The sequence below is a fragment of the Mesoplodon mirus genome, assembly GCF_964341445.2.
Source record: "Mesoplodon mirus genome assembly, chromosome: 7".
Classification (NCBI taxonomy): Eukaryota; Metazoa; Chordata; class Mammalia; order Artiodactyla; family Ziphiidae; genus Mesoplodon; species Mesoplodon mirus.
In genome coordinates this window covers 116110819-116254997 of record NC_138983.1, presented here as the reverse complement: position 1 = coordinate 116254997, position 144179 = coordinate 116110819, and the positions used below count along the sequence as shown (strand labels likewise).

General features: G+C 38.2%; 1 protein-coding gene across 2 annotated transcripts; it reads right to left on the bottom strand.

Moving 5' to 3' along the window:
- Positions 1–36999: 36999 nt before the first annotated feature.
- ELMOD1 (ELMO domain containing 1) lies at positions 37000–100725 on the bottom strand (the record flags this gene model as incomplete). Of its 2 annotated transcripts, XM_082628770.1 has the most annotated exons (11): positions 37000–37172; positions 47287–47420; positions 48522–48572; positions 51507–51530; positions 52031–52099; positions 55981–56114; positions 77061–77190; positions 80497–80594; positions 81444–81472; positions 81610–81755; positions 100709–100725. In XM_082628770.1, the coding sequence occupies 11 exons, from the start codon at positions 100723–100725 to the stop codon at positions 37000–37002; spliced, it is 1005 nt and encodes a 334-aa protein (XP_082484896.1). The 2 variants fall into 2 exon arrangements, with proteins under 2 accessions (XP_082484896.1, XP_082484895.1); XM_082628769.1 differs by lacking the exons at positions 51507–51530; positions 100709–100725 and having other exon boundaries at positions 81610–81886.
- Positions 100726–144179: the final 43454 nt, after the last annotated feature.

Here is a 144179-nt window from a genome sequence, read left to right as displayed (position 1 = left end):
GAGGTGGGACATCCTCTCTAGTCAGTGGTTATCACCACCATGTTAGGGGTGGCATTTGCTCCCAAGTTGCTTAAGCAAAAGCCCTGAGGGTTGGGCTTGATCTGGCTCTGTTCCCTTTAAGTGTGTGTTTTTTCCTTCTCCCTTCACTGGGACTTTGCCCCAAAGGAGGGGAGTGCTGATGTAACTGGGGTTTGTGTGCTTATAGAGGCCTGCCTGTTTAAGTGTCTTTGGCTCTGCTCAGATGCAGCCCATGGTTGTGTCTTTTTCTCTGTTCTGTCCACCTGAGATCTAGTGCTAGCTTGTGGCATGGAGTAGGCGGAGCTCGAGCATTCACCTGGCTAAAACTGGGGAGTGTGGTGTGGAGGTTGTGGAAGTTCAAGTGGCTGCACTGATGTCAGAAGTGTAGGCTGCTTCTATGGCACTGTTTAAGTGCCAGTAATGGCCACCGCCAGCCCACCTGGACAACACTGTGTTCCTGGGTTTCCTCTGTGTCCCTAGATCCCGTCTTTTCCCTGGTCCTTGCCAAGCTGTGGCTTGGAGTGAGTGGGACTGGGGTGTTCACTTCACTCAGACTGTGAAGGGGGGTGGAGGCAGCAGCTGCTAGGGCAAACCTCCCTCTGCCCTGCCTAGGGCAATCTAGCAGCGCCTTCTCACTCCTCAAGAGTGGAGTCTAGGCTTCTTCAGCCCTTCTATCTGTCCCAGTGGTTCCCCAAGTAGCCAAGAGAGGTTGTCTCCTATTTGTACGACCACAGGACTGGGATGCCCAGTCCGTGGTTTGACTATCTCACTCCTCAGGGCAAGTGTCCACCATTTGATCTCCCTTTTCCTCTGAGTCCCCTCCCAGGGGCACAGGTCCCAACCCAGTACTTTTCTTCCCATTCTACCTGATCATGTGTGTACTTTTCTTACAGTCTTTGTTGTATAGGAGTCCTCTGCCAGTTTCCAGTTAGTTTTCCATGAGTATTGTTTCATGCGTAGATGTATTTTTGACATGTTTGTAAGGGGAGGTGACATCCATACCTTGCTGTCTTGATCTCTCTCCTCTGTCAGGCCCTTTTTTTGTTTGTTTGTTTGTTTGTTTTTTATTTTTTGCAGTACGTGGGCCTCTCACTGCTGTGACCTCTCCGGTTGTGGAGCACAGGCTCCGGACGTGCAGGCTCAGCAGCCATGGCTTACAGGCCCAGCCGCTCCGTGGCATGTGGGATCCTCCCAGACCGGGGCACGAACCCGCGTCCCCTGCATCGGCAGGTGGACTCTCAACCACTGCGCCACCAGGGAAGCCCCAGGCCCTTTTTATAAGTCACTACTTCCATCTGCACTCTGTCAGAATGACTGGGGTCATATTCACATAGCAGACTAACCGAATAAGTGGAAAGCTAAACTTGTAAGATTTTATTTTGACACGTGATAATATCTTCAAACCTTGATTTTGGAAATGAGAGACAGCCATATATAATTTGAGAGATTGCCAACCTGAGATACATTATGCATTATACCATATGTCACTGACTTTAATGATGGTTTTGGACCAGTTCATTTTGAATGTCACTTATGAAAGATCATATCTTTGGTTTTTAATATTACTGATGGTTATTCCTGACTCATAAAGCATTCTCTGCCTGAAAAAGATGTGTATAACAAAATATATTTCCCTTGAAGATCTCTGCAGTTGGTTCCATCTTCCCTTTTCCATCTTTTCCTGGTATTTTCTGTGTCCCAAATATGCTTATTCTGATACCATAATGATTAATATGGACTTTTAGCTCAGGTTGCATTTAATCTGCAAACCTGTCCCCCCAAATAAAAGGATGTTCCTTCTATCTACAATGAAAAGGTAAAGTAAGCACAATGCTTCAGACCTAGATGTAAAGACCACATGACTACTCATATATGGAGATGAGCATGAAAAGATATCTCTTCTGGGAGAAAATGATGCAGTAGTATCTGACCGCAGGGCATGTATTTTGATAAGTGCTATTTTTTATTTGCAATTCAAATAAATTGGCAAACATTCTTCTGAATATCTTATTCCACATGTATGCAACTGAAAGTGTTGATTGTGAGGCTATCTATGACCAAGTTTCTCTTGCCATGGACTAGAAAATATGTTGACACATCATCCTGACTGGATGTCCAGGCCCCTCTATTTAATATTCAGCTTTCTAATAGTACAATTACCTGAAAAGAGTGGGCTCAGAGGTGCTTGAATCAGAAGCCTGCCAAATCTCTCACTCTTTTTTATGGTAGTTTAATAATAAACACTTTAACTTTTATTATGGCTGGAAGTGGAAAGAGAATTTTAGTAAGTGTTGAAATTTTAGCTGTGTGTAGGAATAAATAGCCCTGTGACCTCTGAGATTTCCTACAATATCATTGGATGGTTTCCCTGAGAATTTTCTTTACAACTCTCAGATGCTAAAACCAGCTGCTTACAGATCTCTTTCCTTACTCTCAAAGAACATGATCTAAATATGAATCATCATAGGCAGCAAGATCTTGACTAGAAAATCCTCCTAGTGACACAGTATCCTATTGCTTGAGAGATGCCAAGGGAATTCTTTCCACAGTTTGTTCCTCAGAAGAGGGCATAGTGGAAAAAGCAGGGCTTTGACAACAATTAAACTTAAGTTTTAATCCTGTGAGCCACTTATTAGCTTATGATCTATGACAAGTAAGTTAAATTTCCTAAGCCACAACTTTCTAATATAAAAATGGAGATAGTATCACCTACTTCAGAAGGTAGTGGAAAAAGTAGGAATAGTGCGTATAAAACACCCCAATATAGATATTCTATATAAATTATAACTTGTAATTATGAATTTTAAGTTGAGTCTTGTTCCTAGAATGGAGCACCATTTCTATATACAAGGTAAGTTTTGAGAATTAAATGCCCCACCAAGTTTCACATGCTAAGCAATGCATTTGTGTGTTGGAGGTAGGGGTATGCATGAGACAAGACAAGAATAAGAAATAAGATGCTGGGACTTCCCCAGTGGTCCAGTGGTAAACAATCCTCCTTCCAATGCAGGGGACACAGGTTCGATCTACGGTTGGGGAACTAAGATCCCACATTCTGCAGGGTAACTAAGCCCACGCACCTCAACTAGAGAGAGAAAACCTGCATGCCACAACTAGAGAGACGCTCCAGCACCACAACAAAAGATCCTGTGAGTCTCAGCAAAGATCCCACATGCTGCAACCAAGATCTGACACAGCCAGAAAGAAGAAAGAAAGAAAATATTAAAAAATAAATAAGATGCTAATTTTCATCTTTTTAGTAAAATTTAGTATTTTAGTAAAATTTTAGTATTCTCTTCCACCTTTCCTTTCTCATTCCTTTTTTCTCATTTAAAAAAATAATACATTAAATATACGGTATTTAAAGCATACTTTAAAATCAAAAGTAATACATCAATGCATTTTTATTTAAAAAATGAGCACAAACATCTTTGTTATTCTGGGTTTTTTTCTGACTGGGGAGAGTCAAAATAGCTGCTACTATAATGATGAAATGCTAGCAAGTAAATAACCAAGGCTGGCTCTCCCTGTTAGAAGTAAAAATTGTATTAACTATTCTCACACATTAACTATTACATATGAAGTTTAGAGTCAGTTTTTCAAATTTTACAAAAATTGAGATTTTGATTTTAATTACATTGATTTATAAATTGATTTTACAAAATGTAATACCATTTAAAGATTAAATACTTTCAGCCATGAACTTGGTGCATTTCTCCAAATTTCCTAGTATATTTTTTAAAAATGTCCTTCAGTAAAATTTATACAGTTAACCCTTGAACAACATGGTGGGTTGTAGGATTTCCTCCTTGCAAGGATTTCCTCCTTGCAGTCAGAAATCTTCGCATTCATTGCTCCTCTGTATCCACAGTTCCACATCCAAGGACTTAACCAACACTTGTATTGTGTAGTACTGTAGTATTTACTATTGAAAAAAATCCATGTAGGGCTTCCCTGGTGGCGCAATGGTTGAGAGTCTGCCTGCCGATGCAGGGGACACGGGTTCGTGCCCCGGTCCGGGAGGATCCCACATGCCGCGGAGCGGCTGGGCCCGTGAGCCATGGCCGCTGAGCCTGCACGTCCGGAGCCTGTGCTCCGCAACGGGAGAGGCCACAGCAGTGAGAGGCCCACGTACCGCAAAAAAAAAAAAAAAAAAAAAAAAAAAAAAATCCATGTATAAGTGGACTCATGCAGTTTAAAAAGTTAACTGTAGTTTTATTTAAAAGATCTTATATATTTCTATTTTTAAAAGTTTCATAATCACTTTATTTTTTAAATTAAAGTATGATCAAAATAAAACATTATATTAATTTCAGGTGTACAACATAATGATTCAATATTTTTAGATATTATGAATGGTCAGTACAATAAGTCAACATCCTTCACCATACATGGTTACAAGTATTTTCTTTTGATGAGAACTTTTAAGGTTTACTTTCTTAGCAACTTTCAAATATACAATAAAGTATTATTAACTATAGTCATCATGCTGTACTTTACACCCCTATGACTTTTATTTTACAACTGGGAGTTTGTACTTTTTGACCTTCTTCATCCATTTTGCCTGGTCCTGTCTCTGGCAACCATTAAGCTGTTTTCGGTATCTTTTTTTTTTCTTTAGATTCCACATATAAGTGAGATCATACAGTATTTATTTGTCATTTTCTGTCTGGCATTTCATTTACCATAATGCCCTCAAGGTCCATTCATGTTGTTATAAATGTCAAGAATAAATTCTTTTTTATGAATGAATAATATTCATATATATGTATATAACATTTTCTTTTTTCATTTATCCATTGATGTACACACCACTTAGGTTGTTTCCATATTTTAGCTATTGTAAATAATGCTGTAATGAACATGGGAGTGCATACATCTTTTCAAGTTAGTGTTTTTATTTTCTTTGAATAAATACCCAGAAGTGGAATTGCTGGATCATATGGTAGTTCTATTTTTAATGTTTTGAGGAATCTCCATACTGTTTTCTATAGTGGCTGCACTAGTTTACCTCCCCACTAGCAGTACACAAGTATTTCCCCAAAGGTTTTATATATCTGCTATTATATTTATTCCTACATATTTCTTAGTTTTTTGCAATTACTAATGGAATATTTTTCTATTAATTAAAAAATTAATATTGCTATGAATAGTATGTTTATTTTATTTTTTAAATAAATTTATTTATTTTTATTTTTGGCTGCATTGGGTCTTTGCTGCTGCATGCGGGCTTTTCTCTAGTTGCAGTGAGCAGGGCTACTCTTCATTGTGGTGTGTGGGCTTCTCATTGAGTGGTTTCTCTTGTTGCAGAGCATAGGCTCTAGAGTGCAGGCTCAGTAGTTGTGGCGCACGGGCTTAGTTGCTCTGCAGCATGTGATGTCTTCCCGGACCAGAGCTTCCCATGTCCACTGAATTGGCAGACAGATTCTTAACCACTGTGCCACCATGGAAACCCAGTATGTTTATTTTATATCCAGCCACGTTACTAAACTCTTGTTAGTTCCAGGAGTTTGGCAGTTGTTGCTTTGGAATTTCTAGGTGGACAATCACATATCAGTCTTGTAGTGATGTTTCATTTCTTCCACTCAAATTTGTATAGCTTATGTCCTTTTTATTCATGTTGCATTGGTTATGTTCTCCAATAATATGTTGATTAACAGTGATAATAGAGGATATCCTTTAGTTGTTTTTTTACTTTAATGTGAATGCTTCTACAGGTTCCCCATTAGGTATGATCATTTTTTTTTCCCCCGGTATGTGGGCCTCTCACTGTTGTGGCCTCTCCCGTCACAGAGCACAGGCTCCGGATGTGCAGGCTCAGCGGCCATGGCTCATGGGCCCAGCCGCTCCACGGCATGTGGGATCTTCCCGGACCGGGGCATGAACCCGCGTCCCCTGCATTGGCAGGTGGACTCCCAACCACTGCACCACCAGGGAAGCCCCTAGGTATGATCTTTGATGTAAGCTTTTAGCAGATTACTTTTATCTGGTAAAGAAAGTTTCTTTATATTCTGAATTTGTTAATTTAAAAATTCAGGGCATAGTTTTATTTTATCAAATGCTTTTCCAGCAACTATTGAGATGATCATATAGTTTTTTTCTGATTTGATCTGGTAACTAATTAAGCTACTTTTATTCCTGGGATATATCCTACTTGATCACAATATGTTACACTTTCACTATACTATCAGAGTTAACTTACTGTCTTATTTAGAATTTTTGCCTCTGTTCATGAGGGAGATTGTTTTTTCTTTTCTTTTCTGTGTTGTCCTTTTCCTTTCTGTGTTGTTCTTTCCTGTGTTGTCCACTCCAGGTTTGGTAATAGAATAACACTAGTCTTATAAAAGTTGGATAGCTTTCAATTTTCCCTTTATAACTTGTAACATTTTATGTAACATTGGAATTATCCTTTATTGAGAATTTCATTGGTAAAATTATCTTGGTGGAATACAGTTATTAGGAATAGATCTTAGACTATACAATTTATTATATGATTATTAAATTATCCAGATATTCTATTTCATGGGTCAATTTGTATAAATTATATTTTCTCTTAAATTTTTTTATTCTTCTTGGGTTTTAAATATATAGGAAGTAAGGAATTCAGACCAATACTTGTGAAAACATAACTAGGAAAGCTGAAAAAAATATTTAAAAAAATATGTTTGTAGATTTTAGGTAGCTAAGAAGGGAGTGAAGAATTACAAGGTCAAGATCATGGAGGAAAGGGAAGCCCAAGAAGTGAACTCAATATTTGGGAGTTTTCTTTCCCTATTTGTTTCTAGATTATGAAGTGACTGAGAGGGTGAGTAGTGTTTTAAGCAGCCTTTAGGAACTAAAGGAATAAACATTTGAATTCAGGTCCTTCAGGAAGAGGAGTAAGCTCCTAGTCTTTGGGTAAGCCCTCAAAATATTACCCTAGAAGTAAGATAAACCAGAAGTAAACTGGCCTTCATAGTAACTGAAATCCAGATTTTTATCCAATCTGACAATCTCTGTTTCTTAATTTGTATATTTGGACCATTTACATTTAATGTAATTATTGATATGGTTGGATTTAATACTATCATTTTATTATCTGTTTTCTATTGGCCCCCCTTTTTTGTTTTTCTGTTTCCATTTTCCTGTGAATGCTGTGTATTCCATTTAAATTTATCTATTGGCTTTTTGATTATATATCTTTGAATAATTATCTTAGTAGTTTCTCTGGGGATTGCAACATACAAAATTTCATGGTGTACTTAGAGTTAATATTTTACCACTTCAAATGAAATGTAAAAATCTTATAATCATATAGGCCGTTTTACCCTCCTTTATTTGTATTGTAGTTGTCATATGTATTGCATACACTGAAAACCTCAAAATGTTATCATTTTGCTTTTAATAGCCATACATGTTTTAAAGAACTTAGAGAAAAAATAGCTTATTTATCTAGATATTTACCATTTCTGTTGCTCTTTCTTCATTCCATGTATCATTCTGATATCATTTCCCTTCCCCCTCAAGAACTTCCTTTAACATTTCTTTTAGGGTAATTCTGCTGCCAACAGATTCCCTTAGTTTTCCTTCATCTTAGAATGTTTTTATTTGATTTTATCCTTGAAGGATATTTTCACTATATATAGAATTCAGGGTTGACCATTAGTTTCTTGCAGCACTTTAAAAATATTCTACTGTCTTTTGACCATAATGGTTTCTTATGAGAAGTCTGCAATTATTCAACTTGTTATGCTCTATACACAATGTTTTATTTCTCTCTGGTTGCTTGTAAGAATTTTTTCATTATCTTTGGTTTTCAGTAGTTTGGTCATTATGATTGTGGTTTTCTTTGAGTTTATCTTATTTGAAATTCACTCAGCTTTTTGAATCTGTAATGTCATGTCCTTCAACCAATTTGGGATGTTTTCAGCAATTATTTTTTCAAAACTTTTTTTCTGCATCAATTTACTGTTCTTCTTTTTTTTGGACCTTAGTAACAAAAATATTAGACCTTTTGATATTTTACTACAGGTCTCTGAAGCTCAGTTCAATTTTTTAAAAATTGATTTTCTATTTGTTGTTCAGATTTAATGGTTTCTATGCATCTATTTTTAACTTCACTTACTCTTTCCATTCTGATATTAAGCCCATCAGTGAATTTTTGTTTTAGTTATTTTACTTTTTAATTTTAAAAGTTTCCATTTAGTTCTTGTCTTATAGTCTCTATTTCTTTGCTTTGAAGTGCTCAAAAGTGACTACATACACAGGTTTAGGGGATCTATTTCTCCAGCTCTCTCCTTTCTATAATTTCCTGAATATATTTTAGCCATTTTCATGGTCCTTAGAAAGCAGAAGTGTTGGCCACTCCATGCTGTTACATACTTTCCATAACTGGGTCTGCCTTAGGAGCAAATGGTAGAGAGAAAATAGAGAGAAAACAATTAAGAGTATTATTTCCCCAATACTCTTAAGACCACAGGAATTCCTTTTCCCAGTTCTTCTGTAATAAAAGACTTTCTCTGAATTGTAGGTGCCTGCAAGATCATGACTGCTGCTCTGTTGCAAGAGTGCAGCTTCATGACTTGCCACAGGGCAGGGTCAGGAGATTAGTAAAAGAAAAAAGGGGGGATTACCTGCACATTTACAATCCTGCAGGGCCCCTTACCTGGTCTTCTAACTAGAAAAAGAAAGTTTCTATTGGAGTTTTTCTGTTCATACCTGCTGTGAAGTTCTGGGATTTGGGTTGCCCTACAGTCTGAGTTAGGAGATATGGGTAGAAAAACAAAACCCAGGAAATTCACCACTGTAATGATTGTTACATGAGTTTTGAGAAAGTGATAGCAAGTTTATTCATTTTAGCCAATACCAGAAGTCCTTGAAGTCTAGATTTGAATCATGTACTCCCTGATTAGCTTAAGGTGAAACAAAATTGTTAGTGCCACAGTAGTCTGGCAGAGCAAATGAAAACTCTCACAAGAGAGACTTTCTATCATAATCCTAGGCCTCACTTTAATTAAAAAATTTTTTGTGCTTGCTTCTGTGCACATATATTAAAATTGGAATGATACAGAGAAGGTTAGCATGGCCCCTGTGCAAGAAAGAGATGCAAATTCATGAAGCGTTCCATATTTTTTAAAAAATTTCATATGCAATATCTGGCACTCTGTAGAAAATAAATAGATATTTGAAGAGAAAAGAGAAAGTAATGAAAAATAAGAGAATGATGTTCTTGGATTAGAAGAATCAATATTGTCAAAATGACTAAAGTACCCAAGGCAATCTACAGATTCAATGCAATCCCTATCAAATTACCAATGGCATTTTTCACAGAATTAGAACAAAAAATCTTAAAATTTGTATAGAAAAACAAAATACCCAGAATAGTCAAAGCTATCTTGAGAAAGAAAAGTGAAGTTGGAGGAATCAGGATCCCTGACTTCAGAGTATACTACAAAGCTATAGTCATCAAAAGAGTATGGTACTGGCACAAAAATAGAAATATAAATCAATGGAAGAGGATAGAAAACCCAGAAATAAACCCATGCACCTATGGTCAATTGATCTACAACAAAGGAGACAGGACTATACAATGGAGGAAAGACAGTCTCTTCAATAAATGGTGGTGGGAAAAATGAAATTATAACACTCTTAACACCATACTCAAAAAGAAACTCAAAATGGATTAAGGACCTAAATGTAAGACTGGACACTATAAAACTCTTAAAGGAAAACATAGACAGAACACTCTTAGACATAAATCACAGAAATATCTTTTTCAATCCATCTTCCAGAGTAATGAAAATAAACAAATGGGACCTAGTTAAACTCAAAAGCTTTTGCACAGCAAAGGAAACCATAAACAAAATGAAAAGACAACCTGCAGAATGGAAGAAAATATTTGCAAACAATGCGACCAACAAGGAATTGGTCTCCAAAATTTACAAACAGCTCATGAGGCTTAATATCATAAAAACAAACAATGCAATAAAAAATTGGGCAGAAGACCTAAATAGATATTTCTCCAAAGAAGACATACAGATGGCCAAGAGGCACATGAAAAGATGTTCAACAGCATTAATTATCAGAGAAATGCAAATAAAAACTACAATGACGTATCACCTCACACCAGTCAGAATGGCTAGCATCAAAAAATCCACAAGCAATAAACGTTGGAGAAGGTGTGGAGAGAAGGGAACCCTCTAACATTGTTGGTAGGAATATAAACTGGTACAGCCACTGTGGAGAACAGTATGGAGGTTCCATAAAAAACTAAAAATAGAGCTACCATATGACTTTGCAATCCCACTCCTAGGCATATATCCAGAGAAAACCATGGTCCAAAAGGATACATGCACCCCAATGTTCATTGCAGCACTGTTTACAATAGCCAATACATGAAAGCAACATAAATGCCCATCAACAGATGAATGGATAAAGAAGAAGTGGTACATATATACAATGAACTATTGCTCAACCACTCAAAAGAATGAAATGCCATTTGCAGCAGCATGGTTGGACCTAGAGATTGTCATACTGAATGAAGTAAGTGAGACAGAGAAAGACAAATATTGTATGGTATCACTTATATGCAGAAGCCAAAAAAAAAGTGATACAAATGAATATTTTTACAAAATAGAAACAGACTCACTGACTTAGAAAATGAACTTATGGTTACCAGAGGGGAAGGGTGTGGGGAGGGATAGTTACACAACATTGTTAATCAACTATACTCTAATATAAAATAAAATGTTTAAAAAAATAAGAGAAACAACAGACAATAAAGAAGACCCACAGAGAGTATAGCTAATGGAGTCATTGGACATGGACTTTAAAATAATTCTACTTAAAATGCTCAAGGAAAAATTATACATTGTTATGAAGTTGTCCCTTGTATTCTCTCATAGCTTTTAATATTCTTTGTATCTGCAATTTAGTCTTCTTTTAGAAGGATTGCCACCTTCTTGTTTCCATTAAATGGGTTTAGTGGAACTTGAGTTTTTTGTATTAGAATATGAGGAAATCACTTTAGGGCTTCCCTCATGGTGCAGTGGTTAAGAATCCGCCTGCCAATGCAGGGAACACGGGTTTGATCCCTGGCCAGGGAAGATCCCACATGCCGGGGAGAAACTACTGAACCTGTGCACCACAGCTACTGAGCCTGCACTCTAGAGCCCATGAGTCACAACTACTGAGCCCGTGTGCCACAACTACTGAAGCCCAGGCGCCTAAATTTAGCCTGTGCTCTGCAACAAGAGAAGCCACAACAATGTGAGGCCCGTGTACCACAACAAAGAGTAGTCCCCACTTGCCTCAACTGGAGAAAGCCCATATGCAGCAACAAAGACACAACACAGCCAAAAATAAAAACAAACAAATAAATTAATTAATTAACAAAACAAAACAAACAAAAAACCCCACAGGGTTTCTCAGAAACCAGTCTGAAAATCACCTAGTAGTTCTTAATTAAAAAAAAAAAAGAGCTTTGCATACGTGGAAAGTGCAATACCCCAATCGAATCATCTTTCAGTCAGGTTTCAGTCCTGTGGTCAGGAAGCATTAGTACAAGAACATAGGAACTAGGGCCCCTGCCGGCCACTGGTTGGGGACTCTGACACTCAAGGAGATGGGAGGAACCCCAAAGTGAACTGGTAGGATGTAGGCAGACTAAGGGGAGAGGAGAAGTGGAGGCCAGACAGGATCAGCATTTCTGAAGCCAGAGAGATGAGGAGAGACAGGTGGGAGGGGCCCTCCCAGCCCAGAGGAGCAGGAGAGGAGAGGAAGGTGTTTGCCCCACCCACTCGAGCCCAGGAAGCCTGCTGTGTTCCTAGGTGAGGTCCCCGGCCATCTGAGACAAGGGGTGGGTGGCACACCTGTGCTCCTTCTGTTCCTTGAGCCTAAGCCCCACCCCCACAGCCTCTAGGGTCTTTTCCAGTCCTGTGGTTCCTGAGCATTGGCCTCGCCCACCACCCAAAACCTCGACTTGCTTAGGCACCGGCCTCCACAGCCAAGGCCTATCCCCCCCCCCTTTTTTTCCCTTCCTCCTCTTTATTACTATTGTGGTACTATTGTACCTTCTGGTTGTTGATTCATCTATATTTTTATTTTTATATTCTTCCTAACATGGCTGTTAGCTTCCTAGCCTAATTTTATTCTTTACTTTGTTATTGTTGGGTTTTTTCTTTTTTCTTTTTTTTGCCACACCAGGCAGCTTGCAGGATCTTAGTTCATGAGCCTGGGAATGGGCCAAAGCTCCTGAAGTGGGAGTTCCAAGTCTGAACCACTGGATTAACAGAGAACCTCAGACCCAGGGAATTTTCATCAGAGTGATGTCTCACAGAGTTCCTCATCAAGTTCCTCATCAGCACCAAGACACAGGCTACCCAATAGCATACAAAGCCCAGAGTTGGAAACCTCAGGCCAAAAAACCATTAAGACAGGAATACAATCCCACTCATAAAAAAAAAATGAGAGGGCCAAAAAATACGTCACAGATGAAGGAGGAAGGTAAAAACCCACAAGACCAGGTAAATAAAGAGGAAATAGGCAATCAACCTGAGTAGTCAGAGTAGTCATAGTAAAGATGATACAGAATCTTGGAAGTAGAATGTAGACATGGATTGAGAAAATACAAGAAATATTTAACAAAGATCTAGAAGAATTAAAGAACAAACAGAGATGAACAACATAATACCTGAAATGAAAAATACACTAGAAGCAACCAATAACAGAATAACTGAGGCAGAAGAATGAAAAAGTGAGCTGGAAGACAAATGTGGAAATAACTGCCCAGGACCAGAAAAAAGAAAAACAAATGAAAAGAATTGAAGACAATCTCAGAGACCTCTGGGACAACGCTAAATGCACCAACATTTGAATCACAGGGGTCCCAAAAGAAGAAGAGAAAAAGAAAGGGTCTGAGAAAATATTTGAAGAGATTATACTTGAAAACTTCCCTAATATGGGAAAGGAAATAGTCACACAAGTCCAGCAAGCACAGAGAGTCCTATACAGGATAAACCCAAGGAGATACACAGCAAGAAACATATTAATCAAACTAACAAAAATTAAATTAATGAAAAAACATTAAAAGCAACAAGGGATAAACAAAAAATAACATACAAAAGAATCCCATAAGGTTATCAGCTGAAACTCTTCAGGCCAGAAGGGAGTGGCAGGATATACTTAAAGCGATGAAACAGAAAAACCTACAACCAAGATTACTCTACCCAGCAAGGATCTCATTCAGATTCAATGGAGAAGTCAAAAGCTTTTCAGACTAGCAAAAGCTAGGAGAATTCAGCACCACAAAACCAGCTTTACAACAAATGCTAAAGAAGCTTCTCTAAGTGGGAGACACAAGAGAAGAAAAAGATCCACAGAAACAAACCCCAAACAATTAAGAAAATGGTAATAGGAACATACATATCGATAATAACCTTGAATGTAAATGGATTAGAGGCCCCAACCAAAAGATACAGACTGGCTGAATGGATACAAAAACAAGATCCATATATATGCTGTCTAAAAGAGACCCAATTCAGACCTAGGGACATATACAGACTAAAAGTGAAGGGATGGAAAAAGATATTCCATGCAAATGGAAATCAAAAGAAAGCTGGAGTAGCAATACTTGTATCAGTAAAATAGACTTTAAAATAAAGATTGTTACAAGAGATAAGGAGGGACACTACATAATGATCAAATGATCAATCCAAGTAGAAGATATAGCAATTATAAATGCTTATACACGCAACATAGGAACACCTCAATATATAAGGCAAATGCTGACAACAAGGAAAGGAGAAACCAACAGTTACACAATAATAGTTGTGGATTTTAACACCCTACTTTCACCACTGGACAGATCATCCAAACAGAAAATAAATAAGGAAAAACAAGCTTTAAATGATACATTACACAAGATTGACTTAATTGATATTTATCGGGCATTCCATCCAAAAACAACAGAATACACTTTCTTCTCAAGTGCTCATGGAACATTCTCTAGGATAGATCCTATCTTGGGTCACAAATCAAGGCTTGGAAAATTTAAGAATATTGACATCATATCAAACATCTATTCTGACCACAATGCTATGAGATTAGAAATCAATTACAGGAAAAAAACTGTAAAAAACACAAATACATGGAGGCTAAACAGTGCACTACTAAATAACAAAGAGATCACTGAAGAAATCAAAGAAGAAATTAAAAAGTACATAGAAACCAATGACAACAAGAACACGACAATCCAAATCCTATGGGACACAGCAAAAGCAGATCTAAGAGGCAAGTTTGTAGCAATACAATGTCACCTCAAGAAACAAGAAAAATCTCAAATAAACTATCTAACCCTACACTTAAAACAACTAGAGAAAGAAGAACAAAGAAACCCCAAAGTCAGTAGAAGGAAATAAATCATAAAGATCAGAGCAGAAATAAATGAAATAGAAATGAAGAAAACAATAGCAAAGATCAATAAAACTAAAAACTGGTTCTTTGAGAAGATAAACATAATTGATAAACCCTTCGCCAGACTCATCAGGAAAAACACGGAGAGGTCGCAAATCAATAAAATTAGAAATGAAAAAGGAGAAATCACAGCTGACACTGTAGAAATAAAAAGGATTATAAGAGACTATTATAAACAACTATATGTCAATAAAATGGACAACCACGAAGAAATGGACAAATTCTTGGAAAGGTACAATTTTCCAAGACTGAATCAGGAAAAATTAGAAAATATAAACAGACCTATCACAAGTAATGAAATTGAAACTGTGATTAAAAATCTTCCAGCAAACAAAAGTCCAGGACCAGATGGCTTCACAGGCGAATTCTAACAAATATTTATTTAGAGAAGAGCTAACACCAATCCTTCTCAAACTCTTCCAAATAATTACAGAGGGAGAAACACTCCCTAATTCATTCTACGAAGACACCATCACCCTGATACCAAAAGCATACAAAGATATCACACAAAAAAAGAAAATTATAGACCAATATTACTGATGAACATAGATGCAAAAATCCTGAACAAAATATTAGCAAACAGAATCCAACAGCACATTAAAAGTATTATACCCCATGATCAAGTGGGATTTATCTCAGGGATGCAAGGATTCTTCAGTATACTCAAATCAATCAATGTGATACACCATATTAACAAATTAAGGAACAAAAACCATATGATCATCTCAATAGATGCAGAAAAATCTTTTAACAAAATTCAACAACCATTTATGATAAAAAAAACTCTCCAGAAAATGGGCACAGGGTTTCCCTGGTGGCACAGTGGTTACGAATCCACCTGCCAGTGCAGGGGACACCGGTTCAATCCCTGGTCCAGGAAGATCCCACATGCCATGGAGCAACTAAGCCCGTGTGCCACAACTACTGAGCTTGCAAGCCACAACTACTGCAACCCACATGCTTAAAGCCTGTGCTCTGCCAAAAGAGAAGTCACCACAGTGAGAAACCTGTGCACCACAATGAAGAGTAGCCCTTGCTCACCACAACTAAAGAAAGTCCATGCACAACATCTAAGACCCAATGCAGCCAAAAATAAATAAAATAAATACATTTGTAAAAGAAAAAGTTTAAAGAAAATAAAAATGGGCATAGAGGGAACCTACCTCAACACAATAAAGGCCATATATGACAAACCCACAGCAAGCATCATACTCAATGGTGTAAAACTGAAAACATTTCCACTAAGATCAGGAATAAGACAAGGATGTCCACTCTTGCCACTCTTATTCAACATAGTTATGGAAGTCCTAGCCACAGCAATCAGAGAAGCAAATGAAATAAAAAGAATACAAGTTGGAAAAGAAGAAGTAAAACTGTTGCTGTTTGCTGATGTCATGATAATATAGATAGAAAATGTGAAAGATGCCACCAGAAAACTACTAGAACTAATCAATTAATTTGGTAAGATTGCAGGAAACAAAATTAATGCACAGAAATCTCTGGCATTCCTATACACCAACAATGAAAAATCAGAGAGAGAAATTAAGGAAACACTCCCATTTACCACTGCAACAGAAAGAATAAAATACCTGGGAATAAACCTGCCTAAGGAGGTGAAAGACTTGTACTCAGAAAACTATAAAACACTGATGAAAGAAATCAAAGGTGACATGACATAATCAGATGGAGATAAATACCATGTTCTTGGATTGGAAGAATCAGTACTGGGGAAATGACTATACTACCCCAAACAATCTACAGATTCAATGCAATCCCTATCAAACTACCAATGGCATTCTTTACAGAACTACAACAAAAAATTTTACAATATAGTATGGAAACACAAAAGACCCCGAATAGCCAAAGCAATCTTGACAAAGAAAAACAGAGTTGGAGGAATCAGGCTCCCCGACTTCAAAATATACCACAAAGCTATAGTAATCAAAACAGTGTGGTAATGGCACAAAAAAAGGAATATAGATCAATGGTACAAGATAGAATGCCCAGAGATAAACCCATATACATATAGTCAACTAATTTATGACAAAGGAGGCAAGAACATACAATGGAAAAAAGACAGTCTCTTTAATAAGTGGTGCTGGGAAAACTGGACAGCTAAATGTAAAGGAATGAAATTAGAACAATCCCAAACACCATATGGATTAAAGACCTAAATGTAAGACCAGAGAGTATAAAACTCTTAGAGTAAAACATAGGCAAAACAGTCTTTGACATAAACCACAGCAAGATCTTTTTTGACCCACCTCCTAGAGTAATGAAAATAAAAACAAAAATTAAAAAATGGGACCTAATAAACTTAAAAGCTTTTGCACAACAAAGGAAACTGTAAAGAAGATGAAAAGACAACCCTCAGAATGGGAGAAAATATTTACAAATGAAACAACAGACAAAGGATTAATCTCCAAAATATACAAACAGCTCATGGAGCTCAATATCAAAAAAAAAAACAAACAAAAAAACCCAGCCAAGTCAAAAATAGGCAGAAGATCTAAATAGACATTTCACCAAAGAAGACATACAGATGGCCAAGAGGCACATGAAAAAATACTCAACATCACTAATTATTATAGAAATGCAAATCAAAACTACAATGAGGTATCACCTCCCACTGGTCAGAATGGACATTATCAAAAAGTCTAGAAACAATAAATGCTGGAAAGGGTGTGGTGAAAAGGGAACCCTCCTGCACTGTTGGTGGGAATGTAAATGGATACAACCACTGTGGACAATAGTATGGATGTTCCTTAAAAAACTAAAAATAGAACTACCATATGACCCAGCAATCCCACTACTGGGCATATGCCCTGAGAAAACCATAATTCAAAAAGAGACATGTACCACAATATTCATCGTGGCACTATTTAGAATAGCCAGGACATGACACCAACCTAAATGTCCATCGACAGATGAATAGATAGCACATATATACAATGGAATATTACTCAGCCATAAAAAGAACCAAAATTGAGTTATTTGTAATGAGGTGGGTGGACCTAGAGTCTGTCATACAGAGTGAAGTAAGTCTGAATGAGAAAAACAAATACTGTATGCTAACACATATATGTGGAATCTAACAACAACAACAAAAGGATACTGTTGAACCTAGTGGCAGGGCAGGAATAAAGAGATATACATAGTAAATGAACTTGAGGACATGGGGTGGGAGGGCGAAGCTGGGGTGAAGGGAGAGTAGCATCAACATACATACACCTCCAGGGCTTCCCTGGTGGCGCAGTGGTTGAGAGTCCGCCTGCCAATGCAGGAGACATGGGTTCTTGTCCCGGTCTGGGAAGATCCCACATGCCGCAGAGCGGCTGGGCCCGTGAGCCATGGCCGCTGAGCCTGCGCGTCCGGAGCCTGTGCTCCACAACGGGAGAGGCCATAACAGTGAGAGGCCCGTGTACCACAAAAATAAATAAATAAATAAATAAATAAATAAATAAATAAATAAATAAATAAACATACATACACCTCCGAATGTAAAAGAGCTGGCTGGTGGGAAGCAGCAACAAGCAAAGGGAGATTGGCTCTGTGCTTTGCGATGACCTAGAGGGGTGGGATAGGGAGGATGGGAGGGAGGGTATATGGGGACATGTGTATGCATATGGCTGATTTGCTTTCTTGTGCAACAGAAACTAACACAGTATTGTGAAGTAATTATACTCCAATAAAGGTCTATTTTAAAAAAAAGAACATAGCATTACCATTTCACTGAAGTTTGCTTATAATAGCGATAACTAAAAAGAGCACTTTACATTAAGTTATTCAGAGCAACTTTCTTAAAATACATTCTTTTATGTAAAAAAATTCAGTACAAAAATGAAAATGTATTTCCCCTCTCACATCTCCTTTCTCACTACAATGTCCAGTAATAATTGTCCTTTGCTATTCACGGGGCATTAGTTCCAGGACCCCTGTGGATAGTAAAATACAAGGATGCTCAAGTTCTTTATATAATGTGGCACCTCTGTATCTGCAGTATCCACATCTGTGGAGTCAACCAACAGCAGATCGAGTGCATTTTTATCCCTTCTGTTTAAACATTTTATTTACAGTTATGTGATTAAATAATCACAACACATACTCTGATTTTTTTAAAATGTGATTTGGAATCCCCATAAGACTATGAACAGATTTTGTAGCAGAAATTTTGTAGGACAGTTGTGAGTGGCACCATATATTCAAAATGCTTAAAGAAAACCTTCTAACCAAGAATACTCTACCCAACAAATTATGAAGGAAATAAAGAATTTTCCAGACAAGCAAGAGCTTAAGGAGTTCATCACCTCTAAATCAGCATTACAAGAAATGTTAAAGAGACTTCTTTAAGCTGAAAAGAAAGGCAACTAATTAGTAACAAGAAAACATATGAAATTATAAATCTCACTGGTAAAGGTAAATATATAGTAAAAGCAATAGATTAATCACTTATATAGCGAGTGTGAAGGTTAAAGGCAAAAGTAGTAAAAATAACTATAACTACAACAATTAGCTAAGGGATACACAAGGTAAAAAGATGTAAAATGTGGGCTTCCGTGGTGGCGCAGTGGTTGAGAGTCCGCCTGCCGATGCAGGGGACACGGGTTCGTGCCCCGGTCCGGGAGGATCCCACGTGCCGCGGAGCGGCTGGGCCTGTGAGCCATGGCCACTGGGCCTGTGCGTCTGGAGCTTGTGCTCCGCAACAGGAGAGGCCACAACAGTGAGAGGCCCGCATACCGCAAAAAAAAAAAAAAAAAAAAGATGTAAAATGTGACATAAAAAACATGAAACATGAAGGGGAAGCGTAAAAAAATGTGATTACATGGGTATGATGTACATCTACATTCAGGTGTTTTTAGCTAAAATCTCAAGAGATAAGTATGTTCCATGCACATAGTTGCTTTTTCTCTTTATTCTCAAAGGGATTTCAAATCTGGTAGGGCATGAAGTCCTATGATATATCCTTTCATCAATCCCACCATCTGTCTTTATTTTACATTCTATTATTACTTCTGAAGGACTTAATTGTGATCTAAACAAGGTATAAAATCTGAACCAAAACATTTTGTTTCTGAAAAAACAAATAATATAATTGGTTGCAGCTATAAAATGAATGACCCCATGTATAGCACTGTGGGGGAGTGGTGGGGAGAGCAGTATCCTGCAGTTAAGGAGACACACTCTTTAACTGGCATGAACCTTTCTGGAAATTTTCTAGCTTTATTTGGGCTCCCTCAGGAGATTCACTTCATACCTGAATGTGTGAATAGACCCATGCATGGCAGAGGGCGCCCCAGTATAACACAAGAGCCCCAGGGCCACTGACTCTTGGTTGCCCTGGGGATATCTGTTCAGTGGACATCTGGTGAGTGCCAGGTACCTATACACTTTAGGCATTTTGGACACAAAATGAATTTGGCTAACTTCCTGCTCTCAAACTTATATTCAGTCAAGTAGGGGAGATGAGAGTATGTGTCAGCTAAAAATAACAAATCTAACATTTATTTTCTACTTACTATGTTTCACACACTATGCTAAGGGTTTTGTCTTCAATCTCATCTATTCTTTGTAAGATTTTTTCAAGCTAGGTACAGTTATAGCTGGCATCACACTGTGAGAAGTGCTATAATTGAGGAATGAGAGTGATTGGGAAGAAATAAGAAAGATTTACGTCTACCTGAGGGAGTTAGAGAAAGAAGAAAGTAACATTAGCTATTTACTTCTTTGCTTTTTCCTCAACTCTGAGCTGGCTGAGTGCACAGACTGCATCTTGTTCAGTTTCAAAACCTCATAACCTATCCTCAAAAAATATCTCAGGAACAAATGAATGATGTTTGAGCTGTATCTTGAATGTTGAGTAGATTTTCACAGAATAGGAAAGAAAAAGGCGCCTTTTAGTCAGAAGGTGAAGCATAAAAAAGGCAGTGAGACATGACTGTGAGATACTTAGGGAATGTCAAGTAATTTGGGGTGAGGGAATATCAGGATACAAGGTAGAGAGTGGGAGAAGCTGGAAAGTAGATTGGTGTCTCAGTTAGCTATTGCTGTGTAACAAACCACCAAAAATGGAGTGGCTTAAACAATCAGTATTCATTACTGCTTGAGTATACAGGTCAATTTGGGGGTTCTGCTGATCTGGACCAGATTTGGCTGATTTCAGCTGAGCTTGGTCATAAATCTATGGTGTTCTGATGGGTAGGCTGGAGGCTGGCTTGTCTAGACTGGCCTCATCCACACATGTGGCTGGCTGGATGTTGGATGGGTGGATAGAAGTGATTGGGCCACGTGGCTCTCATCATTTGGTAGCCTAGCCTAGGTTTGTTCACATGGCAGTGGCAGAGCTCCAGAAAATGAGTGGAAGTAGGTAAGATCTCTTGAGACCTGAACTTGGTATTGGTACTCTGTCATTTCTGCCACAAACTATTGGCCAAAGAAAGTCACAAGGCTAATTTAAATTCTAAGGGTGGGGAAATTGACTCCACCTGTTGATTGGATGAGCTGCAAAGTCAAATTGCAAAAAGGATAGTGAAAAAAGGGGTGAAGAATTGGAGATATGTTTGCTCTCAATCTCTTACAGTTGAGGTTAGATACCATCTGAATACCAAGTATGAACTTTATTTTGTAAAAACAGGAAGCTCTCAAAGTCATGACATAGATTTGGGTTTTAAAAAGATATCTCTGGTAGTAGTATGATACAAAATTTGAAGGGAGGAGTGATTAAAGGCAAGGTGCCTATGAGGTGCATAATGCAATAGTCCAATATATTATGGGTTTAAACAGAACCCTATGACTTTAGTTCATTCCAACTAATCTGACAAGCTAGATCAAGACCACCTCTTCTATTCACTGCCCCACCAATTGATTTTGTGTAATTAATCCTTAATTAATTAAAGATTTAGTTTAAATATGTGAGCATATAAATTAATTTAGACGGCCTCTAAGTTTCTTCCCTTTATATTATTTCCATTATTCTAAAATAAGAGCCTTGCCTATGGATATTCCAAATGGCTTGCAGACAAAACACTGTATGAAAGATTTTTTCTTATAAAAAGAAATATGGGGGCCTCCCTGGTGGCGCAGTGGTTGAGAGTCCGCCTGCCGATGCAGGGGATATGGGTTCGTGCCCCGGTCCGGGAGGATCCCATATGCCGTGGAGCGGCTGGGCCCGTGAGCCATGGCCGCTGAGTCTGCGCATCCGGAGCGTGTACTCCGCAGCGGGAGAGGCCACAACAGTGAGAGGCCCGCATACCGCAAAAAAAAAAAAAAAAAAAAAAGAAATATGGGTTGTGAGACTCAAGGAAGACTTTTGAGCAAGAGAAAAATGTGATCATAGATTCCACTGGGAAGTTAAATTTCACAATGAAGAGTAGGATAGATTGATGGATGAAGGTTATGTTGAGGGAACCATTTGGAGCCCATAGAAACAGTTCATATGTGAATCATAAGTCCTGAATTAGACAGTGGGTGGGCCTTGGGAGTGGATAGGGAGGAATGTATCTACAAGGTAATTCTAAGATTAGAGAGAACTTGGAGCTTGGCTGGATGTGGGGACGGGACAAGGGAGAGGAAGAATTGAAGGTAATTTCATTGATTCATGTCTACCTTAAATCTGATTCATTATATCACCAAGATCATATTTTATAAAAATTAAATTTTATTGCTTATAAAAGTAATACCTAGTCATCATGGAAAATATATTTGCTCTTTAATTTATTTATTGAACAAATATTTAAGAAGTGCCTCCTATGTGTCAGTCACTGTTCTAGGCACTAGGGATAGAGTAGAAAACAAAATGAAAGAGAAATCCCTGACCTCATGGATATTACATAGAGAAAAGGAAGGGGGAAAAGTGAGGGAAATTGTCCAGATCCTTTCTTCTGCCCTAACTTAATATTTTGGAATATCTCCTCTATGTCTCTCTGTCTCTCTCTCTCCTGAGCTTCCCTTCTATCTCTCCCTCTCTTTTTCTCTCTTTCTCCTTCTCTCTCTTTCTGTGTATATGTGTCTGTATATGTGTTGTTTGTCTAGCAGCATTTTGGTCTCTTAAATATATGACTTTTCTACCTTAAATTATAGTATAAGATTTCTCCTCCCTATGTTAGTACCTATTCTTCATTACTGTCTCTTAGTAGCTGTGTGAACCTAGGCAATCTCTGTGCCTCAGTTTCCTTATCGGTTAAAATGGTAGTACTTCCCTTTAAACACTGTTGTGAGGGCTGACTTGATACCTTTAAAGTGCCTAGAATAGTGTATGTTATGGTGTAAGCACTCAATAAATTTAGCTGTATTATTGTTTTTATTATTAATATTTTAAAGCATCATTAGTTACCACTATATTACTTCTTTTTTTAAAATGTGGCCCTTTCTTTTTAATAGCCTTTTAAAAAAATTTATGTATTTTATTTTTTTATTTTTGGCTGTGTTGGGTCTTCATTGCTGCGTGTGGGTTTTTCTCTGGTTGCGGTGAGCGGGGGCTACTCTTGGTTGTGGTGTGCGGGATTCTAATTGCAGTGGCTTCTCTTGTTGTGGAGCACAGGCTTTAGGCACACGAGTTTCAGTAGTTGTGATATATGGGCTCAGTAGTTGTGGCCCACGGGCTCTAGAGGGCAGGCTCATTAGTTGTGGCACATAGGTTTAGTTGCTCTGCAGCATGTGGGATCTTCCTGGACCAGGGCTTGAATGCATATCCCCTGCATTGGCAGGAGGATTCGTAACCACTGCGCCACCAGGGAAGCCCTATGTTACTGTTTTTAATTCTTTAGATTGCTTTCATTTTAAAGTAACACTAAATGGGCATTTTTAAATACATCTTTATTGGAGTATAATTACTTTGCAACGTGGTGTTAGTTCCTGTTGTACAACAAAGTGAATCAGCCATATACATACATATATTCCCATATCCCCTCTCTCTTGAGTCTCCCTCCCACCCTCCTGATCCCACTCCTCTATGTCGTCACAAAACACTGAGCTTATATCCCTGTGCTATGCTGCTGCTTCCCACTAGCTATCTATTTTACATTTGGTAGTGTATATATGACGATGCTACTCTCACTTCACCCCAGTTTCCACCTCCCACACCCTGTGTCCTCAAGTCCATTCTCTATGTCCACGTCTTTATTCCTGCCCTGCCACTAGGTTCATCAGTACCCTTTTTTTTGTTGTTAGATTCCATGTATATGTGTTAACATATGGTATTTGTTTTTCTCTTTCTGACTTACTTCACTCTGTATGACAGACTCTAGGTCCATTCACCTCACTACAAAAAACTGAATTTCGTTTCTTTTTATGGCTGAGTAATATTCCATTGTATATATGTGCCACATGTTCTTTATCTATTCATCTGTTGATGGACATTTAGGTTGGTTCCATGTCCTGGCTATTCTAAATAGTGTCACAGTGAATATTGTGGTACATGTCTCTTTTTGAATTATGGTTTTCTCGGGGTATATGCCCAGTAGTGGGATTGCTGGGTCATATGGTAGTTCTATTTTTATTTTTTTAAGGAACCTCCATACTGTTGTCCACAGTGGTTGTATCCATTTACATTCCCACCAACAGTGCAGGAGGGTTCCCTTTTCACCACACCCTTTCCAGCATTTATTGTTTCTAGATTTTTGATAATGTCCATTCTGACCAGTGGGAGGTGATACCTCATAGTAGTTTTGACTTGCATTTCTCTAATAATTAGTGATGTTGAGCATCTTTTCATGTGCCTCTTGGTCATCTGTATGTCTTCCTTGATGAAATGTCTGTTCAGGTCTTTTGCCCATTTTTAAACTGGATTATTTGTTTTTTTGATATTGAGTTCCATGAGCTGTTTGTATATTCTGGAGATTAATCCTTTGTCTGTTGTTTCATTTGCAAATATTTTCTCCCATTCTGAGGGTTGTCTTTTCATCTTGTTTACAGTTTCCTTGTTGTGCAAAAGCTTTTAAGTGTCATTAGGTCCCAGTTGTTTATTTTAATTTTTAATTCTATTACTCTAGGAGGTGGGTCAGAAAAGATCTTGGGGCTTCCCTGGTGGCGCAGTGGTTGAGAATCTGCCTGCTAATGCAGGAGATACGGGTTCGAGCCCCGGTCTGGGAGGATCCCACATGTCGCGGAGCAACTAGGCCTGTGAGCCATGGCCGCTGAGCCTGTGCGTCTGGAACCTGTGCTCCGCAACAAGAGAGGCCACAACAGTGAGAGGCCTGCGCACTGCAATGAAGAGTGGTGCCCGCTTGCCACAATTAGAGAAAGCCCTCGCACAGAAATGAAGACCCAACACAGCAAAAATAAATAAATAAATTAATTAAGCCTACTTGGCTCTTTGTGGCTTGTTGTCCATAGCGTTAAAAAAAAAAAAAAAAAAGATCTTGCTGTGATTTATGTCATAGTGTTCTGCCTATGTTTTCCTCTAAGAGTTTTATAGTGTCTCACCTTACATTTAAGTCTTTAATCCATTTGGACTTTATTTTTGTGTATGGTGTTAGGGAGTGTTATAATTTCATTCTTTTACATGTAGTAGTCCAGTTTTCCTAGCACCACTTATTGAAGAAACTGTCTTTTCTCCATTGTATGTTCTTGCCCTTTTGTCATAAATTAGGTGTCCATGTGTACCTGGGTTTATCTCTGGGCATTCTATCCTGTATCATTGATCTATATTTCTGTTTTTGTGCCAGTACCATACTGTCTTGATTACTATGGCTTTATGGTATAGTTTGAAGTCAGGGAGCCTGAGTACTCCAACTGCATTTTTCTTTCTCAAGATTGCTTTAGGTATTTGGGGTCTTTTGTGTTTCCATATGAATTGTAAAATTTTTTGTTCTAATTCTGTGAAGAATGCCATTGGTAGTTTAATAATGATTGCATTGAATCTGTAGATTGCTTTGGGTAGTATAATCATTTTCCGAATATTGATTGGTCCAATCCAAGAACATGGCCTATTTCTTTATCTTTTTATGTCATGTTTGATTTCTTTCATCAGTGTTTTATAGTTTTCTGAGTACAAGTCTTTCACCTCCTTAGGCGGGTTTATCCTAGGTATTTTATTCTTTTTTTTGCAATGGTAAGTGGGAGTGTTTCCTTAATTTCTTTTTCTGATTTTTCATTGTTGGTGTATAGGAATGCCAGAGATTTCTGTGCATTAATTTTGTTTCCTGCAATCTTACCAAATTACTTGATTAGTTCTAGTAGTTTTCTGGTGGCATGTTTAGGATTTTCCATGTATAGTATTATGTCTTCAGCAAAACGATGGTTTTACTTCTTTTCCAATTTGTATTCCTTTTATTTCATTTTCTTCTCTGATTGCTGTGGATAGGACTTCCAAAACTATGTTGAATAAGAGTAGTGAGAGTGGACATCCTTGTCTTGTCCTGATCTTAGTGGAAATGTTTTCAGTTTTTCACCATTAAGTATCATGCTTGCTCTGGGTTTATAATATATGGTGTTTATTTTGTTGAGGTAGGTGCCCTCTATGTCCATTTTTGGAGAGTTTTTATCATAAATTGGTGTTGAATTTGTCAAAAGCTTTTTCTGCATCTATTGAGATGATCATATGGTTTTTATTCCTTAATTTGTTAATGTGGTGTATCACATTGATTGATTTGCATATATTGAAGAATCCTTGCATCCCTGGGATAAATCCCACTTGCTCATGGTGTATGATCCTTTTAATGTGCTGTTGGATTCTGTTTGCTAGTATTTTGTTCAGGATAGGATTTTTGTATCTATGTTCACCAGTGATATTCGTCTATAAGTTTCTTTTTTTATGATATCTTTGTCTGGTTTTTGTATAAGGGTGATGTTGGCTTCATAGAATGAATTTGAGCTTGTTTCTCCCTCTGCAATTTTTTGGAAGAGTTTGAGAAGAATCAGTGTTATCTATTCTATAAATGTTTGATAGAATTCGCCTGTGAAGCCATCTGGTCCTGTCCTTTTGTTTGTTGGAAGATTTTAAATTATGGTTTCAATTCCATTACTTGTGATATGTATGTTTATATTTTCTAATTCTTCCTCGTTCAGTCTTGGAAAATTGTACCTTTCCAAGAATTTGTCCATTTCTTCGTGGTTGTCCATTTTATTGGCATAGAGTTGTTTGTAGTAATCTCTTATAATCCTTTGTATTTCTACAGTGTCAGTTGTGATTTCCCCCTTTTCATTTCTAATTTTATTGATTTGCATCCTCTCCCTTTCTTTCTTGATGAGTCTGGCTAAGGGTTTATCAATTTTGCTTATCTTCTCAAAGAAACAGCTTTTAGTTTTATTGATCTGTGCTATTGTTTCTTCATTTCTACTTCATTTATTTCTGCTCTGATCTTTATGATTTCTTTCCTTCTACTGACTTTTAGTTTTCTTTGTTCTTCTTTAGTTGTTTTAAGTGTAGGGTTCGATAGTTTATTTGAGATTTTTCTTTGAGATTTTATTTGAGGTGAGATTGAATTGCTATAAACTTCCCTTTTAGAACTGTTTTTGCTGTGTTCCATAGGTTTTGGGTCATTCTGTTTTCATTGTCATTTCTTTCTATGCATTTTTTAATTTCTTCAGTGATCTCTTGGTTATTTAGTAGCACACTGTTTAGCCTCCATGCATTTGTTTTTTTACAGTTTTTTTCCTGTAATTGATTTCCAATCTCATAGCATTGTGTTCAGAATAGATGCTTGATATGATTTCAATTTTCTTAAATTTTCCAAGGCTTGATTTGTGATCCAAGATATGATCTATCCTATAGAATGTTCCATGAGCACTTGAGAATAAAGTGTATTCTGTTGTTTTTGGAGGGAATGTTCTATAAATATCAATTAAGTCAATCTTGTGTAATGTATCATTTAAAGCTTGTTTTTCCTTATTTATTTTCTGTTTGGATGATCTGTCCAGTGGTGAAATTGGGGTGTTAAAATCCCCAACTATTATTGTGTAACTGTCAATTTCTCTTTTCATTGATGTTAGCATTTGCCTTATATATTGAGGTGTTCCTATGTTGGGTGTATAAGCATTTATAAATGTTATATCTTCTTCTTGGATTGGTCCTTTGATCATTATGTAGTGTCCTTCCTTTTCTCTTGTAACAGTCTTTATTTTAAAGTCTATTTTGTCTGATACGAGTATTGCTACTCCAGCTTTCTTTTGATTTCCATTTGCATGGAATATCTTTTTCCATCCCTTCACTTTCAGTCTGTAATGTCCCTAGGTCTGAATTGGGTCTCTTTTAGACAGCATATATATGGGTCTTGTTTTTGTATCCATTCAGCCAGTCTGTGTCTTTTGGTTGGGGCCTCTAATCCATTTACATTCAAGGTTATTATCGATATGTATGTTCCTATTACCATTTTCTTAATTGTTTGAGGGTTTTTTTTGTGGGTCTTTTTCTTCTCTTGTGTTTCCCACTTAGAGAAGCTTCTTTAGCATTTGTTGTAAAGCTGGTTTTGTGGTGCTGAATTCTCTTAGCTTTTGCTAGTCTGAAAAGCTTTTGACTTCTCCACTGAATCTGAATGAGATCCTTGCTGGGTAGAGTAGTCTTGGTTATAGGTTTTTCTGTTTCATCATGTTAAGTATATCCTGCCACTCGCTTATGGCCTGCAGAGTTTCTGCTGAAACACTAGCTGATAACCTTATTGTGATTCTTTTGTATGTTATTTTTTGTTTTTCTCTTGCTGCTTTTAATATTTTTTCTTTGAATTAAATTTTTGTTAGTTTGAGTAATATATGTCTTCTTGTGTATCTCCTAGGTTTTATCCTGTATGGGACTCTGTGCTCCCTGGACTTGGGTGACTATTTCCTTTCCCATATTAGGGAAGTTTTCAACTATATTCTCTTCAAATATTTTTTCAGATTCTTTTTCTCTTCTCTCTCTGGGACCCCTACAATTCAAATGTTGGTGTGTGTAGTGTTGTCCCAGAGGTCTCTGAGATTTTCTTCAATTCTTTTCATTCTTTTTCTTTATTCTGCTCCTCAGCAGTTATTTCCACCATTTTGTCTTCCACCTCACTTATTCATTCTTCTGCCTCAATTATTCTGTTATTGATTGCTTCTAGTGTATTTTTCATTTCAGTTATTGTGTTGTTCATCTTTCTGTTTGTTTTTTGGTTCTTGTAGATGTTTGTTAAACATTTCTTATATTTTCTCAATCTGTGCCTCCATTCTGTTTCCGAGATTCTAGATCATGTTTACTATCATTACTCTGAATTCTTTTTCATGTAGATTGCCTATTTCCTCTTCGTTTACCTGGTCTTGTGGGGTTTTACCTTGTTCCTTCATCTGTGACATATTTTTTTGCCGTCTCATTTTTTTTTTTTTAAGTGTGGGATTGTATTCCTGTCTTACTGGTTGTTTGGTCTGAGGCCTCCAACACTGGAGTTTGTAGGCTATTGGGTAGAGTTGGGTGTTGGTGCTGAGATGATGAACTGTGTGAGACCTCACTCTGATGAATATTCCCTGGGGCCTGAGGTTCCCTGTTAGTCCAGTGGTTCAGATTCAGAGCTCCCACTGCAGGAGCTTCTGCCTGACCCTGGACTCATGAACCAAGATTCCACAAGCCACCTGAAGTGGCTGAAAATAACAAAGTAAAAAACAAAATTAGACTAGGAAACTAACAGACATGTTAGAAAGAATAGGCCCCACGCCCATATGTGGGGAGGGCCTATGCTTAGGACCCACAGGGTTAGAAAAGGCCCTGGGGACTGTGTGGGTGTGGGTGGGGCTTAGGCTTAAGCAACAGAAGGGACCCAGGCGTCTCCCCACCTCTAGTCTCATAGGGCAGGGGACCTCACCTGGGAGCCCAGCAGGCTTCCTGGGCTTGAGTGGGCAGGGTTATTGCACTCCTCTCCTCTCCTGCTCCTCCTGGATGGCTAGTCCTGCTTACCTCTCCTGATCTCCCCAGCCTCCCGCCTATGCCCCCAGCACCCACGTGGCCTGGATGGGGCTTTGTTGGGGGGGGTACCAGCTTGGGAGCTCAGCAGGCTCCCTGGCTCAAGTGGGCCAGGAAATCACCCTCTGCTCCTCTCCTGCTTTTCCCAGAGAGTCCCTCCCACCTACCTTTCCTGATCTCCCTGGCCTCAGGGGCGCCGATCTTGTCTGGCCTCTAATTCTTTTCCCCTCTCAGTCCCCCTATGTTCTACTGGTTCACTTTGGGGTTCCTCCCATCTCCTTGTGCATCAGAGTCTCCCACCAGTGGCTGACAAGTGCCCTAGTTGTGGGGAGACACTGACTCCACATCTTCCCACACTGCCATCTTGACTCCACCTCCCCTGCATTATTTTGATTGTCATCCTCTTGGTGCTTTCAAGCTCCTGGTTTCGTTCTAGGCTCAGACTTCAAATAACTTCTCTGATAGTTGCCAAGTTGCAACTAGGTGGTTTCTATTCAGGTAAAAAGTTTGGTTAGTAAGTGAAGACTTTATTTGTTTTCTCCATCATGTAGGAGGTTGGCCACCCTGACTGACACCTTGAGAGAAGGAAACTCTTTGAGAATGGCCATCAGTGGGAGTGCGTTTCTGGGACAGCACCAGCTTTGGCTACTGTAGGAAGCTTCTCAAGAAGCATTTGGGGTGGGAGGGCAGGCCCACCTGGGACCTGTGTCCATATTGATGTCAATTTTGTGTGGTTGCTATAACAAAAATACTATGGAACGAGTGGCTTAAACAACAAACATGTTTTTCATATCTCTGGAAGTTGAAAAGTCCAAGATCAAGGTGCATCTTTGGTATCTGGTGAAGACACTCTTCTAGGTTTGTAGATGACCATCTTCTCACTGTATCCTCACAGGGCAGAGAATGAGAGAGAGAGGGAGAGAGTATGGAGAGAGAGAGAGAGAGAGAGAGAGAGAGAGAAAGCTCTATCCTGTCTTTTCTTATAAGGATAAGAAAGGGCTCTTATGAGGGCTTTCTTATAAGGGTTCTAATCCAATTCATGAGGGTTTTACCCCCAAAGGCCCCACCTCCTAATTCCATCACATTGGGGGTTAAGATTTCAACACATGAATTTGGGGGGACACAAACATCCAGCCCATAACAGCCCTCCACCTTCTCCATACTAACTCCTGTCTGTGCCTCTGGGTGGATGACAACAAAACATGTAGTCCTTTGTTAGAGGTGGGCACAGGGTCAAGTTATACTGACAAAGTAAGTTGAGGGAAAACAAAGGAAGTGTTTGATTTACTTCTAAACTATTAAAAATTGAGACTAAACCTCAATATCCTCTAGAGCAGTACTTCTCATTCAGTAGGTCTGGGAGGGGCCTTCAATGATTCATTTCTAACAGTGCTCATGCTGGTGGTCTAAATGCTGGACTTCAAGAAGCAAGGCAGTAGATTTTAACTATGAGGTCCATGAGACCAAACGCACCATATTCTTTTCCATTTTTTCCTCAGACTTGCCATGGTGCCTGGCACAAAAATAAGTTCTCAATAAATGCTTGCTGAATCAAATTAATGGGGGACATGGGCTACAAGGACAAATTTTATAGCTTAATATTCTGTTAGAATAAGCTCACAGCCAAAAATCAAATAGATAAAAGCCAACCATAATTAGACATGTGTTTAATACTTTGGAGTTTCCCAAGCACTTTAATTAATGATAGCTTATTTGAATTTCACTCTTACAATAATCTTCTGAAAGTGAGCTGTCATTATTATTTTTCCATTGCAGATGGTAAAAGCCAAGTCAGAGAGGGTAAGTAATTGGCCTAAGGAGGCTAGCAGCACATACACTGGAATATGGGTCTTCTGCTTGCTAGTTTTTCCTGCTGTACTCTGCATAAATAGTAAAAACTCTTGTTATCATACTGCTTGAGGCTGTTGATGTTCCTGTTCCACAGTAATTGCTACATACTTGGCAGAGAAGAGCTAATACATCTAGAATTAAGTGTATGAGTGTGATATGAGATTTGGCAAAAAAATAACTCACAAGCTCTCTCTGGACCTCTGGGACAAACCAGATGCTCCTGAAGGCTCTTCACTCTCCCAGCAAAAGGAGCTACATCCAAGCTCAGCTCCCCTGAGGACCAGAGATTTCCTTCCTCAAGGTAGCATCCCATAGACCCCAAAGTCTACAGGACAGGGCAGCTAGCAACCAGATCCAGACTGTGAGGCTACAGAGTGTACCCGTCAGATCATTCCCTCTGTCAAGGTTGTTTTCAGGTTTGCCCCCAAAGAAATGAGAACAGTAAGGGTCAGGAGCTTTCCACCTGAACCCAGACCAACAGTGTGTCACAGCACACGGGCCCTGGTGGCCTTGGGACAATGGGAAGCATTCACACCCTTTTTTCTCTTACTAATCCTTGCTTTAGAAAATTTCCTAGTAAAATCTATTCCAAACCCATGTCTTGGGATGATGTGGAATTCACTTGAGCCCTTGTATAGTAGGTGGCAATCACGAAGGGACTCCCCCCCCCCACCGCCTCCCCGCCCTCAACACCGCCTTAACTCACCTTGCATAACAGAGGGGGTTTAACTGTTGTTTTACAAATTTAATCTCACCTTTCTCTTCTCTTTGCCACACTTTTCTAGTTGCCATCAACTTTCTTCTATAGCCTCTTTTGCAAGGCATACCACAGTGCTAGGTACATAATAGATAAAATAATGGAAAGGTACCAAGTCAACATTTTATTTTTTACTACTCTACCCTGGTCTCCGTGAAGCATCCCAGGGATGTTAACAGATGACATCACACATGTTAGTGTGCCTATGAGTAGTAGCATTCTGGAGGCTAAGTCAGGTCAAAGGGGCACAAGAATCTTGGCAGTGGAAGGAATGTTTTATTTACAAAGAGTTCACATGTTTGAAGTTCTATGAGTTTCTCTTTGCACAGATACATCCTGAGTATATCGCAGCCAGGCCCTGCAAGGCCCACCTTGCTGAGGTTTCGCACAGGGGGGCCAGAAGGAGTTATGCAGGTTTCCATTGCTCTTGGGGGGAGACAAGGATCAGGAGACAGAGCTCACAGTCTTGTCGGAATTGTTCTTTCTGTATCAAGGAAGAAATTCTGGCCCAAGATGTGGGAAGTCCTGAGGGACAGTATGGCAAGTATGAATTCATCCTACAGACATCTGAGAAAGAAATGTTATTTACATATAGTATATTATCACTTGGGGGGGGTAGGTGTGTACATGTGTTTATAATCTACACTGTACAGTAGAAAGTAATTCCAATTAAGTAGATAGCATAATGATTAAGTCAAGGCTTAAGGCCCTGGGTTTAAGATCTTGCTATGCTATCTTATCTATCTCTATTATCTATATCTATCTATCTATCTATCTATCTATCATCTATCTATCTATCTATCTATCTATCTATCTATCTACCTATCTATCATCCATCTATCTACATCTATTACCTTTTGACTACCTTCACCCATTTGGCCCACCCCACACCTCATGCCTCTGGCAACTACCAATCTGTTCTCTGTATCTAAAAGTTTTTTTTTAAGATTTCACATATAAGTGAGATCATACGGTATTTGTCTTTCTCTGACTTATTTCACTGAGCATAATGCCCTCAAGTTCCATCCTTGTTGTTACAAATGGCAGGATTTCCTTCCTTCTCATGGTTGAATAATATTCCACTGTGTATATAAATATATCATGTTTTATCCATTCATCCATCAGTGGACATTTAGGTTACTCCCATGCCTTGGCTATTATAAATAATGCTGCAATGAACATGGAGGTGCATGTATCTTTTTGAGTTAGTGTTTTTCTTTCCTTTGGATAAATATCCAGAAGTGGGATTTCTGGATCTTATGATAGTTCTTTTATATTTTTTAGGAACCTCTGTACTGTTTTCCACAGTGGCTGCACCAATTTACATTCCCACTGACAGTGCACAAGGGTTTCCTTTTCTCCACATCCTTGCCAACACTTGTTATTTCTTGTCTTTTTGATAATAACCATTCTAACAGGTGTGAGGTAATACCTCATTGACGTTTTCTTTCTCTTGAGACCTATGGTAATATATTTTAAATCTCTAAGCCTGTTTGTCTAGAAAAGCAAGCATGCAGTCTTATTTTGTATGTTGCTGAGGAGATGAAATAATGCAAGGAAATGGCTAGCACAGTCCTGGCACATGGCATCAGAACTCACTAAATGTTAGCTCTTGAAAAGGAATCCATACCAGTATCTCTTTCATCTTCTAGGACTTGATGTTATACTTTGTTCTGCTTTTCTGCCATTTTGTTTCTAGATTAGAGCAGTTACTTCTGTCAAGCTCCCTGAAGAGTCAGAGGGACTGCTTTGTTGGAGTACGTGTCACTACAGCTCAAAGTTTCCTAGATGTTGCTATGGACCTAGCTGACACTTTCTTTTTTGTCTGTCTCTTCTTTTCTTCTCTCCATCTCCCATCCCCTAACCCCACACTCCACCAACCCTGGTCCCCTCCTCATTCCTGTTCAGTTTGGATGGCCCCCTATGTTTATGGATCAAGATAATTTGTGGCCATGGAGTTTGATGGCCAGGTTTTATTTCCCCATTGCTGACTTCCTACAAGCCCAGACTGTTCAGCTGACCTTCCAGCTCAGACCAAGCCCATACCTCTGATGGGTCTTTAAGATTTTGGGTAGTATACATCAAAATGTCTATGTCCCTATGATGTATTTCTCCTGCCAGAGGTTAGAAAGTGAAGAAATTAGGTTGCATGTGTCTAATTGAGTTGTGGGTAGACGATCCTTACTTATGTCTGTCTCTTTGTCTCTCAGTCACCTAACATCTCAGTTTCCTCAAACTGTCCCAGTTCACCCTATTGTCCTAAAGAAATGATTAACAACATCCTCTTTTTCTCTCAAAAGTGTCCTGGTTTGGAAGATATGTCTTCCAGACCTATCTTTTAGGTCTGGTATATATTTAAGCTTCATTTCAAAAAGAAAAGATGGTACGTTACCAAGCAAAAAATATTTTTTTCAGTACAATAACAAGAACTGTGAGAAGGAAAGTCAGACTGAAGTCATAATTTTCAGAAATGGTGCTCCAAAGAGTTTTCTTTCTGTAGTGCAAACTGGAATGTGTTTTTAATCATAGCAAGTAATGTTTTGAAAAACTTGGTAGAAGCATGCTACATAATTTACATTTTAAGTGGTCAACCCTTGTTCAATGAAGTATAAGCAAACTAAAAATGCTCAAGGGAAAAACACAAACACATCACACATTTTTTAATGCCTTGAAAGCTTCTCCTCTTTTTTTTCTCACCTCACTTCATATTACAGGGTAGAATGCATCTTCCACAAAGAGGTGCAAACAAGAAATCTAATAATACTCAGAACTAGAAGGAGCTGGCAGAGTTTGTTCATCCTAAAATTGTGCAGCCATGTTAAGATATAACAGAGAGAAATCATTCAAGGAGCTGGGAGGGAAAGCTCCTAGCTTTGTTACCATCAACTATCTCTACCTGAATAGAAGAGACATGAGCTGGTATAGGTGCCACATATAATCAAGCCATGTCAGTGACACAGGACCATAGTGGATAGGAAGAGACAATGCATACATGCGGCTTCAAAGGCTGTACTGAACATGGAAGAACACCTTTATATATAGCAGCTAAAGCAGATTCAGGGCTCCCAAGGCAGGCCATTTACTGGGTTCATAAATTCTCACTTACTCTGGAGAGGAATATATATTCTTGTCACTACTCATGGTATATATCATGCTTTAACCAACTCCTTCCCTTCCTCATTCTAAGAAAGGACACAGGGCTATAAAAGGTGCAATGCAAAATCCTGCCACCTGGCATACAGCTGAAAGGGAAGGAACAGCAAAATCCCAGAGGAGCTAGAATGGACCAGGAAACAACAGGCACCTTAATGTTTTCTATATCAGCTGTCTAGCAGTAGACAAATCAGGCTTCAGAGGAAGCTGCAAAGAAAAAGCTTGATCTTATTCTTTCATTAAAGCAACACCAGGCCTCAAGATTAGTTAAATAAAAGCAGTCTCTCAGACATGACATACTGTAATTCACACTTGATTACTCTGAACGCTGGCATGATTTATATTCAGCTTCAGGTTGTCTGTCTTTAACATTCTACCCACTCACATATCTGCATATTCAGAAGCTGTACAAGCACAAAAATATTAAAATGAAATACACTATGCATTACAGTAGAATGACATGTAATTTATTCATAACTCAGTTAGGCAGTACTCAAAATTCACTTAGATAAGCAAGTGAGTACACAAACATCTAATAATACTAAAACTGATAGTCAGAAGGTATAAAATACCATGGGTATGAAATGCCATGGTAAATACTATTCAACAGACTACAATCATAATTAATTCCAAACTAAATCATGTGTTGTTTTTTTTTTGTTTTTTTTTTTTTTTTTTTTTTTTTGTGGTACGTGGGCCTGTCACTGTTGTGGCCTCTCCTGTTGCGGAGCACAGGCTCCGGACGCACAGGCTCAGCGGCCATGGCTCACGGGCCTAGCCACTCCGCGGCATGTGGGATCTTCCCGGACCGGGGCACGAACCCGTGTCCCCTGCATCGGCAGGCGGACTCTCAACCACTGCGCCACCAGGGAAGCCCTAAATCATGGTTTTTAAAATGATTTTAAGCAGTTTTGAAATGACTTGGTTTTGTTCTCCTTCCAAGCAATTTATTTCTTCCACTGATAAAAGACAAGGTCATTAGTTTCAAAAAATATTACAGAATGACATAGCTCAGGTTCTTCTCTTGCAACACATTTTCTTGCAAATTGTTTTTTAATATTACCTCTTGACATAGACAACAAACGAGCCAGCACTCAGTGCCCCAAGCAAAGATGCCTGGATCAGAACAGTGCCAGGGTGTAACTCTGAGTTCAGCAAGAGGCAGGCAGTGAAAAAGCTTTTGGAGCTTTTGCAGTGTGCATACTTCTTTTTTGAGGCTCCAAGTATCATAAACGTATTTAGGTATCCAAGCCAGTAAAATTATGGGAATAAAATAATTTGATGTCCAGATGACTATGCCACAATTACAACTGGGGGTAAGTTACAATATAATTCTGTGGTACTTCAAAAAACCCCAGCACCTACCTAAATTTGCTTCTTGTTAGCCTTGTTACATTTTCATGAAGTGCAGCAGTATTTGCAAGAATGATTTGTCTTATCATGTGTCTGTTTGTATTATTTTAAAGTCATACTTTATTTGAATGAGGTCTAAGCATGAACCTGGCTTGAAGAGCTAGCAGCTATAGTCATGAAACTTATCAATAAATTAAAAGGCTTTCACAGAACAAAATTCAGCTAAATCTTTTACATATAAAATACAGCTAGAGAAATACAATTCTTCAACACTAAATTATGAGGGAGAGGAAGCCAATTTAAAAAAATAGAAAACTCTCTCCATACCAGGTGTCAAGGCAAGATGTAATACTGCATGATGCCACAGTATGAGCAGTCATTGGATGACAGATACTGCAAAAATTGTGGTATTTGGGGATCTGGTAATTATGATGAAGATGTGAAAACACTGTACCAACAGGCATGCATACAAACACTGTGTGCATTCAGTGTGTGAGCTGGGACCTAAGCAGAGATCTAACACAGTAATGAGGCACTGTCCTGGGGTATCCATTAAAACCAGTGTGGATGACTATATGTTGATTAAACCTTCCGAGGCAGCAAAGTGTGGGCACAATGCCATGTCTGGATTCTGCAGCTGTTTTATGATCCTCTTGCGGAATTTCTCCCGCACACGATTAAATTCCATTATGTCCATGGGGTCTTCTTCAATCCAAAACTTATGAAACTCGTGCATCAAATAGCCTGTTAGAGATAAGACAGTGACAAGAATGCAAGGGAAAAAAATCCTTAATCATATTCAAAATTACCCTGAATGCTGAAAAAGGTGTCAGACCAACTAACAGCAACCATGTCACTCAAAGATAAGATAAAAATACAGCAAATACTACTGTTAAAATTATTCTTTAAAACCAGTGTAGTAGAAGCTACCAACCTGCAAGATTTTTGCAATTGGTCCTATAATTATTCTCACTCTGCTCAAGCAGGAAGAAAAATCAATTCTGTCATTTCTAGAATATGAATAACAACTGGAATGTATTTTGAAAGGTCGACAGTGACTATTTCACTCTTCACCTCCTGATTAAATTAACATAATGGTGTGAGTTTTCAAAAGTACTCCACTCAGCCTTTTTTCTCTTGATATTTGATTTGAGTAAAGTTTTAAATTACCTTGACAAATCAAAAGAATGCATTCTGACAATCTATTATGAGACAATAAAAACTGTAAATTAACTCTGAACAATAGAGTGGTCATTAACCTATATGAAATTGTTAATAAGAGATCTTTGCTCTGAAGCATAATTTCATATTCAAATACTTTTTTGTCTCAAAAATGTTATGTGGATTGGGAACATTTTTGGAATAAATGTTAAATATTTGATATGAGAACCTACTTATTGTTTTGTTTCCCCACTGTACCCCTCCCTCCTCATTTAGAATTGAAATGTGAATAGCTTTTTAAAAGACAGGAATAAGTATTTTCATGTAGTAAAGCAAAAGTAAGCTCAAGTGTCTCTATAATAAGAAAAAAGTATTTAAGGAAATAATACTAGTTAGAAAAGTGGAAACCAAACATTACACAAGCTTCACTTTGTCTTAATATTAGAAGGCAGTAGGAGATAGTTCAGAGGAAGGATTCTGGAGCCAGAAACCTGGTTTAAGTCCTAACTCTTCACCTCCATGGGAAAGAGTAAGCAGCAGAGATGACAGAGGGCAGGGGAAGAGAACTTTGGAACAAATATACTCAATTCTAATAGTAAAAAAAATTCAATAGCCTTTGTTTTTCTGGTAACTAGCTACTTATGGGATAACCTTTAACATATTTCCATAAACAGATTTTTAAAAACCTTTATTCATATCTCACTGTAATACAAAATTAGAAATGACCTTCCTTCATACCCCCAACACACACTGCCAGATGTGGGTCTATTTCCACAAACTTACCTGGTTACTCCTTCATTACATTGTTAAGTATGCTTGTACATCTTAAAGTATATGGTCTTTCTCTTCAACTATAGGAGGAACGGTAGTAAGGAGAGAGAGAATTTATTTTATTTTTTCTTTGGGTTGACTCTTTCCCTCTAGGCTTGGACTGCCTCTGGGCTCTCTACACAGATTAACACATTTTGTTAATCTGTGTTAACACAAATTAACCTATTGAATGCTTTTAACATCTCAGATGGGAACACATACCAACCCTCACCCAAATGCCTCTGGGCTACACCAGCCAGGGCCCACTGCCACTGTAGTGGGAACGTGACCATATCAGAGAAGCCCCAGATCAGAGGTATCAGCAATCCCAGGAGCCATCCGTCTGTCTCTGATCCATCTGATGCTTGGATTCCCTGTGGCAGCACCCAGTATTGAACTTTTCTGGTGACAACACTGACATTAGCCTGCTCCATGAATGAAGAATCTGATTCTTTAGAGGTGCTTTCTCACACTGGGCCAAAATTTCTTGCCCCATATTTCTTGGAGCAAATTCAATCCTTCTCCAACTCAAGTATCTGAAGTGCCCTTTATGCCATGAAGTTAAGCATCCCCATTTCTTCTTACCATTTCTCATATGTCATGATTTGGAGTCTGTTTATCATCCTGGTTGTTTCATCACACACCAACAGAAATTCTTTCCTCTCATCTCAGTATCTTATTCAACCAAAAGAATTCAATCATCTACCCATCCTAAAGTATCCCAAGAATGGCATGAGGTACTTGTAAAAAATGAAGACCCTCCCAGATTCAACCAGACATCGCAGTTCAGTAAGATGAATCTCATGTCACTGAAGTTTGAGATTCATTGGTTTAGAAGATGCCCTCTTTTTAAGTTCCCTTGGCTTCTTTCTGAATGTTATAATTTTTATGGTTCTAAATAAAATCTGTGATCATTTATAATTTCTTCTTCCTTGTTAAATAAAATACACACATAATTTTCCTGACTTTGCTTCTGAGCTTAAATAAACATACCTGACCTGTTTTGTATATAGAGTCAGGTTTCCAATACTGATGAATTAAAAGCATCTCATTGGTATCTCATGATTAGTAAGTTATTTACCCCTATTGAAAATAATAAATAGGCACTGTGAAAAATACTTTAATGAGAAATTCACTTTTCCACAATGTACATTCTCACTCTAGAAGTGATCTAGGGTAGCATAGAGTTTTAGAAGAATTCAGATCCCTTTGGTTTCACCATTTTTCTACCTTACATGCAACTACAGGAAAACATTTTGAAAGGTTTAAAAGATAGGCTAGGAGAAGAGTAGAAGGGAGAGGGGTGGTTAATAATCTAACACCATTCTCCTTTCTCTCAAGGCTACAAAAGTCAAGGTGTAAATCTTGCAAACTGATTCCCTAGGACTCTCTTTATCCCATCAGAAAAATAATTAGACACTGTATAACATGATTTTTTATCAAAATGTAGAAATGGTGGCTTGGCTTCCAGGGTACATATCATAATCATAAAACTCCACTCAGTTATATAACATTACAGAGTGTTCATAAATTCATGTGGCCAATTAATCAGTTGGCCCATCTGCCAATTAACAAATATGTAACAGATACAAGAAAAAGGTAGAGTTCTTATGCTCCCCAATTCTCAGTTTCTTGGAGAGGGACCAAGGTAGAAATTTTCAGATGATGATTTGCTAGCTAAGGAAGCTAACAAAATGGCATGAAGAGCAGAGGGAGGAATGAGGGGCCAGGGTGTTGCTTATAGTCTATTATTTAATTCTTACAGTAGCTTTATGGAATAGGTAATGCAGATGAGGACAATGGTGTACAATCACACAATTAGACCTGGAAGCTGGAAGCCAGTACCTGAAATCAGCTGCCTTTTCCAGTGTACTCTCTTTTTCTGGTTCTTATTCTTACTGATAGCTCCTTCTTTTGAAGGTCAAAGAAAAGCTAATTCTTTTTTCTCTTCTTGCTATTGTACTTCCTTCTGCTCACTACACCTAACCTTACTTTATTTCAATGTAGCTGCCTGTTCAGTGGAGCTTTAGATTGAATGTGATTTTCATAGCATACTGACTTGGCAGTGCAGTGCTCACTGAATAATACTGTAAAGTCAAAATGATAAGACCTATTATATTCTTATATTCTTTCACCTAGATGAAATACCTGTTTGGAATAATAATTTGGTTTTCCAACCCAAGACTGCAGCATATTTGTTGTTGCTTGAATGTGTCTTGGTTTTGCTTCACTGCATTCGGTTAGTAGACTGCAGAGATACAAGGACACAGGTAATTGCAAGAATACTACAAAGAAGAAGTGCAAAACTGATCATGTCTGATAGATGAGCAATGAATTCAGGGCACAGTTTGCTTCTTCTAGAGAGACCTGAGTCCCTCTGCCTCACCCCAGTCCACAGGGGGATTGCTGCTGTTTCTAAAACCTGGTGAGGGCCTTAAAAAAAAGTAATCCGACTGCTTGCTTACTCACCCAGGTTAAGATTCTCTTGGAAGCCTATCATTTCAGGCCAAGGCCAAATTTTTCCAGAGTAACTAGACTTCCTTTCTCCTGAAAAGGAAACCAGCCAATATTTTTGCCTCCCATCCATCCATCCATCCAACAAATATTTACTGAGCACCTATTCTGTACTAGGTTCTGTGCTGTGGATATAGTCATGAACAAAACAAAGATTCCTGCTCTTATATGTCAATTCCTATGATTCTAACTTTGATTCTCTCCTGCAAGAGCTCCCCACTGTATGGCTCTGATTTTCTCCTTAATGCTAATGAATCCCAAATCTGCCTTTGCAATTCTTCAGAGCTCCACAACCTTATATTAGAATGCCCACTATTCATTAGAATGCCAACTATTTCCCAAAAGGAACCCACCCCTGGTATACCTAAAACTAAACACATTCTATCTTCCCTCAGAATTGCTTCCCTGGCTTCCCTAAGGAACATGGTAACTATAGAATAGGGTAAATACTAGGGGTAGAGAAACAAAGCAAGGGGTCCTATTTATCTACGTTTATGCTCTTTCAAATGGCTTACAAATCTCTTTCAAGATATCCCCCTTCCCCATTCCTGTTCTTACTACTGTTATCTCTAGACACCCCTCCCCCCACCCCAAATCCTATGCTCTATTCCTTGAATCCACCACGCTGTTTGTCTTGTGGCCTTTGCCTGTGCCACTCCCTCTCGCTGGACCACTAGGCCACCACTGCTATATTTCCTGCTACCTATTTTTCAGTTCTCATGGAAAGTGGAATTTGCTTTAGGAAGCTTTCCCTGATGCCCAGACTGAGTGAGATTTTACTTCTTCAATAACAAAATTCTTCCCACTGTGTTTTATTTGTTTAGATGTCTGTCTTCCTCAACACAGAATCTGATCTGTAGTAAAACCTCAATATTATTTGCTGGAAATGGTCAGAATTGTTACAGGAGTAAATATAATCATCTAGTTGTCAAAGTAGGAGCTGTAATCACAAATGTAGGGGACTTACATTTTCCATTAACAAGTCATAAAGATGTATGTATTTTAAAATTTGCTTTTTCATTCAACTTATACATAATTTATTCTATTTATTTTTTATTGATGTATAGTTGATTTACAATGTTGTGTTAATTTCAGGTGTACAGCATGATTCAGTTATACATATGTATGTCTATTCTTTTTCATATTCGTATTATAGTTCTCTGTGCTATACAGTAGGTCCTTCTTGGTTATCTATTTTATATATAGTCATGTGTATATGTTAATCCCAACCTCCTAATTTATCCCTCCCCATCTTTCCCCTTTGGTAACCATAAGTGTGTTTTCCATGTCTGTGGTCAGTCTATCTCTGTTTTGTAAAAAAGTTCGTTTGTATTATTTTGTTGTTGTTAGATTCCACATATAAGCAATATCATATAATATTTGTCTTTCTCTGGCCTACTTCATTTAATATGATAATATCTAGGTCCACCCATACTGTTGCAAATGGCATTATTTCCTTCTTTTTTATGACTGAGTAATATTCCAGTGTGTGTGTGTGTGTGTGTGTGTGTGTGTGTACATATATACATATATATCACTTCTTTATCCATTCATCTGCTAATAGACATCTAGGTTGCTTCCATGTCTTGGCTATTGTAACTAGTGCTGCAATGAACATTGGGGTGCATGTATCTTTTCAAATTATAGTTTTCTCCAGATATATGCCCAGGAGTGGGATTGCTGGGTCATATGGCAGCCCTATTTTTAGTTTCTTAAGCAACCTCCATACTTTTCTCCACAGCGGCTGTACCAACTTACATCCCACCAGCAGTGTAGGTTCCCTTTTCTTCACACCCTCTCCAACATTTATTATTTGTAGAGTTTTTGATGATGGCCATTCTGACCAGAGTGAGGTGATACCTCATTGTAGTTTGATTGGTATTTCTCTAATAATTAGTTATGTTGAGCATCAAATTATACAGAGTCAAATAGTTTAATAAGTCTTGTTACAAAAAGCAAACAAAAACCCAGCAACACTTCCTGTCCTAATTCCTGCTTCCTTAAAGCAGCATTTCAACTCTTCCAGCTGATTCTTTGATTATTGACCTCCATAGCTCTAAATAACATATTTTCCATTGCTTGATTTTTTGACTTGCCTCATCTTGAAGATTCTCTTCTCTTTCCTCTCCTATCGTTTCCCCTCCTCTCCCTTCCCCTCTTCTCTTCTCTTCTTTTTTCTCATGGATTTCCTGCTTTCTGTACCTCACTTATTCCTCTTAGGATTACTCTCTTATTTTATGGAAAAATATCTTTCAGTAGCTTCCTTATAAAGGTACAAGAAGGTAAAATGTTTAAGACCTTGCACTCAAAAAAATGTGTTTATTCTACTCCACACTTAATTGATAAGTTGGACTGGGTATAGAATTCAAAACTGGAAATCATATTCCCTTAGATTTTAAATAATATTTGCTTAAATATTTGAAGACATTATTCCACTCTCTTCTAGAATACAGTGTTGCTGTTGAGAAATCCAATGTCATCTTGACTCCCAATTCTTTATGTGACAGATTTGGAAATTTTTAGAATTATCTCTTTCCTATGTATTAAAATTTCACAATGATATGGACCTGAGTGTGAATCCATTTTAATCTATTATCCTGGTGCTTACTAGTTTAAATATGAGAAGTCATCCTTCAGTTCTGAAAATTTTTCTTGATTTATTTGTTTGATTCCCTCCCCTTAGTTTCACTGTTCTTTTTTCTGGCACTCCTTTTATAAGACTTTCAAGAATGGTCCTTTAATTTCTCAACCTTTATTTTCTATTTTTCATCTATAATTTCTGTTCTACTTTCTGGAAGTTTTCAGCTTTATCTTCTAATCCTTCTTGGAAATTTCATTCCTGTTATCTGACTTTTAATTTCTAAGAACACTCTTTTATTCTCTGAATGCTCTTTCTATGGCACCTTATTCTTGTATATAGTAGCAATTTCTTCTCTTATCTCTTGAGGATATTAATGATACATATTTTTGAAGTTTTCTTCTCTCTGCATGGTTTCTGTTTCTTTATAGTGGCTTTATTTATTCCTGTTTTAGACACTCTTTCATGTTTGAGGCTTTCCTTACTGTTCTTGTTATCTAGGGCTGCTTAAGAAATTATTCCAAAATTCAGTGGCTTAAAAAAAAACATTTTAATATTCTCATGAATTCAGTGGGTTTGGAATTCAGAAAGGGTAGAGGAGGAATGGATCCACAATGTCTGGAATCTCAACTAGGAAGATCTGAATGTTGGGGGTGACAACAGCTGGTGGCAGGAATCATTTAGATGCATCTTCACTCACAAGTCTAGTGGTAGAGGTTATCAGCTGGGACCTCATCTGGGGCTGTCAGTCAGATTACCTACATATGATTGCTCTGTATGTCCTGGACTTTTTTACAACACAGAGGAATCAGATACCTTACATGGTGGCTCATGCTTCCAAAGGCAGCTCAATCCCTGATCTCCCGATCAAAGCCTTTTCTTTAAAAAAATTTTTTTTATTGATGTATAATTGTCTTACAATGTTGTATTAATTTCTGCTGTACAGCGAAGTAATATATATATATATATATATATATATATATATATATATATATATATACACACATTCTTATTTTAATAATCTTTTCCATTATGGTTTATCATAGGATATTCAATATAGTTCCCTATGCTATACAGTAGGACCTTGTTGTTTACCATTCTGTATATAATAGCTAACATCTGTTAACCCCAACCTCCCACTCTATTCCTCCCCCAACCCCCTCTTCCTTGGTAACCACAAGCCTGTTCTCTATGTCAATGAGTTTGTTTCTGTTTCATAAGTAGGTTCATTTGTGTCATATTTTAGATTCCACATATAAGTGATAGCATATGGTATTTGTCTTTCTCTTTCTGACTTCACTTAGTATGATAATCTCTAGTTGCATCCATGTTGCTGCAAATGGCATTATTTCATTCTTTTTTATGGCTGAGTAGTATTTCATTGTATACATGTACCACATCTTCTTTATCCACAGAAGAAAGACTTTTCTAATGTAGCCCTAAAAGTCACATAGTGTCAAATCTGCTTATTCTCTTGGTCAACCAACTGGTCAGCCCAGTTGGGCTGGGTGAGAGGAACATAAAAACCTACCTTTTAATGGGAGGACTATCAAAGAATTTGAGAACCTGTTTTTAACCATCACACTCAAACATCTGGTAATATTTGGTTACCTGTAAATATTTTTTACTAAATAAAAATCCAACTGGATTAAAAGGTGATTGGAAGCTCTGAGCACGTAGGTAGGGTTTGTTGATGGTGAGCATGACTGTAGAGTGATATGACTGGGCTGCTTCACTGGGGAGACCCAGAGGTCAGCATCTTCAGCTATCTTCTCTTGAGATGTTCAGATTTCAGAGAAGGCCCTTGTCAGTCTCTTGCCAAAGTGATAGGAATTGGGTAGGAGAAGGAGCCTGGGTCTCTGTCTTCATCATCACTTTCAGTATGGTTTGTCATCAGCTGTATCTGATTCTCATCAGACCAGAGACCCTTTATTTTTCTCTCCCTGTAAAGTACACCAGCCTCTGCTAAGAAGGGGTAAGGACAGAAGCTGTCTCCTGGGGAAGGGGATTTAGGTCTCTAAGAGCTTCTTAACATATTTTCAAGCAATCTTGCTATTTTTGGTCTTATTATGTTAACCCTCATTTCTGAGATATCTAATGCTGCCAATTTTTGAACCTTCTGGGGAGTCCTGTGGAATAAATCAAGTTGCTTCTTACCTTTCCATGCCACCTGTTAAGGATTTGCTCTCTCAAGACTACTAAATCATTTACCACTTAATCTGTTTTCCAGATTTCAAAATGAGATTTTCGTGCTTTGTTTCTGATTTTTATCCTTGTGGGTTATGCTTTCTTAGGAAAATCTCTTTCTATTAACTTTAGTGTAATTTCAGAAGGGAGCATAATGCATACACTAATTATGTCATCTTTAACTGGAAGTCCTGCTTAAGCAGATGTAAAAGAAGGCAGAATCCTAGATAACATAATCACTATTAATTTAGGAATTTAGATAAAGTAAATGGCTGTTAACTTGTGACTTTATCACATTTTAAAATTGAACTGGGGAACAACACTCTCCTGTGGTAGATTTGGGGTGGAATGATTGTGTCTTAACCATACTTAGAAAGAGTGGCAACATAACAACAGAAAAAAGGCTGAAAGAAACATAAGGAGAAGAATTTTGAAATTTTCTTGCTAAGAAAGCTCAGGTACAAGGCCCTCAGTGCAGTAAGCCTGGTTTAAACGGTTTAAAAGACATTTCTCCTTTAAATTGCTTAGATTGCTTGAAGACTTGGTAGACTATTGTTCTATATTCCTCCATACCAGTTTATGTCTGGCCAGCAAGGATCATAATGACACACAGCTACCTTTTAGGATTCTGCCTCTAAAATTAGAGAATAGCATCTGAGGGCTCTACTAAACGGTCTCGGTCTTTATCTTCTGAAACCTCAGCACAACTGCAACCCCAAAGGATACCCCTCAGGCAAGGACAACATAAGGCTCTGGTTCAGGGTCAAAAATACTTCTCTCTACTAGCACCTACACTTAGAAAGGGCTGCAAACACTACCCTCTGTAGCACTAGTAGTGGTAGCAGTAAAAGTAATACCAATGAGAACTCTACCACCATCTGTATCACCCATTAAACCACCACCTTCTCTTTCTAATGTTCACTGAGCACTACTATGGGACTAGCTAATAAAAAGCCTTTTTATCCTCATCTCATTTTACTTCCATAGCAGCTCTATGAAGAAAGGACTCATTTTATAGATGAGATAGCTGAGGCGTAGAGATGGTAGTTAACGTAGATCTGGGAGTCAACTCAGGCTGTCTTTAGAGCCTGCACTCTTAAGTGTTATGCCATGCTGGATCAGAGGAAGAAAGACATCTCTGATGTCTTTAAGTCAGATGGGAAGTTGATACATTGAATATTTTTTTTTTTTTTTTTTTTGCGATACTCGGGCCTCTCACTGTTGTGGCCTCTCCCATTGTGGAGCACAGGCTCCGGACGCGCAGGCTCAGCGGCCATGGCTCACGGTCCCAGCTGCTCCGTGGCATGTGGGATCTTCCCGGACCGGGGCACGAACCCGTGTCCCCTGCATCGGCAGGCGGACTCTCAACCACTGTGCCACCAGGGAAGCCCGATACATTGAATATTTATTAAGCAAGAGCTGGGAACGAGGAAAGATTCATGATGCCTGAAAATATGTGTAGATTGTGAATGAGAAAACAAAATCAAAACCAAAGAAGGAAGTTCAAAGGCTCCAATGCAGCCAAATCACAAAGACCTCTCAGCTTCAACCCTTGTCTAGAGTGTTCTATAGAAACCTGTATCAATAATTAAGCAACAGGACACTTACAGAATGTTTGCTGGAAGTGAGATAATGTTGGAGCTTCTGGAGCGATGTTGTAGAAATGAGTTTTTAGAGCTCCACTCACCAGTAGATTATATGTCAGATCAGTTATATTGATGCCCACAATTGCAAACGAGTACCTGTAAAGTGCAAGCCACACCAACTGTATATCACATATGAGAAGTAAGCATTTCAAAAAATGATAATTTGATATTTAAATTGCTATTATCAGAGTGTCAGATTTCCCTTCTCTCCCCAACTTATCAAAACCCTGAATCTTATAAATTACCAGAAAATTTTAATAATATATGCCAAGAGAATTGAAAGTTCGCATGCTTTGAATTGGTAATGCCATTCCCAATTATATGAGAGAAAAAAATGGAAAATGGCAAAGTTTTATATGCAATGATAGTCATTACAGCATTATTTGTATGGCAAAGATGTAAACTATTCATATATCCTAAAGAAGATGATTGGTGAAATAAATTATGGTAATCTCATATAACATATTACAACTAGTAAAAACCATACTCCTAAAGATTATTTAAGCAGGATATAAAACATTATGTATAGAACAAGCCAAGTTTTATTATACACACAAATGTGTAGAAAAACTAGAGTGAAATGCCACAAAATATTAATATGGGTATATTAGCATAATATTATGGTGATTTGTTTTGTTTACTTTCCTATATTTTTGAAATTTTCTATAATAAATCTTATATTACCTTTAAAATGAGGAAAAATTTAACTAGTATTTTAACACTCAGCGTATATTTTCTAGTCCATTTTCTACATGTCTATCTAAAATTAAGTGAAACTGAGTTCTTAAGTCCTCTCTGGTATTATAAATCCAGCACATAAAAAAAAAAAAAAGGAGTTCTCTGCTCAGAAAAATTTTTGGATGAAATGGGGCATTATAAAAAAAGACCTTCTAAAGTAAACTTTTAACTAATAGCCTGATACTTGATAGAAATCCTTAAAAGAAGACTAGAAAATACAATTCCAAATTATGATTTTTGAAAATCATTTCCATACAGTTATAACTTTCTAAACTTCATCACTTGGTCACAGGCAAAGTAGTATCATACAATCATACAAGTAAATACAAAAACATATAAACAGGTCCTTTCCAAAATTCAACTGGATTATGTATTTCCATCAGGACAAGTGCATTTTCATCCTTGTCATTTTTTGCAGTGCTCTTCTGACTACCTTTATATATGAAGTCCCACACTCACCCAATTGCTTTATCCATCCTTTTCTTCTCCCATTCTGCTTTGCTGAATTTGCTGAATAAATGAATGAATAAGTAAATAAATAAATAAGACTTCTCTAATTGATACCTGTTCTCTTTTAATGTTTTTCTTAAAACTGTTGACTAGATGTGGGGATGTCTGTAACTCAGTTATCAAACACTAATCAATTTAAATGTTAATAACTTAATTAACTAAAAAGCCACAATACAATTTATATGGAGCTCAGAAATGGAATTATTTAAAGCCATGCTACTTATCCCTTATTCACTATAGTACAGCAGTGAGAGACAGACCTAAAGTCCAACCATACTCTTTTATATTATCCATTAATTATCAAATAATACTTCCTCCTCTAGCAAGATGCTACCTCAGTAATGATTCCCCACTGCATTTCGTTTGGTTTTCCCTCATGGCAACTATCTTACTCAGCCTTATTTGTGATGTCTGGCACACAGCAGATGCCAAATAAATGTTTACTGATAAATAATTGAGTTAGTGAAAAAAAGAAAGAAGGAAAGAATAAAAGGGAGAGAGGGAGGGAGGGAAGAAGGGAAGGAGGAACTTATAGGTTTTAAAAATTCTGTTCCAACAAGTGCTGTGGCATTTCCTCTGGCTAAGCTAAGACAGCTAAATCATAGTAGCTCCATTTTAATTCATTTTTATAATTTGAGTTTCTGAATAAGACTGAAGAATGGGGTCTATAATAAAAGCATTCTGAAAATACTGACTTGCATTCTATTACTTTGTATACTTTCTTATTCCCCCTATTCTCACCCACTTCCATACTGCCAATATCTTATAGGCAGGAACCATGTTGCACTCTTCTTTGTGGCTAATGTGAACTTTCATTCAGTGTTCTACACTAAAAATTGTGGTTAGCCTTGGAATTAAATAAAAATTTAAAACTAGAGTTATTATGAACATTTAGCTTCCATCTAAGTAGGAGGAAGGAGAGTTCTTTATAAAACAATGCAAACACTACATTAAAAGACACACATGTAACACACACAAAACACAGGCTCACAAAAACATGATGCAAACTGTTATTTTACTATACTTACTTTCTACTCTGTAAATGACTGGCTCTAATTCAAAGTAGCTGTCTTTAATTCATGTTAAAATAAGCCACTTCTTTTTAAAGTGCGACAGCCAATTAAACCAACAAGTCAGCCAAAGAGGCATCAGGAGATTTTTACCTTAAAAGACTCATATCCAAACTAAAATGAGTTAGGTGTGAAATTTAAGAAATTTTATATAAACAAATTTATAAGCACCTATATTCTCTTCAACAAAGCTTTGTAAATACATAGTATCTCTGTATTTTGTTAAATTAAATCTATCTGCATTGGAAATATAAGAAAAGGCCAAATGACCTCCACTCATTTGATTACTTATAGGATATCCTGGCCCAAACAGAAGGAATTCCTCTCTTCAGGAAACACACACACAACAAACAAACAAAAATACAACCATCAAAATTCTTCTCTTCAACTTGAACCTACTTTTATCTCTCAAGTTACTTCAGAATTCAATAGATTGATCTTCACAAGAGCAATAACGTATAATGCTTGCTGAAGGGTAGACAAGAAAGAACTTTCCTTAGTATTTTATGGTTTCTCCCTATTCAACACCTGAAATATTCAGGGCCTGAAAGAACCTATGTTGATATCACTATGGGTTAATATATAATTCTTTCAGACATTTGTGAAGGACAGTAGCGTTTTCAAAACATTCTGATTTGTATTCAATGACATTTACCATCAATTTGAAGTGATTAATACTTGAACTTCATCTAGTCAATTTTATTGTAGCTTGAGGGACAAAGTGTGTGCGTGCCCACACAGACACACACATACACACACACACACACAAATACTAGTCTCTTCTTAAATAAGAGTAATCACACCCTCAAATAATTCCTCTCTAGGGGCCAACACAGGATATAAAATTATAAAGCCTTTCTTTGAGAATGGCTTATAGACAAAATCAATCCCTCTCCAATGGTTAATAAAAAAAAATATTTTAAGCTTATTGTCACTTCCCAAGGACCATGGAGGATTCATGTCTTTTAATTGATGCTTCTCCAAGGAATGTCAGTGCACACAGACTCCCCAGCCAATTTTAATCAGAGAAGTTTCAGAGTCTCTACATTACAAAAACATGTAATTCAGACAATGTAGTTAAAAAATTAAAACAGTTTGATTTTAACCATGTGATATGAAGAAAGAGTTATGATTTTAGCGCTTTTTTCAAAGTAAATAAAACGTAAAGAAAATGAAAATTTAAACTTATAAAAAGATTATAATTATAAATTTGGGAAGTATAGGATAATTTAATGAATTTAATTTAATGAATCTTAGCCAATTGAAGCTAGAGTATGTATAATAGTAAGATGGGAGGGGAGCCACAAAGTCAACCTGTTTATAGATTTTGAGAGTGGTATGATAAAATTTGGGACTTATTTAGCAAACATGAACACTAACAAGATAACCTGTCATGCTGAGGAGAAAAAAGTGATACAAAACTATGAGTACAAAATAGAAGAATTCCTATAATAAGAGTAACTAAAGCATGTATACACTCTTTATAGTAACACAATTAGAAATACATTAATAGAAGAGGGGATTTTCTCTGTGCAGCAACATTCCCAGATGAAATGTCCCTCTCTTGGAGTAGATGGGGGAAGAAATGTGTGGTAATGTGTTCAGCCTTTAGGTGAAGTTTCAAAATGTTTCTCCAACAGACATGGCTGTAGAAAGGCTCTTTGACATTTTCTATCAGGTCAGTCTAATCTGGTTTTTCCTTCATCAAAACACAGCCCAATGTAATGAACTATATTACATAAAAAGTTGGGAAATGCTTGCTTTTTGAAAAACGTTCATGAATTTATATTACTTTAAAAATTCTTACCCATACTTATTCTAAAATAACATAAAAGCAAGAAAAAACAAAAGCAAAGAAAAATACCTTATTTCCTCTTTAGTGATATCCCTAACGTAATCAGTTAAAGACAAAAATTTAGAAACGTAAATGAAAATGCAAACAATTTAGAATCTAGAATTTTATTAAGAAAAAAAAAAAAGCTTCAGCAATTTTAGACTTTCTCACTTGGTCCCTGACTTCAAGACTTCCATTCTTCCCTCTATTCCCCCACTGTGGTCCCTTGTCTCTGAACTCTTTCTTCCATACTCTGCTTTCTCCTTCTTCTATGCCCACCTCCTCATCTTCCTAGACACCAGAGATGTTATCAAACCCTCAAGTACACATCTCACTTGAACCGTGCCACTTTACATCCTAAATCCTGTAACAAGTACTTGACATTATAACCTTCCTATTCAGCATTTGTCAAAAGGGCTTGTTTGGAAGAGCTTTAAGCCTCACTTCTGGTGGGTTGACTCTCTTGAGAATTTCATCAATAGAGCCATATAGGAGATGAAATTAATTCTACCTAATCCACAAAGCCTAATCCACCTTTCATTTTCAACAATTACCTGCATTTTGGATGAAGAGAATCAGATAGGACCTGCTGAGCTGCTGCAGCATCCCTTTCTGCAAAATACCTGCAGTTGGAGGGAAAGAAAACCATAATTCCATACCTTTTGAATACATTCATTTCAATCCAATTTGAGGCCATTTTGGATTCAGAGATGTACACTAGCATAAGCATAAAACCTGTGTCAGCTCCTCCAGAGAATGAACAGCTTTTCATAATAGAATTTTCCAAATATAATGACAGTATAATAGGGTAGTTGTAAAACCCACAAAGATTTAGGAATGATTCTAGTAGGTTTGAAAATTTAATTATGAACTTTACCATTCCCTAGCGAGCCAAAGATATTCTTATTAATGAGGGTTATAGATTCTTATTAGGAAGGCAGGATGAGGCCCCTCAGAAGGCAGAAAAAGTCTGGATGAAGGGACATGGTAAGAGGCTGTGACAGCCAAAGTGCAGAGAAAGGATGAGACTAGAGGAGGTGATAAAAATTCAAATGGATTTTCTTGGAGAATATTCACGAGGTGTTAGAATTCTGGATGAAAATATCTTATGGAGCTTAGAGATGTTAAAAAAAATCTGTTCTGAGAAGAAAGGGGCAATGAAGCTTACAAAAAGCTTACATACCTTCAAACATATATCATAAAAAATACTTCATAAAAACAATTATAAAATACAACTACATATAGCATGTATTATTTAATTTGATGTGTATTTCCTGCATATATCTAAAGGATAAAACAACCTCTTAAATTTTCTCTCAGAAAAGTTCAAAGCTAGTCAGCAAATTTAGTAAACCTGTCCATGATTATTAATGAAATTGAGTCTCTTCATACTTTTGTTGGTCATTTAGGTTTATAGAATAGGTTTAAATTAGAATTAGGTTTCTGTTCACATTTCTTGGCCCAGTATATCTAAAAATGTCCTCAAATAAATAAGCCTACAGATAATAATATACTGGATATAGATCCTTTATCAATTATGTGAGTGTCAGTCTTGGCTTTCTTTTCATTTTATTTATGGTGGCTTATAGAAGATTTTGATTTTAATGTGTGAGATTTATTGATTTTTCTTTTACAGTTTGTGCTTTTTTGGTTTTTATTTTTTTTTATTTATTTTTTTTTTGTGGTACGCGGGCCTCTCACTGTTGTGGCCTCTCCCGTTGCGGAGCACAGGCTCTGGATGCGCAGGCTCAGCGACCATGGCTCACGGGCCCAGCCGCTCTGTGGCATGTGGGATCTTCCTGGACCGGGGCACGAACCTGGGTCCCCTGCAGCGGCAGGCGGACTCTCAACCACTGCGCCACCAGGGAAGCCCGGTTTTTATTTTTAAGAGATCCCTCCTTACTCACATATCTTAAAGATTTTCTCCTAAATGTTGCAAATATTTGTTTTTGACATTCAATTTGTAAACTGAGGCAAGGTAGAGATTTAATTTAATTTTCAAATGGAAGGCCAATTGCCCCAGCTCTACTTATTTAAAAGCTCAGTCTTTACCCACTTATTTGTAACACCACGGTTGTCATCAAAATTTACTTTTTTATTCACTCACATTACATGATAGTGTAACATTTAAAACATTTACCAGTGGGGAGGGGGGGGAGGGAAAAAAATAGGAGTGGGAGAGTGGGAGGTATAAACTATAGGTATAAGATAGGCTACAAGGATGTATTGTACAACACGGGGAATATAGCTAATATTTTGTAATAACTGTAAATGGAGTGTAACCTTTAAAAATTGTATAAAAAATTATCATCTTAAAAAAAAAGCATGGGTGATTATTAAACTTCCTAAATTTAAAATAAAAGATCTTAGGGAGAAATGGGTGTCATTAAAAATGCCATTTTTTTCTTTTAAAAATATATCACTATCCTCACTAGTAAGGTAGTGTCAAAGGACACAAAAACCAACCTAAAAGGACTCCTTTTTTCTTGAAAAATAATGGCTACAAATGACCCAATTTAAGCATGAAAAAAATAATGAGCACAATTATTAAATCACATAAACATACCAAAACCAGGAGTTAAAGTGATAATTTAAAAATATAAAGCCAAAAAAAAAAAGTTTGATCACTAATAGGGGGACTAGGGCACCAATTCCTCACTCTGAAAATTGGCAACTTATTTACTTGAGCAGCTGCCCTGCCTATATTTTAATTTATTTATTTTACTTATTTAAAAGAAAAAATTTTTTTTGGCTGTGTTGTGCCTTCGTTGCTGCATGCGGGCTTTCTCTAGTTGGCGGTGAGCGGGGGGCTACTCTTCGTTGCGGTGCGCGGGCTTCTCATTGCAGTGGCTTCTCTTGCTCCGGAGCATGGGCTCTAGGCATGCGGGCTTCAATAGTGTGACACGCGGGTTCAGTAGCTGTGGCTCGCGGGCCCTAGAGTGCAGGCTCAGTAGTTGTGGCACATGGGCTTAGTTGCTCTGCAGCATGTGGGATCTCCCTGGACCAGGGCTCGAACCCGTGTCCCCTGCATTGGCAAGTGGATTCTTAACCACTGCGCCACCAAGGAAGCCCCCTGCCTATATTTTAGAGAAGCCAAATAACCATATTTAATAAAGGAAACTGTCTTTACAGAATTTTAGGCAACAACTGTAGGAAGAATAACAGAATTAGAAAAGCACTCTTTGCACAATTAATTGGTTCAGTGAAGATAACTGGAGGAAATGGTTAGATAAAGGGCTGATGGGGACTTTCTAACGGAGCCATCAGGCTGTGATTCCTCTGATCCATCTCAGCATAAGACTGAGGGTGGGGATACTGCAGGCCTCCCACCAAGATGTCAACATGAGCCTATTCAAGCCTTTCCGAGTACCTCTGATTTTCAGGGCATTCCGGGGTTGCGTACAAATGCAAACAGACAAATACAGATTGTGGGATATTTTATAGGACAGTTGACCTAGAATCTTTCGTGAATTAATGACGTGATGGAGGGGCAAAAGGAGAGGAGGGAGGGGGAGAGACTGATTTAATTAAAAAGGACCAGAGAGCACAGTAGAAATAGAGACTCAGAGGTAGAGAACAAACGTATGTCTACCAAGAGGACAAGGTGGGGGGTGAATTGGGAGATTGGGATTGACATATATACACTATTGATACTATGTATAAAATAGATAACTAACGAGAACCTACTGTATAGCTCAGGGAACTCTACCCTGTGCTCTGTGGTAACCTAAATGGGAAGGAAATCCAAAAATGAGGGGATATATGTATATGTATAGCTGATTCACTTTGTTGTACAACAGAAACTAACAGAACATTGTAAAGCACCTATACTCCAATAAAAATTAATTAAAAAAAATAAGATGACAAAAAAAAAGACGAGAGAGGTATAATCACTAAGTGCAATGCATAGATCTTACATGGAACTGTATCAGATCAAACCAGCTGTAACAAGACATATTTGAGAGAACTGCGTAATTTGAATATGGTCAGGATATAGATGGTACCAAGGAATCATTGTTAATTTTGTTAGGTGTAATAATGTCATTGGGGTTAATGTAAGGTAATATTGATGTCTTTTAGAGCTATATATTGAAATATTAGGGTAAAACAACAAACAGTATAGGATTTTCATTAACACACTTCTACCAAAAAAAACAAGTGTTGCAAGTATTCCAAAATCTCAATAGTTACTGAATCTGGATGATCAGTGTAAAGGGGGTTCTTTATAATCTTTCCTCTGTTTTTGAATATAATTGAAATTTTTCATAACACAAAATTAAAAATAAATTTGAGATTTGTTTAAAAGAATCCATGAAGTTTGCCAGATAAAGGGAAGATGGTAGTAGCTTTTTAAATTTTATGAACCTGAGTTCGAGTCAGAGGACTTGAATGTTTTCCTGGAGTCTCCTGGGAAGTGGCTTTTGGGACTAAGTCAACTTTGACATTTCAGTGTGAGGAAACCAGAACATCACTTTAAAACTCAACCATTTTTCATTTTACTTACTGCAAATTGTGCAGTCCCAAAAGTCCCATTCCTCGAAAATCTGTTTTAGGATCATCACCTTGGAAACCAATTTCACACCACTGCTTAGAAATCCGGGATTCCAGCGGAGTATTGGGCTTCAAGAATTTCCATAACTGAAGAAAAGAAAAAAATTAACCTGTTGATATACACACATATAATACTCTTTCTTATTGACTGAAGTTTAGTAAACTACATTATTAGGAGGAACTTTGGAAATCTGAATATATGCAAATACATTACAATTGAAGATTTGATCATCTTTCAATTATCTATGACAGCAGTTCTCAAAGTATGAGCAAAAGGCTTCTAGGAGGGACCCTAAGACCTTTTCAGAGAGCCTGGGAGGTAAAAACTATTTCATAATAAAACTAAGAGGTTACTTGTGTTTCAGTCTCATCTTCTCATAAGAATACAGTGGAATTTTCAAGAGGCTGAATGACATGTGATGATCTCATTGCTCTGAAGGCAATGGAATGTATACTTGTATATTTTGGTGTTTTTAATCTTTCTGTTTTAGCTCCTAAACAGAAATGTGTGTGTGTGTGTGTGTGTGTGTGTGTATGTGTGCATGTGTGCGTTTGTATATATATATACACATATGTATGTATGTATGTATAAATATATACGCATACACACAATCTTCTACAAAAGTTCTTTGGAGTCTTCAAAAATATTAAGAGAATAAAGGGAATGGGAGAAGAGGAAAAAATTTGAGGGTATGCATTATTCAAATCCTCAGATGATTATCTCACTTTACAAACAAAACTTTTAGCAGCATTATTAATAAAAAGAAAAGTGAACTGACGAGTTTCATTTCTCATCTATAACAAGGGTGAGAGTAAACAAGCATCATATAGCTGAATAAAGAAAGATCAGTAGGGAGACCTTTAAGAATGCAGAAGAGTAAGACGTGGAGATCACCTTCCTCCCCACAAATACATCAGAAATACATCTACATGTGGAACAACTCCTACAGAACACCTACTGAACGCTGGCAGAAGACCTCAGACCTCCCAAAACGCAAAAAACTACCCACGTACCTGGGTAGGGCAAAAGATAAAAGAATAAACAGAGACAAAATGATAGGGACGGGACCTGCACCAGTGGGAGGGAGCTGAGAACGTGGAAAAGTTTCTACAGGCTAGGAAGCGCCTTCACTGGCAGAGATGGTGGGTGGCAAGGGTGGTGGGGGGTGAGCTTCGGAACCATGGAGGAGAGTGCAGCAACAGGGATGCAGAGAACAAAGCGGAGAGATTCCTTCACAGAGGAGCAGTGCCAACCAGCACTCACCAGCCTGAGAGGCTTGTCTGCTCACCCGCCAGGGCAGGTGGGGGTTGGGAGCTGAGGCTCCAGCTTCTGAGGTCAGATCCCAGGGAGAGGACTGGGGTTGGATGTGTGAACACAGCCTGAAGGGGGCTACTGTGCTACAGGTAGCCAGGAGTGTGTCCGGGAAAAAGTCGGGACCTGCCGAAGAAGCAAGAGACTTTTTCTTGCCTCTTTGTTTCCGGGTGCGTGAGGAGAAGGGATTAGGAGCGCCACCTAAACGATCTCCAGAGACGGGTGCGAGCTGCGGCTATCAGCGCGGACCCCAGAGACGGGCATAAGATGCTAAGGCTGCTGCTGCAGCCACCAAGAAGCCTGTGTGCAAGAACAGATCACTATCCACACCTCCCCTCCCAGGAGCCTGTGCAGCCTGCCACTGCCAGAGTCCTGTGATCCAGGGACAACTTCCCCAGAAGCAGGCTCGTCCCACACTCCATACTCCCCCCCCTCCCCACCAGCTGAATGAGCCAGAACCACCTAATCAGCTGCTACTTTAACCGCTTCCTGCCTGAGCGAAGAACAGACGCCCTCAGGTGTCCTACACGCAAAGGTGGAGCCAAATCCAAAGCTGAACCACAGGAGCTGTGCGAACAAAGAAGAGAAAGGGAAATCTCTCCCAGCAGCCTCAGGAGCAGCAGATTAAATATCTACGATCAACTTGATGTACCCTGCATCTGTGGGATGCCTGAATAAACAACGAATCATCCCAAATTGAGGCGGTGGACTTTGGGAGCAATGCTAAATATATATTTTTCCTTTTTCTATTTTTGTGAGTGCGTATGTGTATAGTTCTATGTGTGATTTTGTCTGTATAGCTTTGCTTGTACCATTTGTCCTAGGGTAATGACTGTCCTTTTTTCTTTTAGTATAGTTTTTAGCACTTGATATCATTGGTGGATTTGTTTTTTGGTTTGGTTGTTCACTTCTTTCCTTCTTTCTTTCCCTTCTATATTACTTTTTAATTTTTTTATTTTTAATAATTATTTTTTATTTTAATAACTTTATTTTATTTATTTATTTTTCCTTTCTTTCTTTCTTTTTTTCTACCTTTTATTCTGAGCCGTGAGGCTGACAGGGTTTTGGTGCTCCGGCCGGCTGTCTGCCCTGTGACTCTGACGTGGGAGAGCCGAGTTCAGGACACTGGTACACCAGAGACCCCCCAGCTCCACGTAATATCAAATATCAAAAATGTACCAGATATCTCCATCTCAACACCAAGACCCAGCTCCACTCAACGACCAGCAAGCTGTAATTCTGGACACCCTATGCCAAACAACTAGCAAGACAGGAACACAACCCTACCCACTAGCACAAAGGCTTCCTAAAATCATAATAAGGTCACAGACACCCCAAAACACACCACCAGACGTGGATCTGCCCACAAGAAAGACAAGATCCATCCTCATCCACCAGAACACAGGCACTAGTCCCCTCCAAAAGGAAGCTGACACAACCCACTGAGCCAACCTTAGCCACTGAGGGCAGACACCAAAAATAACGGGAACTACAAACCTGCAGCCTGTGAAAAGGAGAGCCCAAAAACAGTAAGTTAAGCAAAATGAGAAGACAGAGGAACACACAGCAGATAAAGGAGCAAGGTAAAAACCCACTAGACCAAAAAAATGAAGAGGAAAAAGGCAGTCTACCTGAAAAAGATTCCAGAGTAATGATAGTAAAGATGATCAAAAATCCTGGAAATAGAATGGAGAAAGTGCAAGAAATGTTTAACAAGGACCTAGAAGAACTAAAGAGCAAACAAACAATGATGAACAACACAATAAATGAAATTAAAAATTATCTACAAGGAATAAATATCAGAAAAACTGAGGCTGAAGAACAGATAAGTGACCTGGAAGATGAAATTAGTGGAAATAACTACTGCAGAGCAGAATAAAAAAAAAAGAATGAAGAGAATTGAGGACAGTCTAAGAGACCTCTGGGACAAAATTAAATGCAACAACAGTTGAATTGTAGGGGTCCCAGAAGAAGAAGAGAAAAAGAAAGGGACTGAGAAGATATTTGAAGAGATTATAGTTGAAAACTTCCCTAATATGGGGAAGAAAATAGTCAATCAAGTCAAGGAAGTGCACAGAGTATCATACACGATAAACCCAAGGAGAAACATGCCAAGACACATATTAATCAAACTATCAAAAATTCAATACCAAGAAAACATATTAAAAGCAGCAAGGGAAAACAACAAGTAACATACAAGGGAATCCCCATAAGGTTAACAGCTGAACTTTCAGTAGAAACTCTGCAGGCCAGAAGGGAGTGGCAGGACACATTTAAAGTGATGAAAAGGAAAAACCTACAACCAAGATTACTCTACCCAGCAAGGATCTCATTCAGATTTGATGGAGAAATTAAAACCTTTACAGACAAGCAAAAGCTGAGAGAGTTCAGCACCACCAAACCAGCTTTACAACAAATGCTAAGGGAACTTCTCTAGGCAGGAAACATGACAGAAGGAAAAGACCTACAATAACAAACCTAAAACAATTAAGAAAATGGTCATAGAAACATGCATATCGATAATTACCTTAAATGTAAATGGATTAAATGTTCGAACCAAAAGACATAGACTGGTTGAATGGATACAAAAACAAGATCTGTATATATGCTGTCTACAAGAGACCGACTTCAGACCTATGGACACATACAGACTGAAAGTGAGGGGATGGAAAAAGATATTCCATGCAAATGAAAATTAAAAGAAAGCTGGAGTAGCAATTTTTATATCAGACAAAATAGACTTAAAAACAAAGACTATTACAAGAGACAAAGAAGTACACTACATAATGATCAAGGGATCAATCCAAGAAGCATATATAACAATTGTAAATATTTATTCACCCAATATAGGAGAACCTCAATACATAAGGCAAATGCTAACAGCCATAAAAAGGGAAATTGACAGTAACACAATCATACTAGGAGACTTTAACACCCCATTTTCACCAATGGACAGATCATCCAAAATGAAAATAAATAAGGAAACAGAGGCTTTAAATGATACATTAAACAAGATGGACTTAATTGATATTTATAGGACCTTCCATCCAAAAACAACAGAATACGCTTTCTTCTCAAGTGCTCATGGCGCATTCTCCAGGATAGATCATATCTTGGGTCACAAATCAAGCCTTGGTAAATTTTAGAAAATTGAAATCATATCAAATATCTTTTCTGACAACAACGCTATGAGACTAGATATCAATTACAGGAAAAATATGTAAAAAATACAAACACATGGAAGCTAAACAATACACTACTTAATAGCAAAGAGATCACTGAAGAAATCAAAGAGGAAATCAAAAAATACCTAAAAATAAATGACAATGAAAACACTATGACCCAAAACCTATGGGATGCAGCAAAAGCAGTTCTAAGGGGGAAGTTTAGAGCAATACAATCCTACCTTTAGAAACAAGAAACATCTCAAATAAACAGCCTAACCTTAAACCTAAAGCAATTAGAGAAAGAAGAACAACAAAACTCCAAAGTTAGCTGAAGTAAGGAAATCATAAAGATCAGATCAGAAATAAATGAAAAGAAATGAAGGAAAAAATAGCAAAGGTCAATAAAACTAAAAGCTGGTTCTCTGAGAAGATAAACAAAATTGATAAACCATTAGCCAGACTCATCAAGAAAAAAAGGGAGAAGACTCAAATTAACAGAATTAGAAATGAAAAAGGAGAACTAACAAGTGACACTGCAAAGATACAAAAGATCATGAGAGATTACTACAAGCAACTATAAGCCAATAAAATGGACAACATGGAAGAAATGGACAAATTCTTAAAAAAGCACAACATTCCGAGACTGAACCAGGAAGAAACAGAAAATATAAACAGACCAATCACAATCACTGAAATTGAAACTGTGATTAAAAATCTTCCAAAAAACAAAAGCCCCGGACCAGATGGCTTCACAGGCGAATTGTATCAAACATTTAGAGAAGAGCTAACACCTATCCTTCTCAAACTCTTCCAAAATATAGCAGAAGGAGAGCACTCCCAAACTCATTCTATGAGGCCACCATCACCCTGATACCAAAACCAGACAAAGATGTCATAAAGAAAGATATCACTCATGAACACAGATGCAAAAATCCTCAACAAAATACTAGCAAACAAAATCAAACAGCACATTAAAAGGATCATATGCCATCTTCAAGTGGGGTTTATCCCAGGAATGCAAGGATTCTTCAATATATGCAAATCAATCAGAGTGACACACCATATTAACAAATTGAAGAATAAAATTTTTATCATCCTCCCAATAGATGCTGAAAAAGTTTTGACAAAATTCAACACCCATTTATGATAAAAACCCTCCAGAAAGTAGCCATAGAAGACACTTTCCTCAACATAATAAAGGCCATATATGACAAACCCACAGCCAACATTGTCCTCAATAGTGAAAAACTGAAACCATTTCCACTAAGATCAGGAACAAGACAAGGTTGCCCACTCTCACCACTATTATTCAACATTGTTTTGGAAGTTTTAGCCACAGCAATCAGAGAAGAAAAAGAAATAAAAGGAATCCAAATCGGAAAAGAAGAAGTAAATCTGTCACTGTTTGCAGATGACATGATATTATACATAGAGAATACTAAAGATGCTACCACAAAATTACTAGAGCTCATCAATGAATTTGGTAAAGTAGCAGGATACAAAATTAATGCACAGAAATCTCTTGCATTCCTATACACTAATGATGAAAAATCTGAAAGAGAAATTAAGGAAACACTCTTATTTACCATTGCAACAAAAAGAATAAAATCCCTAGAATAAACCTACCTAAGGAGACCAAAGGCCTGTATGCAGAAAACTATAAGACACCGATGAAAAAAATCAAAGATGATACAAACAGATGGAGAGATATACCATGTTGTTGGATGGGAAGAATCAACATTGTGAAAATGATTATATTACCCAAAGCAATCTACAGATTCAGTGCAATCCCTACCAAACTACCAATGGCATTTTTCACAGAACTAGAACAGAAAATTTCACAATTTGTATGGAAACACAAACGACCCCAAATAGCCAAAGCCATCTTGAGAAAGGAAAATGGAGCTGGAGGAATCAGGCTCCCTGACTTCAGACTATACTACAAAGCTACAATAATCAAGACAGTATGGTAATGGCACAAAAACAGAAATATCCTGTTCAATGGAACGGGATAGAAAACCCAGAGATAAACCCATGCACATATTGTCACCTTATTTTTGATAAAGGAGGCAAGAATATTCAATAGATAAAAGGCAGCATCTTCAATAAATGGTGCTGAGAAAACTGGACAGCTACATGTAAAATAATGAAATTAAAACACTCTGTAATACCATACACAAAAATAAACTCAAAATGGATTAAAGACTTAAATGTAAGGTGTATAAAGCTATAAAACTCTTAGAGGAAAACATAGGCAGAACACTCTATGACATAAATCACAGCAAGATCATTTTTGACCCACCTCCTAGAGAAATGGAAATACAAACAAAAATAAACAAATGGGAACTAATGAAACTTCAAAGTTTTTGCACAGCAAAGGAAACCATAAATAAGACCAAAAGACAACCCCCAGAATGGGAGAAAATATTTGCAGATGAAGGAACTGACAAAGAACTAATCTCCAAAATTTACAAGCAGCTCATGCAGCTCAATATCAGAAAAACAAACAACCCAATCCAAAATTGGCCAGAACACCTAAAGAGACATTTCTCCAAAGAAGATATACAGATTGCCAACAAACACATGAAAGAATGCTCAACATCATTAATCATTAGAGAAATGCAAATCAAAACTACAATGTGGTACCACCTCACATCAGTCAGAATGGCCCTCATCAAAAAATCTAGAAACAATAAATGCTGGAGAGGGTGTGGAGAAAAGGGAACACTCTTGCACTGCTGGTGGGTATGTGAACTGGTAGAGCCACTGTGGAGAACAGTATGGAGGTTCCTTAAAAAACTAAAAATAGAGCTACCATATGACCCAGCAATCCCACTACTGGGCATATACCCTGAGAAAACCATTAATTCAAAAAGAGTCATGTACCACAATATTCATTGCAGCAATATTTACAGTATCCAGGGCATGGAAGCACCTAAGTGTCCATTGACAGATTAATGGATAATGAAGATGTGGCACATATATACAATGGAATATTACTCAGCCATAAAAAGAAACAAAATTGAGTTTTTTGTAGTGAGGTGGATGGACCTAGAGTCTGTCATCGAGAATGAAGTAAATCAGAAAGAGAAAAACAAATACCATACGCTAACACATATATATGGAATCTAAAAAAAAAAAAAAAGGTCATGAAGAACCTAGGGGCAGGACGGGAATAAAGATGCAGACCTACTAGAGAATGGACTTGAGGATACGGGGAGGGGGAAGGGTGAGCTGGGACAAAGTGAGAGAGTGGCATGGACATGCATACACTACCAACCGTAAAATAGATAGCTAGTGGGAAGCAACTGCATAGCACAGGGAGATCAGCTCGGTGCTTTGTGACCACCTAGACAGGTGGGATAGGGAGGGTGGGAGGGAGGGAGACACAAGAGGGAGGAGATATGGGGATATATGTATATGTATAGCTGATTCACTTTGTTATAAAGCAGAAACTAACACACAATTTTAAAGGAATTATACTCCAATAAAGTTGTTAAAAATAAATAAATAAATGAGTAAAGCAAAGTAAAAAAAAAAAAAGAAGAAAAATCAGTCGTGTTCATGAATAAACCTCAAAAGTTATTATCATCTTTAAGAGTTACCTGAAATAATTTTAATTATGATCAACTATACTTTAATGGACAAATATAAATTCTAAACACTATGCTCTTCACTGCTTAAGAAACTGGTTGTACTTTTTAAACTTTCCATAGAAAGATAGACTCAGCACATGTCATTACTTGAGAGAGGGAGAAAGACTGAGATCCACAAAATTACATGTATAAACATGTAACTTCAAAACATAAGTTCTTTCTAGTAAATAAAGATGGGCATGTAAACAAATTTACTTTTTAGACTATTAATAATATATTATATCTTCATAGATATAATGAAGGGACAGGGACATATATAAAATTTCCTATTACTACTTAAGACATAATTCATCTTTTTTTTTTGAATTTTATTCTTTTATTTTTTTATACAGCAGGTTCTTATTAGTTATCTATTTTATACATATTAGTGTATATATGTCAATCCCAATCTCCCAATTCATCCCACCACCACCACCCTCTCCCCACACCACTTCCCCCCCTTGGTGTCCATACGTTTGTTGTCTACATCTGTGTCTCTATTTCTGTCTTGCAAAATGGTTCATCTGTACCATTTTTCTAGAGTCCACATATATGCATTAATATACGATATTTGTTGTTTTTCTCTTTCTTACTTACTTCACTCTGTATGACAGTCTGTAGAGCTGTCCACGTCTCTACAATGACCCAGTTTTGTTCCTTTTTATGGCTGAGTAATATTCCATTGTATACATGTACCACATCTTCTTTATCCATTTGTCTGTTGATGGGCATTTAGCTTGTTTCCATGTCCTGGCTATTGTAAATAGTACTGCAATGAACACTGGGGTGCATGTCTCTTTTTGAATTATGGTTTTCTCAGGGTATATGCCCAGTAGTGGGATTGCTGGGTCATATGGTAGTTCTAGTTTTAGTTTTTTAAGGAACCTCCATACTGTTCTCCATAGTGGTTGTATCAATTTACGTTCCCACCAACAGTGCAATAGGGTTCCTTTTTCTCCACACCCTCTCCAGCATTTGTTGTTTGTAGATTTTCTGATGATGCCCATTCTTACTGGTGTGTGGTGATACCTTGTTGTAGTTTTGATTTGCATTTCTCTAATAATTAGTGATGTTGAGCATCTTTTCATGTGCCTCTTGGCCATCTGTATGTCTTCTTTGGAGAAATGTCTATTTAGGTCTTCTGCCCATTTTTTGATTGGGTTGTTTGTTTTTTTAATATTGAGCTGCATGACATAATTCATCTTTTAAATTGCTAATTCTATGTTATATGGATTTTAAAGCTTATACAGGACAGTAATATGCAAACATCTTGTGTTATAGTGAACTGTCACATTTGACATAATATAAAGCAATGTCCAAGATAGGAAATACTAACCAAAAAAAAAGTTGTAATTCATCAAAGTTATTTTACACAGTAATCCAAAATTACTTATTATTCAAATGATACAATATTTTATGTTTTAGCACAATAGGTTAATTCAATCTAAAGGGTGAGACAAAAGTTTCAGAGGGAAGAAAGTAAATCTGTCATGCTTGAAAGCAAAACATTGGCATAAGAAATCTCTTTTTACATTATACATATAAGAATTTGCCAGTGCTCTGTATTCTTCAAAACAGAAAATGTTTTAATTCATCAGAAGAGTACTAAAAACTGAGAAAAAATGTCTCCTTTAAAAAATCCTTTGGCAACTGATTTGGTTACTGCCACAATGAAAACAAAACAAAACAAAAGGAAACAGATTGCAAAGCCCATCACATTCACCTGAACAATGATTGGAAGTAATCTCAGGGCCCTACACAGTTTAAAAATATATGGTCTCATTAAGTGAGTGGAGTAAAATAGCAACAGCAAGCATTTCATTTCTACAACTAAGTTATAAACCTCCTTCATTCAAGGAATACTTTGGGAGAGTAAAAGCTTTGAATAATAAAATATTTCAAAAATAAATTACAAGAAAAGAAATTCTATTTTAATAATTTCATGTACCACAACAAACAAGATTAATGGCTAAAAAGTGTTCTTAATAAGTTCTTAATACTGTCTGCTTTAATACGGGTCACTTTCATGGAAAATGAAAGTCGATTATGCTAAACCACTTATACGAAATACTACCAAGTATTACATTTCCTGTAAAAATTCTTGAGTTACTGGATTCTCTTCTGATAGATAAGTTCTTCCTTGAAAAATAAAGGGAGGAGGGAGGATAGCTCTGAAAGTTAAGGTCATTTCTTGTACCTAGGAAGCTGACTGGAAATCTGAACTAAAGTGGTGGGCCTCTGGTGGGGGGATCTGAGGAGTCTAGCCATCTAAAGCTATACTACTGGATGTAAAGTTATTACAAAGCCACCTGCCAAGTGCAGGAGATGAGAGCTAGGAAGGGTGATTCCCAAGGCAGGTGACAAGCTACAGATGTGGAGGCTGCACGCTGAGTCAGCACACCATTCATCATGGCCTGTGCTCTGTTTAATTCTCTTCTCTTTGCATTCAGTCTTTATCTCAAGCTTATTTGAACACTTCTGCCCTGTCTCAGGTCTGCTGCAGAATAGAAAGAGCAAGGGCATTTGTCCATCCATTCATTCTAGGAGAAGCAGCTCTACCCATCAGGAGATCTTTTAATTCTGGATTATATTTTTTTCTATTAAGTACATGAATCCACCTAAATTTTTACCTTTACTATTACTTTGGTTAGAAAACATTTAATAGAAATGTCCTTTTGAATAACTCATATGGACAGTGCTACATGAATGTAAAGTGATGTGATCAGTTTTATCCCAGCCTATGTTTAAATGACCATAAAATCCAGGTTTCTTTTTCATAGTCTGTAAGTAAAAACACTGATAATGTTCTCCTATGTTTATATAAATGAAATCAATTAAACAATATGGCAATATATCACCCGAGCCTCTAAACCAGCAAAGTTTGCCTATAAAGGGCTAGACAGTAAATATTTTAAGCTTTGTAGGCCATAAGGTCACTGCCACAACTACTTAATTTTGCCAATGGAGTACAAAAGCAGCCAAAGACAGCATATAAATGAATGAGCGTGGATGTGTTCCTATAAAACCTTACTTAGAAAAATGGATGGCAGGTCAGATTTGACCTACAGGCCTTAATTTGCTTACCCTAGCTCTAAATAATTTTATGAAGTAGATAACAAGGGTATAATTACCCATTTTAAAGATGAAGAAGCCTAAGCTCAAGAAATTAAATACAAACCATGGGCCAGCCTCTGGAAATACAAATGTGAACAAGACATGGTTTTTCCCTCAAGAGATAGTGTAGTGCAGGAATTAAGAGCCCTTTCTAACTATGTGAAAAATGAGGATAATACCAATATCTCACTACAAGGTTTTTGTGACAATTAAATGAAATAATGCTATAAAACACTTACTTTAACAACTAGCACATACTAAACACTCAATGAATGTGTTATTATTATTGATTTCATTATCAGATGTGCAATTTGTATTAACCGAAGAAGAGAATAAAGATCCCACTCCTGAATTTGCTACAGAAGATTTCAAAACTCAATGAGTAATAATTTTAAAAAAAGAGCCAGATTCTACTCTGAGAATAATGGGTAACAGGGAACCGCATGAGCAAATATCTGGGCATATAGTATGGCATGGGTCATGGTGAATGACAGAGCATGGAGGAAACAGGCTGTACATAATGGGATAGAGGAGAAATAGCTTAAAGAAATAAAATGGAAAGGGTTCAAAATGCATGCTAAGATGCATGGGTTTTCTACGATCAGACATAGAGAACCTGAAGTTTGTAACCTAGAGAATAACATGACTAGATAATCCCTCCAGTGGTACTGTAGAAGACGGAAGGGAGGAGGCTAATGGTTAGTGGTAGAATTAAAAGGCTATTTTAATAGTTCAGGTTGGAGATCATGGCTAGAATAAGGCAGTGGGAACAGCAAACATTTGAGAGGTATTTTGGAGAAGCTCTATGGATAAGATTTAGTGATTTTTGTAGATGCAGAGTACCTCCCCAATTAGACTGCAAGCCACTTGAGGGTAGAAAAGATGCCTTTCCTCAAAGTGCCTATTGTAGGGGTGAACAGTCCTGGCTTTATAATATACTAGCTGTGTGACTCAGAGCCTGGAATAAAATGCTTGTAATTTGCTTATCTCTAAAGTAAACATAATTAAGGTTAGCCAAGATGGCGGAGTAGAAAGACCTTGATCTCACCTCCTCTTATAGGCACACCAAAATCACAACTATCTGCAGAGCTACCATCGATGAAAAGGATCAAAACCTACAAGAAAAGATCTTCTACAACTAAAGATAAACAAAAGGAACAACAAAAAGATGGTAGGGGTGGGTGGAGTTGCAGTATAGTCAAGTCCCATACCCCAGGTGTGTGATCCACAAATGGGAGAATAATTACAAATGCAGAGGTTCTCTCAATGGAGTGAGAGGTCCAAGCCCCACATCAGACTCTCTAGCCTGGGGGTCCTGCACTGGGAAGATGAGCCCCCAGAGCATTGACTTTGAAGGCAGGTGGGTCTTTCTTTCTGAAGTCCCAAGTGGCTGGAGGAAATAGAGACTTCACTCTTTTTTTTTTAAATTAATGAATGAATTAATTTATTTTTGGCTGTGTTGGGTCTTCGTTTCTGTGCGAGGGTTTTCTCTAGTTGCGGCGAGCGGGGCCCACTCTTTATTGTGGTGCACGGGCCTCTCACTATCGCGGCCTCTCTTGTTGCGGAACACAGGCTCCAGATGCGCAGGTTCAGTAGCTGTGGTGTATGGGTTCTAGTTGCTCCACGGCATGTGGGATCTTCCCAGACCAGGGCTCGAACCTGTGTCTCCTGCATTGGCAGGCAGATTCTCAACCACTGCGTCACCAGGGAAGCCCCAAGACTTCACTCTTAAAGGGCACACACAAAATCTCACATGCTGCAGGACCCAGGGAAGAAGCAGTAATTTGATAGGCACCTGCTGATCTTGGAGAGTCTTCCAGAGAGGAAGAGGCAACTGCAGCTCACCCTGAGAACATAGACACTTATGTTGATCTTGGAGAGTCTCCCAGAGAGGCAGGAGGCAACTGCAGCTCACCCTGAGAACATAGACATTTATGGCTGCTATCTTGGGGAGTTCATTCTACCACATGGAAAATGGTGCTGGCAAGCACCATTGTAGAATCCTCCCTCTAGCTAATTAGACCCAGGAACAAGCCTTGCCCTGACTCAACAGTCTGTAGGCACCAGCACTGGGGTACCTCAGGCCAAGGAACTGACTGGATGGAGACACAGCCCCACCCACCAGCAGATAGGCTGCGTTAAGACATCCTAAACCGGCAGCTGCTTCTGGATATGGTCATGCCCACCAGAGAGCCAAGGATTCAGCTCCACCAACCACTGGGCAGGCACCAGTCCAAGAATCATCTGGGCCCCGGCCTTGCTCTCCAGGGTACCTGCTCTAGCTTCCAGAGAAGCCTCACCCACCAGGGGGCAGACAACAGCCACAAGAAAACCACAGTTCCTCAGCCTGCATACCTGGTCTGCCTACCAGTAGGCCAGGCCCCACACTGGGGTCAGCTATGAAAAAACCAATACAAGCTTCAGGATGCCCCAGACCCTGCACCCAACTGTATCAGGAACTGACACCATCCACCAGCAATCTGACAGCAGCTCTGGGACCCCTGCGCCCTGCAACCAGACTCTTGGACCTTGACTCCACTCAGCAGTGTGCTAGCACTAGCCTCAGGGCCACCCAGGATTCTGCAGCCAGCTGCCTTCTGACCTAGTCCCACCAGCCAGCAGCCAACAGCCCCCACACAAGGCAGAGTCTGGCAACCAACCAGATTAGTGACCAACCAAGCCTACCAGATTGCCCACATAGTCAGCCCACCACAACAGAAAGACCCATGCAGTCCTCATAGGGGGAAGCCCTAGAGCATATATACCTCAGGTAAAGAGAGAGAAGTTTGCTGCTGGGATACATAGGACATCTCCTACAAAAAGCCATGACTCCAAGGTTGGGAAATGTAACTAACCTACCAGATTCATAAAAATAAAAACAGCAACCAAGTCACAATGAGGTGACAAAGGAACATGTTCCAAATGAAGGAACAAGGTATAGCTCCAGAAGAAGAAATAAGGGAAGTGGAAATAGCCAATCTACTTAAGAAGGTATGCAGGGTAGTGATTATAAAGATGATCAAGAACTTGGGAGAAGAATGACTGCACACAGCAAAAAGTTAGTTTTTAACAGAGTTAGGAAATATAAAGAAAAACTAGAGGTGAAGAATATAGTAGCTGAAATGAAAAATACACTAGAAGGAATAAACAGCAGACTAAATGATACAGAGGAATGGATCAGCGAGCTGGAATAGAGAGTGTGTAAATCACTGATGTTGAAAAGACAAAAAAAATCATGAAAAGAAATGAGGACAGTTTAATGAGGACCTCTGGGACCACATCAAGCACACTAATATTTGCATTAAAGGGGTCCCAGAAGGAGAACAGAGAGAGAAAGGGGCTGGCTGAGGACATATTTGAAGACATAATAGATGAAAACTTCCCTAACCTGGGAAAGGAAACATCACCCAAGCTCAGGAAGCACAGAGAGTTCCATACAGGATTAAATATTAAAAGCAGCAGGGGAAAAACAACACATTACATGCAAGGGAACTCCCATAAGTCTGTCAGCTGACGTTTCAGTAGTAACTCTGCAGGCCAGAAGGGACTGGCATGATATATTTAAAGTGATGAAAGGGAAGAACCTGTAACCAAGAATACTGTATCTGGCAAGGCTCTCATTCAGATTTGATGGAGAAATCAAAAGCTTTATAGACAAGGAAAAGCTAAAAGAGTTCAGCAGCATCAAACCAGCTTTGCAAGAAATGTTAAAAGGACTTCTGTAAGTGAAAAAGAAAGGGCTACAACTAAAAACATGAAAATTACAAGAGCTCATTGGTAAAGGCAAATGTACAGTAAAGGTAGGAAATCATCTACACACAAAGATAGTGGGAAGGTTAAAAGGCAAAAGTAGTAAAATCATCTACATCCACAATAAGCAGTTAAGGGATACAAAAACAATTAGATGTAAAATATGATTTCAAAAACAGTAATCATGAGGGGAGAAGAGTACAAATGCAGGGTTATTAAGATGCATTTGAAATTAAGAGATCAGCAACTTAAAACAATCAAGTGCATATATATAATACATAAAATATAAAAACCTCATGGTAACCACAAACCAAAACTCTATAATAGATACACACAAAAAAGAAAAAGTAATCCAAACATAACACAAAAAATAGTCATCAAATCACAAAAGAAGAGATCAAAGAAGAAAGGACCGAAAAAGAACTACAAAACAACTCCCAAACAATTAACAAAATGGCAAAAAGAACACAGCTATCAACAATTACTTTAAATGTAAATGGAATAAATGCTCTAATCAAAAAATATAGAATGGCTGAATAGGTACAAAAACAAGACCTGTATATATATTGCCTACAAGAGACTCACTTCAGATCTAAAGACACACACAGACTGAAAGTGAGTGGTGGAAAAAGGTATTCCATGCAAATGGAAATAAAAAGAAAGCTGGGGTAGCAACACTTATATCAGACACAATAGACTTTAAAATACTGGTATGGGATACAAGGAAGGACATTACATAATGATCAAGAGATCAATCCAAGAATAAGATAAAACAACTGTAAATATATTTGCACCCAACATAAGAGCACCTAGATACATAAAGTAAATATTAACAATGTAGAGGGAGAAATTGACAGTAACACAATAATAATAGGGGACTTTAACACCCCATTTACATCAATGGACAGATCCCAGACAGAAAATCAATAAGGAAACACAGGACTTAAAAGACACATTAGACATATATGGATATATATATATATCCATATACGTGTGTGTATGTGTATACACACACACACACACACACACACACACTGCATTCCATCCAAAAGCAACAGAATACACATTCTTTTTGAGTGCACGTGGAACATTCTCTAGGATAGATCACATGCTGGGCACTAAACAAGCCCCAGTAATTTCAGAAAATTGAAATCATATCAAGCATCTTTTCCGACCACAATGCTATGAGACTAGAAATCAACTACAAGAAAAAAACTGCAAAAAACACAAACACATGGAGGCTAAACAATATGCTACTGAACAACCAATGGATCACTGAAGAAATAAAGGCAGAAATTAAAAAGTACCTGGGGACAAATGAAAATGAAAACCCAATGAACCAAAATCTACAGGATGCAGCAAAAGCAGTTCTAAGAGGAAAGTTTATAGTAATACAAGTTTACCTCAGGAAACAAGAAAAATCTCAAATAAACAACCTTACACCAAAAGAACTAGAGAAAGAACAAATAAAACCCAAAGTTAGTAGAAGGGGAGAAAAATTATAATGATCAGAGCAGAAATAAATGAAATAGAGTCTAAAGAAACAATAGAAAAGATCAATTAAACTAAGAGCTGGATTTTTGAAAAGATAAACAAATAGATAAACCTTTAGCCAGATTCACCAAGACAAAAAGAGAAGGGGCCCAAATCAATAAAATCAGAAATGAAATAGGAGTAATTAAAACTGACACCACAGAAATATAAAGGATCATAATAGACTACTATGAATAACTGTATGGCAAGAAAATGAACAACCTAGAAAAAATGGACAAATTCCGAGAAATGTACGATCTCCCAGGACTGAATGAGGAAGAAATAGAAAATGTGAACAGATCAATTGCCAGTAATGAAATTGAATCAGTAATTTAAAAAACTCTCAACAAACATAAGTCCAGCACCAGTAGTCTCCCAAGGCAATAGAAGTAAAAGCAAAAATAAATAAATGGGGATAATCAAACTTATAAGCTTTACACAAAAAAGGAAAACATAAACAAAATGACAAGACAACCTATGTATTGGGAGAAAATATTTTCAAACAATGTGACCGACAAGGGCTCAATTTCCAAAATATACAAACAGCTCATACAACTCAATGACAAAACAACAAACAACCCAACCAAAAAATGGGCAGAAGATCTAAACAGACATTTCTCCACGGAAGACATACAGATGGGCAATAGGCACATGAAAAGATGCTCAACATCGCTAATTACTAGAGAAATGCAAATCAAAACTACAATGAGGTATCACCTTACACCAGTCAGAATGGCCATCATTAAAACCTTTACAAATAACAAATGCTGGAGAGGGTGTGGAGGAAAGGGAACCCTCTTACACTGTTGCTGGGAACGTAAACTGGTGCAGCCACCTTGGAAAACAGTGCAGAGGTTCCTCAAAAAACTAAAAATATAGTTGCCATATGATCCAGTAATCCCACTCCTGGGCATATATCTGGACAAAACTACAATTCAAAAAGATACATGAACCCCAATGTTCATAGCAGCAATATTTACAACAGCCAAGATACAGAAACAACCTAAATGTCATTGACAGATGAGTGGATAAAGACAGAATACAGCTCAGCCATAAAAAAGAATGAAATAATGCCATTTGCAGCAACATGAATGCACCTAGAGATTATCATACTAAGTGAAGTAAGTCAGACAGAGAAAGACAAATACCATATGATATCACTTATATGTGGAATCTAAAATATGACACAAATGAACTTATTTATAAAACAGAAACAGACTCACAGACATAGAGAACAGATTGTGGTAGGGGAGGGATTGATTGGGAGTTTGGGATTAGCAGATGCAAACTATCATATATGGAATGGATAAACAAGTTCTTACTGCTATATTCAATACCCTGTAATAAACCACAATGGAAAAGAATATATATATACGTGAGTGCGTGTGTATACATATATATATATATATGAAACTGAATCACTTTGCTGTACACCAGAAACTAACACAACACTGTAAATCAACTATACTTCAATAAAAATAAAACTTAAAAAAAACCCAATTAAAAAATAGGCAGAAGACCTGAATAGACATTTTCCCTAAGAGGACATAAATTTGACCAACAGGCACTGAAAAGATGCTCAACATCATTAATCATCAGAGAAATGCAAGTCAAAACCACAATGAGATATCACCTCACGCCTGTCAAAATGGCTATCATCAGAAAGGCCACAAATAATAAATGTTGATGAGGATGTGGAGAAAAGGGAGCCCTTGTACACTGTTGGTAGTAATATAAATTGGTGCAGCCACTGTGGAGAATAGTATGGCAGCTTCAGAAAACTAAAAATAAAGCTACTATATGACCCAGCAATTCCACTCCTGGGTATATATTTGAAAAAATTGAAAACACTACTTTGAAAGGATACATGCACCCCAATGTTCATAGCAGCATTATTTACAGTTGCCAGGATATGGAAGCAACCTAAGTGTCCATCATCAGAAAAATGGATAAAGAATATGTGGTTATAGGGACATCCCTGGTGGTGTAGTGGTTAAGAATCTGCCTGCCAATGCAGGGGACAAGGGCTCAAGCCCTGGTCGGGGAAGATCCCACATGCTACTGAGCACCTAAGCCTGTGCGCCACAGCTACTGAGCCTGTGCTCTAGAGCCCACGAGCCACAACTACTGAGCCTGTGTGCCACAACTACTGAAGCCCACATGCCTAGAGCCCATGCCCCACAACAAGAGAAGCCACCCGCAATGAGACACCCACACACCACAATGAAGAGTAGCCCCTGCTTGCCGCAACTAGAGAAAGCCCGCACGCAGCAACGAAGACCCAATGCAGCCAAAAATAAATAAATAAATTTATTTTTAAAAAAAAGACTATGTGATGTATATATATATATATATATATATATATATATATATATATATATATATAATGGTGGTATATATATTCAGCCCTAAAAAGAATAAAATTTTGCCATTTGCAGCAACATGGATGGACTTGGAGGTACTATGCTAAGTGAAATAAGTCAGATAGTTAAAGACAAATACTGCATGATATCACTTATATATGGAACCTAAAAAAATAAAACAAACTAATAAATACAACAAAGAAGAAATAGACTCACAGATATAGAGAACAAACTAGTGGTTACCAGTTGGGAGAGGGAAGCATGGAGGGTCAAGACAGGGGTAGGGGATTAAGAGGTACAACTACATATAAAATAAGCTACAAGGATATTTTGTACAGCACAGAAAATATATCCAATATTTTATAACCATAAATGGAGTATAAGCTTTAAAAATTATGAATCACTATGCTATATAACCTGAAACATATAATATTGTACACCAACTGTACCTAAGTAAAAATGTTTTTTAAATAAAGTTAATGATGAAAAAAATAAAGATAACTGTCACCTTGCCTACCTCTTATAACTGTGACTATAAAAAATAATACCTACATACTCACATTGTGACCACAGGTAAAAGTCATTCCATAAAAGTTCTTGACCTGTATCTAATGACTTCAATAATTCATGCATTCAATCATATTTGTTGAAAACCTATGTGCCAGCACACATACAACAGATCAGCTAAGATGACATATAGCAGGTACCCAAATGTCATTGATTCAGAGGGCATTTCAGCCATTTTAATGAATTGTTCAGGAGCTGTGGCCAGTCTGTTAATTATAACACCTCTTTTCTCTTTCATCACCTCTTATTTCCCACCTTGAGTTCATTTTATTAAACTTGACTATCTCTATCAGAACATAAGGAAAAAAGCAGTCAAAGAGATGAAGCTCAGCCAGTAGGTTGGCTAAAATTAAGCAGAGGAGAAAGGGAAGAAGAAACCATTGGTAAGAATGAGGCCTCTTTAATTTTTTTTTTTTTTTTTTTTTTTTTTTTTTTGCGGTACGCGGGCCTCTCACTGTTGTGGCCTCTCCCGTTGCGGAGCACAGGCTCCGGACGCACAGGCTCGGCAGCCATGGCTCACGGGCCCAGCCGCTCCGCGGCACGTGAGATCTTCCCAGACCGAGGCACGAACCCGTGTCCCCTGTATCGGCAGGCGGACTCTCAACCACTGTGCCACCAGGGAAGCCCAGGCCTCTTTAATTTTAATGATTGACATCAGGTCTAGCACTAATTAGTAGAGACAAATGAACCATCTGCTTAAGTACCTACATACACAAAAATACACACTCCACACAAAAACACAACAGGATACATTTTTTAAATGGCAGCTTCTATTTACATCTTTCAATAAAATAAAGTTAAGGCAGCTAAACAAATGTGTTCCTCCAATTTCATTACTGCATTTTTGAATTCTAGGAAAGGATAAAGAAGCACTCCATCCTAAAAAGCATCTATTTTCAGAAATGAATTTATAAAACATTTCAGATTAGTAGTTCTAAAGGTTTGTCTTAATTTTTTTGTCTTAATTTTTTAAAGTTTTATTGATGTGTCATAATACACTATCAGATCAGATATGATTTTTAAGGTTTTGTTTGACAGCCAAGAAGGAGTATTTATAACTGCATATTATTCTTCAAACAGCTTTAATACACCATATGTAAACCTTTACTCACTCTTCTAATACTCAAGTTACATGAATAAATAATCAGCATTAAGATCTTGGGTAATTTCCCCAGGGAGCTATTGTGGAAGCAGAAACCAACTTCATCTTCTCTGATGTCTATTAAAAGTCGTAAATGGAAATCCTAGGTCACTCTTTGACAAATTCTATTTCTCCTACTGGCTTTCAACACAGTTAAACAATCTAAACTTGAGCCAAATGTGACAGGCCATAGAAATCACCTCTGATGCTTTCTCAGATTCCAAATGAAAATTGGCATTATATTTAACTTCTCACATGAATTTTCTATTGAAAAATTTACCTACAACATCTGAACCAGCAAGAAAATGTAGGCTTTACCAATTAGTTCAGTGTCCATGTCGTATTCACCTTTGTGCCCCGCCATGTCCAGAGCAGTATCTAGCACACAGCAGGAGCTTGGCAAACATTTAGCTGACCTAAGCGAATAACTGAAATGTGTTCAAGGACTAACCTTCAAAAGCATTTCTTCATGTTGGGGATTATCAGAGTCATAGGGTTCTCTGCGCAGTTTTTCCACATCTGCAATAAGGTTTCTGTACCCAACAATTTGCAGAAGGCAAGCTTGAAGAGAGATTCCCAACCTAACATGTTAAAAAATAGAAGAAACACACATGAGGAAAAAAACCCACATTCTCTGGCATTTGTTCACTTGATGTATGTACAATAGGACTTTTCATATTTATATAATATTTGGAAATTGCTCAAATAGGATCTATCTAATAGAAGCACAATTTTTAACTGAAGCTCCACATGGACAGTTGTGGAACTTGGCTAAAATTTACCTCTCATTCCAGCATTTTCTTAAGCCAAATTGCAATAATATGGCTTAAGAACAAGGGAACTCTTTATGCAAGTGATTTGAAAGATGTAGAAAATATAGGTGATCATGGTTTCTTAGGGATCATTTAGCTCCCCTAGGTAGATATATCAGAAACACTTCAAAAGGGTGTGTGTGGGGAGGTGTCAGTGAGAGAGAGAGAAATAGCCCTCAGGGGCTTAGGGGTAAGAAAAATTTCAAAGCAAATAAAAACAACAACAATAAAAATACCTCTGCTTGCAGAGCACCCCTGACAGATAAGGCAATGCCAAGAGAAAGAACTCAGTACTTTACAAAATTTCCCATTCCATTCTGACTGCTCTACTTATCTGAATGCCTATTCTTATGCTGAAACAAAATCTGCTTTCTTTATTACCAAGTGGTTCAAACGCTGTTCTCAGAGCAAATTCATTTCCACTTTTTCCCTGCCATGCCTATTCGTTTTAAGACAGGAAGAATTCTTTCTTCTATTCTCATCTCCAGGGTTAAAAACAAACAAACAAACAAAAAAACTCCCCTCTTCCTTCAATTCCTTCTCATGGGACATGGTTTTCAGATGTTTTACTATCTTGCTCAGTCTTCTTGAATGCACAGTTTGTATGATTAACAGTCCCCTTAAAACGTATCACTGGAACAAAAAAGAATCTGGCAAGCGTGACATAGAGAGGATCATTACTTCCTGTGATCTGAATGCTGTTTTTCTCTCCTACAACACAGAAAGTAAAATAGGGTCTCTTTAAGCAGTCATATAACATTACAAGTTTATTAAACAGGTGGCTAAATAATCACCAAGATCCTTTTTTCCTATAAACTACTGTTACATAAATTATCTTTCTGTACTCATTTGATGGCATTTTTAAATCTAAAGGTAGTATTTCATGTTTATTTTTTCCTGCTAATTTCTTTATAGTTATTCACTTTTGTGATTCAACAATAGCAATTGCATATGATTCAGCCTAGGATTTACTGTTCAATATACTCCAACTTCTAATTCACTCACTAAATTTAAGCATTTTTTTTGGAGTTGGGGGGGTCACCATAATCACAATGAGTGTCATAATCATAATTTTTGGGGGAGATGAGATGTATAGAGGTTAAGTGTAAAGTTGGGGGCAATAGAAAAATTTAAGTTTTAGGATTGTATGCTTACTCCAAACATAGAAGGCAGTGTCAGATAACCCAGAATACTAAACTTAAATAAAATTGAGTGTTCAGTTAAAAAAAAACTAAATCAGATATTTAGGAAAATGGCACTGTGGTACTCGTCACCCGTAAAATCAACACAGGACTGAGAAGAGAGTTAATTTTGGTTTTTTTTTGCGGTACGCTGGCCTCTCACTGTTGTGGCCTCTCCCGTTGCGGAGCACAGGCTCCGGACGCGCAGGCTCAGCGGCCATGTCTCACGGGCCTAGCCGCTCTGCGGCATGTGGGATCTTCCCGGACCGGGGCACGAACCCGTGTCCCCTGCATCGGCAGGCGGACTCTCAACCACTGCGCCACCAGGGAAGCCCAGAGAGTTAATTTTGAGGGAAAGAAAGGAGTGAGAGAAATAAAAAAGAAAAAAAACAAGGGACCCAATTCAATTTTACTGTAGTAATTCTTACCACCACTGTTAAGTGGCACGTGAAAAAAATGTATAAAACAAAGTAAGGTTAATAGTAGTAATGGCTTGATAAATTACAAGGTATTTCCCCCAGCCCTCTCTATTTCTTGATTTTTTTCCAGAAAATTATTCAATTAAAAAAAATCACATTTTGTCAATGTCAACCTGGAAAAAAACCCCACTAAAATCCATATTGAGCTTTAAAAAACACAATCTACTACCTATAAGGATTTTTTTCTCCCTAAAGGAAATCAAAAGAATAGATGGTAAGGAAACACCTTTGAATGAAATATATAACTTTCATAAAAGAGACTGAAAAGATTTGCTATTAAATCTAACCCAATCTCTAAATATGATTATAGGTCTAATATATCTCTCATGCCTAATTGTAATCATAAATTTTTGGTTCAACTTAATTTAAAATGAATTTCATTCTTACCAGCTTCCCAGAGAAATAAAATATGTCAGAAGGTTTCAAAAAGACATTTACTGTATAATGAAATCACACTTAATGGCTGAATAAGGAAAAGGCAGCTAATTAGCTGAAGCTTCTACAGAAGAATACTATGGAGACTACGTGGAAATGGAGTTTTGTGATGAGCTTCAATCAGCTAGTACTAGAATCCCTTCAAGATACAGACCCATGCAAAGTGCACTCTGAAATTCCCTTTGGCTACAGCTCCTCATCTTTGGCAAGTAAAAACTTTCTTTAGTGACAACATCTGAAGTTCTTAAGTATGCACATCTAAAAGACAGTTTGTTACTTACCTAAACTTTATCTGAATATATCTGCATACAGAATTTATTCTACCCAATATCCTTAGCCTAAAATTTTACCGAAAAATTCCTGTACACAATGGAAAATATAAAGCTAATTTTAAATGTCATGTACATCGCCAAATGCATTTTAACACTTTCAAGGTGAGATGACTAAATTACAAAGTTCTAAAGTCTTCATATAAAAACTATCTATCTCTCTCTCCCACACATGCCTGTCTCCTTCACAAGCAGGTAGAAACTGTCTCCAAGATTATCAGCCTGTCATGAACTGAAGAAATATTCTTTATGGAGCAGAATCAGCTCAGGCACATTTACAATCTGAACATCTACTGTTAATGTAAAACACAGGCATCATATGGAGCGACTGTTGACGAATGGTCTCCCTTGATTTCACCTCCTGATATCGGGGCATCTACTAGATTTCTTACATTCATTGCATCTCAGAAGCATAAGTATAAATCACAACAGAAGTACTAAGCTGCTGATATTTACAAATATGAAAAAGGCATCTTTTTTCTTTATTTTTCATCTGAAAGTCACAACATGCAGATGATTATTTGGGGCAGGGAAGAGAGAGAGAGAGAAAGAGCGTGTGAGAGCGTAGTTAGAGAGAGAGTATTTAGAACTACTAAATATGTGGCATGTGACTGCTGTTTTATATTTACAACATAATAAACATATTCTTACTGTGGATTTATGTCAGGGTTAATTTTTTTCAGTTCCATAATGTCTTCTATAGTTTTTTCAATAGCATCAGGATGAACACTCACTGAAGTCTGCAGTAGCTGGAAAACATGTTTCAATCAGTTGCTTTGTCATGAACACTGGTGTCTTAAGTGGGGTCTATTTAAATAGGGGCCTCAAATATTTGTTTAAAACTTCTATATGAAGATAAGAAACTAAACTAAAGGCAAAAACTGATGTAGTATTTGAATTCTAGTAAATTTGATATTTTCACATTGGGGGTAGTACAATTTTCCTGATTAAGGTAATTAACATAACAAAACAAAAATACATAAGTTTTTCTTTTACCATCTTCATCTGTTTTAAGCTACTTACATAGAAATATTATATTTTCCTTTTCTCACTCAACACACATGGCTTCCATTGTTAATGGGCATTATGTCTATGACTGTGTGAAGTACATGGGGGATATAGTCCTAAGGATGCCAAAATTAAATTAAATATTCAAGAATCTTGAGAAGCAGATTTTTCTTTCTTATGTGGATGCTTAACTATGTGCTATAAATGCTAGCATAGTGGCTTCTTTGATTTTCTTGGAAAATCTTGAGTATAAAGTTAAATGATTTGGATATTGATGAAATACCAGAGAGTTACCACTGCTCTTATTTTCATGGAATATTTATTTTATGATTTGGAAAGAGGTATAAAAAAGGAGTAATTCAACAATGAAGTAATATGTGTGTCATAAATCTGCCTAGAAATTCTTGAGTGGCTGCTCTCATGTAAAAAGTACAGTGGTTTGTGATGGGAAAACAATTCATTCTTCTCAGTTTGCATTAGTATTCATAGCCAAAAGTATATTTTTCTTTCTTAAAATTTTTACTTTTTGATGATGGAGGTAAGTCTTCAATTGAAAAGTTGCTGAAAAATATAGGAACAATTTTACTTACCTTACTTTTTGAATCCCTCAGTGATGTTTCTGGAAAAGAGATGATTTAAAAAGCCATTCAAAAATTATCTTTTACAAGTGGTTTACAATTACTATACTGAAAAATAACAGTGTATCCTCAATTCCAGAAAGCCTACATTTTGCTTACTGCTTTGTTTCATGCTTACCGATTTTCATAGTTCTAGAAGCTCCAGGCTTGGTATTATAACAGATCCGTTGCAGTTCACATCTTCCAGTCAGCTTTCTCATTACAAATTTCAGACAACGCCACAAAAATTTACAGTAAAAATACAGGCACACCTGGATCAGCATTCTGTCAAAAACAAAAGATAGCACTCTTCCAATAGAACTCTGTAAGAGAATAGAAAGCAGCCACCACCAGCAAGCAAACAAGCCCAGAAGAAAATCAACCATTAGACTCCTGGGTTTACAAGCATATTTCATTATTCTAACCCCATGTTATTTTATTTGAGGTAGCTAAAAAACCCATCATTGGGAGGGAAGCCCAAGGTCTGTAAGCACACACTTACTATGACTGCAAGCTCCAGAATACCCTATTCTAGTAAATTTGACACACCAACAAACTAAGAGTGAAGCACAGGGATCCATTCTTTTCCTACCTTTGCCTAAAAATATTTTCAAAGCAAATCAGTACCTCGAAAACAGAACACTTGTGTTTTAGAAGCTGTCCCCGATAGACACAGGGAAAGGGCATGCTGTGGCATCTGCCATCTTCTGCCCCCATGAATAGCCTCTCAGCCAGCCCCAATTCACTTCCAGCTTCTCCTTAGTGTCTTATTTTTGGCTTCTGTGTTATTTCTTCCCCTGCTCCCATTTTTTTCCCCCTTCCCTCTGCTTTCCTTTCTGTACTGTTGTCCTCTTTGAGGACTTTGTTGTGTGGCCACCATCTTCTCTGCTGACAAATCCCAATACTTCTTGGATGTGCCAGAATGCCTCCACAACAGTTCACTGAACAAGCATGTTGACCTTTGTTTCTTCAACATTCTCTGATTTAAACCTTCCAAAAACTCCACCTCTTGACAACTTGTTCTTGCCTCCTGCTAAACAAAGTTTTCTTCATTGCACACCCTATCTCACTCCAATAATCCCATAACAAACTATAAAGTATATGGTCACCAATCATGCACTTATTCACAATGCCTCTGGCACATGTGAATTTATGTTTTATGCCAACTTTTAGTTTTTAATATGTGAGTGTCTACTACTTCATGGAACTGCTCAGCATCTCAAAATGACTCAAGCTATAGAAGTAAAGAGGACTTATCATCCAGGAACTTATATTCAACCCATCTTCTCTGAATACTAGAGTTTTCCTATAAGGCAGAATTATTTTCCTAGAAGGCAGAATTATTTATATTACTTCCTATTGGTGTCATTTCTAAAAGATATTTCTTTTTCTCATATGTTCACTAATTCCCCCCAGCTCTAACATAAGGTGATCCAGGGTCATTAAGATGAATTTGTGTAGTTAATTAATATCCTCAATGATGTGGTTAATCCCTGAATTTGAACCAAAACCTTGATTGTGTTCCTTTGTTCAATTGCTCTGGCTCCAATATCTTGAACAGACTGTGTTAAAAATAACAATTCCAACTGACTTATACAAAAGCATGGTCTGTATCATATAAATGCACTGGGACAGAGACCTTCAAGATGGCGGAGGAGTAAGACATGGAGATCACCTTCCTCCCCACAAATACATCAGGAAAACATCTACATGTGGAACAGCTCCTACAGAACACCTACTGAATGCTGGCAGAAGACCTCAAACTTCCCAAAAGGCAAGAAACTCCCAACGTACCTGGGTAGGGCAAAAGGAAGAACAGAGACAAAGAATAGGGACAGGACCTGCACCTCTGGGAGGGAGCTGTGAAGGAGGAAATTATTCCACACAGTAGGAAGACCCTTCACTGGCAGAGATGGGGAGTGGGGGAAGCTTCAGAGCCATAGAGGAGAGTGCAGCAACAGGGGTGCAGAGGGCAACACGGAGAGACTCCCGCACAGAGGATCAGTGCTGACCAGCACTCACCAGCCTGAGAGGCTTGGCTGCTCAACTGCCGGGGTGGGTGGGGGCTGGGAGTTGAGGCTCCGGCTTCGGAGGTCAGATCCCAGGGAGAGGACTGGAATTGGCTGCGTGCACACAGCCTGAAGAGGGCTAGTGCACCACAGTTAGCCGGGAGGGAGTCTGGGGAAAAGTCTGGAACTGCCTAAGAGGCAAGAGACCATTGTTTCGGGTTGCATGAGGAGAGGGGATTCAGAGCGCTGCCTAAACAAGCTCCAGAAATGGGCGTGAGCCGCGGCTATCAGTGAGGACACAAGAGATGGGCCTGAAACACTAAGGCTGCTGCTGCAGCCACCAAGAAGCCTGTGTGCAAGCACAGGTCACTATCCGCACCTCCCCTTCTGAGAGCCGGTGCAGCCTGCCACTGCCAGAGTCCTGTGATCCAGGAACAACTTCCATGGGAGAACACACGGCGCACTTCAGGCTGGTGCAACGTCATGCTGGCCACTGCCGCCACAGACTCACACCACATTGTGTACCCTTCCCTCCCCACCCCGGCCTGAGGGAGCCAGAGCCCCCTAATCAGCTGCTATTTTAACCCTGTCCTGTCTGAGTGAAGAACAGACACCCTCAGGTGACCTACACACAAAGGTGGAGCCAAATCCAAAGCTGAACCCCAGGAGCTGTGTGAACAAAGAAGAGAAAAGGAAATCTCTCCCAGCAGCCTCAGAAGCAGCAGATTAAATCCCCACAATCAACTTGATGTACCCTGCATCTCTGGAATACCTGAGTAGACAATGAATCATTCCAAAATTGAGGTGGTGGACTTTGGGAGCAACTGTAGACTTGGAGGTTGCTTTCTGCACCTAATTTGTTTCTGGTTTTATGTTTATCTTAGTTTAGTATTTAGAGTTTATTATCATTGGTAGATCTGTTTATTGATTTGGTCGCTCTCTTCCCTTTTTCTTTTTAATATATATATATATATTTTTTTCCTTTTTCTCTTTTTGTGTGTATGTGTATGCTTCTTTGTGTGATTTTGTCTGTATAGCTTTGCTTTTACCATTTGTTCTAAGGTTCTGTCTGTCTGTTTTTTAAAAATTTTTTTTAGTATACTTTTTAGCACTTGTTATCATTGGTGGATTTGTTTATTGGTTTGGTTGCTCTCTTCTTTCTTTCTTTCTTATATTACTTTTTAATTCTTTTATTTTTAGTATTTTTTATTTTAATAACTTGATTGTATCTTTTTCTTTCTTTCTTTTTTTTTCTCCCTTTACTTTTGAGCCATGTAGCTGACAGGTTCTTGGTGCTCCAGCCAGGTGTCAGGCCTGTGCCTCTGAGGTGGGAGACCTGAGTTCAGGACACTGGTCCACCAGAGACCTCCTGGCTCCGCGTAATATCAAATGGTGAAAGCTCTTCCAGAGATCGCCATCTCAATGCTAAGACCCAGTTCCACTCAACAACCAGCAAGCTACAGTGCTGGACACCCTATGCCTAACAATGAGCAGGACAGGAACACACCCCCACCCATTAGCAGAGAGGCTGCCTAAAACATAATAAGGTCACAGACACCCCTAAACACACCACCAGATGCAGTCTTGCCCACCAGAAAGACAAGATCCAGTGTCATCCACCAGAACACAGGCACCAGTCCCCTCCACCAGGAAGCCTACACAAGCCACTGAACCAACCTTAGCCACTGGGGGCAGACACCAAAATCAATGGGAACTACGAACCTGCAGCCTGTGAAAAGGAGACCCCAAACACAGTAAGTTAAGCAAAATGAGAAGACAGAGAAACACAGCAGATGAAGGAAAAAAGGTAAAAACCCACCAGACCAAAAGAATGAAGAAGAAATAGGCAGTCTACCTGAAAAAGATTTCAGAGTAATGATAGTAAAGATGATCCAAAATCTTGGAAATAGGATGGAGAAAATACAAGAAATGTTTAACAAAGACCTAGAAGAACTAAAGAGCAAACAAACAATGATGAACAACACAATAAATGGAACTAAAAATTCTCTAGAAGGAATCAACAGCAGAATAACTGAGGAGGAAGAACAGCTGGAAGATAAAAGAGTGGAAATAACTACCACAGAGCAGAATAAAGAAAAAAGAATGAAAAGAAGTGAGGACAGTCTCAGAGACATCTGGGACAACATTAAACGAACCAACATTAGAATTATAGGGGTCCCAGAAGAAGAGAAAAAGAAAGGGACTGAGAAAATATTCTAAGAGATTATAGTTGAAAACTTCCCTAATATGGGGAAGGAAATAGTCAAGTCCAGGAAGCGTGGAGAGTCCCCTACAGGATGAATCCAAGGAGAAACATGCTAAGACAGATATTAATCAAACTATCAAAAGTTAAATACAAAGAAAAAATATTAAAAGCAGCAAGGGAAAAACAACAAATAAATGGATTAAACACCTAAATGTAAAACAAGACACTGTAAAACTCTTAGAGGAAAACATAGGCAGAACGCTCTATGACAGAAATCACAGCAAGATCTTTTTGGACCCACCTCTTACAGAAATGTAAATAAAAACAAATGGGACCTAATGAAACTTAAAAGCTTTTGCACAACAAAGGAAAACATAAACAAGAAGAAAAGACAACCCTTAGAATGGGAGAAAACATTTGCAAATGAAGCAACTGACAAAGGATTAATCTCCAAAATTTACAAGCAGCCCATGCAGCTCAATGTCAAAAAAACAAACAACCCAATCCAAAAATGGGCAGAAGACCTAAAGAGACATTTCTCCAAAGAAGATATACAGACTGCCAACAAACACATGAAAGGATGCGTAGCATCACTAATCATTAGAGAAATGCAAATCAAAACTACAATGGGGTATCACGTCATACCACTCAGAATGGCCATCATCACAAAATCTAGAAACAATAAATGCTAGAGAGGGTGTGGAGAAAATTTACATTGCACTGTTAGTGGGAATATAAATTGATACAGCCACTATGGAGGTTCCTTAAAGAAACTAAAAATAGAAATATCATATGACCCAGCAATCCCACTACTGGGCATATACCTTGAGAAAACCATAATTCAAAGGGTCATGTACCACAGTGTTCACTGCAGCTCTACTTACAATAGCCAGGACATGGAAGCAACCTAAGTGTCCATGTGGCACATATATACAATGGAATATTACTCAGCCATAAAAAGAAACAAAATTAAGTTACTTGTAGTGAGGTGGATGGATGTAGAGTCTGTCATACAGAGTGAAGTAAGTCAGAAAGAGAAAAACACTGTATGCTAACATATATATGGAATCTAAAAAAAATGGTTCTGAAGAACCTAGGGGCAGGACAGGAATAAAGATGCAGATGTAGAGAATGGACTTGGGGACATGGGAGGGGAAAGCGTAAGCTGGGATGAAGTGAGAGAGTGGCATGGACTTATATACACTACCAAATGTAAAACAGATAGCTAGTGGGAAGCAGCCACATAGCACAGGGAGATCAGCTTGGTGCTTTGTGTCCACCTAGAGGGATGGGATAGGCAGGGTGGGAGGGAGAAGCAAGAGGGAGGAGATATGGGGATATATGTATATATATAGCTGATTCACTTTGTTATAAAGCAGCAACTAACACACTACTGTAAAGCAATTATATTCCAATAAAGATGTTAAAAAAAAGACAATAAAGATGTTAATAAAATTTTTAAAAATGCACAGGGAATGGAGGAAACATATAAGTAACTAAATTTCTACACTAAAATGTGGTAGAATCCTTTGTAGGCATTAGAATTGTATTCTGGAGTAACTAATAACATAAAATGTCCATAATATGCTTATCAAATAGAAAAATGTTTGGAAAGAACATGTGTGGAATAATATATTTTTTCTTTAGTAAATAAAACCAAAAATTTAATGATGATATATAAACGAGAAGAAAAAGACTGGCAGGATATACAACAAAATGATTAACAGTGGTTTTTCTGGGTAATGGAATTATGAGTAATTTTAATTTTCTTTTCTGGTTAAGTATATTTTCTTTTTTTAGTATGTATATATTATTTTATTTAAGAAGAAAGTTATAACTACAATTAAAATGTATAAAATGATCACCAAAAATCATTACAAAAGTACATATGAAGTTTCTATGTGAAGTCATATTCTGCTGAAAGACAAAAAATGGATTTACTATGTTGTGAAGTCTGAAATTCAACTGTTTTAGTCAAATATGTTCTAAGATCTGTTATGATTTAGATTATCAGCTTCCAAAAAACAGTAACCCTGAAAATAATTAATGGAACATTTTAATTAGATGAGTGAGAAATTTTACAAAACAACAACATGGTCTCTTGGAAAAAGTTTTCCATTCTTCCAACTATTGGATAGCTATGACAGAAGAAAAGATTGAGAAATATCCTTGTTAACCTGTTATCAGCCTAATGGTAATGATATTAATAACTGGTTGGCATTAATCCTATTACAAGTCAGGGAAAAATCTTTCCATGATATCTGCCCTTATGGAACCCATGTGCAAATTCCAGTAAAGTTTGCCCAGTATGTGGGCCAGGTTCTCAAATGATGCCTCTTTTATGTCTATGCATTAGGACTCCATAATAATCAGGTTCTTGTAGTACTAAATCGTCCTAGAGAAAAAGGTTCTAATTACAGCTTAAGGAGTATTTTTGTATTCAGCCTACTTAGTATACAAGCCAATTAAATTAAACTACAGAAAGTTTCCCCTATGCAACTTCTTCATCAGATCTATACAAAGATGTGGCTTGAGACCTAGAGGTGTCATCCTAGGTGGCAGGAAGCATCCAGATGTGAGTGACTTATAGCCCATCTAAAATTTCTCCCACTGGCCTCCTTGCATATGAGAAGAAAATGCCTGGGGAATTGTTTTGCATCAAGACAGTCTTATATAAAAGGAGAGAAAAGACATCATGTTCTATGCTTTTCTTTTTTCTTTTTTTCAATTCCCCTGAGGGTATTCAGACTGTCAAAGACAGGGAAATCCAGTGGAAATCCACAGTGAGGAGTTAGAGATGATGCATCATTTCTTAGGGCTCACTGCTCTGTGAGGTGTATCACAACCCTCTCACATAATCACAGAAACAATAACACAAATCATGAAAGAGAAATGCTCATTTCAATTGTGAACTGACATTTATACACTGCTTCCTTACCCTTTCATAATTTCTGGGCAAGTGTCCTGATAATGTTATTTATTATCCAGGATATATTTTGATTTTTTCCTTTTTTTTGTAATGGGCCAACAGGCCTACAAATATTTCATTAAAAACCAGCTTGTTATGCTAGGCACTGTACTTTCTTTCTATGTTATGTATTATATTTTTTCAAACAAAATCATCAGATCAAACAATGCCTTGACAGATACAATTTATTTTGCACTTAGATCGATCGTAAATGTAAGGCATGGTCAGAGATGGAAATACCAGCGCTACCCCTTACTTTGGAAGCCCGATTTTATATTTTTATTTTTTTTGCTGTACGTGTGCCTCTCACTGTTGTGGCCTCTCCCGTTGCAGAGCACAGGCTCCAGATGCGCAGGCTCAGCGGCCATGGCTCACGGGCCCAGCCACTCCGCAGCATGTGGGATCTTCACGGACCGGGGCACGAACCCGTGTCCCCTGCATTGGCAGGCAGACTCTCAACCACTGCGCCACCAGGGAAGCCTGGAAGCCCGATTTTGATGAGCGAACAAATACCCAATTTGCTTTCTCGTGAAAGGACCAGATCAGCAAAACCTCCATATGAGCATCTCAGGATGGCTGTTCTTCACCATCAAGAACTACCAAGAGATCACTTCTTAAATGTTTGGTCCTATTTAAGTGCCTCAATTTATGGGAAAACTACTTAAGGTAGAGAGAACAATCAAAATGATTAAATATTTGGGGAGAATGTTAAATTGGTTTGGCATGTTTACCCTTAAAGGAAGAAATGAATCTTTAAAGCTTTAAAACTAATCAGTAGTTGGTTTAGGAAAAAAGAAAGAAAGGAAGGAAGAAAGAGAGGGAGGGAGAAAGGTAGGAAAAGTGTGTCCCTTTCCAATCTGAGTTTAGGAATAGGAACTTTTGTATTTATAGTACCTTTCCTCCTTTTAATTTCCTTTATCTCCTTTATGTTTCTGACTACATGCCTGGAGTGAAGGCATCTCAGATGTACCTGTGTAGCAGATCCCATTTGCTTTCTTTAATCCTATCCTCCTGTTCCTATCCTTAGAAGAAGAATTACTGCCACACTCTCTCCACCATCTGAACCCTATGTTCAGAGGGTTTATAGCTGTGCTTGTTTTGTTTTTATCTCCTAGCCTGAATCATCAAACCAGTAATCTTAGTTTTATTTACAGGAATATTTTGCTTTTATTCTTCATAACACTAGACTTAGTTTTCTTATTTCTGATTGAAGATTCGCAAATCACTATTGAAAAGATCTGCTACATTTTGTAGGAACAACAATCAAATTGTCAAGACTACAAGGAGAAAATACTGATCACCATCTCTTATTTTTTTTTTTACATGTGTGTGTTTTTTGTTCATTTGTTTTTTTTTTTTTTTTTGCTGTGCTGCATGGCTTGCTGGATCTTAGTTCCTCAACTCAGGGGTTAAACCAGGGCCCTCCACAGTGAAAGTGTGGAGTCCTAACCACTGGACCACAAAGGAATCCCCACCATCTCCTATTTTTAATAACTATATGCATAGATGGCAGTTTTTTTGTGTTTGTTTCTGTGTTTTCAATCATAGCTTTCTGATTGTGTTCCAAAAGGAGCCACTGTAGTTTCCAAAGATGAATGCCTTGCTTAAGCACTGGAAGAATCTGATTTAATAAAAAGAGCTACTTACACATGTTCTATTTCCAACATTTTCTGTTACTGCCATTTACTGATATGCTGCAGAGTGAAGTTTATGCTGAGTTCACAACAGTGTCCTTCCATAAGGCAATTATGATCACTTTTATCATTTAACATTCATCCTCTAGCTGGCACAAGAATAGCCACCCAATATAAATAACTTATTCAAAATGAATCATATTTCTGCTACCAAATAAAAGTGAGCTCCTGTCTTGTGCTTCTTTGTTAGAGGAATCCATTCAGCAGGGATGAGGCCTCTGAAACAGGAGATGCACCTAGGACCATGTAGTCTCCTGCCTCTGGGGTGAGGGGGTGTGGGTACCTGTAGTACAACACTACTCCATCATCTTAAATTTGTGACTCTGACATCTTCTTTTGGAATAGTAAGAGAAAAGTGGCTTATTTTGAACAGTTTCAATGAATTTGCTAATGAAAGTTAATTCTTGCTTGAAGAAATCCTGTAATAAACAAGAAGTACACTGTTGGTGAGGAAGCATACATACAAAATAATCACAATTCTTGGATCAAAATCAACTTTTCTAAACAGAACACTTTTCATCTAAACGGCCATAAAGAATAGCAGAGTGCTCAATGTTTCCAGCATTTCATGTACTTTCTAAAATGACATTTAAAAAAATTTTAACTGCTCTGTTGAAGTTCCTAATTAGGGGCACTGACAGTCAGTTGGAAATTAATTTGTCAACAGGTATTTGGCCTAGTAAATGGGCCCCTCTAAATAATGAGCATTCTACTAGGAAAAGAGGCCACAGAGGACTTGATACTTGAACTGGAAAAGTGAAATCATAAAAAGAAACCATTTGTGGGCCTCTAGAAAAACAAGATTATTTCGCACATTGAGCAGTGGGGAGGCAGTGTGGAGCCCCTGGTCTTTTGCATCATTCTTTTTTTTTTTTTTTTCATCGTGTGGCATGTGGGATCTCAGTTCCCCGACCAGGGCTCGAATACACGCCCCCTGCAGTGGAAGCATGGAGTCCCAACCACCGGACCGCTTAGGAAGTCCCCCCTTTTCTATCATTCTTTACCTGAAGAAATCATGCTGCTTTTTAAAGGTAGTGGGTATAAATCTATCATGGAGAGATATTATTACAAATTTTATTGCTATAGTAAAGGAAACTATTTTTAATTCCAGGGAAATTTCATACGAGGGATTAGAGAGCAATAGCTGACTGTGGTAAAACTAAAATAATAAATAAACTAATGGTTTATCCTTTTCCTTTCAAAGAAAGGGAGACAAGTTTCTCTTAGATTACTAATGACATCACTATTCAAATAAAAATTTAATGATTAAATACATACACTTTCCAAGATTTATTTTTAAAATTCAGATTTTTTCTAATTGGATAATACATTTATTAGCTTATTTATAAGGGAAGCAGCAAACACATTATGCTTTGACACTTAAGAAGCATTTAGCTGGTAATCAGGAAGATGGCAGAAGAGTAAGACGCAGAGATCACCTTCCTCCCCACAGATACACCAGAAATACATCTACACGTGGAACAACTCCTACAGAACACCTACTGAACGCAGGCCGAAGACCTCAGACACCCCAAAAGGCAAGAAACTCCCCACGTACCTGGGTAGGGCAAAAGAAAAAAGAAAAAACAGAGACAAAAGGATAGGGACGGGACCTGCACCAGTGGGAGGGAACCGTGAAGGAGGAAAGGTTTCCACACACTAGGAGACCCTTCGCGGGTGGAGACTGCGGATGGCGGAGGGGGAAAGCTTCGGAGCCGCGGAGGAGAGCACAGTAACAGGGGTGCAGAGCGCAAAGCGGAGTGATTCCCGCACAGAGGATCGGTGCCGACCAGCACTCACCAGCCCCAGAGGCTTGTCTGCTCACACGCCGGGGCGGGCGGGGCTGGGAGCTGAGGCTCGGGCTTTGGTCGGAGCGCAGGGAGAGGACTGGGGTTGGCGGCGTGAACACAGCCTGAAGGGGGCTAGTGTACCACAGCTAGCCGGGAGGGAGTCCGGTGAAAAGTCTGGACCTACCGAAGAGGCAAGAGACGTTTTCTTCCCTCTTTGTTTCCTGGTGCGCGAGGAGAGAGGATTAAGAGTACTGCTTAAAGGAGCTCCAGAGACGGGCATGAGACGCTAAGGCTGCTGCTGCCGCCACCAATAAGCCTGTGTGCAAGCACAGGTCACTATCCACACCCTCCTTCCGGGGAGCCTGTGCAGCCCGCCACTGCCAGGGTCCCGGGATCCACGGACAACTTCCCCGGGAGAGCGCACGGCGCGCCTCAGGCTGGTGAAACGTCCCGCCGGCCTCTGCCTCTACGGGCTCGCCCCACATCCGCACCCCTCCCTCCCCCCGGCCTGAGTGAGCCAGAGTCCCCAAAGCAGCTGCTCCTTTAACCCCGTCCTGTCTGAGCGAAGTACAGACACACTACGGCGACCTACACGCAGAGGCAGGACCAAATCCAAAGCTGAGCCTGGGAGCTGTGAGAATAAAGAAGAGAAAGGAAAATCTCTCCCAGCAGCCTCAGAAGCAGCAGATTAAAGCTCCACAATCAACTTGATGTACCCTGCATGTGTGGAATACCTGAATAGAGAACGAATCATCCCAAATTGAGGAGGTGGACTTTGAGAGCAAGATTTAAGATTTTTTCCCCTTTTCCTCTTTTTGTGAGTGTGTATGTGCATGTTTCTGTGTGAGATTTTGTCTGTATAGCTTTGCTTTCACCATTTGTCCTAGGGTTCTATCCGACATTTTTAGTTTTTTTTTTTCTTAATACTTATTTTTTATTTTAATAAATTTATTTTATTTTATCTTACTTTGTATTACTTTATCCTTTTATTCTAAGCCGTGGGGATGAAAGGCTTTTGGTGCTGCAGCCAGGAGTCAGTGCTGTGCCTCTGAGGTGGGAGAGCCAACTTCAGGACACTGGTCCACAAGAGACCTCCCAGCTCTACATAATATCAAATGGCGAAAACCTCCCAGAGATCTCCATCTCAACACCAGCACCCAGCTTCACTCAATGACCAGCAAGCTACAGTGCTGGACACCCTATGCCAAACAACTAGCAAGACAGGAGCACAACCCCACCCATTAGCAGAGAGGCTGCCTAAAATCATAATAAGTCCACAGACACCCCAAAACATACCACCAGATGTGGATCTGCCCACCAGAAAGACAAGATCCAGCCTCATCCACTAGAACACAGGCACTAGTCGCTCCGCAAGGAAGCCTACACAACCCACTGAACCAACTTTAGCCACTGGGGAGAGACACCTAAAACAACGGGATATACGAACATGCAGCCGGCAAAAAGGAGACCCCAAACACAGTAAGATAAGCAAAATGAGAAGACAGAAAAACACACAGAAGGTGAAGGAGTAAGATAAAAACCCACCAGACCTAACAAATGAAGAGGAAATAGGCAGTCTACCTGAAAAAGAATTCAGAATAATGATAGTAGAGATGATACAAAATCTTGAAAATAGAATAGACAAAATGCAAGAAACATTTAACAAGGACCTAGAGGAAATAAAGATGAAACAAGCAATGATGAACATCAAAATAAATGAAATAAAAAATACTCTAGATGGGATCAATAGCAGAATAACTGAGGCAGAAGAACGGATAAGTGACGTGGAAGATAAAATAGTGGAAATAACTACTGCAGAGCAGAATAAAGAAAAAAGAATGAAAAGAACTGAGGACAGTCTCAGAGACCTCGGGGACAACATTAAACAAACAAACATTCGAATAATAGGGGTTCCAGAAGAAGAGAGAATGAAAGGGACTGGGAAAATATTTGAAGAGATTATAGTTGAAAACTTCCCTAATATGTGAAAGGAAATAGTTAATCAACTCCAGGAAGCACAGAGAGTCCCATACAGGACAAATCCAAGGAGAAACATGACAAGGCACATATTAATCAAACTGTCAAAAATTAAATATGAAGAAAACATATTAACAGCAACAAGGGAAAAACAACAAATAATACACAAGGGAATCCCCATACGGTTAACAGCAGATCTTTCAGCAGGAACTCTGCAAGCCAGAAGGGACTGGCAGGACATACTTAAAGTGATGAAGGAGAAAAACCTACAACCAAGATTGCTCTACTCAGCAAGGATCTCATTCAGATTTGATGGAGACATAAAAACCTTTACAGACAAGCAAAAGCTGAGAGAGTTCAGCACCACCAAACAGGCTTTAAAACAAATGCTAAAGGACCTTCTCTAGGCAAGAAACACAAGAGAAGGAAAAGACCTACAATAACAAACCCAAAACAATTAAGAAAATGGGAATAGGAACATACATGCATTAAATATAAATGCATTAAATGCTCCCACCAAAAGACACAGAGTGGCTGAATGGATACAAAAACAAGACCCATATATATGCTGTCTACAAGAGACCCACCTCAGACCTAGAGACACATACAGACTGAAAGTTAGGGGATGGAAAAAGATATTCCATGCAAATGGAAATCAAAAGAAAGCTGGAGTAGCAATTCCCATATCAGACAAAATAGACTTTAAAATAAAGACTATTAGAAGAGACAAAGAAAGACACTACATAATGATCAAGGGATCCATCCAAGAAGAAGATATAACAGTTGTAAATGTTTATGCACCGAACATAGGAGCACCTCAATACAAAAGACAAATACTAACAGCCATAAAGGAGGAAATCGACAGTAACACATTCATAGTAGGGGACTTTAAGACCCCTCTTTCACCAATGGACAGATCATCCAAAATGAAAATAAATAAGGAAACAGAAGCTTTAAATGATACATTAAACAAGATGGACTTAATTTAAATTTATAGGACCTTCCATCCAAAAACAACAGAATACACATTTTTCTCAAGTGCTCATGGAACATTCTCCAGGTTAGATCATTTCTTGGGTCAAAAATCAAGCCTTGGTAACTTTAAGAAAATTGAAATTGTATCAAGTATCTTTTCTGACCACAATGCTATGAGACTAGATATCAATTACAGGAAAAGATCTGTAAAAAATACAAACACATGGAGGCTAAACAATACACTACTTAATAACGAAGTGATAACTGAAGAAATCAAAGAGGAAATAAAAAAATACCTAGAAACAAATGACAATGGAGACACGATGACCCAAAACCTATGGGATGCAGCAAAAGCAGTTCTAAGAGGGAAGATTATAGCAATACAATCCCACCTTAAGAAACAGGAAACACCTCGAGTATACAACCTGACCCTGCACCTAAAGCAATTAGAGAAAGAAGAACAAAATCCCCCCAAAGTTAGTGGAAGGAAAGAAATCATAAGGATCAGATCAGAAATAAATGAAAAAGCAATGAAGGAAATGATAGCAATGATCCATAAAACTAAAAGCTGGTTTTTTGAGAACAAAAACAAAACTGATAAACCATTAGCCAGACTCATCAAGAAAAAAAGGGAGAAGACTCAAATCAATAGAATTAGAAACGAAAAAGGAGAAGTAAAAATTGATACTGCAGAAATACAAAAGATCATGAGAGATTACTACAAGCAACTCTATGCCAATAAAATGGACAACCTGGAAGAAGTGGACAAATTCTTAGAAATGCACAACCTGCCAAGACTGAATCAGGAAGAAAGAGAAAATATTAATAGACCAATCACAAGCACAGAAATTGAAACTGTGATTAAAAATCTTCCAACAAACAAAAGTCCAGGACCAGATGGCTTCACAGGCAAATTCTATCAAACATTTAGAGAAGAGCTAACACCTATCCTCCTCAAACTCTTCCAAAATATAGCAGAGGGAGGAACACTCCCAAACTCATTCTACGAGGCCACCATCACCTTGATACCAAAACCAGACAAGGATGTCACAAAGAAAGAAAACTATAGGCCAATATCACTGATGAACATAGATACAAAAGTCCTCAACAAAATACTAGCAAAGAGAATCCAACAGCACATTAAAAGGATCATACACCATGATCAAGTGGGGTTTATTCCAGGAATGCAAGGATTCTTCAATATACACAAATCAATCAATGTGATACACCATATTAACAAATTGAAGGAGAAAAACCATATGATCATCTCAATAGATGCAGAGAAAGCTTTCGACAAAATTCAACACCCATTTATGATAAAAATCCTGTAGAAAGTAGGCATAGAGGGAACTTTCCTCAACATAATAAAGGCCATATATGACAAACCCACAGCCAACATCGTCCTCAATGGTGAAAAATGGAAACCATTTCCACTAAGACCAGGAACAAGACAAATTTGCCCACTCTCACCACTCTTATTCAACATAGTTTTGGAAATTTTAGCCACAGCAATCAGAGAAGAAAAGGAAATGAAAGGAATCCAAATTGGAAAAGAAGAAGTAAAGTTGTCATTGTTTGCAGATGACATGATACTATACATAGAGAATCCTAAAGATGCTACCAAGTGGTGGGATAGGGAGGGTGGGAGGGAGACGCAAAAGGGAGGGGATATGGAAACATATGTATATGTATAACTGATTAAATTTGTTATAAGGCAAAAAATTTAAAAAAAAAAAGTAAATAAAAGCAAAAAAAAAAAAAAAAAAAAAGATGCTACCAGAAAACTACTAGAGCTAATCAATGAATTTGGTAAAGTAGCAGGATACAAAATTAATGCACAGAAATCTCTGGCATTCCTGTACACTAAGGATGAAAAATCTGAAAGTGAAATCCAGAAAACACTCCCATTTACCATTGCAACAAAAAGAATAAAATACCTAGGAATCAACTTACCTAAGGAGACAAAAGACCTGTATGCAGAAAATTATAAGACACTGATGAAAGAAATTAAAAATGATACAAATAGATGGAGAGATATACCATGTTCCTGGATTGGAAGAATCAATATTGTGAAAATGACTCTACTACCCAATGCAATCTACAGATTCAATGCAATCCCTTTCAAATTTCCACTGGCATTTTTCACAGAACTAGAACAAAAAATTTTACAATTTGTATGGAAACACGAAAGACCCCGAATAGCCAAAGCAATCTTGAGAATGAAAAACGGAGCTGGAGGAGTCAGGCTCCCTGACTTCAGACTATTCTACAAAGCTACAATAATCAGGACAGTATGGTAGTGGCACAAAAACAGAAAGATAGATCAATGGAAAAGGAGAGAAAGCCCAGAGATAAACCCATACACATATGGTCACCTTATCTTTGATAAAGGAGGCAGGAATGTACAGTGGAGAAAGGACAGCCTCTTCAATAAGTGGTGCTGGGAAAACTGGACAGGTACATGTAAAAGTGTGAGATTAGATCACTCCCTAACAGCTTACACAAAAATAAACTCAAAATGGATTAAAGACCTAAATGTAAGGCCAGAAACTATCAAACTCTTAGAAGAAAACATAGGCAGAACACTCTATGACATAAATCACAGCAAGATTCTTTTTGACCCACCTCCTAGAGAAATGGAAATAAAAACAAAGATAAAGAAATGGGACCTAATGAAACTTCAAAGCTTTAGCACAGCAAATGAAACCATAAACAAGACCCAAAGACAACCCTCAGAATGGGAGAAAATATTTGCAAAGGAAGCAACTGACAAAGGATTCATCTCCAAAATTTATAAGCAGCTCATGTAGCTCAATAACAAAAAATCAAAAAACACAATCCAAAAATGGGCAGAAGACCTACATAGACATTTCTCCAAAGAAGATATACAGACTGCCAACAAACACATGAAAGAATGCTCAACATCATTAATCATTAGAGAAATGCAAATCAAAACTACAATGAGGTATCATCTCACACCAGTCAGAATGGCTCTCATCAAAAAATCTAGAAACAATAAATGCTGGAGAGGATGTGGAGAAAAGGGAACACTCTTGCACTGCTGGTGGGTATGTGAATTGGTACAGCCACTATGGAGAACAGTATGGAGGTTCCTTAAAAAACTACAAATAAAACTACCATATGACCCAGCAATCCCACTACTGGGCATATAACCTGAGAAAACCATAATTCAAAAAGAGACATGTACCAAAATGTTCATTGCAGCTCTATTTACAATAGCCCAGAGATCAAAATAACCTAAGTGTCCATCATCCGATGAATGGATAAAGAAGATGTGGCACATGTGTACAATGGAATATTACTCAGCCATAAAAAGAAATGAAATTGAGCTATTTGTAATGAGGTGGATAGACCTAGAGTCTCTCATACAGAGTGAAGTAAGTCAGAAAGAGAAAGAGAAATACCATATGCTAACACATATATATGGAATTTAAGGAAAAAAAATGTCATGAAGAACCTAGGGGTTAAACAGGAATAAAGACACAGACCTACTTGAGAATGGACTTGAGGATATGGGGAGCAGGAAGGGTAAGCTGTGACAAAGCGAGAGAGTGGCATGGACATATATACACTACCAAACGTAAGGTCGATAGCTAGTGGGAAGCAGCCACATTGCAGTGGATATCAGCTCGGTGCTTTTTGACTGACTACAGGTGTGGGATAGGTAGGGTGGGAGGGAGGGAGACGCAAGAGGGAAGGGATATGGGAACAGATGTATATGTATAACTGATTCACTTTGTAATAAAGCAGAAACTAATACAGCATTGTGAAGAAATTATAGTCCAAAAAGGTAAAAAAAAAAAGATTGTTATTATTTTGAAACCAATGGTCAATGAAAATCCTCAAGTTTCTTTCTTGATGTGTAATTTATTATGCTAGCTTCAGTTTCACACAAATTATCAGTGTTAAGTCATATTTATAAAACAAACGTGTCAAGTTAAAAGAGAAAAATTTATATCAGAACACATAACTGATAGGGATATGCCAGTTCCATTACCCTTGGTGCTGCTCTGTGTGAAATTAGAGTGGTAGATTTTTCACTATATCATTTTTAAATCATCAAATACAAATTAATTTAAAAATATAATCTCTATTAAACATAGTTTTGCACTTATTCAATTTAACAAAAACTAACAGAAACAAATGCTACTATTTCTCCTAAAATGGCTTGTTTTGAGCCCACTCAAGTTTTTCTAAAACAAAAACACTGAAGAAGAAATTCAGTAGTATAAGTCTTGGCACAAACTTCACCACTACCACCTCCCCTTTTACAAAAGGAGCTCCTGACTTCTAAGCTTCAGCTAACACTAAAGCTCTCTGTTAACACTAGTCTACAGCTAAAAAACACGATGTTTACACTCAAGGGGGATTTATAGATACCAATTTTTCATGAGTGTGTAAACAGATATGTTAATGTCATGGCAACCAAAAATGTATCGAGTTAAATACTTTGGTGGTAAATGACCTAGTGATTTTTCAAATACTATCTTTTTACACATCTGAGATAAACAGGCTGAGGAGTATTCTGTATAATAAAACAAATGTTAATGCCTGTAAATGGTTTAATAATGACCTTCTGAGAGGTTTTTGCAATTCTAAGATTGAATTGTGAAACACCAGTAGCTACACCAAAACATAGTGAATCCCACCCAAAATGACCTAGATGCTCCAGAATTACAATGCAATGAAAACCAGTGGGAAAAAGAAAATCTTAAATTGCAGCCACTGAAAGAATTAAATCACTTCCTAAAAGAAGTAAACCCACTAATTATTTTCTTATAGAAAATAGCCAGAACAAGGGACGAGAATATGCAATATAGGTAGGCCACCATCTTGCAGGAAAGAAACTCAATGTTCTAGAAAGTGTGTCTTATTTTCTAACTTTCAGGACCAAATTAACTTTATTTTGTCATATTTTAATATAATGTAAAATTTCTCTGAGAATTTTATTTATAGAATTGTGAATGACAGTCAATATTCTTGAAAATAATTAAAACTATAGGTCCAGCTAAATGGCTTTCAAAACAAAACATGATCACTCTAAAACACACAAACATATATGGTACCCTATACAGCACAGTCTTCAGGGAACCAAAAATTAATGCAGATTTAAGAGACATCACTGAGGCAGGAAAAGCAAAAGCTTAGAACATATATTTTTCACCAAAAACAAACATTTGAAAATGCCTGTATGGGTTGGTCAGCCAACCAAAATCTACATTTAAAATTACTTTTTTTAGGAGAATGATTCTACACCAATTATATTGATTCCTTGACTACTAACGCCTCAAACCTGAACCTTGGGGCTTTAGAAACACAAGGCATCAAAGTGTGTCTGCCCTATGGTTTTGTGCCTATATTCTTTTATAATATCTTGTAATCTCCTACTTGTAAGTGCTCTCTCTTAACATCAGTATGGGTATAGAGTTGGCAGAGGAACCTTATGGCAAAATTGTTCTTAGCCAAAATACAATGCTATTTTATGCAGTCCTAGAGAACTGGTTATAGGATCACAAATGGTGAACAGAAATATTATACTAATTGTTAAGGAAGTTTCTCCATTTCAGAGTGCTCATCCAGGAAACCATAAATACTTACCTCAGGAAGTGCTTCATTGTGCCTGTTTTGATTATCCAGGTGTTATACAAATGGTTCTCAAGTAATTGCTTCCAAATTTGCCTATGTCAAAGTAAATGTAACCTGTGGAAGAAATTAGATACACTTACTGTTAATGGAGCTGGAAATCCCAACCCCCAAATTTCTGCTTACTTTAGTAAGCAGATAAGGTACTATGCACCCAGAACTTTACCAGCTGAACTGCCCACACAGCAATACAATTCAATGGATGGCAATTATAGCTAAAGCCTTTCACTTTATAATTACACAATTAGTGTCTTATTTTAAGTCACTTGCTGGAGAAATTGTTAGTTTCACGAGCAATCCCTTCAATAGTAAACTTTTCCTCTATTTTGGATACTGTTCCTATATTTTGAAGAACAGTATTTGTATGAAAGATAAAAATGAAGAACTGTTAAATTAACTATTCTGATTTCCAGATAGCAAATGTTCTTTTTTTTTTTTTTTTTTTGCGGTACGCGGGCCTCTCACTGTTGTGGCTTCTCCCGTTGCGGAGCACAGGCTCCGGACGCACAGGCCCAGCAGCCATGGCTCACGGGCCCAGCCGCTCCATGGCATGTGGGATCCTCCCAGACTGGAGCACGAACCCGCGTCCCCTGCATCGGCAGGCGGACTCTCAACCACTGCGCCACCAGGGAAGCCCGCAAATGTTCTTAAATTTGGCAGCCTCAACCTTCCAGAAGTACAACTCAAAAAATAACTAAAAGCAACTGGTAATGTCTCTAAGCTAAAAAATAGCTGATAAAGAGCAGGTACTGCAAACAAATGAATGATATGTCCCATTTTTGGGGGCTCTGTGAGTAACACAGTGAAATTATATAATTGTTTAGCACATTTCAGTTTACAATATACTTTCACAAAATCCACTATATCAAGTTATTGGTCTTCCAACAAGGAAGGACACCAGAAGCTGCCTACAAAGCAGCAAATTGGTATGAGATGTGAAGAAACAGACTAGAGAAGAGATAGTGGCTGGAAGCAATAGCAGAATGAAGTTACCTCATGAGAGAGAGACAAACGGAATGCTAGCTGCAACAGCAAGGTAAGGTACTAAATGTGTGGACAAATGGCTTACGGCAGAGATACAATTACCCACTAGAACGGCCCAGGGAATACGGAAACTCAGCCTAAACAAAAGCCAGTCTTTTCGCTTTTTAAAAAATTGAGGTATAGATGACTTACAATATTACATAAGTTTCAGATGTACAACATAGTGATTCACAATTTTTAAAGGTTATACTCCATTTATACTTATTGTAAAATATTGGATATATTCCCTGTTCTGTACTATATCCTTGTAGCTTATTTATTATATATATAGTAGTTTGTATCTCTTAATCCCCTATTTGTCACTTGCCCCTCCCCCATCCCTCACCCCACTGGTAACCACTAGCTTGTTCTCTATATCTGTGAGTCTGTTTCTTTTTGCTATACTTACTATTTTTTTAGCTTCCATATATAAGTGATATCATGCATTATGTTATTCTCTGACTTATTTCACTTAGCATAATACCCTTCAAGTCCATCCATGTTGTTGCAAATATCAAAATCTTGTTCTCTTTTATGGCTGAGTAGTATTCCATTGTGTATATATACCACATCCTTTTTACCCACTCATCTGTTGATGGACACTTTAGTTGCTTCCATATCTTGGCAACTGTAAATAATGTTGCTATGATATTGGGGTGCATGTATCTTTTAGTGTTTTCATTTTTTTTGGAAACATACCCAGGAATAGAATTGCTGGCTCATATGGTAGTAATATTTTTATTTTTTTTGAGAAGGGCTATACTGTTTTCCACACTGGCTACACCAATTTACATTCCCAACAGTGGACAAGATTTACTTTTTTTCCACACTCTCACCAGCATTTATTGTTTGTCAACTTTTTGATGATGGCCATTCTGACCAGTCTGAGGTGATACCTCATTGTAGTTTTGTATTTCATTAATAATTAATGATGTTGAGTATCTTTTCATGTGCTTTTTGGACATCTGTATGTCTTCTACAGAGGAATGTCTATTTCGATCTTCTGCCCATTTTTGATTGCACTGTCTGTTTTTTTGATATTGAGCTGCATGAGCATATTTTGGAGATTAATCCCTTGTCAGTCACTTCATTTGCAAATATTTTCTCCAATTCTTTGGGTTGTCTTTTGATTTTGTTTATGCTTTCCTTTGCTGTGCAAAATTAGTTCCCCATTTGTTTATTTTTGTTTTTATTTTCATTATTCCAAGAGGTGGATACAAAAATATATTGCTGCAATTTATGTTGTAAAGTGTTTTGCCTATGTTTTCCTCTAAGAGTTTTATAGTATCTGGACTCACATTTAGGTATTTAATCCATTTTGAGTTTATTTTTGTGTATGGTGTTAGAGAATGTCCTAACATTCTTTTTCATTCTTTTGCATGTAGCTGTCCAGTTTTCTCAGCACCACTTATTGAAGAGGCTGCCTTTTCTCCACTATATATTCTTACCTCCTTTGTCAATAGATTAATTGACCATAGGTGAGTGGGTTTATTTCTGGGCTTTCTATCCTGTTTCATTGATCTACATTTCTGTTTTTCTGCCAGTACCATAATGTCTTGATGACTGTAGCTTCGTAGTATAGTCTGAAGTCAGGGAGCCTGATTCTCCAGCTCTGTATTTCTTTCTCAAGATTGCTTTGGCTATTTGGGGTCTTTTGTGTTTCCATACAAATTGTAAAATTTCTTGTTCTAGTTCTGTGAAAAATGCCATTGGTAATTTGATAGGGATTACATTAAATCTGTAGATTGTCTTGGGTAGTATAGTCATTTTGACAATATTCATTCTTCCAATCCAAGGACATGGTATGTCTTTCCATGTGTTTGTGTCATTTTTTATTTATTTTTTAATTAATTAATTCATTTTTGACTGTGTTTGGTCTTTGTTGCTGTGCACAGGCTTTCCCTAGTTGCAGCGAGTGGGAGCTACTCTTCATTGTGGTGCATGGGTTTCTCATTGTGGTGGCTTTTCTTGCTGCAGAGCAGGGCTATAGGCATGCGGGCTTCAGTAGTTGTGGCACACAAGCTCAGCAGTTGTGGCTTGTGGGCTTAGTTGCTCCGTGGACTGTGGGATCTTCCCAGACCAGGGATCGAGCCCATGTTCCCTGCATTGGCCACTGCGCCACCAGGGAAGCCCTCATCTTTAATTTCCTTCATCAGCGTCTTATAGTTTTCAGAGTACAGGCCTTTTGCCTCCTTAGGTAGGTTTATATCTAGGTATTTTATTCTTTTTGATGTGGTGGTAAATGGGATTATTTCCTTAATTTCTCTTTCTGATCTTTCATTGTTAGTGTATAGAAATGCAACAGATTTCTGTGTATTAAGTTTGTATTCTGCAAATTTACTGAATTCATTCATGAGCTCTAGTAGTTTTCTGGTAGCATCTTTAGGATTTTCTGTGTATAATATCATGTCATCTGCAAACCAAGTTTGTTTTACTTCTTCTTTTCCAATTTGGATTCCTTTTATTTTTTTTCTTCTCTGATTGCCCTGGCTCAGACTTCCAAAACTATGTTGAATAAAAGTGGTGAGAATGGACAGCCTTGTCTTGTACCTGATCTTAGAGGAAATACTTTCAGCTTTTCACTGTTGAGTATGATGTTAACTGTGGGTTTGTCATATGTAGTCTTTATTATGTTATGTTATAATAAAGGTATGTTCCCTATATGCCCACTTTCTGGAGAGTTTTTATCATAAATGGGTGTTGAATATATACTGTTCATCTCTGTTTGTTTGTTCTTTAAAGCTTCTAGCTCTTTATTAAACTTTTCTTGTATCCTTTCAGTCTGTGCCTCCATTCCTTTTCCGAGATCTTGGATCATCTTTACTATCATTACTCTGAATTCTTTTTCAGGTAGATTGCATACCTCTACTTCACTTAGCTGTTTTTCTGAGGTTTTATCTTGTTCCTTCGTCTGGAACATCTTTCTCTGTCATCTCATTTTGTCTAACTTTCTCTGTTTGTGGTCTCTGTTCCTCAGGCTGCAGGACTGTAGTTCCTTTTTCTTTTGGTGTCTGACCCCTGGTGAGTGACACTGGTCTAGAAGGTGTGCAGCTTCCTGGTGGGAGGAAATGGTGCCTGCCCACTGGTGGGTGGAGCTGGGTCTTATCCCTTTGGTGGGAACGGGTGTGTTTAGAGCTGGCAGTGGGCTCAGAATGACTTTAGGCAGCCTGTCTGCTGATGGGTGGGGCTGTGTTCCCACCCTGTTGGTTGTTTGACCTGAGCATCCCAGTGCTGGAGCCTGCAGGCTGTTGCATGGGGCCAGATCTCATGCCAAAATGGTGTCCTCCAGGAGAGCTTACACCAATGAATATTCCGAGGCCTCTACCACCAGTGCCCTCGCCCCCACAGTGAGCCATAACCACTCCCCATCTGCCAGAAGACCCTCCAAGAAATGTAGATAGGTCTGGCCCAGGCTTCTATGGAATCACTGCTTTGCGCTGGGTCCCAATGCATGTGAAACCTTGTGTGTGACCTCCAAGAGTGGAGTCCTGTTTCCCCCAGTTCTGTGGAGCTCCTGCATTCAAACTCCACTGGCCTTTCAACAGCAGATGTTTTGGAGGCTCCTCCACCTGATGCCAGACCCCCAGGGTGAGGTGCATAATGTGGGGCTCACAACTCTCACTCCTGTGGGAGAACCTCTGCAATATAATTATTTTCTAGTTTGTGGGTCACCCATCTGGCAGATATGGGATTTGATTATATTGCAAAAGCACCCTTCCTATCATCTCGTTGTGGCTTCTTCTCTGTCTTTGGGTGTAGAATATCTTTTTCAGTAGGTTCAAGTCTTTTTTATTGATGGTTGTTCAGCAGTTAATTGTGAATTTGTTTTTTTCATGAGAGGAGATGAGCTCAATTTCTTCTGCTCTGTCATCTTGTCTCTTGCCCCTCTCAATCATATGGTTTTTATTCTTCAATGTGTTAATGTGGTATATCACATTGATTGGTTTGTGGATACTGAAACATCCTTGCATCCCTGGGATAAATTCCACTTGAGTATGGTAAATGATCCTTTTAGACTGTTGGATTCAATTTGCTAATATTTTGTTGAGGTTTTTGCATCTATGTTCATCAGTGATATTGGCCTGTAATTTTCTTTTTGTGTGATATCTTTGTCTAGTTTTGGTATCAGAGTGATGCTGACCTCATCAAATGAGTGCAGAAGCATTTTTTCCTCTGCAATTTTTTGGAATAGTTTGAGAAGGATAGGTGTCAACTCTTCTTTAAATGTTTGGTAGAATTCACCTCTAAAGCTATCTGGTGGCTGGACTTTTGTTTCTTGGGAGTTTTGCCAATATTTTCTTTAATACATAGCTATTTCTGTAAATATTTCATGCATGCTTGAAAAAAATGTCTACATGTCAACTTAAGATTGTGGTTGTTTCTGGGAAAAGAGGGAGTGTTTTAGGATTGGGGAGTGGGAAAATGGCCTTCAATTTTATAAGTGTTTTATTTATTAAAAAGCAAAATAAAGGGGAAAATGTGTTCATTTTGAGAGGTGGGAATGTATATTACTCTTGTACTTTTGGGTCTTTTAGAAACAAATCCAAATTTTAATTAAAAACTGTTAGTGCTCACCCAGAGCCCAGATCATGGTTTCAAATACATTCTCCAGTTAAAGGAACCAGGGCTCCTTGGAAAAATGACTGATTCTAGTGTTTGGGAAGGAAATATACAAGGTAAGCCTGCTGTGTCTTCTTGTGCCAGAAAGTAAGGAAGTGCTCAAAAGACAAACAACTGGGGATATATCAAATAAACACAGGAGCCAACTGAAAGAGCTCCTGATGGTCAAAGCAGAACAATTTGAGTAACAAAATAAAGTATTATTGGATAATAACTCAAAGTATAAAATAAATATCCATGACTACATACTGATATAAATAAATGACTGAATACATAAATAAATGTACATAAATCTTTCACACAAAATAATTCCAAATAATTTCTGTAGATACTCTGCCCTCAAGGAGGTGGAGCATAACTCTTTACCCTTTAAATACAGGCTGGACATACAAGCATACCTTGTTTTATTGTGCTTCACTTTATTGTCTTCACAGATATTGCATTTTTTTTACAAATTGAAAGTTTGTGGAAATCCTGTGCTAAGTGAGTCTATTAGTGACATTTTTTCCAGTAGCATTTCATTACTTTGTGTCTCTATGTCAGATTCTGGTAATTCTTACAATATTTCAATATTTTTCATTATTATTATATTTGTTATTTCTATCTGTGATTATGATCTTTGATGTTACTATTGTAATGTTTTGGGGCACCATGAACTGCTTCCACATAAGATGGCAAACTTAATTGATAAATGTTGTGCGTATTCTGATTGCTGCACCAACCAGTCATCCCCTTGTCTTTCTCCTTCTCCTTGGGCGTCACTATTCCCTGAGATGCAAGAATATTGAAATTAGGTCTGTTAATAACCCTACTGTGGCCTCTAAGTGTTCAAGTGAAAGGAAGAGTCACACATCTCTCACTTTAAATCAAAAGCTAGAAATGATTAAGCTTAGTGAGGAAGGACTGTTGAAACCAAGGTAGGTCAAAAGCTAAGCCTCTTGTGTCAAACAGTTAGCTGAATTATGAATGCAAAGAAAAAGCTTTTGAAGGAAATTAAAAGTGCTACTCCAGTGAACACACAGATGATAAGAAAGTAAAACAGTCTCACTGCTGATATGGAGAAAGTTTTAGTGATCTGGATAGAAGATCAAACCAGCCACAATACTCCCTTAAGCCAAAGCCTAATCCAGAGGAAGGTCCTAACTCTCCTCAATTCTATGAAGGTGAGGAAACTTCAGAAGAAAAGTTTGAAGCTAGCAGGGGTTTGTTCATGAGGTTTAAGGAAAGAAGCCATCTCTATAACATCAAAGTGCAAAATTCAGCAAGTGCTGACGTAGAAGCTGCAAAAAGTTATCCAAAAGATCTAGCTAAGATAATTCATGAATGTGGCTCCTCTAAGCAGGTTTTCAATGTAGACAAAACAGTCTTCTATTGGAAGAAGATGTCACCTAAGACTTTTACAGCTAGAGAGGAGAAGTCATTGCTTGGTGTCAAAGCTTCAAAGGACAAGCTGACTCTCTTGTTTGGGGTCAATGCAGCTGGTGACCTTAAGTTGAAGCCAGTGCTCATTTACCATTTGGAAAATCCTAGATCCCATAAGAATCAGGATAAATCTACTCTACCTGTGCTCTGTAAATGGAACAACAAAGCCTGATGACAGCACATCTGTTTACAACATGGTTTACTGACTCTTTTAAGGCCACTGTTGAGACCTTCTGCTAGAAAAAAGGATTCCTTTGAATATATTACTACTCATTGTCAATGCACCTGGTCACCCAAGAGCTCTGATGGAGATGTACAATGAGATTCACATTGTTTTCATGTCTGCTAAGACAACATCCATCCAGCAGTCCATGGGTCAAGGAGTCATTCCAACTTTAAAGTCTTATTATTTAAGAAATATGTTAGTAAGGCTATAGCCATCATAGATGATTCCTCTAGTGGATTTCAAAGTCAATTGAAAACCTTTTGGAAAGGATTCACCATTCTAGATGCTACTGAGAACATTCATGATTAACAGGATTTTGGAAGAAGTTGATTCCAACTTTCATGGACGACTTCGAGGGGTTGAAGACTTCAGTGGAGGAAGTAACTGAAAATATGGTGAAAACAGCAAGAGAACTAGAATTAGAAGTGAAGTCTGAGTCTGTGACTAAATTGCTTCAATCTCATAAAATTTGAACGGATGAGGAGTTGCAAAGAAAGTGGTTTCTTGGGATGGAATCAACTCCTGGTGAAGATGCTATGAAGACTGTTGAAATGACAAAAATGGATTTAATAAACTTAGTTGATAAAGCAGTGGCAGGGCTTGAGAAGACTGACTCCAACTCTGAAAGAAGTTCTTCTGTGAGTAAAATGCCATCAAACAGCTACAGAGAAATTGTTCATGGAAGAAAGAGCCAAACGATGCACCAAACTTTGTTGTTGTCTTATTTTAAGAAATTGCCACAGCCACACCAACCTTTAGCAACCACCACCCTGATCAGTCAGCAGCCATCAACATCGAGGCAAGATCCTTCACCAGAAAAACACCTAATGAGGGATATACCAGAAAATATCCAGTATTCCTCAAAACTCTCAAGATCAAAAACAAGGAAAATCTGGGAAGCTGTCTCCGGAGGAGACATGATTACTAAATGCAATGTGGTATCAAGGATGGGATCCTGGGATAGAAAAAGGACATTAAGTTAAAACTAGGGAAATCTAGGAGGGATATGGGAAGATGGCAAAGAAGTAAGACATGGAGATCACCTTCTTCCCTGCAGATATATCAAAAATACATCTACATGTCGAACAATTCCTTCAGAACACCTACTGAATGCTAGGAAGACCTCAGACCTCCAAAAAGGCAGGAAAATCTCCATGTAACTGGGTATGGCAAAAGAAAAAAGAGACAAAGGAATTGGGATGGGACCTGCGTCTCTGGGAGGAAGCTGTGAAGGAGGAAAAGTTTCCACACGCTGGGAAGCCCCCTCACTGGCGGGGATGGGGGGAGCTTTGGAGCCTCAGAGAAAAGTGCAGCAACAGGGGTACGGAGGGCAAAGCAGAGAGAATCCTGTCCAGAGGATCAGTGCCGACCAGCACTCTCCAGCCTGAGATGCTTGTTTGCACACCAGGGCAGGTGGGGGCTGGGTGCTGAGGCTCGGGCTTTAGAGGTCAGACCCCAGGGAGAGGACTGGGATTGGCTGCATGAAGACAGCCTGAGGCGGCTAGTGAACCACAGCTGAGGGAGTCCGGGAAGAAGCCTGGGCCAACCAGAGAGTAAGTGACCATTGTTGTGTGGTGCTCAAATAGAAGGAGGGGCCTGCCATAGGAAGTTCTTTCTCCATGCACTCACAGACAGCAGGGCACCGACTAAATGAGCTCCAGGTTGGGGCAAGCCGCGGCTGCTATCTCGGACCCCAGAGGTGGGTGCGACGGTTACCACTGCCACCATTGCCACCAAGCATCCTGAGACCAAGCACAGGTCACTGCCCACAACTTCCTGGGAGTCTCTGCAGCCCTCCATTGCCAAGGGTCCTGCAATCTGGGGCCAACTTCCCTAAGAGAGTGCACAGCATGCCGCAGGCTGTTGTAACTTCCTGCCAGCCTCTGCCACTGCAGGCACTCCCCACAGAACCCAATTGTGACTGCAATCCCTCCTTCTCCCCGGCCTGAGTGAGCAAGTGAACCCAAATCAGCCACTGCTTTCTCGCCCTCTTGCCTGGGGGGAGAACAGATGCCTGAGGGTGGCCCACATACCAAAACCACATGCTTTGGTTTTGGTGGGGCCAAAACCAAAGCTGAACTCCAGGGGTGGTGTGACCAAAGAAGAGGAAGGGAAATCTCTCTGTGCAGCCACAGGGGCAGCTGATTAAATCCCTGCAATCAACTTGGTAAACCCTGCATCTGTGGAATATCTGAAAAGATGAGCTTTCCCACAATTGAGGCTGTGGACTTTGGGGGCAAGTACACACAGGAGCTGGGCCAGGTCAGAGTCTAAGCTGGCTCCACAGTGCCCACAGCAGGTCCAGAGACCTACCTAGAGTTTGCTTTCTGCTTTTGATTTGTTTTTGTTTTTTTATTTTTGTTAGTTTAGTTTTTAGTGTTTGGTTTCATTTTTGGCTTCATTTGTTTGTTCAGTTGCTCTCTTTTATGTTTTCTCTTGTGTGTGTGTGTGTGTGTGTGTGTGTGTGTCTGTGTGTCTGTGTCTGTGTTTGGTTTTGCTTTTACCATTAGCCTTGGGGTTCTTTTGTTCATTTATTTTTTCCTTTCCTTCTGTGCCGTGTGGCTTGGAGGGCCTTGGTGCTCTGGACAAGGTTTGGGCCTGAGTCTCTGAGGTGGGAGAGCAAAGTCCAGGATGTTGGACCAACAGAGAACTCCCAGTCCCAGGGAATATTAATCAGCAAGAGCTCTCCTAGAGGTCCCCATCTCAACATCAAGACCCAGCTCCACCCAACGCCCAGCGAACTCCAGTGTTGGAGGCCTCACACCAAACAACTAACAAAACAGGAACACAACTCCACCCATTAACAGAAAGCCTGCCTAAAGTCATACTAAGCTCACAAACACCACAAAACACACCACCAGACATGGCCCTGCCCATCAGAGGGACAAGATCCAGCTCCACCCACCAGAACACAGGCACCAGTCCCCCCCTCCAGGAAGCCTACACAAGCCACTGGACCAAGCTCACTCACTGGGGGCAGACACCAGAAGAGGAATTACGATCCTGCAGCCTGCAGAAAGGAAATCCCCAACACAGTAAGTTAAACAAAATGAGAAGACAGAGAAATATGCTGCAGATGAAGGAGCAAGGTAAAAAACCATAAGTCCAAACAAATAATGAGGAAATAAGGAGTCTACTGAGTTATGATAGTAAAGGTGATCCAAAATCTCAGAAACAGAAGGGAGAAAATACAAGAAACATTTAACAAGGACCTAGAAGAACTAAAGAACAAACAAAGAGTGATGAACAACACAATAACTGAAATTAAAAATACTCTAGAAGGAATCAATAGCAGAATAACTGAGGCAGAAGAATGGATAAGTGAGCCGCAAGATAGAATGGTGGAAATAATTGCTGCAGAGCAGAATAAAGAATGAAAAGAATTGAGAACAGTCTCAGAGACTTCTGGGACAACATTAAACTCATGAACATTCGAATTATAGGGGTCCCAGAAGAAGAAGAGAAAGAGAAGGGGTCTGAGGAAATATTTGAAGAGATTATAGTTGAAAATTTCTCTAACATGGGAAAGGAAATAGTCAATCAAGTTCAGGAAGTGCAGAGAGTCCCATACAGGATAAAACCAAGGAGAAACATGCTGAAACACATGTTAATAAAACAATCAAAAATTAAATACAAAGAAAAAATATTAAAAACAGCAAGGGAAAGCAACAAATAACATACAAGGGAATCCCCATAAGGTTATCAACTGATTTTTCAGCAGAAACCCTGCAGGCCAGAAGGGAATGGCAGAGCACATTTAAAGTGATGAAAGGGAAAAACCTACAACTAAGATTACTCTACCCAGCAAGGAACTCATTCAGATTCAACAGAGAAATCAAAAACTTTACAGACAAGCAAAAGCTAAGAGAATTCAGCACCACCAAACCAACCTTACAACAAATGCTAAAGGAACTTCTCTAAGTGGAAAACACAAGAGAAGCAAAAGACCTACAAAAACAAATCCAAAAAAATTAAGAAAATTGTAATAGGAACATACATACTGATAATTACCTTAAATATAAATGGATTAAATGCTCCAACCAAAAGACACAGACTCGCTGAATGGATACAAAAACAAGAACCATATATATGTTGTCTACAAGAGACCCACTTCAGACCTAGGGACACATACAGACTGAAAGTGAGGGGATGGAAAGGATATTCCATGCAAACGTAAATCAAAAGAAAGCTGGAGTAGCAATACTCATATCAGATAAAATAGACTTTAAGATAAAGGTTGTTATGAGAGACAATGAAGGACACTACATAATGATTAAGGGATCAATCCAAGAAGATATAACAATTATAAATATTTGTGCACTCAACATAGGAGCACCTCAATACATAAGGCAAATGTTAACAGTTATAAAAGGAGATATCAACAGTAACACAATAATAGCAGAGGACTTTAACACCTCATTTACACCAATGGACAGATCATCCAGACAGAAAATCAATAAGGAAACACAAGCTTTAAATGACACAATAAACCAGATAGGTTTAATTGATATTTATAAGACATTCCATCTGAAGACAGAAGAATACACTTTCTTCTCAAGTGCACATGTAATATTCTTCAGGATAGATCACACCTTGGGTCACAAATCAAGCTTTGGTAAATTTAAGAAATAGGAAATTGTACTGAGCATCTTTTCGGACCACAATGCTATGAGATTAGAAATCAATTACAGGAAAAAAAACTGTAAAAAACACAAACACATGGAGGCTAAACATTGTGCAACTAAATAACCAAGAGATCACTGAAGAAATCAAAGAGGAAATAAAAAACTACCTAGAGACAAATGACAACTAAAACACAATAAAAAACCTATGGGATGCAGCAAAAGCAGTCCTAAGAGGGAAGTTTAAAGCAATAAAATCTTACCTCAAGAAACAAGAAAAATCTCAAATAAACAATCTAACCCTACACTTAAAACAACTGGAGAAAGAAGAACAACAGCAACAAAACCCCCAAATTTAGTAGAAGGAAAGAAATCATAAAGATCAGAGCAGAAATACATGAAATAGAAAAAAGAAAACAACAGCAAAGATCAATAAAACTAAAATCTGGTTCTTTGAGAAGATAAACAAAATTGATAAACCTTTAGCTAGACTTATTAAGAAAAAGAGGGAGAGGACTCAGATCAATAAAGTTGGAAATGAAAACGGAGAACTTACAATGGACACCACAGAAATACATAGCATCATAAGAGACTACTACAAGCAACTATATGCCAATAAAATGGAAAACCTGGAAGAAATGGACAAATTCTTAGAAAGGTATAATCTTCCAAGACTGAACCAGGAAGAAATAGTAAATATGAACAGACCAATCACAAGTAAGGAAATTGAAACAGTGATTAAAAATCTTCCCACAAACAAAAGTCCAGGACCACATGGCTTCACAGGTGAATTCTATCAAACATTTAGAGAAGAGCTGACACCCATCCTTCTCAAACTATTCCAAAAAATTGCAGAGGAAAAAATAATTCTACACTCATTCGATGAGACCAGCATCACCCTGAAACCAAAAAGTATCAAAGATATCACGAAAAAAGAAAATTACAGAGCAGTATCACTGATGAATATAGACACAAAAATCGTCAACAAAATACTAGCAAAAAGAATTCAGCAAAACATTAAAAGGATCATACACCATGATGAAGTGGGATTTATCCCAGGGATGCAAGGATTCTTCAATATATGCAAATCAATCAATGTGATACACCACATTAACAAACTGTAGAACAAAAACCATGTGATCATCTCAATAGTTGCAGAAAAAGCTTTTGACAAAATTCAACACCCATTTATGATAAAAACTCTCCAGAAAGTGGGCATAGAGGGACACTACCTCAACATAATAAAGGCCATATACGATAGACCCACAGCAAACATCATTCTCAATGGTGAAAAAATGACAGGATTTCCTCTAAGATCAATAACAAGACAAGGATGTCTACTCTTGCCACTATTACTCAACACAGTTTTGGAAGTCTTAGCCATGGCAATCAGAGAAGAAAAAGTAAGAAAAGGAATACAAATTGAAAAAGAAGAAGTGAAACTGTCATTGTTTGCAGATGACATGATACTATACATAGAAAATCCTAAAGATGACACCAGAAAACTACTAGAACTAATCAATGAATTTGGTAAAGTTGCAGGATGCAAAATTAATGCACAGAAATCTCTTGCATTCCTATAAACTAACAATGAAAGATCAGAAAGAGAAATTAAGGAAATATTCCCATTCACCATTGCAACAAAAAGAATGAAATACCTAGGAATAAACCTACCCAAGGAGGTAAAAAAACCTGTAATCAGAAACTATAAAACACTGATGAAAGAAATCAAAGATGACATAAACAGATGGAGAGATATATCATGTTCTTGGATTAGAAGAAACAATATTGTGAAACTAACTATACTACCTAAAGCAATCTATAGATTCAGTGCAATTCCTATCAAATTACTGATGACAGTTTTTAAGGAACTAGAACAAAAATTCTTAAAATATGTATGGAGACACAAAAGACCCCAAATAGGGCTTCCCTGGTGGCGCAGTGGTTGAGAGTCCGCCTGCCAATGCAGGGGACATGGGTTCGTGTCCCGGTCCGGGAGGATCCCACATGCCATGGAGTAGCTGGACCTGTGAGCCGTGGCCACTGAGCCTGCACGTCTGGAGCCTGTGCCCCACAACGGGAGAGGCCACAACAGTGAGAAGCCCGCGTACCGCAAAAAAAAAAAAGACCCCAAATAGCCAAAGCAATCTTGAGATAAAAGCAGAGTTGGAGGAATCAGGCTCCCTGACTTCAGACTATAGTACAAAGCTACCGTAATCAAGACAATATGGTACTGGCAGCAAAACAGAAATATAGATTGATGGAACAGGATAGAAAGTTCAGAGATAAACCCACGTACCTATGGCCATCTAGTCTATGACAAAGGAGACAAGAATATACAATGGAGAAAAGACTGTCTCTTCAATAAATTGTGTGGGGAAAACTGGACAGCTACAGGTAAAAGAATGAAATTAGAACACTCCCTAACACCACACACAAAAATAAACTCAAAATGGATTAAACACCTAGATGTAAGACCAGACACTATAAAACTCTTAGAGGAAAACATAGGCAAAACAGTCTTTGACATAAATCATAGCAAGATCTTTTTGACCCACCTTCTAGAGTAATGGAAATAAAAGCAAAAATAAATGGGACCTAATGAAACTTGAAAGCTTTTGTACAGCAAAGGAAAACATAAACAAGATGAAAAGACAACCCTCAGAATGGGAGAAAATATTTGCAAATGAATCAATGGACAAAGGATTAATCTCCAAAATATATAAACAGCTCATGCAGCTCAATATCAAAAAACAAACAACCCAATTCAAAAATGGGTGAAGACCTAAATAGGCATTTCTCCAAAGAAGACATACAGATGGCCAAGAGGCACATGAAAAGATGCTCAACATCACTAAGTTTTAGAGAAATGAATATCAAAACTACACTAAGATATCACCTTCCACTAGTCAGAATGGCATCATCAAAAAATCTACAAAAAATAAATGCTGGAGCAGGTGTAGAGAAAAGGGAACCCTCTTGCACTGTTGGTGGGAATGTAAATGGATACAACCACTATGGAGAACAGTATGGAGGTTCCTTAAAAAAATAAAAATAGATTTACCATATGACACAGCAATCCCACTACTAGGCATATACCCAGAGAAAACCATAATTCAAAAAGACACATGCACCCCAATATTCATTGCATCACTATTTACAACAGCCAGGTCATGGAAGCAGCCTCAATGCCCATTGACAGATGAATGGATAAAGAAGATGTGGTACATATATACAATGGAATATTACTCAGCCCTAAAAAGGAACGAAATTGGGTCATAGAGATGTGGATGGACCTAGAGACCTAGAGACTGTCATACAGAGTGAAATAAGTCAGAAAGGGAAAAACAAATATCATATATTAACGTGTATATGTGGAATCTAGAAAAATGGTACCTGTCTGCAAAGCAGAAATAGAGACACAAAAGTAGACACAAAGGTAGAGAACAAATGTCTGGACACCAAGGGGGAATGGGGGGCTGGGATGAATTGGGAGATTGGGATTGACATATATACACTAAAACGTATAAAATAGATAACTAATGAGAACTTGCTGTATACCACAGGGAACTCCATTTCTCTGTACAGCAGAAACTAACACAACATTGTAAAACAATTATACCCCAATTAAAAAAAAGTAGGGAAATCTGAATAAGCATAGATTTTAGTTAAAAATTTGGTGTCAATATCAGTCCATTAATTGTGACAAATGTATCATATTAATGTAAGATGTTAACAATAGAAGAGACTGTGTGCTAGTGTAAGGAAACTTTCTGTAGTATCTTTGTAATGTTTCTATAAACCTAAAACTATTCTAAAAATTAAAAAAAATTATTACAATATGTTACTGCCTACTATGCTCTAGACACAGAGTTAGGCACTAGGGATACAGGGTGAACAAGAGGGGCATGAATTCCATCCTCCAGACCCAACAGTCTTGAGGAAGACAGAGGAGAAGATGATACGCAAAAACAAATAGGTACTTAACCACAATATTACCAGTGGAAATAGGTGCTGTGACAGTGAATGTGAGAGATGCTTACCTTAGATGTAGGATTCTGGGGGTTCCCCAAATAGCACATGCAAATTCCTAGAAGCAAGAAAATACACGATGTATAGAGGGGAAAACATTCAATATGACCTAGTGTGGTACTCAATGAGAGGAACAGGTAAAAACAGGGATGGCAAAATACAGAAGGGCAAGAAGGGGTCAGATCATCAAAGGCTTTATGCAATATTAAAGACCTTTGAACCTTATCCCATGAGCAGTGAAGAACTATTGAAAATTATAGACCGGGATGTGACATAATCAGAGTTCTAGTTTTAAAAATGTAATCTCACTGTAGTATAGAGAATAAATTAGATTGTGGTGAAATTATAGGTAGGGGCATCATTTATAAGGTTACAATCATCTAGGCAAACATAATAATGGCAGGATAAAGCAAAAGACAAAGACAGAATGTTTTGGATTGGCGAGATATATAGAAGAGAAAATCAATAGGACTTTTGTTGATTGACTGATTGGGGGGTTATTTAATGAAGGAAAAGGAAGAGTCAAACATTATGCCCATGTTTATGGCTAGCAGCTCGGTAGACAGTATAATCTTTCACTAAGATATGGAATTCTGGAGATACAGATTTGGGGGTCTAGGTGTATTTGGGGATCTTTGGTTCATTTTGAATTTTCAGGGTAAATGGGAATGTGGATATATAATACATGGATCTGAAGATCAGGAGAGAAATCCCAGTTGGAGACAAAGATTTGGGCTTCCTCAGCATATAAATGGTAATTAAAACCATAGCCTAGATGAAATACTAAATAAACAGCATATGCAACATTTGTTTGTCATAACAATATTTTTTGTCATTAGGATAATATTAAATTAGAACTATCATACTACTGAGGCAAAAAAGTAATGGAATACATTTCAGAAAGATTTTATAAAAATTAAAAAATATATCCTTAAATAGTTTAATTTCAGTTAGCTAGAAAACTGGTTCACCTAAAAAACTCATTCCTAATGATGTGGAATAAATGAAGTATTATAATATTTCAGCTTCCAGTCCTGTACATAGGGGTTCCTGAGTCTGTCCATTAAAACAAAACAAAACAAAAAATTTTTCAAATGTTTATGTGCCCAGCGCTGTTCTGGTAATGCAACATAGTTTAATATGGCAAAGGATCTTTACTATTTAAGGGAAATTTGGGCAAATATGGCAGAGAGCGTGCATGGTAGTTAAGAGCACGAGTTTTGGAGACAGAGAATTCATGTCTGAGGCACTACCAATAGCCAAATGGCTTTAGACAAGTTGCTTAATCTCTCTGGGGTTCAGTTTTCTTCTCCTTAGATAGAGAGAGAAATCACAACTACCTCGTATGACTGTTCTAAGGATTGAATGAACCAAAGCATGTAAGGTGCTTAGCATAGTTAGATGTATATAATATGCAATCAATGAGTTGCTACTCATTTCTGGTATTATTATTTTCTCATTCTTATTATATCCTCCTCTAAAGTAAAAGATCATTTTGTCAAGTAAAGAATCACTTAGGAGACTGTTTAGATAAATTCTGGTAAATTGTGACCTGAACTGGGACACCAACAGTGGTGATGAAGAAGGTAGAATCAATTGGACTTGCTGATTGGGTGGGACAGGTGAAGGGAACTAATAATTAGTTCTAATTATCTGTCCCCCAAACAGGAAACAAAGACAACAATTAGTTCTAATTATCTGCCCCCAAAGAGGAAACACCAAAAATGGCTTTGGGTGGTAGAAGAAAGCCTTTTGCAAATGCTATTTAACTCACTTCTTGTTGGGTGCTCATTAAATAACTTCTCTAAATGTTTTCCATAGAAAAACAAAAAGAATTACTGCTTACTTTATTTTTAAATCTAGCTTTGTTTTAAAGGAGGCACACTTGTTAATGTCCTAATTACAGTTAACTAGAAAATCTATATAAAAGACAGGAACAAATCATAGTTGGTGTGCAATGTACGATACTCTGAGCCACTATTGATAAGAAATGTCCTTTGCCTACTAGAGAATGGACTTGAGGATATGGGGAGGGGGAAGGGTAAGCTGTGACAAAGTGAGAGAGTGGCATGGACATGCATACACTACCAAACGTAAAATAGATAGCTAGTGGGAAGCAGCCGCATAGCACAGGGAGATCAGCTCGGTGCTTTGTGACCACCTAGAGGGGAGGGATAGGGAGGGTGGGAGGGAGGGAGATGCAAGAGGGAAGAAATATGGGAACATATGTATATGTATAACTGATTCACTTTGTTATAAAGCAGAAACTAACACACCATTGTAAAGCAATTATAGTCCAATAAAGATGTAAGAAAAAAAAAAAAAAGAAATGTCCTTTGAACTGTTTTTCCACGAGTGGTGCTGAGTTAATCTACTCCTTTGTAGCCAAAACAACATTTCTCAAGTGGTTGGGCAAGGCCTAAACTCAGGAAGAATTTGAGTTTACTTTTTGTTTGCACAGCCCTCTAATAAAACGGTAACCCTGATAGACTTCTCAAGTATTTTACACACCAGCCTGTTTTATGCACCAGACTTTAACTTGATGAAATATGTTACTTGTGTTGTTTATATCTGTCTAATTGAAAAACACTGATATATATTAACTTTTTGTTTAATTCAGACTTACTGAGGTATTATTTACATAAAGTTCACCCTTTCTTGGTCAGACATTAGCTCCAAAGCCACCTGTTCCACAGCACACAAGGAGAACACGGAAACAGCTCTGGCTGCTATCCCTTCCCTGTAACTTCGTTTCTAAAGAGGTTTTTAACCCAGGGTGGATAACAGAATTATGTGCTATATTTTAAATCTCTCCTATTGTTCTGAAATGATCTATTTCATGTTTCTTTTCCCTCTGGACTACATGCTCCTCCAGGGCACCAGGGAAGCCCCAGGGCCTCATACAGTGCCTGGTACATTCAGTGCTCAATACATATTTATTGAAATGAACTCTGCATCTTTCTCGAGAAATTCACTTCTTTAACAGCACTGGTCAATAACAGCACTAATAAAACAAACAAAAAATCTCCCCATTGGAAGAAAAAAAAATCCCTGTTTTGTTTTTTTTTTAAACCAAAGTAAAGAGTATAATCATAATCCTGGTTTCCTGACCCTTTCCCCTTATCTGCAGTAATTTATCTCCATGTGTACAGGGATATTGTCCTGCCCTATTCTGAAGGGAAGGATCAAATGATTGTGCTCTGGAGATCGACTGACACTTCAGTGCTGTGTGCAGGGTTACATGAACCTTGGGGCACAAGGAATGGTCTGTTGCTTCTGAAAATTCATCCTCTTACCTGGCATCGAGGAGCCTGCCCTGCTTCCTATGAGCAAGAAGTCACCGAGGCTCTTTGTAAAGTACCACAGGGTGACCCTACCTCTTAGAAGCCAATCCATCTATTGAGCATTGCAGGGAATGAGAGACTTAACGACAGGGAAACTAATTCCTTTCTTTAAGGTCTGAATCCCTACATGAGACGGAAAAGGCTACTCGGTGGGCCAAAAAGTTTGTTCGGGATTTTCCGAATGAACTTTTTGCCCAATACAATACTTTCTGTGTAGTCCTTCAAATTCTAACTGACTGTATGCCCTGTAACAACCAAAATGCTTGTGGACTCATAATGTTTATACATAAATAAAAGACAATCCACAAAGCAAATACTGTTCCATTGTTATAATTTGCCTAATTTGAAATGATGCCTTTTTAAATGTTGTATACAGTACATTTAAAAATAAAATTTAATTAAAATAATTTAGTTTCAGCTTAAGATTTTGTGAATAACAGCCAATATTTTCAAAGTGCTTACCATATGCCAGGCAATATTCTTTTATTTTTTTAAGTTTATTTCCAGTTTACCATTGTGGGCTGATGCTTTTTTTTTTTTTTAACATCTTTATTGAAGTATAATTGCTTTACAATTGTGTGTTAGCTTCTGCTTTATAACAAAGTGAATCAACTATACATATATCCCCATAACTCCTCCCTCTTGTGTTTCCCTCCCACCCTCCCTTTCCCACCCCCCTAGGTGGAGACAAAGCACTAAGCAGATCTTCCTGTGCCATGTGGCAGCTTCCCACTAGCTATCTATTTTACATTTGGTAGTGTATATATGTCCGTGACACTCTCTCATTTCATACCAGCTTACCCTTCCCATACCCTGTGTCCTCAAGTCCATTCTCTACGTCTGCATCTTTATTCCTGTCCTGCCCCTTAGTTCTTCAGAAACTTTTTTTTTCATTTTTTTAGATTCCATATATATGTGTTAGTATATGGTATTTGTTTTTCTCTTTCTGACTTATTTCACTATGTATGACAGACTCTAGGTCCATCCACCTCACTACAAATAACTCAACTTTGTTTCTTGTTATGGCTGAGTAATATTCCATTGTATGTATGTGCCACATCTTCTTTATCCATTCATCTGTTGATGGACACTTAGGTTGCTTCCATGTCCTGGCAATTGTAAATAGAGCTGCAATGAACATTGAGGTACATGGCTCTTTTTGAATTATGTTTTTTTTACGATATATGCCCAGTAGTGGAATTGCTGTGTCATATGGTAGTTCTATTTTTAGTTTTTTAAGGAACCTCAATACTGTTCTCCATAGTGGCTGTATCAATTTACATTCCCACCAACAGTGCAAGAGGGTTCCCTTTTCTCCACTCCCTCTCCAGCATTTGTTGTTTGTAGATTTTTTGATGATGGCCATTCTGACTGGTGTGACGTGGTACGTCATTGTATTTTGATTTGCATTTCTCTAATAATTAGTGATATTGAGCATCCTTTCATGTGTTTGTTGTAAATCTGTATATCTTCTTTGGAGAAATGTCTATTTAGGTCTTCTGCCCATTTTTGGATTGGGCTCTTTGTTTTCTCTGTATTGAGCTTCATGAGCTGCTTGTAAATTTTGGAGATTAATCCTTTGTCAGTTGTTTCATTTGCAAATATTTTCTCCCATTCTGAAGGTTATCTTTTCTTCTTGTTTATGTCTTCTTTTGTTGTGCAAAAGCTTTAAGGTTCATTAGGTCCCATTTGTTTATTTTTCTTTTTATTTCCATTTCTGTAGGAGGTGGGTCAAAAAGGATCTTCCTGTGATTTATGTCATAAAGTGTTCTGCCTATGTTTTCCTCTAAGAGTTTTATAGTGTCTGGCCTTAGGTTCAGGTCTTTAATAAATTTTGAGTTTATTTTTGTGTATGGTGTTAGGGAGTATTCTAATTTCATTCCTTTACATGTAGCTGTCCATTTTCCAAGCCTTATTGAAGAGGCTGTCTTTTCTCCATTGTATATTCTTGCCTCCTTTATCAAAGATAAGGTGACCATATGTGTGTGGGTTTATCTCTGGGCTTTCTATCCTGTTCTATTGATCTATATTTCTGGTTTTGTGCCAGTACCATACTGTCTTGATTACTGTAGCTTTGTAGTATATTCTGAAGTCCAGGAGCCTGATTCCTCCAGCTCCGTTTTTCTTTCTCAAGATTGCTTTGGCTATTTCGGGTCTTTTGTGTTTCCATACAAATTGTGAAATTTTTTGTTCTAGTTCTCTGAAAAATGCCATTGGTAGTTTGATAGGGATTGCATTGAATCTGAAGATTATTTTTGGTAGTATAATCATTTTCACAATGTTGATTCTTCCAACCCAAGAGCATGATATATCTTTCCATCTGTTTGTAGCATCTTTGATTTCCTTCATCAGTGTCTATAGTTTTCTGCATACAAGTCTTTTGTCTCCTTAGATAGGTTTATTCCTAGGTATTTTATTCTTGCTGTTGCAATGGTAAATGGGAGTGTTTCCTTAATTTCTCTTTCAGATTTTTCATCATTAGTGTATAGGAATGCAGGAGGTTTCTGTGCATTAATTGTGTATCCTGCTACTTTACCAAATTTGTTGATGAGCTCTAATAGTTTTCTGGGAGCATCTTTAGGATTCTCTATGTATAGTATCATGTCATCTGCAAACAGTGACAGTTTTACTTCTTCTTTTCTGAATTGGATTCCTTTTATTTCTTTTTCTTCTCTGATTGCTGTGGCTAAATCTTCCAAAACTATGTTGAATAACAGTGGTGAGAGTGGACAACCTTGTCTTGTTCCTGATCTTAGAGGAAATGGTTTCAATTTCTCACAATTGAGAATGATGTTGGCTGTAGGTTTGTCATATATGACCTTTATTATGTTGAGGTAACATCCCTCTGTGCCTACTTTCTGGAAGTTTTTTGTCACAAATTGTTGTTGAATTTTCTTGAAAGCTTTTTCTGCATCTATTGAGATGATCATATGGATTTTATCCTTCAATTTGTTAATATGGTGTATCACATTGATTGATTTGCATATATTGAAGAATCCTTGCAATCTAGGATAAACCACACTTGAACATGGTGTATGAACCTTTTAATGTGCTGTTGGATTCTCTTTGCTAGAATTTGTTGAGATTTTTGCATCTATGTTCATCAGTGATATTGGCCTGTAGTTTTCCCTCTTTGTGACATCCTTGTCTGGTTCTAGTATCAGGGTGATGGTGGCCTCATAGAATGTGTTTGGAAGTGTTCCCCCCTCTGATATATTTTGGAAGAGTTTGAGAAGGATTGGTTTTAGCTCTTCTCTAAATGTTTGATAGAATTCACCTGTGAAGCCATCTGGTCCTCAGTTTTTGTTTGTTGGAAAATTTTTAGTCACAGTCTAAATTTCAGTGTTTGTGATTGTCTGTTTATATTTTCTATTTCTTCCTGGTTCAGTCTTGGAAGGTTGTGTTTTTCTAAGAATTTGTCCATTTCTTCCAGGTTGTCCATTTCATGGGCATATCATTGATTGTAGTAATCTCTCATGATCCTTTGTATTTCTGCAGTGTCAGTTGTTACTTCTCCTTTTTCATTTCTAATGCTATTGTTTGAGTCTTCTCCGTTTCTTGATGAGTCTGGCTAATGGTTTATCAATTTTGTTTATGTTCTCAAAGAACCAGCTTTTAGTTTTCTTGATCTTTGCTATTATTTCCTTCATTTCTTTTTCATTTATTTCTGATCTGATCTTTATGATTTCTTCCCTTTTGCTAACTTTGGGGTTTTTTGTTCTTTTTGTCTAATTGCTTTAGGTGTAAGGTTAGGTTGTTTTATTTAAGATGTTTCTTGGTCTTGAGGTAGGATTGTATTGCTATAAACTTCCCTCTTAGAACTTCTTTTGCTGCATCCCACAGGTTTTGGGTCATGGTGTTTTCATTGTCATTTGTTCCTAGCTATTTTTTGATTTCCTCTTTGATTTCTTCAGTGATCTTTTGGTTATTCAGTAGTGTATTGTTTAGCCTCCACATGTTTCTATTGTTTACAGATTTTTTTCCTGTAATTGATATCTAATCTCACAGCATTGTCATTGGAAAAGATACTTGATACAATTTCAATTTTCTTAAATTTACCAAGGCTTGATTTGTGACCCAAGATATGATCTATCATGGAGAATGTTCCATGAGCACTTGAAAAGAAAGTGTATTCTGTTGTTTTTGGATAGAATGTCCTATAAATATCAACTAAGTGCATCTTGTTTAATGTATCATTTAAAGCTTGTGTTCCCTTATTTATTTTCATTTTGGATGATCTGTCCAGTGGTGAAAGTGGGGTGTTATAGTCCCCTAGTATGATTGTGTTACTGTTGATTTCCTCTTTTATGGCTGTTAGCATTTGCCTTATGAATGGAGCTGCTCCTTTGTTGGGTGCATAAATATTTACAATTGTTATATCTTCTTGGCTTGATCCTTTGATCATTATGTAGTGTCCTTCTGTGTCTCTTGTAACAGTCTTTATTTTAAAGTGTATTTTGTGTGATATGAAAATTGCTACTTCAGCTTTCTTTTGATTTCCATTTGCATGGAATATCTTTTCCCATCCCCTCACTTTCAGTCCGTATGTGTCCCTAGGTCTGAAGTGGGTCTGATGTAAACAGCATATATACAGGTCCTGTTTTTGTATCCATTCAGCCCGTCTATGTCTTTTGGTTGGAGCATTTAATCCATTTACATTTAAGGTAGTTATTGATACGTGTGTTCCTATTACCATTTTCTTAATTGTTTTGGGTTTGTTATTGTTGATCTTTTCCTTCTCTTGTGTTTCTTGCCTAGCGAAGTTCCTTTCACATTTGTTGTAAAGCTGGTTTGTTGGTGCTGAATTCTCTTACTTTTGCTTGTCTCTAAAGGTTTTAATTTCTCCATCGAATCTGAATGAGATCCTTGCTGGATAGAATAATTTTGGTTGTAGGTTCTTCCCTTTCATCAGTTTAAATATGTCCTGCCACTCCCTTCAGGCTTGCAGATTTTCTGCTGAAAGTTCAGCTGTTAACCTTATGGGGATTACCTTGTATGTTATTTGTTGTTTTCCCTTGCCACTTTTAATATTTTCTCATGGTACTGAATTTTTGATAGTTTGATTAATATGTGTCTTGGTGTGTTTCTCCTTAGATTTATCCGGTATGGGACTCTCTGAGCTTCCTGGAGTTGATTGACTATTTCCTTTCCCATATTAGGGATGTTTTCAAGTATAATCTCTTCAAATATTTTCTCAGTCCCTTTCTTTTTTTCTTCTTCTTCTTGGACCCCTATAATTTGAATGTTGGTGCATTTAATGTTGTCCCAGAAGTCTGAGACTCTCCTCAATTCTTTTCATTCTTTTTTCTTTATTCTGCTCTGTGGTAGTTATTTCCATTATTTTATCTTCCAGGTCAGTTTTCTGTTCTTCTGCTTCACTTATTCTGCTATTGATTCCTTTTAGAGAATTTTTAGTTTCATTTATTGTGTTGTTTTTCATCATTGTTTTTTGGTCTTTAGTTCTTCTAGGTCCTTGTTAAATGTTTCTTGTATTTTCTCCATTCTATTTCCAAGATTTTGAATCATCTTTACTATCACTACTCTGAATTCTTTTCAGGTAGATTGCCTATTTCCTCTTCATTTGTTTGGTCTGGTGGGTTTTTACCTTGCTCCTTCATCTGCTGCATACTTCTCTGTCTTCTCATTTTGCTTAACTTATTGTTTTTGTTGTCTCCTTTCTGCAGGCTGCAAGTTCATAGTTACTGTTATTTTTGGTGCCTGTCCCCATTGGCTAAGTTTAGTTCAGTGGTTTCTGTAGGCTTCCTGGTGGAGGGGACTGGTGCCTGCGTTCTGGTGGATGACACTGGATCTTGTCTTTCTGATGGGCAGGACTGCGTCTGGTGGTGTGTTTTGGGGTGTCTGTGACCTTATTATGATTTTAGGCAGCCTCTATGCTAATGGGTGGGGTTGTGTTCCTGTCTTAGCATAGGTTGTCCAGCACTGTAGCTTGCTCGTCATTGAGTGGAGCTGGGTCTTAGCATTGAGATGTAGATCTCTGAGAGAGCTTTTGCTGTTTGATATTATGTGGAGCCAGGAGGTATCTGGTGGACCAATGCTCTGAACTTGGCTCTTACACCTCAGAGGCACAGGCCTGACACCCAGCCGAAACACCAAGACCCTGTCAGCCACATGGCTCAGAAGAAAAGTGAGAAAAAGAAAGAAAGAAGGAAAGAAAGAAGGAAAGAAAGAAAAAATAAATAAAATAAAATATAGTTATTAAAATTAAAAAATATTATTAAAAATTAAAAAGTCATAAAAAAAGAAAGAACAAGCAACCAAACCAAAAAACAAATCCACCAATGATAACAAGTGCTAAAAACTATACTAAAAAAAATAAAATCAGAAAGACAGAACCCTAGGGCAAATGGTAAAAGCAAAGCTATCCAGAAAAAATCACACAAAGAAGCATACAGATATACACTCACAAAAAGAGAAAAAGGAAAAAAATATATATAATATTAAAAAAACAGGAAGAGAGCAACCAAATCAATAAACAAATCTACCAATGATAATTAACTCTAAGTACTAAACTAAGATAAACATAAAACCAGAAACAAATTAGATGCAGAAAGAAAACCCCAAGTCTACAGTTGCTCCCAAAGTCCACTGCCTCAATTTTGGGATGATTCGTTGCCTATTCAGATATTCCACAGATGCAGGGTACATCAAATTGATTGTGGAGATTTAATCTACTGTTCCTGAGGCTGTTGGGAGAAATTTCCCTTTCTCTTCTTTGTTCGCACAGCTCCTGGGGTTCAGCTTTGGATTTGGCCCCACCTCTGCATGTAGGTCGCCTGAGGGCATCTCTTCTTTGCTCAGACAGGACGGGGTTAAAGTAGCAGCTGACCTGGCTCACTCAGGCGTGGGGAGGGAGGGGTATGGAATGCGGGGCAAGCCTCTGGCGGCAGTGGCCGGCATGACGTTGCACCAGACTGAGGTGTGCTGTGTGTTCTCCCGGGGAAGTTGTCCCTGTATCACGGGACCCTGGCAGTGGCGGGCTGCACAGGCTCTTGGGAAGGGAGGTGTGGAGAGTGACCTGTGCTTGCACACAGGCTTCTTGTTGGCTGCAACAGCTGCCTTGGCATTTCATGCCCGTCTGTTTTGTCCATGCTCATAGCCGTGGCTCGCGCCCATCTCTGGAGCTCGTTTAGGTGGTGCTCTGAATCCCCTCTCCTCACACGCCCTGAAACAATGGTCTCTTGACCCTTAGGCAGTTCCAGACTTTTTCCCAGACTCCCTTCCAGCTAGCTGTGGTGCACTAGCCTCCTCAGGCTGTGTTTATCCAGCCAACCCCAGTCCTCTCCCTGGGATCTGACCTCTGAAGCAGAGCCTCAGCTCCCAGACCCCACCTGACCCAGTGGGTGAGCAGACAAGCCTCTCAGGCAGGTGAATGCTGGTCAGCACTGATGTTCTGTGCGGGAATCTCTCTGCTTTGCCCTCTGCACCCCTGTTGCTGCGTTCTCCTCCATGGCTCTGAAGCTTACCCCCCGCCACCTGCCATCTCTGCCAGTGAAGGGGCTTCCTAGTGTCTGGAAACTTCTCCTCCTTCACAGCTCCTTCTCCAAGTTGCAGGTCCTTTCCCTATTCTTTTGTCTCTGTTTTTCCTTTTTTCTTTTACCCTACTCAGGTACATGGGGAGTTTCTTGCCTTTTGGGAAGTCTGAGGTCTTCTGCCGGTGTTCAGTAGGTGTTCTAGGAGTTGTTCCACATGTAGATGTATTTCTGATGTGTCTGTGGGGAGGAAGGTGATCTCCACATCTTACTCCTCTGCCATCTTGAGGGTCTGCCAAGCAATATTCTATGAGCTTTATTTATATTAACTCACTTAATAGTCATCCTACAAAGTAAATAATAGTCAGTATCTCCATTTTACAGCTGAGAAAGTTGAGGTACAGAAAAGTTAAGCAACCTTTCAAGGTCACCCTAGCAGCCTGGCTCCTAAAGCATTGCTGTTAATCACTGTCCTGTGCTGCCTCTGGAAAACGCTGAGGTAAAATTCTGGATTGGCATAATAGTGTGTATTCAATTCAAATGAAAATGCTGAGCTGTAGATAATCAAGGCCTGGATGTATAGCTGCACCTCAAAACTTAAGCATTCTTTGGAAGCTAGCTGGGGGATTCTTGAATAATAAGAGTTACTATGCCACTGAAAATTAACCTCTTTCCTTTCTCAAAGCAAATGTACTACTAGTCTGAAAAGTTTCTAAAGCAAGTTTTATGGAAAAAAGTTATACAAAAGAGACAAAAAAGGATGGTTTTACATTCTTCCTTGAGGCCTAATTTCCAAGGGTATATGAATCCTTGGCAGTCTATTTCTGAAATAACTTAATAAAAACACCCTCCCCAATGTAAATCTTGTGTTCCCTTGGGTTTAGAAAAATCCAATGAAATTCAAGCTCCTGGTCCACACTGCTATTTGTGTGGTGATTTCATTTTCCTCAAATTATTCTTTGAATCATTGGTCCGTGTGACAGCATCTTCAAATCAACTTTTTCCCTTGTTTTTCTTTCAGTCTACCTCTATATGCTTTAGTTTCTGTAATACATTACATCTTTCCCTTTGTAGATGACAATATTTGTTTGCTTTTTTTTTTTTTTTTTTTACCGTACATAAAATACATCTAATGGCTGGTAAAATATTCCAAATCTACCTAGGAGATATATACTAACTTGAATGAGTTTTCTTACATTCATCAAAAAGCAAAATAAGTTCCATTCTCCCTTACATTTCCCTAATTGCTTCTTGTTATTGTTTCATTTTCATACTGCAGCACTTCTAGGTGAAAAAAAAAATCAATCAAGTGGGTCAACCTCAAAATATAACTTACTGTAATTAATGATAATCAAAAGATGAGAGGTCCGTGTACTGTAAAAAAAAAAAAAAAAAAAAAAAGATGAAAACACATTCTACTCCCCCTCCCCAGAATCTAGATTAAAAAGAGAAAGTTTGGGCAACATTTTTTAGCAGCAGTGAAAAAAATTCACTTAGCAGTTGAGAGAGGGGAGCACACACACAACTTTACTCTCCAGATGATAAATTCAAGATCAGCAATATCAAAATTATTTGTCACTGATTTAATTTCTCAGTTTGAATTATTCTTCTCATTTCAGGTGAAGGAAGAACAAAAGCAATGACATGTTAAACCATAAGATTCATAAATAATAACTTTTACAGTTTTCTTCCCTAAGAGTAAGATTGATCAAAAGCTGCTTTGGGTATCAGAGGAAAGACTATGGCTAATTTGGTTCAATTCCATTTATCCTGTGTCATCATTATACTATGTCACTTAAATATTTTCTAAAAGTAACTGAAAAAATTTCCTGATGACAATGATAAACTCCAAGTAAATGATCTTAACCTATGTGGAAATTTTAGTTTTCCTACTAAATGGTCTCATAGTATGTACTTGTGCCCTGCTAGAGTCTAACGAAATCATAATGGTGACATCTCTCAATTAGTCAGTCAGGTAGAGACTTTTGCAGAAACAGATATAGACTTCTCTTTTCCCACATTTTCTTCAGCAAAAGCTATATCTAGGTGGAAAATGTAAAATGGAAGAGAAAGGCCACTATTCTGATATAGGCCAAAACTTACAGATAATTGAAGTCAAGGTAGTTTTAAGATATGATTAATTCAGCTCACAGCTCCCAGTAATTCTCTATTATGCTCTGCATGTATGAATGCCTGTGGATGGTGTTCAAGAAATTAGAGAAAGTTCTCTGAAACAAGCCTGACCTTTTGGCAGGAAGCACATCTCTGTGGGAACACCAGGCAAGGGCACAGGTGGTTTGTGGGTAAGAAGGAGCAGGTAAGTCACCTGCAATGTGAGTTGCTGGGCTCTGGCTGAGCCAACCCCAGAAACAAAACAAGGAGGTCAGTCTTCTTAAATCAGGTGGGTCAAGTATCAGGTTCAAATTAGGCAAATAAATAAGTTCTGAATTAGCAAATTTAGATAATGACTAAGTTTGCATCATGCTCCCTATTTTGTCAAGTCCTAAGAAGCACAGTTTCAGTTCAAGGAAGACACAGACAGATGAGGAACTCAGTCTTCAAAAGATGTACTGCAATCAGACTTACCACGTGAAACAAGAAGGGAAGGGAACAGAATGGGAAGGGAGGAAGGAGAAGGGAAAGAAAAATTTCTAAGGCTATTTATGAGCACCTGAAACATGTATAAATTGCAAATTTTTTACTTAATATAGATATGCACATGAGGAGAGAGGAGAGCAATATAAAAAATTACTATCCCAGAGAAATAAAAATAGCTTTCATATTATGCATTTACATTTCATACATGCTATGCAGCATGTCATATTAGAGGTATAATGCTCATGCATAATAATCTGCTTAAGGCCACATTCCAGAACTCTCCTTTCTTCCTTCTCTGGTGATTCACTTGAAAAAATGTTCTGCTGATACTCACTAAAATGACAAGCATTTTTCCTTGTTCAGGAATTAAACACTCATCCAAAGTTTATTTTTGTGATTTATAACAACGGAGGCCATGCCAGCCACAGAATTCAGGATTGTCTGCAAATATGTTTATGATTTACTTTAAAAGTATAGTGATTTTCTGGCTTTCACTGTGCTCACCTACATCTATCTATTGTTTTCAGGGAGGGAGCAAAGAGAGGGAGAGCAGGATTGATGAAATTTGTCTTTAATCTACAAAAGAATAAGGAAATTTCTAAATCTAAATATTAATCCATTTTCTACAAAAATACTCAATCTAGATTTTGTATGTTCTCAACTATATAATAGTTTTAGTTTTAAAAACTTTTTAGCTTTAAAAGTTAAATTTCTAAATTAAACCACAATAAAAGAATGGTAAACTTATGTTTGCATAAAAATTAAATGAATATGATTTTGCCAATCTAGACTGATGCTTTTTGCAGAATTTTCAATTTCATATAATGAGAACAAAGAGAGGGTATCTACCTATAAACATTTGACAGAAAAGTTCAAACAAATTCAGATATTTCCAGGGGCCTGAAGGCAAACAGGGTATCGTGCTCTGAAGGCAACTGCTGACTCTGATCACACAGATGAGATAATAGCATTCTTCTGAGAATGCTTCTGAGAAGTAGACCATTTAGATTGGGCTTCTGCAACAATTTGTGCTGTAAAACAAATTTTAAAAATAGTTTGGGCTTCCCTGGTGGCGCAGTGGTTGAGAGTCCGCCTGCTGATGCAGGGGACACAGGTTCGTGTCCTGGTCCGGGAGGACCCCACATGCCGCGGAGCGGCTGGGCTCGTGAGCCATGGCCGCTGGGCCTGCACGTCTGGAGCCTGTGCTCCGCAATGGGAGAGGCCACAGCAGTGAGAGGCCCACGTACCGCAAAAAAAAAAAAAAAAGTTTTAACCTCACTTTAGAGCTATGATTTGATATGCATGACTTGATAAATGTATGCTGAATGAGTATTGTTTGATTCTTTCCAGTGGAATTTCATCAGCACCATCAATGGTAAAGTGTACCATTACGTCATGTGCCTTTAAGGAAAATTAAAATGTTGCTAATTAAATTATGATGCATCCCAATTTCAGTGATGGGGGTGGGGGGAAGAATTAATGAAATACAGTAAGATTGAAGCCCATTTATTTCCAAATTCCAGGCTACAGTGTTTCTTCGAAGATTCCATTGGTTGATGAAAAAGAATACAAATGGCCTGCAGCAAATCACACAAGAATCTTACTCTCTGACTCAAACATTTTTATTCAGGTTAAACCAGGTTAATTAAGTAATTCTACAATATGTTATAGGTTGATTACATATGACTAACTCATGTCCTTCTTAGCCTCCTAAAGAGCCTCCCAACTCCTTCCTGCATAGTCTGTCTGAGCTCTGGTTTCCTTCCCCTATCACAATCCCTCCATTCACATTCACACACATATGCATCCTCACACATACACAGGACTCAACACAACTTCCTTATACTACAAAGATAGCTCTGACCATAAACATCTCAGAAGTGATAAACATTTATCTACACAGTGAGTGAGTGAGTAGATAAATGTTTGGTTGAAGGCAGAGCATGGTCTAGTCCAAGCTCCATTTTCTTATCTTTATCTTATTTGATGTGATTTCATGTGATGTTACTTCTTGAAAGGCCTGCTTTTGGCTTCCATGTTTCCATGTTCTCCTGGTTTTCCATCTGTCTCACACTCTTCCTCTGCCTGCCTTTTAAGTGTAAGTCTTCCCCAATATTCCATTCTCGGCCTTTTCTGCCACCATACCTTTCCTAAGTGACCTCTTGGAGCCTCAAACAAATCCAACAAATGACTTATCCAAGGACAGACAGCCATTTGGTAGGAAAAGACCTCAGCTCTTAATTCTAGTCAGTAAGCTTTATCATGCACTTATTATGTTCAGTTCTTTCTAAGCACTAGAGACACAAAATAAGACAGTCTTTGCCCACAAGGAATGGGAAATCTAACAGTTCTCACGCATGGAATCTAGTGCCCTTTCTGAAGTCAGTATAGAAGCTCTGAGCTGTCTCCAATGAAAATTCGTTTCAGTCATGTCAGACTAAACTGGACTATACTCTAAGACAAGGGTACCTAACCAACATGTCACAGTTCTATGGACTCTTCACAGATGTGTGACAAAATTCTGATCACTAATTGTATGAAATTCTTCTTCTTTACAACTGGGGATACATATTATTTACAGTAGTATGTGTTAAGTAGGATATTTTGCTAAGAAGGTGGTATGACTAGGTTAAGAGAGTATTAAAATTTACTATGGGTAAAGGAGAAAAGAGGAGTAAGCAAAACAAGTATGGTAATTGTGGAAGTTTACATAGGCAATGTGATACACTTACTAAGCAGTAATTAATTCACTATAATTATTGCTGATTCATTTACATTATTTCACATCTTTAATTCCTTTTAAGTGTACCCTTAAAACTTGTGTCATGGGCTTACATGTAAACATGACAAATAAAACACATGTAATCCCACCAACGTAAGAGTAAAGAAATCAAAAAGCATATATCCATAAGGCTAAGGGTAACAGGAGTGCACATGAGATGTCAGCAGAATTCTGGAAGCTAAAAGAAGATGGGAAAATGGTAATTTACTTAGCCTAATTGACTAAACCTGCAGTGAGGGAAGTGACCCAAAGGCAATACAAATTAGAGTACATAATCTCAGTCATGTTCAGGAGTTAGGGATGCCTAGGTCTTCTGAAAGTGGAGTGTAAAATGAAGTCAACACAACTTGGCTGAAAGTTTTCATAAGGATTAGTTAGGGCTTAGATCTCCTCCCCACCTTATGAAAGTAGGCATAACCCCTCTCCATTCTATCAAAAGAGGTGAGATTAACTATTGAAGAGGTTGAGCTAGAGAGGCTCTGAACTTTTGGAAACAAGAAAATGAGATTGAGCTGTCATACTGAATACTAGGAGGTTAAATGAAAGTCTACAAGATAAACATGAAATTTATCCAGCCTCCTTCTTCCACTCAAATCCCAGAACAGAGGAAGCCAGAATACTAGTCCTCAGGAGATTTATCCCTCAGAAAACCATCCAAACTAAGACACATGTGTATCTCTCCTAGGCAAAAACAGTGATAATGGGAGAACTGAGGAAAGAGAAGTGAATGCATATAAGGGAGACAAGTTAGGTATGAAAGTTAAATCTTCACTCCTGTAGTAGAAAATCAGTAGATCTGATACTTTTAAATATTGAGGAATAGCAATATTAGCAGATTATAAGGTGGAACACATCAGAAGAATCAGCTAAAAGGATTAAAGTGAGTATAACTGAGAAAGAAATCTGGGCAACAGGTCTATTTTTCATTATAATGTTGTATAATTATATGATGTTTTTAATGATATGTAAGTATTACTTTGATTAAAAACAAAAGCTTAGGGCTTCCCTGGTGGCGCAGTGTTTGAGAGTCCGCCTGCCGATGCAGGGGACACAGGTTCGTGTCCCGGTCTGGGAAGATCCCACATGCTGCGGAGCGGCTAGGCCCGTGAGCCATGGCCTCTGAGCCTGCACGTCCGGAGCCTGTGCTCCACAACGGGAGAGGCCACAACAGTGAGAGGCTCGTGTACCACAAAAAAAAAAAAACCCAAAACAAAACAAAACAAAAAACTTAAATTTAAAAAAGGCGACACACATATGGTGGTGCTTCCAGACTCCTGAGGTCCATCAATGTCCGTTAACCCTGTGAACCCACACTTTAAAAAAACAAAAAAGAAGAAACTAAGGTTCAAGGAACTAGAAAGTCACCTGCATCAAGTAGATGGTTTCAGAAGCCCAAGTTACTTTAGAACAGTATCCCACCAGGCCACGCACTGCAGGTTGTTTGTTGAATTTGACACAGATGAAAATATTTAATAGAAAAGTGGAAGAGTTTGAGCTGACAAATGTTGACATGGTTCAAGTCATTTGATACAGTAATTATGAATCCTCCTTTTGGGACCAAAAATAATAAAGGGATAGATATGACTTTTCTGAAGATTGCTTTGGAAATGGCAAGAACAGCAGTATATTCTTTAAACAAATCCTCAACTAGAGAACGTATTCAAAAGAAAGTTCAGAGTGAAAAATCAAGATAGATATTATTGAAGGATTGTGATATGACCTACTAACATCACATAAATTTCTTAAAAAGAAATCAGTGGACATTGAAGTATTCCTCATTTGGTTTTCTTTTTAAAAACCTCCCCCACAAAAGGTAGCTTAAAACCTACTTAAAATAAATACAAAATTTGTCTATTAAAAAAGGTGCTACAAAAAAAAAAAAAAAAAAAAAGGTGCTACAAACTATAGATTTTATTTCTAGGAATATAGTAACAATATTTTGAGTATGTGTTTTAGAGATATATACTGAAGTATTTACAAATGGTATGGTATAGCATCTGAGATTTGCTTCAAAATAAAATTGGGTGAATAGAGAGTAGGGCTAGAAATCAAACAGCATTGATCATGAGTTGATAATTATTGAATGTTAGGATCCATTATGCTATTATTCTGTCTACTTTTGTATATATTTGAAAATTTCCAAATAAAAAAGTTATCAGAAATAAATGTGCCATCCACAAAACTGAGAGTCACTCTACTGGGCATATTTTATAGCCAAGCAAGGCTATAATGATTAGTACTTGAATTTGTTCACAACAGAAGTTACAGGTGAATCTATTAGTCTTCAACAGCTTTGGGAGACTAATAGAACAATGAAAAGGAATTTGGTGTTTAACTCACAACATTTCCATGACTGACCTAATTCTCCTAGGTTCTCTCTAAATCTTCTACTCCAGAGCCCCCAGTATGATGTTAAGTATCATCATTTTTTAGTAATTACTTACTGAGCTTTTTTTCTTAATGGTAAAAAGTGTAATAGTAGATATATCAATTACATCTTAGATTTGGTAAAATACGTTAGATGGATTGAGGAGAAAAAGTGGCAATTAAAACATGACACACTCTAATAATCGTTCCCAATTTCATAAATGTTAAGATGAAGAAAACAATTTGAGTCTTGGAATTGATGAAACACAATATTTTCCCCCAAAAGCATCTCTTCTTATCCCAACCCTTCATCCCCACACTAAATCAATCTTGAGAATCAGTAGATCCACATAATATCTGCCTCCATTGTAGTTTGACAGTGGTATCCCTACCTTCTCCTACTTGTCCTCATAGCACTAATTTGAAAATACCAATTTTGTTTGCCTCTCCTTCTATCAAATGCCAAGCAAGTTTCCTTGTTTCAGAAATACTCAGAGAATGAATAAATGTTTCCTTTTTCACTTTTCAGAGTGCTTTATACTCAGTACGTCTCAGTGACTGACTAATATGCCAATGTAAGCATGGACTTGTGCCCTGTACCAGCAGGGATTATTATTACAAGGAACAGAAACTAGCTCTGCCTGTTTAAGCAGAAAAGGTATTTGTTCTGAAGGTAATTCCACAGAACCTCCAGGAGGGCTAGAGAACTGGGTTTAGAGGTTACGTAGTCAAAAATAATGCTTAAAATGATGACACAAAGCCAGTCCAGTAAAGACACCTCTACTGCCACTACCAGGTTCAGACTCAGTAACTGGCTCCACCAACCCTGCCCCAGCACTGGTCAAGGGTGTTGCCAACCGAAACATCTGCCACTGGGACAGCATCTGGGTCCATGTCCATGATGCAAGGATGTCTGGGAGAGGAAGTATCTGGCACTTTTAGCTTCTATAGTGAGAAGTGGCCTCTATCTCATAATGTGGGAGAGCCCCCCCCAACATGGGAAAGGGGTTCAGATAGCAGTGTTCAAGAGGAATGATGGGTGTCCACTCTACACTATAAACAAACACCTTTGAAAGCCAAAACACAGTGTAGACTAATAGAGTACACACAGAATACACTGAGTGAATACATTTGCCTTTCATCTTTGTCTAATTTGTGCAATTTTATTTTAGAACCTGGACACGTGCCTATTTCGTGGCTATTCAAAGTACATATCATTTCATCTAAGAATTTCAAGTATGATCTTAGCTAAGTAAACCCAGTAGTGGTCACAAAGTAGATACATTTATTTTAAGTGATGATTGATTAATTATCTATGGAATAATCTTTAAGTAGAAAATAATAAGGGTATTCATTATTAATCAAGAAAAGGATGTACAATAGTTATATGCTACATAAATGTTACTAAGCTGAATTAGACGTTGGCAGATTCATGTATAAGTGCCTGGGAACTCAATTTAAACTGCATAATCTTATTTAGGAGGTGCTTTTAAGGTCATGTGAGCCAACACCCTACCCAGGCTCACATGAGCCAGTCCCCCTTATTACATCACTGACAGGTGGCCCAAAATGCATCACTTTCAATACAGTGTGTTGTAGTGTCTGTTTCTGATCTTTTCATATGGACTCTATGAATCCAACCAAAGAAAGCATTAATTTCTTCTGTACTGTTGGTTGATACTCAGGTGAACTAAAACTAATTTTTACAACTCAAACTGTTGTTAAAGTAGGACTTCCACTCCCTATCCTTAGGCAACTAATTTTAGAAACTAAATGAAGCCAACATTTATTCTTTCTGAATATAATCTTAGTTTCAGCCCTTGCTCTGGGCTAAGGGATATTAAGTTTAATCCTGATTGTCATTCAAATTCACTAGTTCTTGGAGCTTTGCATTATCAACAAACCTGATATATGTATGGTCTAAGTATATCTGAGTCACTGATAAAATTGTAGAAATGTCAGGGTCAAGGGAAGAGCTCTGAAGGAGGCCAACAGAAACCACCTTCTATGTGGCTTTCAGACCTGTAAACATTCTTTGGTTACAGCTGATGAATCCAGATATTAAATCATATCCCAGACCTCATTTCTGCATCTTACCTACAAGGATTACTTGTCTAATTGATAGATGTGTCCCAGAAGGATAGAGTAGATGTAAAAATTTGATGAGTCTGGCTCTATTTTAAATATTGTAGGTTATCTATAATTTAAAGGAATAATAGAAGAAATATTTGATACAACACCGAACTCTTTAGTGAAGCAAAAACTATAACCCAAACTTTTTATTTTATGTCTTGATTTTCATGTACTGGTTCACATATTGGGCTACATACACATTATACATGTATTTAGGTGGCCTATGTTAGGTGAATATATATTTATAACTGTTTTGACTAATGATGTGCATAATATATATTTTAATTGAAAAAGCTTTGATAAACATTTACCATTTAAAAGAATGTATGATAAAACTTCTCAATTAAAAATAACTGTTTTAAGATTTTTGCTGACTTAAATGGATTCTAAGACCAAAGAAAATCTGAAATTAAAATGTAAGTGTTCTACTCTTCAGAAAATCTGGCTTCCAAATACTGAAGGGTAGAGCATTCTGATTCTTCTTCTGAAGGAAAAGGAAGAAATGTATTTGTATAGTAAATTCATTCCAGAGACGGATTCATACTTAAAATATTTATAATGCCAAATGGTAATGTAAAAAACAATTAGGGAACAGAGATTATGATATCATTGATGATATTTGCTAAACCAAAAAGCAGCTGTGGGATAAATAAATTATTAGTTTCATCATGAATGAAAGCTTCAAAACATATGGCAATCTACTTATACAAAGGATAGGACTGAGAGTTATAGCAGCTGAAATAAGCTCTTATACCACGCATTCTAATTAACGAAGTCCCAATCCCAATAATTAAAATGGAAACTATGTTTAAAAGCTATGTAAAGACCTTTGAATCTGCAGTCATTAGCTTGTTTGAAACTGATTTTTTAAAGAAGCTTAATGAGCTCTCCTTAAGCATTTACCATAATCATCTTGCTTTGTAACAAAAAAGCAAAAAATCAAACAGCAAATTGTGAATTATTTTGATGACATCTGAAACATTATAGAGAGCACATAGACAATATAGAAATTGTCTAATTACTTTGAGAATGGCATTATTTATCCTTTAGAACACAATGTTTATTTTATAGACATAGATGATTGGAGTTGACACAATATTCTCTTTTTAAATGTGCAAATCTTCCATTTTATAGCACAGAAACTGATGTAAAATAAGACTTGCTTGTGGTCAGCATAAGTGAGCTGGAGGGTTAAAAGCTCCTGGGATGCAAGAACATGCTGTCTTCAGATTCTTTAAATTCAAAGTATTTACTGAAGACTTAGAATGTGAATTGAGCACACAATTTCAGTTAAAGCTCTCTCTGGGTGACAGTCTGCTTAAGTTGTCATTAGAGATCACTGAAGTAAGGCTTTCTTCAATAAGTCATATCCATATGAAACTTCGCTGAAAATAGAAACTATAGTCTAATTGCCTTGAGATTTTAGCAACTTCAGTATGTCCTTGATCACTCTTTTTCTCATGTACTCTCAGAATTATAAGGCAGGACATGTTTGGCAGACACTACAAAAAGGAACAATACAAATACCTGAAATAGAAGCGTTTTCTGTTCCATTTTAAGGAATAATCATTTTATAAGAAAGTCCCAAATTAACTGTTTCACTATACATTTTAGCAGAGCGTAATTTTTATGATTTTAAAAACTTATTATAAAATATGAAGTAGAAATTTAACCATACATATGATAAACATATGAGGCTCTTCTGAAGATGGTCCCTAGAGATAACTAAATTTGTTGACAGAAGTGCAATCTAGAATGGCTCTCTATCATCATTTGCTTGAGATTGGCAAACTGGAATCTTCAGAAAATGAAGATTTTCTGTAGTGGTTTGATCTTCCACTTCCCTGGAAAATTCCTATAATGATCAATAGTCAAAGTACCCACTGGGTCTTCAGAGACACAAATGTAAGTGGTGTGCTATTTTTTGGAATTAATTGAATTTGGAACATTCTCAGTAGGTACCCTCTGGTACTACAAGCATATGGTCATTTTCACATAGTGCTATTTCTGTAAAATCTACATTTTTCCATCATCAGAATCTGCTTCCTTAAAGACAGCTGGACTAAATCAGAAAATGATTGCAATTTAGTATCTTTTCCTATTTGAAGCAACAGATTTGCTAAAACCAAAACATCTGCTTATCTTATTTCAGGAATCTGTGCCAAAGCAACAGAATATTGATCAGCATCTCAAATATTACATTTAAATACCATCTTTTATATAAAAGTAATAAAACTATTTGTTTGATGATGCTTTTTTACCTGAGGAAACCAGAATGGTAGCAGAATAGTGAAGGAGCCCTTTGGGTATTAGTCAAAGGGCAGACCAACTGTTTTTTTTAAATGCAATGAGATACATTCACCCAAGTACCAGTTACCAATCCTTGCACTTGTCCCTTTTCACCTCCCTCTTCCACTCCCATCAGCAACTATGTAACATCCTTTAGAATCCCCTTCTCACTTCCCGCAGGCTTCTCTGTCCTCTAACTGAGGCCATCAACTTCCACCTCCACTCCATTAGGTATAAAGCCATGGGTTTCTATATTCCTTGCCTCCCAGGATAAGATCTTACTCTCTCATTCAAAGCCAGACTTGTCAAAACTGGCGGTCATCTCACTCCCTGACTGGAGCTGCTCAGAAGAATTCAGTGTCCTTCCCAGGCTCCTAGAGTGGACCCTGCAAGTCTTGTATCTTATGATGTAGATCCCTTCCCCCACCCCCACTTCCCCTACTCATCTTTGTATGTTTTGGCACTTCTCACTAAACCTAGCAAGCTGAGGTGTGTTGAACTGAAACTACTCACTTTTAAGCATGAGTTATTTTCAATAGCTAGAACCAGAACTGGGCTTGTCCCAGATTGCCTGCAGAACTGCATATGATCTCTGCTCCACTTTATTTTTTCAAACCATAGTGACCCCAAAAAGAGGAATGAGAAATTTCCAGTGACTATAGAGTTGCCAAATAAAATACAGGCTGCTCAGTCAAAACTGAATTTCAGATGAACAACAAATTTAAAAAGAATTTGGGGTGTAAGTATATCCCAAACAGTGCATGGGATATACCTATACTAAAAACAATTATTCATTGCTTATCTGAAATTTGAATTTAACTGATGAACAGCCTGTATTTTTAATTGCTGAATCTGGCAGCTCTACCAATGACTCTTTAAAAATTCTCAGAGGACTCAAGGAATGCTTCTTTAGAGCACCTGGATGTTTGTATCCAAGCTCTGCAAACTTCTCAATTGGCCATATTTTATGTCTGTTAATGCAGCTGGGTTACTTTCTGAGCATCTCAGTAACATACTTTAGGAAATGCTGTTTATTATATAAAAATTTTACTTATCTTGTTAATTTCATAGAATTCCCTTCTAATACCATCTATCAATAATTTCAGCACAAAGGATACTGTAATGTTGCCCCAAATCTCTTGGAAAGCTGATATTCATAGAGTCATTACTATGCCTGAATTAAATCCTTGTCTTTATGTATTAATAATTAAAATTTTTTGAAAATTTAATTTTGAAAACACAATATGGGAAATAAATGTCTTTCATTTTGGGATTCCTTTTCTTCATTAATCAAGCACAATAAGACATACTGTCCTCACTAACAGGCTGGGGAGGAGCAGCCTGTGGTGTAACTGCAGTGGGTCTTTTTGGAAGAGCCTTCTCTAAATGTGGAATATCTGTAAACTGAATTGCTTCCGCTTCACTGTGTATGGGCTGGCAAGAGAAGAGAGTTGCCTCCTTCAGCATCATGTAAATCTTGGAGGCTTGAAATCTTGGTCAACAGAGAAATTCCTCACAGATCATTTAGAGACATACCTTGTCTCATTGAGGGAGGAAAAAGCAGGTTTCTTCTGCAAAGGAGCACCATTTTAGAGTATTAACTGTTGTGTGTGTTGGTTTACTGATTAATGGTGATGGTGCAATGGAAGTTATAACCTAAAGTGTAAGGAAAGACGCCGTACAGCTCGTTCCAATTCTGAAAGTTCGTTACATTAATGTGTTCTTTCAGTGTTCTTGACAGTGATTACAGAAAAGACGTTCATTTCTTATTTCCATGAAAGAATTTAGGAAAGATGGAAGCCTCCCAGTGTAGAGGGATACAAATTTTGCCTTCTTAAAAATTTCAACTAGATCTCATATTCAACTTTAAGGGAGAGAATGACTAAGTCTGTGTAACTACCTGGTGTCGTAAGATGATAATGAATTAAGACGTTTATTCCAACATAAGCCCATTACCTGCTTTCCACCATATTGGCAGCTCCAGTTTGTCAAGCTCCAGGCACAACACGCACACTGCAGAGATGCAGAACAATGCCTGGATATCTGCCCAAGACTGGTCTCTCCAAAGGACAGACTCAATTTATGGTACCCATCTAAAGCTCACTGGGGGTTATTAGCGTCTTTTTCCTAGTTGGTACAGGGAAGGGATGAGATTTGGAAAGCTGAGGCACGGGGCTTCCACCTGCCTGTGCAGAGCAGCAAAGCTGACAAACATATTCATTAAACTTGATCTGAAGCAACCGAGCCTGCGAGGTCGTTCCTGAAATATTCATAAGGTGTGTTACCGGACTCGCTACTTAGAGGTGGAGTAGAAACACCGTGAATAGGGGCACTCTGTACCCACACTTGGAAAAAAGGCACTCAAAACAGCACGCCTCACCACCACACTTCACTGTTTTGCTTTTAATAGCTCTGTCAGCCGTGGCACCCCACTCGCCTGTTCAATTCTACCTGCCTCGGAAAGAAGGTGCCCCAATAAGTGAGGGGAACCTGGCAGTAGGAGGAGGCACCGCGCACCAGCCCCTCAGACAGTTCCTCCGGGTTCGTAGCGCTGATGACCCCCCAGCTCTGCGGTCCGCCAATCCGAAGTCCTGCACTGCCCCAGAGGCCTAAGGCCATGGGGCAGAGGACCCCAGGACCTGGACAGGCCACTCGCCCGGACCAGGCCTACCTTCCTCCCCACCTCGCATTTTGGCCTCTGCCAGGCATGCCTCCTCCAGAGCCCTCGGCGTTCAGTTTAGTACGTGACCCGCGCCCCGGCCAAGATGCAGCCTCTCGCGCAGACCTGTATCCCCCGGGTGTTCAATTTGGGGGTCAAAATGGGAGAACAGATGACGGTCTTGAGTGACCACGAAGCCTCAGAACCGAAGTAGTATGCACGTTCATTCCTGCCCCCTCTGTCACAGTCTTGGCATTTCTGTTGCGCCCCATACACAGCGCAGCTCTCACGGTGCCAAAAGTCCTCGCCGCCACCTCTCTCCTGTTCAAGGGCATTCGCCCCTCTCCCCTGCGCTCCTGTTGGGTCGCCCCTGGACGCAGCTACTCACATGAATTCAGCGGCGGCAGAAGCTCAGCAGGTCCTGGCGTGCGGCAGCCGGGTCTCCATCTCCGCGCTCCCCAAAGGCTCCAGCTGCAAGCTCCACCGCGGCGATCGACGAGGTCGGTCCCGGGCGCAGAGCCTGCACCAGGGTGGCCGCGGCTGCAGCACCGGCTGCGGGCGCGGGAGGGGAGGAGGCGGGGCAGGAATCTGGGTCGCTAGGAGCAGAGCAAGCTGGGATGGACCCCAGGAGGCCGGCGGCAAGGAGGCAACTGAGAGCAGCCCGGGTAGGGAGTGCGGAGGTTTCCCTGGAAGCACACCGCGGGCGGCGACTGAGCATGCCCAGTCGCCAAGCCGCCCACACGGTGCGGGGGAGGGAGCGCGGGAGTCTGGAGAGAAAGGGTTAAATCTGCGGACCCTGCTTCTTAGGCAGAGAGCGGGGAGTAGGCTCCACTGGCAGAGTTTAATTGCTCCTGGGCCTACCCCCGGGAGGAACCGTGGGCTGGAACATGGTGAACCTCGGAAGACTGCCTATGGGATTCCCAAAGAGTCCTGGAATAAGAAGGCAAGGTGTATTCCTCGCTCCCTCCGCGGAGAACTGTTCAGAGGGCCACGTTTGTTTTTCAGCTTAGCTCCAACCTCTGCGATCTCACCGAGTGGCTCCCCCAAACCAGGCATCCACCCCTCACCTGCTTTCCTGTGCCTAGGGACCTCTCCTGCAGGGATGCCGGGGCAATCCCCGCTTTCCCGACTACTGGACTAGTCGGGTCAAGTTCTCAAAGAGCCAGCTCCCAGGTTTGTAACAGAGATGGCCTCAGTCCTCTCAGGTTACATATTTGCATTTTAATCAGGTTTCAGAAACAATACCTTAACCCTGGGGTTAATTATAATGGATGAATTATAGACACCAAAGCCTGGGGCTATAGGACTTGGACCAGGACTCACTTCACACACACACACACACACACACACACACACACACACACACACGGAGACCTGTGCCTCTCTTTCGTATTATGTTTCATATTAATAACGAACGTTTCTCTCTAATTAAAAAGTTTCTTAAGTTAGAGGCAGCATAGGGTAGGGGAAAGACAGTGACCTTCACGGTCGACCTTGATTTCAATTTCATTTACCACCACAGTAGTTTACCCAGCTATTCTGCCCCTCTCTTACCTCATCTATAAAATGGAGAGTGGTAATCCCTGTCTCTCTGGACTGTTGCGAGGATTAAGTAAGGCAATGAATGCAAAGCACCTGTTCCATAGTAGATGTTCACTAAATAAAAGTCTCTGCAGGTTCCACCTCCACTATACTGTTTTTATGAAAGGTTAGATTAATGATAGTCCTTAAATGCTGAATATTTGTTGTGTTCCTTCCTCACATTAAATAATAATAAACCCTTGATCCTTCTAGCTTTTTATTGTTTTTAGAAGCATTA